Below are 144,179 nucleotides of genomic sequence, written 5' to 3'. Positions count from 1 at the left end.
AAGGAAGAGGGTAGCTAAAGTAAACATTGGTCCCTTCGTGGATGAGACTGGGGAAATAATAATGGAAAACAAAGAAATGGCAGAGGAATTGAACAGGTATTTTGTATCTGTCTTCACAGTAGAAGACACTAATAACGTAACAATAATAGTAGATAATCAAGGTGCAAAGGGGAGGGAGGAACTAAAAACAATCACTATCACTATAGAAAAAGCACTAGGCAAACTAATGGGTCTAAAGGCTGACAAGTCCCCTGGACCTGATGGCTTGCATCCGAGAGGCTTAAAAGAAGTGGCTACAGAGATAGTGGATGCATTGGTTTTAATCTTCCAGAATTACCTAGATTCTGGAAAGGTCCCAGCGGATTGAAAAACTGGAAACGTAACAACCCTATTCAAGAAGGGAGTGAGACAGAAAGCAGGTAACTATAGACCAATTAGCCTAACATCTGTCATTGGGAAAATGCTAGAATCCATTATTAAGGAAGTAGTAGCAAGACTTTGGAGACTCATAATACAATCAAGGAGAGTCAACATGGTTTTATGAAGAGGAAATCGTGTCAGACAAATTTATTAGAGTTCTTTGAGGAAGTAACGGGCAGGGTGGATAAAGGGGAACCAATGGATGCAGTATATTTGGATTTCTAAAAGGTATTTGATAAGGTGCCACATAAAAGGTGACTGCACAAGATAAGAGCTCATGGTGTTGGGGGTAATATACTGGCATGGATAGAGGATTGGCTAACTAACAGAAAACAAAGAGTTTTCAAAATGGCAATCTGTAACTAGTGGGGTGCCGCAGGGACCAGTGCTGGGGCCTCAATTATTTACAATATATATCAATGACTCGGATAAAGGAACAGAGTGTATTGTGGCCAAATTTGCTGATGATACAAAGATAGGTGGAAAAGCAAGTTGCGAGGAGGACACAAAGGGGTCAATGTGCAGACACATTTACCTACCTTGCGGACCCCCTCAAATGTACATCTTCTGGATGGGGGCCGCCATAGCTGCAGTCATGACCTCATTGGAGGATGAACAGCATCACCAGCCTCGCCGATCATGCCGTCCACCTCTGACACGTGGAGCTCCACAACACAGTGCTTTGACACATCCACCTGCACAGCAGGAGGGAGGGCAACCGCAGAGAGAGATGCGTCGAAGGCATTACCCTCGCCACAGGGTCTACAGACCGAGGCTCAGCTTCCTGGACCTCTCTGAGGAGCAGAGTCACTCAATATGTAGTCGTGGACATCTGCAGCCTCCTTGATGCCGAGCTGCTCCCGGCTGGCCCGAGCACCATCTTCTTACCTTTTGCTGTCAAAGTCACCACTGCCTTCAACAACTTCTCCTCCGGATCCTTCCAGGGTGCCACCGGGGACATCGCCGGCGTCTCTCAGTCGTCTGCACAAAAGAGCCCTGCAAATACACCTACACCCACTCTGCAGTAACACAATGGGTGGTATCAGGTGTGCGTCTTCATGGTGATCCTCAGGAAAGGGAATTATTGCACAAACCAGACAAGATTTGCAAAGGCGTGGTAGTAGTGGTGATATCAACATTTAATGTGGTTGGCAAAACAAACAAATCTAAATGAAAAACATGACATTCCGTCATGCACCCTTGTGCATCCCCTTAGTGCTCGCAAAACCTTAGCCTTATGTTTACGGGAACCCCTACGTGGTGCTACCCGTGGCTTCAGCAGAGGTAGTGGCAGGTTGCTCTTGTCCATGCACTGACCGATGAGATGCTTTGCACGGACGCCCTCTGCGTTTCGTGCTCGTGAGGGCCCCTCCAAAGACTGCTCCTCCTGCACCTATACAGGGGCAGACTCGGCCACCTGGAGAGGAGGCAGCATTGCAGGTCCTGGTTGAGAGGGGAGCAATGGGTGTGACATGGGAGCACTTTGAGTGGCGTCCCCACTTCCATGTCCCCTTTCACCATCATCCCTTTCCTGGGCCAGGCCCACATCACTCCTTCCACCCTGCTGGATGACAGTTTGGAGGACTTGTGTGAAGCCTTGGAAGGCCGGTTATAACGTATCTGTCAGCCTGTTTAAGGCGGCAGAATGTTGCTCACCCTGAATCCGAACGGCCGTTGTCAGGGCCTGAATGGACTCATTGTTGAGCCATGCTTGAAGCCTGATGGAGGCTAGCCTTCCCTCCATCGCAGACATTCCCGCGACACTATCTCAGAGATGCCTTCACATCCCTGTGACAGTATTCCACTCATGCAGGAGTTGGACTTCTCCATCCTCTGCGCGATTGTGGAGAGTGCGCGTGGCAACTATTCCAGTTCCTCGGCAATGTGCTGCTGGCCCTCGATGACTCTCCTTTTCATGGCTGGCCCCCGGGGTTCAGCATCTGGGTCCAGCTGAGCAGAGCCTGGAGAAGAGTGCTCCCACCGACGCAAACTCTCCACGGCTGCCCCTGCCACCAGGGTCTGCTCGTGCTCATACCTGCGAGGCGACTCACCATGTGCAACCCCAACTAACTGAGGACAGGGAGCCACCGAGGTGTGTGTATCTGCTCTGGTGGATGGCTGGCTCAGATGTGACAATGCCCCCTCAGAGGCCGGCAGGTCCTCTGAGGAATCGCCCTCCGCAGATGGCCCTGCAAGAGAACAGAAAGCAATATTAAGCATGTGGACAGATGTTGAGGTGCTGCAGATGCCAAGTGATGTTAAGATCATTCGCTATCATGAGTGCTGAGTGTTAGACTTCTGTCACCAGCTGTTTGTGCGCTCCCAGTCGCAGCGTCCGCCAAGGACAGGCACTCCAGCGTACGGCTTAATTCCAATGCCTGCTGCTCTGCGTCCATTAAGACCACCTGGTGTGGCGGGCCCCCTCCAGTCCTTGCCCTCTCCCGGGCATTCTGGCATCTCTTCTCCTATCAAAATAAAACACAGAGAGGCGTGATTGAGTGATGGTTGCATAGTGACCCGCTGCATGCATTGGTGTGGGTGGGGGTGAGCTTGAGGGAGATGCATGGAGGGTGCGTGTGACACATAGCCATGAGATTGTATGAGGATTGGGTTGCGTGGTAGTGTTCGAATGGGAACTGGGGCGGTGGGTACATGCAGGCAAGGTGAGGATGATGGTTGAGTGGATGTGTGGAGTGATGCGAAAGTGTTGTGGTGGCAGTGCAGAAGGAGTTGTGTGGTGGTGGAGGTGATGTGGAAGACGGAGTGTGGGAGAATGCGTAAGTATACTCACTTTGGCTGACCTGGTTAGATCATTAAAGCGCTTCCTGCACTGGACCCAGGTTTGAGCGACATTGCTGCTGCTGCTGACCTCCTCTTCCACCTCGAGCCAGGCCTTCTTGGTGGCAGAGGGAAGCCACCTCCTCCCATCAGATGGGAAAAACGTTTCCCTCCTACTCCTCCTCACCCCATCGAGCAGCACCTGGAGTGAGGAGTCAGAAAACCTTGGAGCAGCCTTGCCTGTGGCCAGCTCCATGCTGCCAAAATGATTCTTTGCTGCAGGAAGAGCATTGGAGGACTGCCCCTTTAAATAAGGTTCCTCCTGCTGACAGCCTGTGATGCGGGTGCGCAGCGTGCCCGCTGCGCAGGTCTGCAACGGGAAACCCGGAAGCACGCGTAAGTACCTTCAATTAGGCTGCGATCGCATGCGGAGCACACCGAATTCAATGGGCGCATTACCCACGTGCCCAGTCGACCCTCCACTGGCAACCCGCCTCCCTCCTAATATCGGGCCCAAAGTGTCCGCAAAGGGATAGTGAGAGGTTAAGCGAATGGGCAAAAATTTGGCAGATGGAATATAATGTGGGAAAATATGAAGTCATCCACTTTGGGAGGAAAAATAAAGAAGTAAAATATTATTTGAATGGGGAAATACTAAAAAATGCTGCGGTACAGAGGGATCTGGGTGTCCTCGTACATGAAACACAACAAGTCAACTTACAGGTGCAGCAGGTAATCCGGAAGGCAAACGGAATATTGGCCTTTATTTCTAGGAGGATGGAATATAAAAGCAGGGAAGTCATGCTACAACTGTAGAGGGTGCTGGTGAGACCACACCTGGAGTACTGCATACAGTTCTGGTGCCCTTAATTAAGGAAGGATATACTTGCATTGGAGGCAGTTCAGAGAAGGTTCACTAGGTTGATTCTGGGTATGGAAGGATTGTCGTATGAGGAAAGATTGAACAGGTTGGGTCTATCCTCATTGGAGTTTAGAAGAATGAGAGGAGATCTTATTGAAACAGAAGATTCTGAGGGGACTCGATAGGGTAGATGCTGAGAGGATGTTACCCCTCATGGGGGAATCTAAAACTAGGGGGCATAGTCTCAGAATAATGGGTCGCCCGTTTAAGACGGAAATTAGGAGGAATTTCTCCTCCCAGAGGGTCGTGAATCTTTGGAATTCTTTACCCCAAAAAGTTGTGGAGGCTGAGTCATTGAATACATTCAAGGCTGAGTTAGACAAATTTCTGATCAGCAAGGGAGTCAAAGGATATGGGGTAAAGGGGGAAAGTGGAGTTGAGGTAAAAATCAGATCAGCCATGATCTCATTAAATGGCGGAGCAGGCTTGAAGGGCCAAATAGCCTACTCCTGCTCCTATCTCTTATGGTCTTATGGTCTAACTTTAGCACATAATCCAGGCTAACACTCCAGTGCAGTACTGAGGGAGTGCTGCATGGTCGAAGGTGCCGTTTTTCAGATGAGACGTTAAACTGAGGCCCCTTCTGCCCTCTCAGGTGAATGTAAAAGATCCCATGGCACTATTCAAAGAAGAGCGTAAGTGTCCTGGCCAATATCTATCCCTGAACCAACGCCTAAAAACAGATTACCTGGTTATTATCCCATTGCTGTTTGTGGGAGCTTGCTGTGTGCAAATTGACTGCCGTGTTTCCTATATTATAACATTGACTACACTTCAAAAGGACTTTATTGGCTGTAAAGTACTTTAGGATGTCCTGAGGTCATGAAAGGCGCTATATAAATACAAGTCTCTTGTTTTTCTGTCCCTTGTATCAGCACAAAACTTTTATTTGATTGCTTTTTTTAAAAAAAACAATTGCTCTATTTTTTGAGAGAATTCATTTCTAATAAGCAAAAATACACTTGGAAAAATAACAAATTGATGCTGGATTTGGTAATCTAGGCTACAGGTATTTCAAGGTATTTTAGACTTTGATCTTAATTTACATCACCATGTCAAAGGTACTTGGAATTTAAAAATGCCAGATTATTGAGACTTAATTAATACCTCCATAACAAGGAGCCTTGCAGGTTCACTAGCTATTTACAGAAGAGTCCTCAGTACTGATCAAAGCTATTTACAGAAGAGTCCTCAGTACTGATCAAAGCTATTTACAGAAGAGTCCTCAGTACTGATCACAGCTATTTACAGACGAGTTCTCGGTACTGATCACAACTAAAAACTATTGCCTTCTACACAAGCATGCGAACAAATCACTAGCTATTTTCATAAAACTGCTGAATTTCACATAAATCCTCTGAGGTTCCAGATGGCAATGCAAACAAGGATTAATGCAGCAATAGTCTTACTTTACAAATCCAGCAATCTTTTCTTGTGGGTTACTTAGACTATATTTGGAAAAAAAAGATAAAAGATGAAAAGAATCATTGTTTAGTTGCTAATATATGGTAATTTTGCTGTAAAATTCTTCTGATTTGCATTGAAAATATGACACTTATCCATACTAAACAATTTTATAGACGTAGAGCACGGGAGGTAGCTGTACAGTAGGATTTCCTTTAATTCATACTGTTGAAAATATCAAAAATCAGATATTACTGATAGAGGCCAAAAATTAAACCAAGTCTGTAATGAAATTCTGTCATTGACTTTTTACTAAAAATCATTATGGCATATGGTTAATTTTTGGGAATAAACATTCTGTTAGATACCCAACAACTCACACCCTGGACGCTCTGAAATGCTCAGGTTTAGAGTTCTTTTGTACACACGCACTTGAACTTTGTTACCTCTAAACTTGACAATTTCAAAGCTGTCCTGGCTGGCCTCGCATCTCCCACCCTCCATAAACTTGAGCTCATCCAAAACTCTGCTGCCCGTATCCTAACTCGCACCAAGTCTCATTCTCCCATCACCCTTGTGCTCGTTGATGTACATTGGCCCCTGGTCCGGGAGCGCCTCAATTTTAAAATTCTCATCCTTGTTTTCAAATCCCTCCATGGTCTCGCCCCTCCCTATCTCTGTAACCTCCTCCAGCCCTACAACCCTCTGAGATCTCTGTGCTCCTCCAATTTTGGCCTCTTGCGCATCCCCGATTTTAATCGCTCCACCATTGGTGGCTGTGCCTTCAGCTGCCTAGGCCTTAAGCTCTGGAATTCTAAATCCTAAACCTGTCCACTTCTCCCTCCTCCTTTAAGACGCTGCTTAAAACCTACATCTTTGACCAAGCTTTTGGTTACCTGTCCTAACATCTTATGTGGCTTGGTGTCAAATTTTGTTTGATAATCGCTCCTGTGAAACGCCTTGGGACTGTTTTACTACATTAAAGGCGCTATATAAATGCAAGTTGTTGTTGTTGTTGAATCTGCCAGCCATATGTAAACTTATGAGTACCTTCAGCTCACAATGGATACCGTATTACAGTAACATTTCCCTGGGTGGGAAATGCGAGTAATCAAACAATGTTAGAACTGTCCACGTTTTCAGTGAGAATGGATGAATTGCTTTTGCATCTAGAAAATTTTGCTCCAGGAGACAAATAAAATTTGGTGTTTTGCTTATAAACCATCCATGTTCCAAATACGTATTTAAACGTAACCAAACGTAAGCTTTTTCAGTCAGTTGACTCCAACATGTGTCAGATAGGATTACAAAGCCTAGGAGTCCTGAACCTTTGTAATCAGAGAGATCAAAATTTTACAGAGTAAAGGTGGAAATACAAAATTATAGATAATCTTTTTCAGTAAATTTATTAACTTGGTGAACACAAATTCACCACTTCTCCAATTTGGTCTAAGCCTATTTGTAGCAATTCAGTAATTGCTCATCTTTGAGTCTGGAAGTTAACTCTTTTTTCCAGAATGTCCAGGGAAACAAATAGGCCAAACAGTGTGAAAAATATATTTCAGTAATAAAGTTACTCAAATGTCAGTCATTTTGTTACCGTATTAACCCCAAACTATTAAGTAGACAATTAACAATTTTAAATTTAAAAACACGTAAACTCTTTTCTGCCATTTGTCTTGGCTTTTCTTTCCTGATTTTCCTCACTTTTATTATTTTACTTTCTCCAGCTATTCTAACCTAATTTACTCTAAACCATTTTTCACTTTAGAAAAATGTTTCACTACTCATTTACAACTTACCTCCAATTCCTACCACTCATTTCAGAGGTGGAAGCAACCAGAGAACATAACTATGTTCTGTGTTGATTGGCTGGAAGGCAGACATTCTCATAAACCAAGGCCAGAATGTATTTAATCTAGACAACATTTGTTCATGTCTGTTTCTTGCTGGTTGGACCATTTATTTCAAGCACTTAACTTCTCTTACAGCTCCTAGGAGTTGCTTATAATCCAGAAGCGTCTCATCATCTTTGTGGTCTCAGATCCCTTGAGTGCAGTGTTGACTCTTCCTCATCTTGTCTGAAGTACACCCATTTAAAAAAATGGAGAACATAGACAAAGAGGTCTAAAGTTACTATCGCCTCATGTAGTGGCACTCCTAATGAATGATTTCCGTAAGACTAAACAGAGCACATATTAGATCAGGATACGTATTATACTGTCCTACCAATCGGCCACTCTTGCTGAGAACTTTTTTTTTCCTCAGGTAAATGGAGGCTACATCATATAATCCATGTTAAAGTTTTCAGGATGTCTTATTTCGATCTAACTTTGATGACAATGTATACCTTATTAAGTGTGATTCATATTTTACTGTACCACTAAAATTTAAGCATAAATAAATCTATGTTTGTAAATGCAAATATATATATAGTTGTACATTTATTCAAGGTCTTTTGTGATGGTGTGAAAGTTGGTAAGCAACCTATTACATCATAAATAAAATTATTCCATGGATGCTATTTCCTACCAGTAGAAAACTAACCTTGCATCAGACTTGGAGTCATAGTCACTCTATTCATCTTGACTATCCTTGTTCTTCATGCCACTAATTTCCTAGGAAGGTGTCACAAAAGGCTGAATAGTATCTTTATTGGTCTTCAATATTACCTCCCTTTTTACATCCCACTTGCCTTCTGTTCTCCTTCAGGAATCCAGATAGGATATTTTGAGCTGTGGAACTGTTGAAGCTGTAGAATTCTTGAGGTGCTGTCAATCGTGTTTAGGTTAGGTTAAGGAGAGGGGGATAAGTTTCCCCTATTTATCTTCATTCTCCTAGATATATGGCATTTTGCTATTCTGAAGTAATTTATCCAAGAGGCCAGGAAAAAAATTGTACTCACTCATTGGGGTTATTCAAGGCTGAATGTCGTTTGAGGGATTTGAATTTAGTTCCACAGTATGGAACTGTGGAGTATGGAAGTTCACCTTTGTTTCGGTCATCACCAAATCACCCCAGCACTACTTCTTAATGGTCTTTCTTGGAATCCCCAAAGGTATTGCAAGATAAATTTTCTTCATCCATGGGCCAACTATCCAGTCTTCTCCCTCCCATTCCAGCATCCTATGCTCATACACGTCGAGCTCCACTCGATAGCAAAGCTCGACTCTGTCTGTGGGTCGTAACTTCCGAGAGCTACTCTCACTGTTATTAGTATTTATGTATAAAAGGTGATTAAAATACAATCCTGCTGTCTAACTCTCCCCAAAATAAAACAAATAATCTACAAGCTCCAAGTTTCACACCTTCATAGCAGATCCTTTTCATACTTTGCTTTGTGCATTAATTTTAATAAATCTGTTTTGGATGAGAAATAAATGTGGCCTTGTCCACCTCCAAAAAGCAAGTCAAAAAATGTTTTTAAATATGTTAACAAATTTGTTAAATTAATGCACAGTGGAAAATATCTGAAGTGAACTTTTGCAATACATATTGAATAATAAGTAATAAATAATAATTGAGAAGACCTTTGAGAATGGACTTGAAACTCTCACTGTGCACCTCTACTCCTTACAGGAAGATAACTGCCTTTTTTTCGTGCTCAAAGGGAAGAACTGGGAATGGAACACTTTCTGCTCAAGTACCTTGAGTTAGCGCCATGCATTACCAGGACAGGTATAGCATGGGCCAGATGCAGAATAAAGCTTCATCTACTCTGCACCAACAATTTACCTTATTCACAACCATGGAGAAACAAGCCTTACTGCACCAGTGTCACCTTTCTCCCCATTAAACATACCAGTCATCTTCATCACCTGATAAACTGCTATTTAGTGCTAATTGGAGTAAGATTTTGCCCAGTTTTGCATTATGAATCTGCAACTACTAGGAAATGGTTAGAATACTTATTTCATGTCAGAATTCCTATCTAGCTGAAAGAACATCTTTCCATTTCATCAATCTTTGCTTGATTCAAACTCAAGTTCCAACTATAAAAGGACAATGAGGATCTTTCACTCTGCCACCCAGTTGCATTCTGCCCCCTTTGCCAAATGGAAATACTTTAAATATAAATCATGGATGCATGAAGATATGCAAGTAACCCATAGATTCTATGAAACATCGATCTACAACTCCTGATCCAAGTATGGTTTTGCCACTCTTCATATCAAAATCCAATATAAATGATTCCCAATCTGTATCCTCTGCTTGTGTGAAAGTCCTATTAATAGGACTTCACTCCAAAGGGATTGTACAATTTCCACTGTTAGCTCACAAATTCCATTCAATTATTGTGAGAAATTATGTTTATTGTATTACCAGTTTCTTCACGAGGTGGAAAGACTCTTCTCATCTTCCTAGTGGGTCTGCCAATATAGCTTCATTCAACAGCTGCACAGGAGGCTACAAGCTGTTAGAAGAAAACATCAAATGCTTTATAAATTTAGGAGCAAGCAAGAACCGATAAATACTTAATGTAGATCAGATAAATTTTGCAACTTAATCCCATGGGTTAGTGCAAGATTTAAAAGGAACCACTGCACCGAAAATCACAATGTGTTCCTAAGAGAAGTCTATTTTGGTCTGTGATGCTAAAAGAAAAGAATAATTAGACTGAACGGGCAGAAAGCCAGCATGTACCATTATACTGGAAAGCAGTACTGTGCTCTGCACGCCATGTTAAAACTTCAAATAATGTTTCATTTAAGTTGGCTGCAGTCAGCAATGTTAGATCAGTTCGAACCCCTTGAGCACTCTGCACATGTCACTCCCTGATATTTCAATCAATACATCCATTAAGAATAACAACACTAGTTATTCCCTGATGTTAAAGGGTTTTCCGATTTTCCAATTAATTTTACAACAAAAGTAGCTTTCAGTTTTTGATTATTGAAGCTATGGTACTTGAAATGCCAGTAGAGAGTTCAAATACTCTGATGGCACACAGCAAATTATGCTGTTTAATAATAGGTAATCAGTAAAAATTAGCAGATGTCTATATTAGGTTTGTACATAAGCTTAAAAGTTGCATTAACGCAGAGCTAAGATGGATTCCACTCATTTTCGTAAATTTAAAATGGCTGCTGGGAGTTGTTACGCCTGCCTTACAACCACCTAATCATTAATTTGGGTGCAAGTTTCATTGTATGTTTTACTTTCCGAACTGGATTGCTGGGATGTCTATATTAGAGAAACAAGGAAAACACTCAAGTGCTGGAGACAGTGCAGAGAAGAGCCTGATCCCCAATGTAAATGATTTGAGTTGGGAGGAAAGTCTAGAACAACTTTTAGCCCAGAAAGGAAGCAACTGAGAAGTGATCTTAGAGATAAATAAGGTAATTAAGGGTATGGAAAAGGTAAATCCAAAAAATTACTTTAAACTGAGAGTAGAAGAAGGAGACACAGGTTCAAACTAGCAAAAGGTAGATTTTAGACTGATATCAGGAAGTTCTTCTTTCTGGATGCATGAACTAAAATAAACCTTTAGCCTTCCTTATCCATAATTATCTTGTGAATGTTTTAACACTACTAGATGGATTTTATTCTTTTGATTACAGTAGGATTTCAGCTTTAAAAACTCAGTTTTATTCAACAAACATTACAAATTTAGTAATATTCAATTGTTCCATGCTTTTTTGTCTAGTTTACAATATTCACTGTTCAAAATTACAAAATATTTGTTTGATAGAACCATAATATTTTTAACCTCATCAAAACAACATGGTGATTCTGTGTACAACCCTCCATTATGGACTGTTATTTTCCAAACACCATTTTCTTATTCAAATAGCCTAATGGCAGACTCTGTAAGTGAGCTGTGTCCTTTATAGTCTGAAATCTACATTGTTATCTCTGCAAGCCAAATAATGAGCATGGCTTGTATTTAAACCTGATTGCAGCAATTTACATACTGGAATTTACATAATATTCCTGTTAAGGTTTCACGCTACTGGATGTTGAAAAATAAACATTAAAACTGTTTGTACAGGCTAAGATAACTAATTATACTTGTTTACATTTAAGTAATTTTCAAGAGCAAAGATATTAGGCAATTATACAGTACCACAAGAATTTAACAACACATATCTAGAATATCCACTAAACAACCAGTGGTGCCCTCAGTTCTTTCTTAGATTTTGGGATAACAGTCTCTTGCCTCAGGTGGAACATTACATTTGAAATATGTGCACCAACCACTTAGTTCTCAATACTGATCCAGTGATTAGACATCCAGGGAGAACTCCAGAACACAGAAAGATCTCTGCTTTATATCCTTAATTCCTTTGATGCTAGGACATTTTTAATCAAGACCAAAGCAGCATGACTATTGAGCTACATGATAATAGTACAGATCCCTTCATATTCTCCAGATTAAGTCACATTGAGACAGTTCTATGGAATGCTAATGATAAAGTATATACACATACACACTAATCTGACATTTTAATTGGTTGATCACTACAGTATATGCAGCCAAAAGATTGTGACTTCTGATGACAATCCCAGCAATCCAGTTCTGAAACGAAAATATGCAATCCAACTCGCACCTAAATCAATGATTAGGCAGTTGTAATGCAGGCCAAACATCTCCCAGCAGCCATTTTAGATTTAAGGAAGTGTGTGGAATCCATCTTAGATCTGTGTTAATACAACTTTTAAACATATTGGCAAACCTAACAGGAGAAAATGATTATATTTGCCACAGTCATTAGTATCTTGACTTTGTTAATATGACTATGAAAAACAAGGGTATAATTAGACAATAATTGCAAGGAACTTCCTAATCATGCAAGAAAAAAAATCACAAGATCACTCGCCTCTAAGAATTTTATGACAGAATCTACTATACACAGAATGAATGTGCAAATAGAGAATTACAAGCTCAAGTGAAAGTAAAGATTAGAATTATTTCCCCACAAATTACATATTTTGCTCCAGAAAAAGCTAAATATTTGGTTAAGATGATGTGATTGAAGGTTCTAGATAGAGATGAGTAAACACTCCCTGGAGCTCTTTGGTACTGGGTCCATCAGAATATTTCTGGAAAGCAGGAAACGGTTAGGATTATATCCTGGAGGTGCAAAGTTTTGCTACTTTACCTTGGAGTTCAGAGAGAAATTTTTAGAGCTTTCTCAGAAAAGATTAAATGTGTGGTAGAGATCATGAAAAGGCAGTTTGTACATGGTCTGTGGAATGGCCAGCACGATGAGCTAAATAGTGTTTTCTTAGTCTATATTTTATGTTCTTATAACTATCAGCTCTGCCTTAATGTTAAAAGTATGAGCATAAAGTCAGCAAAGGACCAAATGCATGCTGAAGGGATTAACTAGCCTCTATTTCTTTCCTATTAGTTTCTATTTACAAGTAGAACCTCTTTAGGAGAGGGAGGACCCATTCCAAAAGCGCTAAAATCTAAACCAAACTGACCTGGAAATTTTCCCCCACATTTCATTTCAAGAAATGGGAACACTGGCAAGCATTTAATAATTAATGCTCCAGGTATTTTTTTTCAACAAAAGAGAAAACTTATAGAATTACAGAATGTTATATTGATGGCCTAACTGCATATTTGTACAGCAATTTAATGAATTCTGGGTCCAAAGTGAACATGGGTGGGGGCAACGCAGTCGCGCAAGGTTACCAAAGAGGCTGTTCCCCACTCCCTCCAGGGGCATTTTGGATTCGGTCACTTTTTCCTGTACAGCCAAGGAGCACTGCACTTGTGTGCGCTTATCGGCATTAAGCCATCCCTCTCTGCAGGAGTGTGTTGCGAGGTTCGTAAGAGGTGACCTGTTGTTTAGGTTTCCAGAAAGGGGATCCACACTGCTTGATATGTTCCCAGGTCCAGGTGACATCTGTACGTAACATGGTCTGACTATCAAGAGCCTAATCCACACTAGTGTGGGGTTTCAGCCTCCATACTCAGCCACGGGTTCTGTGGTGCAGCTTTATTGCAAGGCATAATACCAGAGTTGGTCCACCCAGTAATGATGTCTCAAGGTTTGGGGGGGGGGGGCAGTCCTCTCAAGCTTGGGGAATTGTAAGCATTTTAGGCACTTCATTATCATTTGCCTGCCCAGAGGGGAACCCTGCTAGGGGTCAGTCAAGATCACAGGTGCAATAGGAGCACTTGAGTGCCGTTCAAAAAAAGAAATCCATTTGCGGCCAAGGACTTTGGGACACCATTGACAGGATAGAGTGTTGTATAAAAGGCTCTTGTGATGTACTAATTCTTTGCTTAGTGATGGATAACTGAAGAAGAATCCATATATAAAATTATTTCTATTGAAGTGTTAATGGAATTAATATCATTTTGCTCTGATGGTCAAAATTCCTGGATTCAAATGTTAAATCTATATAGTCAAGATTTTCTATATTCAATTATCTGGATTAATAATAAGTTCTTTTAATGAACATGCTCAAATTGTAATTTCTCAAACCAGATTGCATTACAGGCTTTATTTTTTTTTATCGTGCTTGAACTGATCAATTTCCAGCAGACTCCCATTATGTTTATAGGTGAAAAATTTCACAGGTTGTTATCTGCTTCTGCCTTATTACACAGCTGGAAGCTTCAAAGAAGCATACAATGGCTTCAAAGCATTGCCATATAAAAAAATCACCTACTCACCTGCAGTGTATAGTGATGTATCATGGCAAGTGAGTTACATTCAGTTTCACCACTTTAGAAAAATGCATAAATTTTGCAGGAGATAGGAACAATCCTAAAATGAGAAAAAGGGATTTAGCTCTGGATTTTAAACTCCCTCAATCTACACTGACCAGCCTTCTGAAGGAGGAGAATTTTTTGGTGGGCTGGCTCAACAAAAATTCAGAGGGAAACAGGTTGGGAAATTTCTTTTTTGGATAAAGCATACAGACTTGTGAAATACTGCTCAGTGATCAGCCAAATAAAAGAACTGAACTGGTATTTGCAATCGGAAATAACTACAATTTACTGCAAAAGAATTGTGATTTAGGTCAGCAGAAAAGCTGGAACATGTGTAAAACCTTGCATTTGCCATGCATTCTGTCTGCTATGTCACACTTTGTGCATCACACCACGAATATATACAAATTTCATTTTCATAACAGCAACAAGTCACTGTGCTAGGTAGAGAACATACAAATCAAACACAAAGAAAGCAGATAAAGGAAAGCAGATAGAAAAACTAGTCACAAGGAACTAAGGCTGCAAGCAAATCAAACATGAGCAATCTATAAAAGAGAGGGAACCAAATATTTTTGAAAATCCTTTTGTCTATTACTTTGCATTCTCCAAAGGGTACCTACTACTGGAGATAATGTTTGTAACAATGTAAAAACTTACAAGAAAATTGAAGTTACCTATACAATAGCCATGTGTGTTTGGAATCTCTCTTACGGGTTTTTGTTAGAGGCTTGTGCCTCTATGAGGAACCCACGGCTCAAGATCATGGGGATTCCCAGACTTATTACTGTCAGTTGATGAGGCTCAATAATGTGGCAGACTAGAACTCCTAGCATGCATTTGTGACTTGCATGCATTTGTGACTACCATGTACAGATTATTCTGTTTGACAGTAAGAGTGGCTATTCATATTCCTTATCTAAGGAAGAATATACTTGCCTTAGAGGCGGTGCAACGAAGGCTCACGAGATTGATTCCTGGGACGAGAGGGTTGTCCTATGAGGAAAGATTGAGTAGAATGGGCGTATAATTCTCTGGAGTTTAGAAGAATGAAAGGTGATCTCTTTGAAACATATAAGATTCTGAGAGGACTTGAGAAGGTAAATGCTAAGAGGATGTTTCCCCTAGCTGGAGAGTCTAGAATGAGGGGATATAATCTCAAGATAAGTGGATGGACATTTAGGACTGAGATGAGGAGAAATTTCTTCGCTCAGAGGGTTGTGCACATTTGGACTTCTCTACCCCAGAGGGCTGTGGATGCTCAGTCATCGAGTATATTCAAGACTGAGATCGATAGATTTTTGGACACTAGGGTAATCAAGGGATATGGGGATCAGGCGGGAAAGTGGGGTTGAAGTCGAAGATCAGCCAATGATGGCCAATTCCTGCTCCTATTTCTTATGAACGTGCCAGCAATGGCTGCTAGCAAGCCCCATTCCTCCTCTACTCCTGTGTAGCGATGTAAAATTTCTTAGGATGAAAATACACAGGTAAACCATTGGTGGAATAATGAAAGTACCAATTCTTTTGTATAAAATATCAAAACTAGATAAAGCATGAATTCAACTCGGGTAACATTTGTGGAAAACAACAATGTAGGTTTTATTTGCAGGATTATGAAACTTTGAAATTTAGGCATGGAATTTCCTGTGTATTTGCATCCAGAGATTTAGGAAATTCGGACGCAAGTGTGATACGGACGTAATTACGCCCGTCTATTGATCCCTGACCCCAAACCCACCTTGACTCATAATGGCTCCCTTCCCCAGACTAGAGAGCCATACATGCAAATTTCCTGCAATCATACGGATTCAAAAAGAGTATAAAATGAAGCCCAGAATTTTAGGCACAGCAAGAAGAGTCATTTTTCTGGTGTTTTATTGCTATCTTTGGAGTAATTTTTAAAAATTTATCCTAACTGAGATCGGCACTGTATTTCCTGTTTCTTTGAATGCATTTTTTATGGCATCAGTATAAGTCACACTAAAAATCTTCCACAGTTGCATGTTCTTAACCATGTGACTGAAGTTAGGTTTAAAAGCAGGCTTGAAACTTTAATTTTCATACTTAAAAGAAATGTATGGTGTGAATTCAGCACTTTCCTTGTGTCCCACTTGTTTATGCTGATTTCCTCTTGCGTCCACCTATTTTTATGTTCCTGTGTGTTAATGAGATTGGCAGGAACTTTGGGTGTCAATAGACATCGGCAAAATGGGCACGTGAATGGGTATCATTTTGGGTGCAACTTCTTGCCTACAGTCCCATGAGAAATTCCACACTAATCTTTATATTACAGAATGCATTCTAAGTGGTTACACCAGCTACAATTCTTTTATTTATCTCTGAACAACCGTACAATTACATTTGGAGGGAAGATACACGTTAATTTCATTTTTTCTTAAGTTGTATTTACTTCTTGGCCCTTGGTTTAAGAGCCAATACCCCAAACAGACTGTAAATGTAAAAATGTGCTCCCCTTAGTTATATGTCAACTTATTTATGTATCTTTGGTATGCGATGGGAACAAATTTATTTATCTACATGCAACGGATGAGAAAACACTAATTTACTTTCTTTCTAGGAACTAATAAAAAAATACTTACTGATTTACCTTAGATCTCTTATCAACTTGAAGGGTTTTGATAGGATAGATATGAAAAAATACACTTCTACTAGTCAGTAAAGTGGCAACTAAAATTTATCACCAAAAGACAATTTTTTTTTTGGATAGAGAGGATTAGAATATGTAATGTCCTACCACAAACTGGTGGAAGCAGAATCCATAATAGGTTTTAAAAGAATAAATATAAAAAATATTTTTTTTAAAAAAGTGTGGGGAAAGGGCAGGTTAGAGAGAGGAAGAAAAATAAAGATGGAAGATAAAGAAATAGGAAATGAGATAAATTGTTTTTATATTGCACCTCTCATGTTGCTGGGGTGTCCAAAAGCACCATACAGCCAATTAATTGCTTTTGAAGTGTGGTCACTTTTCGACAAATGCAGCAGACAATTTACATACGGTAATATCCCACAATAAGAATGACCTGTTAAAGGTGCCATCTTTCATTGGATGTTAAATTGAGGCCCTGTTTACCACCCCTCTGTTGGATGTAAAAGGTTCAATGGCTCTATTTGAAGACAAGCAGGAGAGTTTTCAGGATGTCTTGGCCAACATTTATCTCTCAACCAACACCAAAAACAAATTAACTGGTCATCCATCTCATTGCCATTTGTTTGACGTTGTTGTGCTTACATTGGCCTACAAAACAGCACTACAAAAATAATTAATTGGCTGCAAAGCATTTTGGAACATCCTGAAGACTTGAAAGATGCTATATAAATGCAAGCTTGTTCTTTATTAAAATTTGTTTTGGTTGAGGGTTAAATGTTGGTCAGGACATTGGAACAACTCCCCTGCTCTTCTTTGAATAGTGCAATGGGATTTTTTTTTAAAACAACGACTTGAGTAGGCATACAGGACCTCAGTTTAATATCTCATTCAGAAGATGGTATTTAAAAAAAATCATTCATGGCTAGGCCACTTCAACTGTTAATTAAAGGTCAACCACATTGGTATAGGACTGGAGTCAGGTTGGGCAAGAAGGGCAGGTTTCCTTCCCTAAAGGACATTAGTGAACCAGTTGTTTTTTTCCTGACAACCCACCAGCTTCATGATCACTTTTATTGATACCTGCTTTTTAAAAAATTTCCAGATTGTTTTAAACTAAATTCAAATTCTCAAACCTCCATGGTGTGATTTGAACTCTCATTCTCAGAATTATTAGTCCAGGACTCTGGCTTGCTTGTCCAGTAACATAACCACACCACCACTGTACCCACTAATGTCCAACAAGTATTGCACTGAAATGCCAACCTAGATTATGTGCTCAGATCTTGGAGTGAGGCTTGAACTCATGCCCTCCCACTTCAGAAGTGAAAGTGGTTGCACTAAGCCAAGGCTGACCCTGACCAGAGACCAAGCGATTAGCTCTGCGAGCTGGTGCAGGTATAAGAAGCCAAAATAGGCTCCTCCTGTGCTTTAAAATTTGACGCTAAAGTAACTTCCTTCCAGGGGCTATCCACAGGTCCAGGTTGCTCGCGGCCCGTGGGGGCGGTCGCTCGGCCTGTCTGCCTCTCTTCCGCGGAATGCTCCGCGCCCGGGTGGCCCTGGAGATGGAGCACGCGGTGTCTGCCGGTACGCTTGAGGCTTTCCGCGACCGGTGGGCACCGCAGGGGCTGGAGTGTATCCTGAACGAGGAAAATAAAATTTTAATTTGATACCTGGTTTTGGATTCTTTGGTTTATAGTATTTAAGCACACCCTACACCAACCCCCACCCTTTCTTATAAAAGGGGGGCCTAAAATCACAAAAAAAAAACTTCCTTCCAGGTGCACTCAATGGAGACGAGCACTCCCCCACCTTTGTAACAGCATAGCCTCAGACGTACTGTGAGCAATGACACAGGAGATCTGCTAGTAGCTATCAAAAAGCTGATGTAAAAGCTTACGAAGCTTGCAAAAGGCATGTACAGACACATCTGCTCCGAGGATTTGTCTCACAGGACACTTGCAACTGTGATGATGCCATTCTATTTGACAGCATTTGGAAATGATAACACTAACTCTTAAGGGCATTCCTGTAGCGAGGAGGAAGTGAAGAAAGGGGTTACAGTGCTGGATAATTTTTGTGCAGGCAGCCATCTGAGTCTCCGTAAGATGAAAATTGTTTTCCCACCAAGAAACAACAGGGGCATTATGCAGTCTTAAACATTGGGCCGGATTTTGATTGAAAAATTAGGGCTTGTTATCGACACATGCTGTTATCAATGTGCAAATCGGCCAGCAAACTCAGGGGATTAAGAGATAAGCAGTGAATTGAGAATCCCCAGAACTTTCTTGCCGATTTACATTGCTCTGTCATTTACTTCGCACAAGCATCTTGCCATGAGCCTCCCCGTTATTTTTAAGAACTTGCTGGATTTGTACATTAAACTCACCACAGAAAGTTACGCCTGCTAATTAAGAGCATAAGTACCATACTGCTGTGGTAATTGTTAATGAGATGCCAATCAACCTCTCTGGTCCAGAAAGGGAACAATTTAAATGGTTCAATCTCATTGCTGCATGTAGTCATTTGTTGTAGAGATTTAAAAAATGTCAAACTTAAAATTTAAGTTTTTTTCACTTACTTTTCCTTTTGTCTTTTTTTTCCCTCTCAATGCAATCTTTCTTTCCTTCTTTCTCACTGTACCTGATTTGACGAGTTCACCCTAATCTAATTCACCCTCCTTTTCAGTCATTCCTGTTTCTTTCATAATCCTTAAATCTCATGGTTAAGGAGATATACTGCTGGTCCCACCATTCACTGAGGTCCCAGATGCCCCTTTGCACTTACCATGTCATTATCAGCTCACACTTCCAGCAAGTAACGGTCCAAAATATTTTCGAGCTGAAGAGCGCAGAAAAAAGTCTAACGGCAGATGCAGTAGCAGTAAATTGATGACTATCAAAGGATTCTCAATTTCCCCTTCAACCCCAATTATCAGCAGTACAGCTACTGATCAACTAGTGTTGATTAAAGAAAATAGTTCCATTCAATCACTAATTCATTGTTTCTTGAAATATGTATGCACACACAAAATAGAACAGGGTACTTTCTAAATGGTAAAAAGTTAAAAACAGTGGATGTCCAAATGAACTTCGAGTTTAAGGTACATAGATCATTGAGGTGTCATGAACAGGTGCAGAAAATAATCAATAAGGCTAATAGAATGCTGGCCTTTATATCTAGAGGACTAGAGCACAAGGGGGCAGAAGTTATGCTGCAGCTATACAAAACCTTGGTTAGACTGCACCTGGAGTACTGTGAGCAGTTCTAGGCACCGCACCTTCGGAAGGACATATTGGCCTTGGAGGGAGTGCAGCGTAGGTTTATTAGAATGATACCCGGACTTCAAGGGTTAAGTTATGAGGAGAGATTACACAAATTGGGGTTGTATTCTCTAGAGTTTAAAAAGGTTAAGGGGTGATCAGATCAAAGTTTGTAAGATATTAAGGGGAACAGATAGGGTGGAGAGAGAGAAACTATTTCCGCTGGTTGGGGATTCTAGGAGTAGGGGGCAGAGTCTAAAAATTAGAGCCAGACCTTTCAGGAGTGAGATTCGAAAACATTTCTACAAAGGGTGGTATAAGTTTGGAACTCTCTTCCGCAAACGGCAATTGATGCTAGCTCAATTGCTAAATTTAAATCTGAGATAAATAGCTTTTTGGCATCCAAAGGTATTAAGGGATATGGGCCAAAGGCAGGTATATGGAGTTAGATCACAGATCAGCCATGATCTTATCAAATGGCGGAGCAGGCTCAAGGGGCTGAATGGCCTACTCCTGTTCCTATATTCCTAGACTGAATGGCGAATTTAGTTCCTATCTACCACGCAAATACAACAACTTCACGCTGTTCAATCCATTTCAATGGTGAGGCAGACAGCAAGATGCCATTTTCGCTAATGGCGGAGCGGCACATTTAACTGCGCATCTGCCCCTTGCCTGAAGTCGCTCTAGCATTTGTGCATAAATAACGGTGAGCACCATTAACTTCGCTGTTATTTTGACAGCAAATTCTGGCCCGAAATCTCTGCTCTTTGATGAGAGTACTATTATGCAGTTTATTTAGCCAAGCTCCTCCTTTGGAGGTATTGAATTAAAACTATTCTTATTTTCAAGCTGAAAACAGTGCTGGAATATATTCAATGGCTCCTCGTTGTCTCATAACTAATGTTATGTATGAGAATATACACCTTTGACAGCTGATCTATCCAGTGTTCTAATTAATTTATACTAAATAGCATTTCAAATAGCTTACATCCATCTGGGAGTTGACCCTCTGAACTGAATCTAACTTCATAGCAGCATAATATAAATTAAACCAAAAACTTTCCAGGGAAAATAGGTGAGAGTCTCAAATTGTTACAATGGTGTAGAAAAGGCTAAAGATGAAGTTAGAAAGGATTTTGGGGATGAACGCAGATTCAACACTCAATATACAAATCAACGTTAAAACAAATAGATTGCTGAATTATATTACTAGACCAAAGGATGCAATGCACCTTGAATATTAGGTTCAGTTTTGGTCATCTCAACACAAGAAAAACATTCAAGCCATTCAAGATGGTACAGAGAGGAATCATGAGGTTGATCCCTACTTTTGAAGGATTGGGTGACAAGCAGTGACTGTAATTCTTTTGCTTTGAAATGAGGCAACCAAGAGGGTACTTTATAAAAAAATATATTAAATGTTATAGATCAAATATGTCTACAGCACTACTTCAGGCATTACAATAAGAGGGCTTAAGCTAAAATTAGTGAACGGACAATTTAGGATGTCAGCAACAGGTTCTTCACACAAACAGCAAATACGTGGAATGGTCCTCTGGCTGAGGGAGTTGGAGTTGAAAATATTTTCATTCAAGACAATTAGATGGTGCAAGAGCTGGTGAAGAGTAATCAGTTTTTCCTGCATTGATAAGTTAAGGTGGGCTCAATGACCACTTCATCTCGAGAGATCTACATTAATTTGTAGCTTACAACCATTATTTTGGTACATTAATGAATCAACACAATGTTAGCAGGTACACAAATTCATTAGGGATATTATACCCACATATTGGAATAAAAGAAATACCAATTGGACTTTGTTATACCTTATGTTTGTTAGGCCTTGTAACCAAATCTTGATCACCATACATTTGTCTCTGTACACTCATTAGGAGAAACAAAACATTTAAAACTATTTCAAGGCAAAACCTTGTGTTAATTTTCTATGAAGTAATAGTGAAAAATGTAAAGGGAAAAATAAATGGTTTTGGACCAAGGAAAATTTTGGAAGTTCAAATTCTTTAGGTCAGATATCAGCTGACAGGATAGCAGTTAAATGCAAGAGAAATGAATAAGTTAGTGGAAATTGGGGAACAGGTATTTTTCCTCGGTGAGCATTACCATTTTCACTGGTTAAATCTTTCACCACACAAAAACTGTGTGTGCATACATATTTCAAGAAACAATGAATTAGTGATTGAATGGAACTATTTTCTTTAATCAACACTAGTTGATCAGTAGCTGTACTGCTGATAATTGGGGTTGAAGGGGAAATTGAGAATCCTTTGATAGTCATCAATTTACTGCTACTGCTCAGCAGTAAATTAAGTAACCACTCACACAAACACTACAGTCCCCCTTTTTGTATTCCTGGTCCTACAGCACAGTGAAGACTACTTCATTTTTTCTGAGAAATACACATTAAAATGACATCCTGCAATTGATCTGAAAACAAAGTGAACTCAGGGACAAGATGCTTGGAAGCAATCATATTCCAATAACCTGATACAACTGGGGGGGGGGGGGGGGGGAAGAGTTATCCATTTATACTTTTCATGAGCCATCTGGATTACCTACAAAGTTTTACACAATAGCTGTTCCAAAAATACGTGGATTTTTGCAAAAAATATTTAGGTAAATAGGGAGCAGGTAATAGAAGTACACACCCACAGAATTAGTGCCCCCTTTAAATCTACTATGGCAAAGTTCCTAAATTAAGCACACTTTTTCCAATTTTTATTGTATCTGAACACATTACTGTAACTATTCCTCTACACTGACTGATTTTTTTTTTGTTAAGGTAACAGTATACTGGCTTCACTCTTGAGGCAGCTTTAGTGCCTGAAAGCAGCAATATTTATCCTTAAACAAATCCACTGGTTGAAAAACTATGATCCAGACAATCTGGATTTCATTTAAAATGTTAACACACTAACTGGACAAGATGTTGGAATTGCATTGAAAAAAGGTATTTAAAAATAAAAAATAAATGAACTAAAATAGAGAAGGTGGATGTAACAAATGAAGATTTGAATACATTTGGACATTTAATTAGTCTCAATAAACTAGGAAATATTTGATACATCAGCTGAACACAGCTCTAAACCAAATTTTGGGTGCCCTCCACACTCTGAAAGAAAGCTATATAAACAACTGGACCAGTGAAAGAGATTTTGTTCAGCAAGCAATGAGGCCTAAATAAAATTATATGAATTGGTAGCCCTAAAGAGACAGCTTCCCCAAGATTTTAATCTTGTATATTGGAAAGAAAACCAAAGCATTTTTGTTGAACAGTGGTGAAGAGAGCAGACTGATTTTTCATCCTATACTAAATTTCCCAATTTTAATTCCACCATGACAACTCTGAATCTACAAAACAAATTACTCCCACAAATCTTGTGCCACACAGTTTTAAAAAGGATCCATTTACTTAGAACTTTATCATTTACCATGTACACCTTAAAATCTAAACAGATTTTATACAAACAATTAAAATGTATTAAATAATTATATATATATATATATAAAATAAAGAAAAACAATAAAAAGGCACATGCAATATTACTGTTTTAGCACACTTGAACTTGTTTTGGCACCAGGTCAAACCTAATGCTCAAAAGTGCTAAAACAAAGCGCATTTTAAATTGAGCATGGCATTACAACTCATTTACATCTGTAATACAATGTTCCTACTTATATTTTCAAAGCATTTTAACATTCAGTAAGTTAGAACACATTAGAAGCTGCAAGGAAGTATTAAGAATGCCAATCCATGGACAGTAAATTCATTGCAACATTGATTTATACAGTTGTCTGTGCACTTCATGCAAAACACCACAGGATCCTTTGAAATGATTATTGCTTTCAATTTTCTTGGTTTCAATAACTTGTCAGAGAAATTTACCATGAACACCCATATTCATGCATTATAACTTCTTATGCCAAAAAGCACTGCAAACTTATTTCAATTAATTACTTGGGACTTAATGAAAATGTTCCAAATGATATTGAAAAATATTCTGACAAAGAAATAGTAAAGGTTAGTTTTAAAAACTACTTGATCACTTGAAATAAAATAAAAGAAACCAAATGTCACAGTACTCTCATTATTGAAGCCATCACAGCTTAAGCAGTTCCTGCACAGAAAGTCTTGGTGATGGTAAGGAGATAAGGGGAGAAAATCATTACTGTCTAGCAAACTTGCAGGGTGAGGTGGGGAAGAAAAATATACTGTCTGAACCTGAACTGAAAACTATATGGGGGAAAGAAAGTGAATGAAAACTGTTTTTAAGGGAAATGAGAAGAGTGTGCTTGCTGGAAATATTCAGCAGGTCAGGCAGCATCTGTGAAGAAAGAAACAGAATTAACGTTTCAGGTTGAAGACCCTTCGTCAGAACTGGAAGAAGTTCTGACAAAGAGTAATCAGCCTGAAACGTTAACTCTTTCTTTCTCCACAGATGCTGCCTGACATGCTGAGTATTTCCAGCATTTTCTGTTTTTATTTCAGATTTCCAGCACCCACAGTATTTTGCTTTTGCTCAAATTAAGGAAATTGGATGAAAATTCACAAATTTTATATCAAAGCAAGCTATACAAACTTTATTTACCAGCTAATTTTACAGAAATGGGGGGTTGGAGTGGAAAGAGAACCGAAGATAAAGTGCTGCATGAACATAAAAGTTGTTTATTTTTCATGATTTTTACCAAGGCCTACTCTTAAATTTTGCACAAGACAGAGTCAGAGATGGAGAGGGAGAGAGGGGAGAGATTTAGAAAGAGAATAAATGCAGCTTTAGGGTGAACATTATAACTTTCCTTTGCTCTAACACTATGGATAAGAGTAGTTGAATTGTCACATCCTTTGAATTGAAGATGTTAGATATATAGGACACTATTACTACCATGCAATGAATAATCCGATATATATATATATAATGTATTATAAGGTATCGGATTGTTGTTGATTCTCAGCAACATCATAGCTCAAGGAAGCACTTTTTAGATACAATCATTTGCAGGAAGTGTAAGACAACTTATTTAACTTCTCCACTTCCACTTGAATTGGTTATCCAGATAAACAAACCAAATAAAACTGAACAATTTCTGAAGACTATAAAAATATAATTTTTTTCATAATAATGGAGTTTCATTAATTTTTTCAGCTATCGCTTCTGTGAAATACGGTGCAAATGAACTCAAATTTCTAGTATCATACAGTAATGTCACTTATTCTGCTGTCCAGAGAAAGTGTAACATGCACTAATCCATGTTAAACTCAGTCACTTCAAACCAGCTTTCCCAGTACACATTGCAAAAAAAACAAAACCAGATACATATCTTCAGATTTAAAAACACATTTCTTTATGATTTCCGTTATTTTATTAAGTGGTTTTTACACCAGGTGGTGTGGTTATAGATACAGTCAGTGAGTAAATGTTATTATACAAGAGAAAAAAACACATGTCCGCTGACCCTGCTCAAAGCCCATTAAAGTGTTCAAGCTCAGGACACTTGAGCCAAAAAGACTGAGGCCAGAGGAGGAATGTTTACAGGCATAATCAAGCACAACGCATGTTCAGAAAGGCCAAAAATTACACAGTAAGGATAGATTACACAGACATTAAATTGTATGCCTTGTGTTTCACTTTTGGTCTTTTATCATAAAGGAAAGTTCAGACTTGATTAAATAAATCAATATTTGATAGCCTTATGTGACCAGCACTGTTCTTCCAGTCTGCTTCTGGTGGGTTTCTCACGTCTCGAGAATCTATGCCATGGAAAGTAACGTCCTGACTGAAAGCAGAAATGCATCACAAGTACGAATGAATAGGCCAATGCTTCTCCTGTAGCTGTACAAGGAGGTTATGTGCATCAAATTTATTATTTCTTTGAGAACAAGATCTTTTCCTTTAAAGAAAAATGGCTAGGGTTAACTATGCAAGAACAAGTATCGTCCTAAAACAAGCCAATTTTAATTCACTTTGTCCTGGAATATATACAAATTGTTAGTTGCGGCAACAGCTATGATGTTCTCTTTAGGATGCCAAGCTGTATGCAGAATCTTCTTGTTGAAGTCCAGACTGTCAACACTAATTTCATCTTTCTTCCTTTTCCCACCTGTGCAAACCTTACGTGGTTTCAAGATGGCACGTGGTTTACTACTTTCTCGAGATGCTTCAAGTGTGATGTCCCGCTTCGTATTTCTATCAAACATCCGGAAGAAGTTGTTGTATGACCCAGTCATGATAGCACTGTGTATTAAAAAAAATGCAAACCAAATGTCAGTTGAACTCAAATATCCAAATGAAATACGTTGCATTCAGAAAGTGAGTGAGTGCGCAGAACTGCTTATTGGTGTCAGGTTTTAGGACAATCATTGATGGCATTATGGAAGGATACACCATTACTAACTTCCTCTACATCATCCTATTTGCCAATCAAGCAACGCACATGGTTAGCAGAACACAGCCAGGGTTGTCACTAGAATTTCAATAAGATCCAATTATGGATACCACAGCTTGGCATATGAAGTATTTGCCCACTTTCCCTATTACTTTATTCTTTCTCATTTTCAATTTTTCTTACTTGTTTTCCTTTCCTGTCTATAGATTGGGAGTCAGTTTCATACTAATGGAGATGTAGCTTTCCTACTTTGCTCAGAAAATATAAAACTTTTCTATACATTAATTATACAGCAGTTTGACTTTCACTGAGCAGTATGGCTAAGCTCCATTTGCATTAATATGAAATGTACTCTCTCTCAGCTAATAGAGGTAGTATTGCAAAACTAGAAGCATATCAGGTCTTGTGCGATGTTGACTTTTGCATGTTGCACCAGATAATTAACAAACTTAGGACTAATTACGAACATTTATACAATAAGGAAGAACATAGCAAAAGAAGGTAATCTAACACTTTGTTCATCCTCTAGATACAAATGAACTGCATCAGAACTATACAACCCAGCTTCAGAAACAAGCACTAAAATAATGATTATGCATATTCAGATTAAGACAGCAATGCTTAGCACAGCATTTTCATACAGGTAACTGTTATCAGAAGCCAGGGATAGACAACCAAAACTAATCTGCTTGTGTCAGGCTGAGTTGTGAAGATTAAAGTCTGCATGGGCTGAAAAGGGCATGGCTGACAAAATTTTGACGCTAAGCTTTGGCAAATTCAATTATATAGGTGTCAAATTTCTGAAAAATTGGACTACAAGAACTATATATCTACACTACTTTATGGTTGAAATACAGCATATAACAGTGAAACTGCAAGTTTTCTTGCATCGAGACAAAATACGCCAACAGAAAAAAAGTTAAGGGCATAGTCTAAAAGGAGACTTCGTATACACATCAGAATGGCATCTGATCAAAATAACAGTACAAGGAAGCAGGTTTCTTTACAGGACAGTGTACCCAGGTAATATTGTCCCCATGAATGACTGCAAACTTAACTGTACATTAAGGGTGAACAAATGAGAAAGATTGGTATTTATTAAAGAACAGTAGTATGTTGGGAACGCAATTTACAAGCTGCAACAGCTTAGATCTGAAGAACCACAACACTGCATTACAACCTTGTAACAGCTGTTATTTTATGTACAGGTGCATGAACTACAAAAAATGTTCAAACTGAGTTACAGTTTGGTACAAGAACAGTTTTGAGTTTGTCACTGAAAGACATATACATTTATAGAGCACCTTTGTACGTCTTAAACGTTTCAAAAGACTTCACATGCAAATTAATATTTGAAGTGATAAGTTATGTATGCAAATGGCAGCCATTATGTGCAAAGCAAAATCCCACAGCCATGAGGTTCATCTGTTTTTGGCAGTCTTGGCTAAAGGAGGAACGTTGACAAAGACATTGGGAAAACTCCCTATTCTTCTTTGAATAGACAGGACATCCACATGAACCACCAGATAGAGTCTCAGTTTAACATTTCATCCACAGAACAGGATCTTTAGGCAACACAGTACTCCCTTCATATTGTACTGAAGTGTCAGTCTCGCTTACGTGCTCAAGTTCTGGAATGGGGCTTGTACCCACAACTTGGATGCAAGATTGCTATCAAATTGGCAATGAACAGCAACACATCGATACACAACAGATTACCTGTCTGAACCATTCCAGCAGCACTCAAACTTGTCAAAGATGCAGTCATTCTCATACAAAGAACACAGTTTGCTCCGCAGGTATTCGTGCACCTGGAAAGTACAGACATCAAAAACAGAGTAAAGCACAATTCAAGGAACAGAACTGGAAAAATGAATGATTTAAAAGTTAAGAGCATAAGGCAATATCGATCGTCCAAAATACCAATGCAATAACTTGCCTGGTATGTTTCTACTGGTCTGGTTTCCATATTAACATCCCACACCTTAACAGACAAATAGTCTCTTGTCATCATGTACCGACCATTGTGGCTGAACTTCACATCTGAAATTGAGGAGATGATTTCAGAGAAAAATGATCTGCTGCTTGGATCTTCTGGTTCTTCAAAAACTAGAAGTGGAAGGAAAAACAAAAAAGTTAGAAATCTGTATTTTGTCATTTAATGAATTACTTATGCAGCAAGAAAAACAGGAGACATAGCAGGGAGAGAGATCACTAGCCAAAAGGAGTGCCACTTGAGAGGATCATTGCTGGGCAAACTTACCAAGTTACTTTCATTAAAAAAAAGTTTAAGTAGTACTAATGCATGTCAATAACCTTTTTATAGATTTTACAAAAACTTTCGATAGCTAAATGGAACTTATGCCCCTTCCATAGAAACACAGATCCCATAGCATTACACATACAGATGAAATGGAATCTTCAGGTAAAACGGTGTTGGAAATCAGGTGATAATTTGACCAGGCCTGCAAAGCAGGCAGCAGAAGAAGCCTGTGGTGGCAGGGAGAAGAGTTTGTGTGAAGTGCAACTCCTAAGGCCGGCCAGGACAGTGTTAAAGAAGCCAGGTCCAGAATGAAGTGTGAATGAGGGTTTCAGCAATGTTGGGGTCAAGGCAGGCAATATTGCGGAGGTGGAAGCAAGTGGTCTTGGTAATGGATGGCTTGCAAGGTTTAAAGGTCATCTCAAAGTCAAGTATGATAGTAAGGTGGCTCATTATCTGATCGAGCCTGAGTGAGCAACCAGGAATATGGATTGAATCAGTGATTAAGGTGCAAAGTTTCCGGCACATACAGAAAAGGATTGCTTCCATCTTGCCAAAGTTGATCTGAAGTTCTGCTAGTCAAGGTTGGTAGCAGAGAGGCAAAGCTGGATATCAACATTGTGTATATGGAATATGTCTCAAATATATGCATGATAATGGAACAGGCTGAAGGAGCAGACTCGAAAGCCCTAAGGTTCTCAGGTGCCATCTTTGAGATCCTATTGGTGCAAGTGCATCTCCAGAGGGCAGCTATCTTTGGCACCCAACATCACAGAACTCCAAGGAAGAGTGATCCTAAGTGCACAGGAGGAGATTGCAACCAGTGTCAACGCACACAATAACTCCCAAAAGACATGGCTTCAAGTGCAAGCAACACAACATTCTCTTAAGTAGGCCCAAGGTATACATGTCACATTGTATCTGTATGTTGTACTTTTTTTTAGTCCTGTCACTATCTTTCACTTATTTCAATGATCAGTATGCATGCACATTTTTCCACAGATCACTCGACATCCTCAGTGCCCAACTACAAAGCTGCCTTTACTCACATCCTTCCTAGGAGCCTACACTCTAGTTTCCACTCTTAACGTGTAGCTGTACGATCCATGTCCATGTAATCACATCTACTGTTGCCTGCACAATGGCTCATAGTTATTACGATATTTCCTCCGAACATAAAACTGCTCATTTCTGCTTTTCTTCTTGCAGGAGAAGATGGTGCATAATTGCAGAGAACAGACCCATACAGGAGGGATGGAACAATTATTGGCCAATCAGTTGCTTTGAAGAGGCGGCACTGGGCTACTTGGCAGAGACTATAGAGGTGGGGCGAGTGCTCCAACTTCCACATCCCCCAAGGCGTGGGCAGGTACCACTTTATCATCCTCTATATTCTCACTATCTGCTCAAACACCTAATCACTCCAACAATTGCATGCATTCGAGCATAAGGTGTGACAAATTCTCATGAAATTCACTTTGCATGTGACTCAACTGTTGTAATGTAATTTTCCTTCCTCTGAATATAGAACAGGAATAATGTCACCAGGCCTTTGGTATGGACCTCCCAAGCATTTACAGAAGGCAGCGTCACTCATTGCAACTGCTCAAACCCCAACTCAAATACATCTATCCTGCAGGATTTCTATGTGACAGTGATAAGGGTGTACTGGGACACACACGAAACAAAAATGTGCAAGTGGGGGTGCTGGAGGCAGATGAGGAGTTGCCGCCAGCTAATATGCTCCCTCAGCTGAGGCGCCGAGAAAAGCAGACCTCACAAGGTTTTCTTTTCAAAGGATGCTTTCTGAGTACAGCAGCATGATAATAATCAGTGGACACTCTACCCATTAACCTGCAACAGCTGAAAGGCATTGGAGAGGGGTCTCTGGACCACATCTATACAAGCATGAAGGAAGATTTAATAGACTGTATGGTGAAATATAGTACATGACCATTCTAATGACATCTGCAGCAGAAGCCTTAGGCTGTATTATAGAACATGCTCACTCCTCTGGTTCCCAGATATGCAGTTCACCAACATCTCTCAGATCTCATTGGTGTCATCAGGTTAGATGTGACAGCCAATGCCCAGCAAGGGCATGACTGCAGCAAGCACTAATGAGGGTGGTGCCTCTGACCAGCTGCACAACAGGACCTTATTCACCATCCCACTCTATTAACTGTACACATGCTAGAAAGCATGCAGAACCAGGTAGGTTCCACAACTGATGTGTTGGGATCAGCTTACGGAAGTAGAGCCTCACTTCTGTCTGAGGCTTCAACTGACAGCACACAGCCATTTGGGGAGCACATTAAAGGAATAGTAGATTATGTTCACGAGTTCAAAAATTAAAAAAGGGAAGGACAGTTATACACACATACAAAATTTGTTTCCAGTGGCAGAAGGGTTGGTAACCAGAGGATACAGATTTAAGGTGATCGGCAAAAGAGCCAGGAGACACGAGGAAACTTTTTTTTTAATGCAGCGAGTTGTAATGATCTGGAATGCACTGCCTGAAAGGGTGGTGGAAGCAGATTCAATAGTAACTTTCAAAAGGGAATTGGATAAATAATTGAAGGGAAATAATTTACAGGGGTATGGGGAAAGGGAAAGAGTAGGGGAATTGGACTATTTGGATAGCTCTTTCAAAGAGCCGGCATAGGCACGATGGGCCAAATGGCCTCCTACTGTGTTGTATCTACTATGATATAATGATACTATGAAAATACTTGTAAGAAACAAATATTTGGCAGCATTTTAACTGTTGTGTATTCGGAGTGTGCTCTTGCTATTGTCTTGGGTGATATTTGATCTGAGAGAAGAAAGAGGATCAAATGGGACTTGAGGTGCTGCCTTGCCCAATATTGTGTGCGGCATAATTAATCAATGCGTGAGGCAGATGACCACTGAGGCACTGGGGACCATTGGGTACTTAGTTGAAAGTTTGATCAGTGAAAATCTGCTTAAGGTCTTATGCAGCTTGAGCAGATTCTTGTGTAGCTATTTCTTCTGTGTCTTCATGCTCATGGGGGTTTTCCCTTGGTTGTGCTGGGTTCTCCTGTCTGCAGGGCAAAACTGTGCAGCATATCATACACTATAATGATGAGACTTTTACAGCACTGTATTGTAGCATAGCCCTGAAACACATGAAGGGTTGATTTAAGATCTCTATGGCATATTCAATTATGAAACTGCATGTGCCTGGCTGTAACGATACCTTCCCAGAATCTGACAGGCATCAATAAGCTTGACTATAAAGGTATACTTGGTTTCCTAGCAGCCAACGTTGCAAACGTTAACTCTTTTTCTCTCTCCACAGTTGCTGCCTGACCTGCCGAGTGTTTCCAGCATTTCCTGACTTAAATAATTCAGGTACCTTTGCTGCCAGGGTAGCGAGAACTGATGTGCATGATTCTATGTTCATAGTCACACACAAGTTGCATGTTAAGGGAGTTCTATACCATACAGTTCATGAGCGAGATGTGAGCAAACCATGTGGGGTATGATGCCCCCATCCCCCCCCACCCCCCAAAAATACCCCAGGAATCTCGACATGCGTAAGAAATTCATAATACTGTCATGTTGCTGCTGATTGTCCATAGGGCCAGAGATCATTTGGCTGGTTTTTGCAAACCACGCATCAGTCATCTGGTGTATGCACTTGTGGGCAGCAGACAGATGTGGCTGATATCCCCTGCAGCTGCTTGGAAGATCCTGACAAAGAAATAGAGAGCCACTGTCAATGTCACTGGCAGTGCCATGCCTGTGCTGGAACATAGCTGGAGGCATACTTCAAGCACACAGCAGTAATCTGTCACAGCCACTCTGATATTGCACAACCTTCTGAGGCACTGTTGCTTTGAAATTTTGAAATACAATTACCTCAGTCACTAAATGCGGCTTGGAGGGTAGTTGATGGTGGAACAAACGTGCCTGTAGTACAACGTGAGCTGCCAACAACCCTATTTCACTTGTCATCCTCTTCCTCCAGGAGACACAAATACAACAAGTTTACCATAGGGAACCCCATACTTGCATTTGTAAGAGCAAAAAAGAGATTTGAGTACAAACTGCACACTGGAAAAGGCAGTGAGGGGGCAGAGTGATTGGGGGGGAGGGGGGGGGGGGGACTGGAAAAAAAAGTAAGAGGGGAGCACAGGGTGGGATCGGGGGAAGGAAAGGAGGAAAGAAAAAGTGGAGAGAAGGAAGGGGGTGACAGGTATCAGGAAAAGGGAAGGGGAAGGGGTGGGTGCCAGGACCAATTCTCATTTGGGGGGAGGCATAGGTATACATGTGCAGATCATAGGTTTTCAGCTTGGGGGAGAGGAGGAGGAAGAGAAGAACACATGTCTCAGCTTTCTTTCTATTACGAAAGAAGGGAACTGGCCCAGAGGGTATTTTCAACATGTTTCAGGGAAGATTGTTTTTGGGTGAAAGGCTGGAAGGTGTTCCTGAGGAGGTGGTGGGGGGGGGGGGGGGGGGGAGAAGAGAAGAGAGAAAGAGATCAAGGGAATTCCTTGGGGGCTGGTTGTTAACATGGAGGGTGGGAATTGGAAGTGTTGGCTGCCACTGGCGTGGTTGATTCAGTTATCGTTCACCGTCCCTACATCTATTCCTGCTGCTTGCTTCTAGCGCTTTTAAACACACATTCGCACCTATCTGGCTTTCAGTTTTTGCATCACAGTCACACTTCTCGCAGAGTGGAGGTTCCTCGGGGGGGGGGGGAAATTCCCACCATGGGAACAAGAGTAGTAAATGAGGCTGGGAGGTGAGAGATGATTTTAAGAGGTGGAATTTGAGATATAATCATGCATGAAGAGAATCACAGAAGTCAATCATAGTTTAATGCAGCTTACACCATCGTATTTAAACATGGGCATCCTGTTGACAGCTCTTCGTGCTTCAGCTTTCCACTTTGGCACCCATGCGGACCTTTAGGGTTTTATTATTTTCACTGGTTGATCGCAAATTAAAGTAAGGGAATGGTTGGTGATCTTGCAAATGGGTGGGGGTTATTGCCAATTCTAAGAATATATGCCACTTTTTAGTACCTAGAAGGAGGTTGGGGGGGGGGGGGGGGGGGGGGAGGCCACAAATGGCCAGAGGAAAGGGGGAAGTCAACAGTCAGGGTAGGTCAGGTTTGGGCGGATGAGGATCTTGACGGTAGAATTTTCCCTCTAGGTAATCCTGTCCTCATACAAACATATTGTGGGTTCCTGCTGTCAGAGGGACGTGGCTTTAAAATTTCTTTGTGATTTTACAAATATTCAAATTATTAATGTTTTCAAAAGCACTGAGGAAACTTAAAAGCCGGTTCCCATTGACAGCAAGACCGAGAGGAAATAAACGGTCAAAACGGGGTCAGCCTTAAATGGGGTGGCATTGTGAGCGTATCACCACATAGTTTGGAGACACACATCTCAGGATCTGGGAGGACCAAGAAGGCAAGTACTTAGTAACTATCATGGTAAAAATGGAGCAGATAATCAGCTGGGTGGACCAGAATAATTGGCAGAATTTGGTTTTGTTTTAAGGGGAGGCATTTATTTTAAATATTTTTTTTTAAAAACCTGGCCATTAATGTAAATACACAAGACTTGCATCTTCCAATCACTAATTGCATCTTATAAACAAGTTTAGACATTACTATAGATAAAATACATAATTTGTGCAGCTTACCAGATAGTGAATACTTACATTTTGAATGTTTGTCACACAGAGCACCAGCACGCATATCACAGAGTCGTATAGTCCCCTTACTGCTACTATAGGCGAACACGTTACACTGATGTGGATGACATTCTGCTGCTGTAATAACTTCCGTCAGCTCTTCCATGTTGGCAGGTTTAATATCTACAATGTCTTAAGCAACGTTTGTTAAGGAAAAGTTTATAATTAAACAAGAAAACATTTAAATGTACAATTTTTAAAAAGATATACATCTATCTCTTCAGTTTATATTAGATATATGAAATGCATCTTCAAACTTCTAAACTAAAGGCAGGCAAGATGGGAAGGCAGCAAAATTACAAAAGCTCAGAACAACATTATTAGTTGCATAATGATTGCTCAGTATGTTCAGAGAAAAGGAAATAAAGAGTTTACTAACCTTTAGGGTTAGTAATTTAATCTATACAAATTGTATGGCATGCAAGCAAGCTCACTTCTTAAAATTTCCCAAAGATCACTTATATCCTGTGCTGTTTATAATTCAGATAACACACACCAGTTTAAATTAAAAGGTTACTTTTCCAATGTGTGCACTATTTTGATTGTGTTGTCTTCATGGGCAAGTTTGAACAGTTATAGGAGAAAACCAATTTCAGGGAAAATTAAGTGCTACCAGAAAACAAATTAAGTTTTTGTGCTTTGGCTTTTCTAAGTATTTATGCTGGTATGTATTTTGTCCCAAATTGTCTCAACAAAGAGGGTAACTTACTGAGTGGTATAATTCTGTAAGTGCCAACATGCAATATGGAAGTCTTAATACATGAGCCTAGATTGGCAGACACCAATTATGAGGGCATCGAGTCAAGCCCAATCTTATCCTCACATTTGAATTGTAGAACTCCCACCACTTCCTGGTACAGACTGGCTACCTCAGTGCAAACCAGGGATCAAACCTTGAATCATGGTCTTCATTTAAAGTGAGATTATGTACATTAAAAGTAATGTATCACTTCATAAATTAGCTACAAAATTAAAAAGGCAAACAATTGTTGGCTTTGAGCCCAATTTAGTGTTTTTACTGTGCTGAATAGGGAAAGAGGAAGAAAATGTTGCCAAGTAGAAACAGGAGTTTAAAAAGTTATGTTTCTATTGTTATTGATTCAGGATGAGTAATGAAGTTTACTGTATCAAAACTGAAAGTCATTCATTTTTTTTAGTTCTTGGATGTGAGCAACCTGCATTTATTGACCATCCCTTAAGTTGCCCATAAAAGGTGGCTGGGGGACTTCTCCTTGAACCACTACATTCGTTGTAGTGATGGAGCTCCCACAATGGTCTTGGGTATGGAATTCCAGGATTCTGACTCAGTGATAAGGAATGGTGATGCAAGTCCAAGTCATAAGAACATAAAGAAATGCCAGGATGGTGTGTGACATGAAAGGGAATTTGGAGGTGATTGTGTTCCCATAACATTGCTGCTCTTGGTGGTGGAGGTCACAGGGGAGGAAGGTGCTGTCGAAATAACCTTGGTGATTTGCTGCAGTGCATCCTGTAGATCCAGTGTGTCAGTGGTGGAGGGTGGATACTGAGCCCAGTTGCAGGGGCCCCAATTAAGCAAACTGCTGTGGCCTGAATGGCATCAAGCTTCTTGAGTGATGTTGCAGCTGCATCCATCCAGGTGACTGGTGAGTATTCCATCCTACTCCTGACTTATGCCTTGTAGATGGTGGAGAGCCACGCATTGCAGAGCAGCTAGCCTCTGTCCTGCTCTTGTCGTCAGTGTTGATATGGCTGGTCCAGTTCAGTTTCTGGACAATTATGATCCCCAGGATGTTGATGGTAGCGCCATTAAAGGTCAAAGGAAGTTGGCTGGGCTTTTTCTTGTTCAAGATAGTCATGGCCTGGAACTTATGTGGCGCAAACGTTATTAGCCCAAGTCTGGATTTTATCCTGTTGTAAGCTAGCATGGACTACTTCATTATTGGAGAAATTGGGAATGGAGGTGAACACTGTGGAAGAGTCAGTGAACTGCCCTACGCCTGACCTCACGACAGGGGGAGGGTCATTGATGAAGCAGCTGCAGATGGTTGGGCCGAGGAAGCTTCCTTGAGGAAATACTGCAGCGACGTCTTGCTGCTGTGATGACTAACCTCTGACAAACACGACCATCTTCCTTTGGGTCAAGTCATGACTCCAGCCATTGAGGGGTTTTCTCTTTGAGCAGCATTTACTTCAGTTTTGGTGCCATACTTGGTCGAATGCTGCCTGGATATCGATGCCAGAGGGGAGGTGAGAGTAGATGGCCTTCAGCTCTTGCATTCATGTCTGGATCAATGCTGTGATGAGGTCTGGAGACAACTGGTTCTGGTGGAACCCAAATGAGCATCAGTGAGCAGGTTATTTGGTGATTAGGTATTGCATAATGGGACCATTGATGGCTCCTTTCATCACTTTATTGATGATTGGGAGGAGGACGATAGGGCAGTAACTGGCCAGGTTTGATTTGTCCTGTTTTGTGGAAAGGATACTGCGTGGGAAGCAACATTAAAATAGTTTTAAAAAAGTAACGAATTAGTATAGGGTAAATATGCCATCAAAGGGAGACATCAAACAAACTTTATGCTTCCCTAATTAGGGTGCTAGAGTGAAAAAAAATCTTTTACCCCTTCTCTTCATCCTGCACTCCATCTGGCCTAATTTTGGTTCTCTGGGTTGCTCTTGAGGCAATTAGCATGTTGTGCACAAAAACGATTAACATTAGCTTGACACTTTCTTTTGCTTTCATACAACTGAGTGACTTGCTAGGCCACTTCAGAGGGAAGTTAAGAGTTGGTGTGGGACTGGAGTCACGTAGTCCAGACCAGGTAAGGATGGCAGGTTTCCTTCCCTAAAAGGACATTAGTGAAACAATTGGTTTTTATGACAATCTGACAGCTTCCTGGCCAATTTTACTGATGCCAGCTTTTTAAACTGAACTCAAATGCTCAAACTGCCATAGTGGGGTTTGGACTCTCATTCTCTAGATTATTACTCTAGACCACTAGTCCAGTAACATAACCACTACACTACCATACCCAATTTACTGCTGGTCAGACTCAAAATAAATAGAAATTAGGAATGAAAGAAAATGGTTCTCATGCAACCACATAGCACCTGAAAATAAAAAGCATGCTGAGAATACTTGTACATACCTCACTCAAAACAGGATGTCAATACAGGAAACAGCAGACACAATTTTGACTAAATCTCAACTTCACAGGAAACAATATTAACAAAACAAAAAGTAAAATTAGGGAGGAGAGGGAAAATTATTTAAAGGAAATTTAGATTTTAGTGAAAAAATATTAAGCCGTCAGATATATCACTATTCACTAATCCCCACAAATAGCATTGAATCTTGGATCCAACATGCGGGATGGCAAATGCACAGGATAAAGCACAGAACACAGATTACAAAAACAATGCTAGATTTTCTTCACCTCAAAAACATGGTATGCTGGTCTGGATAACACAATATTAGACACATACAGATAACAGTGAACCAGATATTTTGGCACAAAATGATTGTGATAATTAATATATACTGCAAAAGGAACATTTTAAAAAAGGATACTAAAACTTCTATCTGTGATTTCTAAATGCCATAGGTTAATTCTAAGGTCATCTGCTGAAAGGTAGGTTTCATAGTCACTATTTACTGAAATGGAGTTAATGTGATACGTGTGCGCATTTGCAAATATTCTTCGGGGGCTTGCTTCTACCATTAAGTCCATAGGTTTCAATACTGGCACCTATTAAGTAAAAGAAAAAAAATCATCTTCAAATAGATAATTAAATATTTCTATTCAGCCACTTCAAATTTTAGAAGTCAGAATTTGCCAACCACCCAAAATCTACCAGTTTCTTGCCTAGTATTACACTGTGTTCCTCAGGTTGTCTTTTCTACTAAACTACTAAATTCAGGAATGCTTTTCTAGGATACTATAAGAAGCCTACAGCACTTAAAACCAGAAATTTGAGAAGGATATAATGCTTTTTGCCTCATCTAAGTTTTATTCCAAGACAAATATCTTCAGCTTACTTTCTATAGGTTTTGTAATTCAGGTCTAATCCATATTAACTAAAGTCCAAAAGTATGGATCAGCAGATTTTTTGTTGAAACCAAATATAACAATCCTCCTTTGAGATAACCAGGCTTACAAGTGGAGTCAATAAGGTACAAAATAAAGGTCATGACTCAATGGTCCATTGTAGCATTCCAGGCAATATCACAATGCATTGGATACATGTAAACTTATTTTCTTGAACTGATATCACACAAGTTGGCTGCACACTTTGAAAATCAATCAAAGTCAAGTTGTTCACACTAATTGCCACTTACTGGTGCATTAAGCAAGAAAATCCTCTATTGGACAGCACATAACAGTTTGAACATAGTATTCAACCAATTAGAATACTATTTTCAAATACTGATCACAGGCAGAAATATAGGTAATTTGTCTGAGCAAGTTTATGGAATATGGGAATGATAATACTTTATACGCATTTGATCTGATCATTTAGGTCCTGTTGTAAATATGGGTTCAGCCTTGATATGACTTTTAATAAATAAAACAATGTATCAGTAAATCAATTTTTTAAAAATATAAATTAACAATTCAAAATGAATCAATTCAATTTTGATGAACACAATTATAATCCAGTACACGTGTGTGTAAAAAGGGTCTGAGAAGCAATTATACTTTATTTTTAAGAAACCTCTTCCAAACTGGAGCTTTTCTTTGTGGACCACTGTGAATAGTCAATATACATGCAGACCAAGAATATTATCACAAATGACAATACCCAAACAAATAAGAGATGACCACATCTCAAACCAACCATATCAGTGTCTCATACCCGTAGTGTGGTTATTCTGACAGGATCCCTAAATCTTCCATCCTCTTCCTTCAAATTATAGCCTTCTGCTCTTTTGTCCCTTTCACTGATCTTCCACAATTTAATAGTTTTATCTGTAAATTACAAAACACACAATTTATATTCTTTGAAGTGATTTGTCCCAAGAGTACAATTGAGTGGTTTGAGGATTTCTTGGTGATATGGTTCAATGTGCGATTCCCAAGATTAATGAGAATATCAAAAAAGACAGTTAAGACCTCAAGCAATAACACTTTAGTACATTAATTCAATATTTTTCTTTGGAAAGGGATGTTCATTCTAGAATGAAAGTCTCCTTTGTCAGCTGGCTGTAAGGGTCCCATGTGAAATTAATTTGGGCAGTATCAATCCAGTTAATAATGAGCATGGGCCTATAGCACAAAACTAACCCTAAATCAGCACCAATTGTCAATCTTGCTCAGAGGCCACAGGATGGCTGGCGTAGAAAATGGCAAAAAAAAGTGCCATACTGGTGCAGAAGGGGTTCGGACTAAGGCACTGTGTTTTGGTAGAGCAGAGGGAGCTTCATTCTGCACCTGAGCTTACATTATGTGGACATTGGGTGCCTGAAATAGGAAGAGTTCCATTCTCTAGCATTAACATCCTTTAGCTTGATAAGTTCAAAAAGTTTATAAAACACAATGAAGGCCACAAACCTTGAAATATTAGGAGAGCCCCCCATTAATACTCCTTTGAAAGGCCAATAAGTTGAAAAGAGTTATGATCAACATCTTAAATGCTATAATGAACGTTTTCATTTAAAATAAATACATAGAATATTATGAAATAGTCTGCACAGAGTACTTAAGTCCAGCAGTAGGAGAGTTGAAATTACATTAGACAAACAAAATAATTCTGAGCAAGGCAAGATATCAGCAATTACCAGTGAGGTCATTTAAATGTAGAAATCACACCCTCATTAAAGTCTGTCCTCTCAGGTGGATGTAAAAAATTCTGCAGCACTATTTGAAGACCGGGGAGTTATCCCGGTGTCCTGGCCAATATTTAATCCTCAAACAACATCAAAAACAGATTACCTGGTAATTATCTTATTGCTGTTTGTGGAGCCTTGTTGTGTGCAAATGGCTGCCGCATTTCCATATTACAACAGTGACTACACTGCAAAAGTACTTCATTGGCTGTAAAGCACTTTGGGGTGTCCTGAGGTCGTGAAAGGTGCTATATAAATGCAAGTTATTTTTTTCATTTCAAACATGCATGTTAATTCAGCTCTCATTCTGTCAGTATCTTCTTCAAATCACTTGATTTTGTTATCAGTTTAAAGAATATTTTAAAGAAATATTAAAATAGAATGAAAAAAAACCCAGATGATGAGCCCCATTAGACTGGAGAAGCTGGAGTTGTTCTCCTTGGAACAGAGAAATTTGAGAGGAGATTTGATCAAGGTATTCAAAATCATGAAGGGTCCAGACAGAGTAGATAGACAGAGAAACTGTTCCCGTTGGCAGATGGGTCAAGAACCAGAGAACATAGATTTAAGGTGATTGGCAAAAGAACCAAAGGTGATATGAGGAAAAACCTTTTTACACAGCGAGTGATTAGGATCTGGAATGCACTGCCAAAGGGGGTGGTGGAGGCAGATTCAATCATGGCCTTCAAAAGGGAACTGGATAAGTATTTGAAAGGAAAAAATTTGCAGGGCTACGGGGATAGGGCGGGGGAGTGGGACTAGCTGGACTGCTTTTGCATAGAGCCAGCGTGGACTTGATGGGCCGAATGGCCTCCTTCCCTGCTGTAACCTATCTATGATTCGCCACACCAAAGAAAAATAATTGAATTGCAATTTATTCAGGGCAAACTAAAGAAACTTTCAACTCATAATACATGAAGAGTTATATTTTGGCAGTCGTGACAAAATTATTCAGGAATGACATTACTTCTTGCAACCAGTAGTGTTCCACAGGGGTCGGTGCTGGGTCCCCAACTCTTTACAATCTATATTAACGATTTGGAGGAGGGGACCGAGTGCAACATATCAAAATTTGCAGATGATACAAAGATGGGAGGGAAAGTAGAGAGTGAGGAGGACATAAAAAACCTGCAAGGGGATATAGACAGGCTGGGTGGGCGGAGATTTGGCAGATGCAATATAATATTGGAAAATGTGAGGTTATGCACTTTGGCAGGAAAAATCAGAGAGCAAGTTATTTTCTTAATGGCGAGAGACTGGAAAGTACTGCAGTACAAAGGGATCTGGGGGTCCTAGTGCAAGAAAATCAAAAAGTTGGTATGCAGGTGCAGCAGGTGATCAAGAAAGCCAACGGAATGTTGGCTTTTATTGCTAGGGGGATAGAATATAAAAACAAGGAGGTATTGCTGCAGTTATATAAGGTATTGGTGAGACCGCACCTGGAATACTGCATACAGTTTTGGTCTCCATACTTAAGAAAAGACATACTTGCTCTCGAGGCAGTACAAAGAAGGTTCACTCGGTTAATCCCGGGGATGAGGGGGCGGACATATGAGGAGAGGTTGAGTAGATTGGGACTCTACTCATTGGAGTTCAGAAGAATGAGAGGCGATCTTATTGAAACATATAAGATTGTGAAGGGTCTTGATCGGGTGGATGCAGTAAGGATGTTCCCAAAGATGGGTGAAACTAGAACTAGGGGGCATTATCTTAGAATAAGGGGCTGCTCTTTCAAAACTGAGATGAGGAGAAACTTCTTCACTCAGAGGGTGGTAGGTCTGTGGAATTTGCTGCCCCAGGAAGCTGTGGAAGCTACATCATTAGATAAATTTAAAACAGAAATAGACAGTTTCCTAGAAGTAAAGGGAATTAGGGGTTATGGGGAGCGGGCAGGAAATTGGACATGAAGCTGAGTTCGGATCGGTCAATGCCCTGTGGGTGGCGGAGAGGGCCCAGGGGCTATGTGGCCGGGTCCTGCTCCGACTTCTTGTGTTCTTTAGATTTGTGGTTGGGATCAGATCAGCCATGATCTTATTGAATGGCGGAGCAGGCTCGAGGGGCCGATTGGCCTACTCCTGCTCCAATTTCTTATGTTCTTATGTTCTAATCAATGTACACATTAAGACAAGTTCTTCTTGCTCCCGCCATCCTGAATCTTCTCCCCTCGTCGCCTAAAGACACTGAATCTAGCTGGGGTGTGGTCCTAGGCATGTCAGCAGCCTTCCATCACTTTGTCCATATGGCCATTCTTCACATGTGAGCACAGACAGTGACTTCTGGTGGGCAATTCAACCATACAAGGCATCATAGCCAAGCTTGATCATACTGTCACTCAACATCCACACAGATATTTTCCCTGGAAAGGCCACTGGATAGTAATCAACAGCAGGAACCTTTGCTGAGTTTTATCCTCCCTAATCCTGGGCTCCTGAGGACAATTATAACATCCCTACTGCTGCCTTGGCCAAGTTAACTTGTCACAGGTGTGAAACTGAATCCTGGTCTGTATGGCTTAATATAGAACCAGACGCTACCTAAACACACCAGATCATGAATTTTGCCTAACTACCGAGTTGATATATTAAATATACCATCTCTGCTGGCACCATGAGATCTATTGAGCAAATTCACCAAGCAGTCCTCAAGGCTACAATACATGAGGTCCAGAATATCAAATCTAGACATTGAAAAATATGGGATAAAAGACAATCTTACAATTTGATCTCAACAGAGTTACATACATTTTAGAAAAATCTGAAACTCACCATTTGTAGACAACAAGAAATGAGCAGCATTCTGTTGGGGTAACCACCTGATTTTATTAATTTTTTCCTCAATTTCTAGACTTTTCAAATAATCAAACTCCGGTTCATGACTCTGAAACGTACTGTAAACATTGTATTCACCTCGGTGATGAGGCCTGTTCTTACTCTGCAAAAACAAACAGGAAGTGATATTGTAATACAACACATTAAATTAGCTCTATCAACATTACATCATCTTCATTTTGTCATATAAAATTTGTTTTTATTAAAATAAAAAGTGTAAGTTTTTTTTAACCTTTATAATGTAGCCAGCTAAATACAAAGTCCTGTATAACTACAAAGGCCTACACAGAACACAACTCACACCACGCAACACTATTTTCAATAGTTCAGAATTTTCATTTTTAATGCTGTAGAATACAATAAAAATGAAAGCTTTTTTTGATTAAATATGTAATTAGCTCCAACAAAACATACAATGGATTGTTAAAGCACCATCAGAAATTCAAGGAAAACTTCTCATTAAATTGCTAATAAAGCTTAAAATCTTCCACTAAAATTACGCTTCCTCTCAAATCACCATCTGTGTTGCAGTTGACGATTCATCTGGACTTGTTTCCCACCCTCCCCATTCTTCGTCCACATCAATGGCCTCTACACATTATAAAACTGTATCCATTCTTCTGTTTATTTCACATTAATCAAGTTATTTAGATATTACACAATCATTTCACTTGCATTGCAAGAGAGCACTCAAAATCTTGCTCCCTTCATTTCATCATCTCTATTTCTAGCCCAACCAATTGCTATTTTTTTTTTTACTTTTAGTTCATTAATTTACATTATTGGCCTCATATCTCTGTTGTTCTCATGGAACTTCCAATTCCTACTGAGGCTTTGAGCAGTGTACTGCCAGATCTGTCCTGAGCCCCCCATGCTGTTTTTTTTATGCGAAACTGAAATAAGCAAAATCTCCAAGTTTGCAGATGATACAGAAATGGGAGGCAGAGAAAATGAAAAGCAATGCAACCTGATTCAGAAGAATTTAGATAGTTGGGTCAAATAGATTCAAAGTAGATATGTGTAAGTTCATACGAGAACAAGGATTCAAAAAGAGGGAGCATATGGTAAATTATCTGGTCATACAGCATTCTGATCAGGGATTACTGCGAATAAACATTGCTTGGTTGCAGTAAAAAGGTAAATAAGGTAGTGGGCTTCATTAGCAGAGGGACAGAATGTACAAATCAAGAGGTTGCATTACTTTTGTGTAAGGTGCTGATCAGACCCATTTGGAGTTCTGCTTACAGTTCAGGTCACCTAATCATAGGAAGGATAGTATTGCCCTAGGGAAGATATAGAGATAAACAGCTAAAGATGATTTCAGTATTAGGAATTTGCATTGTGAGAAAAGATGAAGGAAGTTTTTTTTTAAGAAAAACTGTTTTCATTTGACAGGTTTTCAAGATAATGAAAGGAGCTGACAAAACCAATCCAGGCAAATTATTTACCATGGCCAAAGGCTCGAATACCAGGGAAACAGATTGAAAATCAGGAAGTTAGAAATAAGAATGAAAATCACTCAATATTTTCTCCTGCCCAAAAAGACACTAGACTTATGGAAGGAGAAAATTAGGTGGGTTTCAAGAGAGACACGCGGTTTGAAGGATATGATGGAAAGACGGGCTTGATCTGATCTAAAAAGAGTCAGATTTGTTAGGCCTAATTGAATTTTCTGTTCCTAAAAATTCTTGTGTTCTATTTGCTACCAAGAAGTTAATTTTTCTCTTTTATGCCAAATACTTATCTCAACAATTCTATAAAAAACAGGTCAAAGCATGGCCAAAAGGATGGTTAGTGCTGCCAGTTGAGAATTCCCATTGGTGCAATAGAGATTGGGATAAGACTCTTTGCTGGACAAAGTACAAGAAACTTCACGCTACATCCAAATCATGTTACATCTGATTTAAGTGCTTGATGCTGACATTGGATACCAAATCATTCACTCTCATGGTCACCTCTGATGTTGCTGAGCGCAACATTCACCTCATCAGAAAAAAAAGTGTGGGTAGGTCCAAAAAAAGAGGGTTAACCTAGAAATACAACAATCCACAAGAGATACAACACATGTGTACATTTTATAAGCTGTAATAAGATTTGAGGGGTTCTACTGAGGTCAAGTACAAGTGCAGAAGAAATCATCAGAAGCCTAACATTGTGAAATGCACTTTAGTTAAGGAACTACTCATAGTTTAACAAATTCTGCTTTGAGTACAGATAAAGTGAGGTATCACATTACAAATGTTGAACCAAACTAGCATTTTTCCCTGTTACACCATCCCACCCAAAACAGTAGCTGATATCAGCAGCCTCACTGGCCTCCATAGCTTACTTTTAGAAGGTGAAACTCTTACTTAATATGCACAGTATGCCCGCATGTTCATAGAAGTCCAGTAAACTGGGATGTTGACAGCAGAAAACACAATTCAAAATGGAAGTTTATATAAACACAATAAGTCATATCTAATAAGTATGTTTCAAACAATAAAGCATGACCTTTATTGCATTGCAGCTTTGTAACACACAATGCCACTATTCTTTATATTTATAAAAGATACAATATGCAATTAATGAAAAATAAATTTAGTAGAATGTGTCAGTTTAACCTCAAAAATGAACTCCTAATTACTTGATCAATCCATGTGAATTTATGACTTTAATTACTAAGATCTGATTTCTGTGCCAGTGAATAAGATATACATCACTAACCTCCTGTTCCCGTTGAAATATAACGACTCTGCCACCTTTGTCCCCAGTTGCTAGTAGGTCTCCAGAGTAGTTGAATTCAACAGTTGAAATTATATCCGCTGTAATGGGAGAATATAAGAAAAAAAAACTTAGCACTCATAGGCCTACAAATGCACCTTACCCGTTTTTCAGGTAGAAAGTGACAAGGTGTCAGAGGCGCTCATTACACCTGGAAATGCATCGTCTGCCATATTGGTAAAGACAGAAAAAGATGAGTCCAGGACAGGCACTTGAAGGCCCTTTGCATATGGAAATGGGAAGCCAACGCCCGTTTGAGGCCAGCTTTGCAAAATTGGGCTGCCCTAAATGCGGCTAAGCACTGGGCCGTCTGCATTCACGAAAATTTGGTCTACATGCGGCTTAACCAGGGACCACTGGAGGCCGCCATCAAAAAGGTACCTTTTTAAAAAAATATAAAAGAACTTATCTGAATGTGGAGCCAGGAGCTTGAGTGCTTCTCCTGGTGCCCAGTGCCTAAGACCATAGGTGGCCCCTGCTCGAACCCCTCCCGATCGCTTCCTCCCTTCTTATCGCTTCACCCTCTCCCCAGGACCTACCCGAGCGTCGCTGCTGGCCACGCATCAGCACCAAATTAAATCCTCTTCGCTGATGAGCGGCCTGGGGACGCACAGCGGGTGTCTGCAGCTCATCAGTCTCATGTAAATGAGGCCAGAGGCCCAAGACCCACCAGTTCCGGCATAGGGATGGACCCCAGCACCCAGTTCGCACCGACAGGCTGGCACAGACCAATTTGTAGGCCATAATGTCCTATCATTTACATTCAGAATTCAAAAACAAATTTCTGTTTACATAAGATTTATTTATCCAGCTCAAGTGGGGAGAGAAAAACACATTTGTTTAGTGAAAAATCCTAATACTGCTGACTGAATTTTGCTGGTTCAAATTAAAAATACATTTTAGTTGTAGCTTGTCAGTTATTTTTTTTAAAGTATTGATGATCCCAGTCAGAATATATGAAATGTGCATGTGCACAAGACAATCAGCCTGTCTGGATGGTTGATGGATCTTTTTAAATAAGGGGAGCGCACTTGCAAAGCAAGTGTGAAAGGTCAAGCTCTGGCTGAAATTTGTAAAGTTGGAGCATGGAAGAAGAAATTAATGGAAGAGGGCCGGGGTGGGGGGGTAAGTGCAAGGGCTTGTCAAAGATCATGCATGTGGAGAAAAGGGGTCCCAGGCTGCACATTTACACTGGAGTCAACTGGCAAAGAAACAGGTAACAAAGATCAAATGAAGAAATGAACCTGACTGCCCGCCCCAGTCCGAGATTTTACTGAAGATAATTCACAATTATTTAACTTTCATTTTTTGATTGAGTGCTGCAGCACATATGGCTTTTAAGGATCACTTATAAGAGTGTTCCCTCTCTCCCTCCACTACTATTAACATACTATAATCCAGTGCAGAGAATATTCATGGACCGAACATTATTATTTTTCATAAAAAATAGCACAATCACTTGGCTACTAGTTCTGGATTCTGTTCAGGTTAACTGTCCTTCACTATCAAGATCCGACTGCAGAACACAACCAGTAAACTCTTCAATTTAATGCAGAATAAAATTCCAGAAAGCACAAGTGCGTATTGCAGTTTAAAAAACAGTAAAAAATTAAAATCTCATTCTTTTGAAATCACAAAAAAAACCCAGTAAACTGGTTACACCCTGAAACTGACCTGTTTTTCCAATTCAGAATATTAACTTCTCTGGAGACTGAATCAGGTGGTGAAACAACTGTGACACCTTAATTTTCAATCTGCTATGACTAGGCTTTGAATTTAACCTCATTAGCCATACACTAGCTTCAGTTGAGTAATATTTTCACAAGAGAAATGGTGCTCATAATCCTCTGGTCATTTCCCCTCCCCCAAATATTTACATATATTGCAAGTAGAAAGGTACAGTCAACCATCTGTGCTTCAGAAGCCATATTCTCATCACTCAGGCTGAACATAAAATGGATATCAAGCAGAATATACTGTAGTCACATACACTATGCCTTAAAAAAAGCTGGATTCACAAAAAAACTAAATGAGATAATACCACATTTCAAAGATACCGCTTTTGAAAGACATGATTCAGCTGAAAGCAATACTGTTTTAAAAAAGGTTTCCAACTGTCTTTAATGGAAATACTGGTGGAATTGATGCTAATTCTTTCATGATTAAAATATGTAGTCTTACTATAGCATTCAAAACATGGCAGGGATTAATTCCGTAACACGCAATGCTACTCCAATTAGCTAGGTAACGAATCATATAAGCTGCTGACTATAAATACCAAGTCAGCTCCTGCCTGTAATCAGGGCTTCAAGCTCAGCTATTTGTAGATCCAAGTATTACAAACAAAAGAAAAATAAACAGAAAAGTATGGAAAGTCCCATCATAGCAGGAACCTGCTTTAAATTAAAAATATTAACTTGGACATTTATTTTTTCTGTACTTTATGAGGAACACCAAAACCTTCAAATGGGATTTATGGATACTTAATCATAAATTAGCAAGTAAAATCCAAAACGTGTTTTAACATAATTAGGATAATCATCTGTCCTATAATTTTGATATTACCTGAATTTGGCATCCTTGTCCTGGTCTCTACCTTAGTTATTGGTGACCCAAGTTAAAGGGACCAGAATGAATCTTGGATAACAAACTGTTAGAAAGTGTGTACTCTATTTACCCATTTATCACTAGTCTCAAAGTATATTGGGCCTGATCCGCACAGTCAACATCGCATATGGCCTAGTATGTGACAGGTTGAGGGGTCCAGTTTCATGCTAATGGAGGTGGAGCTTATCCATACTCGTTAAGAAAATAAAATTGACCCTTTTTTCCCTCTGAAGGTGTTATTACAGAGCAGGGCTATTGCTTTCTCTCCTCCTACCCCCCAATTTTTTAAAGCTTGCTGAGAGGTACATTCCACAAGTTTCAATTTTTTCTCCTGTTTTACAATCTTTTTCTAAAAGGGAATGGAATTTCTATTAGAAAATAATCAGCAGAACTATTGATCCATCACCCAATTTTCTGTCATTAAAATGCAGAGTGAAGACTAGAGTTTGGATTCATTTCTTTACACAAAAAATCTGCTTGCTCATGCCCAATAATGACAGGACTCCCCCTACATGTTCAGACAACATTCATTTGGTGGAGGGGGCCCCAACCACTTACCACTCAGACAGAACTTCTGCTATATTAACAGTGCAGATGGTGGCATCATAATAAATCTGCCAATGCATTTATTTAGTCATATAAAAAGGTGAATGTTTATCTGCTCATACAAGGCAGTTGGAAGCATATCCATGCAAATGTAAACGGAAGAAAATCAACATGAACTGGCAGTCATCTTGATTATGCCAGATATTGGTTAACCCTTAAAAAGAGATGTTGCTAGTCATTGCTTAATTTTCATTTTCAATTTACCATATTTTCTGTGACAACAGTTAATATCCCTGAATGCATCAAATGAAATACCAACAGTTATCAGTCAACATGAATTCACAGTACAGTCAAATTTACAACTACATTAAACAGGATGAGTCCAAGATCTGGAGCAGAGTGGGATTTAGAAATCTGTATTGTGACCACATAAAAACCAAACACATACAGTAACTCCTAGTTTATACTCAAAGCCACAACTAGAATATGGTTCTTTGGGCATTCAGTGGATTCACTCTTACTGGTAAAACTCTCAATGCAAACAAAGCAATTTCACCAAAAGAAAAACATAACTGTAAAATAAACCTCAGTCAATATGCAGCACGTGCACTCATAGCATGTAGATGCACATACTTTTTGAATCACTTTTCGGAGATCCATTTTAACTACATACTGTCAAACTGAAGGCAAACTCCACTTAAAATCATTAAAAGTTGGAAGGCAGGTGGGATGGAAGTGGTCACATTAATTTACCATTGTAAAGCTGACTAGTTCCTCAGCTCTTTCTCTCCCCTCCCTGCATCCTCCACAACCCAGCATGAGCCATGTCTTATATTGGTAGGAAGTTAATTAAGTTGGAATTTATGTGGAATTCTCTCAATCTCCTGCTAAAATGTCAGTAGAAGATTGGCAGAAACTATGCAGAAACGGCCATTTCCGACGTTTTTCTAGGTTTCCACCGATCTCCTGCCCAAGTTATGGTGGAAGATGGGGAGAACCCCACAGAAATTCAAGATGTCCATATTTTAAAAACGTGACAAAAGACAGGTTTAATGTTTTATACTGTGCCATGATTCTGAACATTACAAGGGATGTGCATGTACTTACTGGTGTATCTCAATTATCATTATCCTGCATTAGGTTTCAGAGCTGCTAGTCAAAGGCAATCAGAAATTTCAGTGTAGTAATTTCCTTCCTGCAATATCATGCATCAGGACAATGGAATCTGAACACACTTCATAATATCACAGAAGGATGAGCTCTGCAGAAAACTTCTGCTTCCAGGCTACCTTTAATTGGTGGTTCTAAAGTAGAATACAAGGGAATAACTGAAAGGTAAGTGTGTCGGCTTATAATACTGGGAATAAGAGGTAGCTAAGTAAAATGAATTTTTTGTTAATTTATTCCAAACTTTTCAAATTTGACGCTTATAGACAGAATCTAATTTTTTTTCAGCACTTTAGCTCTCATTTGAAATTATGAGCAACGGATAAGGAATTAGAAGGAAACCACTTATTTTTATTGCACTTTTAGCAAGCTTGAACAAAAAACAAAAACTCTTTTTGGAATTGCTGGAAAAAACCTATGCCATTCCCTTTTGTCCAAGGTACATGCAATTTACAGGTGTTCCACTCTCAAAAGACCCAATGAATGCAATGCATCTGTACTCATGTTTTCAATATCTTACAAGAATACATTTTAACATACTATACAGTATAATGGGCGCGACAAAGCATGATCACCAAATTTTATTCACTGGTTGCTAGTAGTTTTATTTCCCATTGACAATGCTACCTACTTGTACTATATGCTCCTGGCCCACAGACTTTTTAAATTTATAGCGGTGGTTGACATAAAAAAGGTGAAAAATCATGGCTATTAGCACTCAGGAAAACTTACTAAACATACAAAGTTATCAATTAAGTAAGGCCACAGATACAGAAATATTATCTAGAGCACTTCATATGGAAGAACGTAAAAGGATTACTACAGTTATTTTACATGCTGAAAAATGGTGCTTAAAAAAAAAATCAAACTGTCAAATCAGCAAAGTTAATAAATGAGCCTCAAATTAAGGTATAAATTTCTTGTGCTTGGAAAGCATATTCTAATATTGCAAAAAAAACTGGCAGGTTCACAAATTATTAAGAGAAACAGGTGACAGATACAAAATGTTTCTCAAATGGCAGCACAAAATTTCTGGCATTATACTACTGTATACCAAGAGTAGCCAAACCCATGCAACTTAAAAGGAAACTGAAAAATTATCTTAAAAACATTTTAAGCATTAAGTACAGAAAGCTATATCCATTTGAAGTTTGGTTTCAATAATGCAGCTGAATGAGATTCTCTTCTGCAGACTTTCCCTTTGAGATGCAATTATTTTAAAACACGAATACAGGAGAAGAAAGAAGCATGCTGCAGAACCCATGGGAACGAAAGGTTACCAGCAAAAATCTCAACAGTAAATTATGAATTTTTAAGATGCTAGAATACAGTTTCGAATCCTTGGTTTATGTTCCATACCTTGATCAAAGGATGACGTTGACATCAGTGAATTAGTACCAGAGGTAGAAGTCTTAAACACCTGAGAGAAATTGCAAGGAAAGCATTTCATCTTCTGCAGTATGCAAATGCAGCTTTAAATTCCTCATTTGACACCTCCACAGAGCAACTGGCTGAACACCCTCGTCTTTTATAAGATTTTCTTTTGCTATAGATTTCTTAGATGCCTGCATTGCATAGAATAGTTAAATGTTTTAGATCAGAAAGAACAGGCACGAGAAGGGTGGACTCTGCATTTACAGCATTACAGTGCAGGCCCCATACGCTATTCCCAAGATGCTGCTAAGGCAGGGGCCATTGCACTAAAAAGAGCTGTCCAGTTCATTGCCAACAATTTAAAATCCAGAATCAATGCAACTGTCACCTTTGTATATTGTTTTTGATGCTCCTTTGACATTATACAAAATGATATATCTTATAAATTATAACAGTTCATCTCAATTTGATAATCTGAAATAAATTCAAAATCTTTGCTTCTTCTTGTAAGATACAAGTATTTAAAATGCAATACTGCTTTTTCAGTTCAAATCAGCATCATGACTGAGTCCAACATACTGTTACGATCAGTAAGGCAGCCAATCAAATGAAACTAAGCATTATCCATTTTCATCTCTTCTTTCTGGAATACTGCAGCACGTTTGCTCAGAGAAAAGCTCAAGCAGCTGAAGTCACATGTTCACTAAATTATCCCTCAGCCAACCACAAATGCACAGACCACTAAGTCAAATAATCTGAATCTTCCATGTTTAAGATTATATTGTACATTGCTTATAGCTGCATTTTTATAACTTCTTTTTAAATCTGCAGAATTTAATCAATATATAAAAAAGCTAATTTTATTCATCTTTTATTACCTTTCTGAAGAGAATGCAGATATTACAGTCATTGTTTGGCCAGCTTTTGATTGTACAACCTTCTCACAATTTCTGACCCTTGAATGAAGTGTGTGTGGGAGGACAGAACAGGATCCAGTTGTGATACATCCTCTTTTCCCCCCACCAAGCCCCCAGAGGTATATCCCCACCATTTAAAACATCCACATATAAAACAGACACAGTCGCTTATATCGTCAAAAAGCAATAACCATTATCTATTTACAATAATGTCAATTTCAAAGTTGCCGGTTATAGCATCTAAAGTGCTCCAGTTATTTCGGGCGGAAACAGCTGCATTTACTCACTAGTTTGCAAATTTAGCATCACAGAAAAATGTTCCAAAGCCACATCCACAACACAGAAGATAGTAGGTTGGAGGAAGTGAATTACGAGACAACTCTTTTTGAGTGGTGGTGGAACTTCAGCAGTTTGTTAGTACCTGAACCCTCAGATTAGGTCACTGCCGCTCTCTGCTGCCCAAACAGTAGTGTGTATTAAATGAAATTTGTTCTGACTCTCTGCTGGTGCTGCTTCTTTATTGTTTTCCACTGACACTCAGCAATGATACAAACTGACTCAGGATTTGACAGAAATTTGGTTAATGAGGTAAAATACTGCCAAACTTAGTGGAATATAATTTTTTCATGTGCAAGTCAAAACAAATCTCCTTTTTGTACATACAAATTCTGCTCAGCAGCCACTCAAGGGCAACTAATTGAAATGATTTTTAATTTTATTAACGCTATTGCGCTATACTGGTCATTGCGTATTGCAGGGAAATCGTGTTCGCACAAACATGCCTGCTATAAGCGGTGGGGGCTATAGTTACTAATTAGGAGTGTAGTGAGTAGTTTAGAAGTGAAGGAAGTAATCGGGTAGTGGGCATTTAAGGAGATTGTAATTGTGAAGATTGCAGGATGCATGTGGAGTGAGATTGTTAAATTTTGTCTTAAAGAAAACAATTGGAAACAGAAGTTGAAAAAGATATGAATGAGAAATTCAGGAAAAAAAAGTGGGAAAGATGCCTCCAAAAAAGAGGGGAGAGGAGAGGGGGCAGACCCAGGAATAAAAAGAGGTGTCAACTGAGATTGTAAAAAAAAGAACATGATATTGAATGAGTTAAAATAAAAATAATGAGGCAGAACTGAGGTGGAAATTAAAAAGGAGCAGGTCCAGGAATACGAGGAAAAATGCAAACAATGAGGGATAAAAACAAAGCCACAACAGGGCTTTAAAAAAGAAACAGCAGACCCTGGAATGAGGGTACACTCTAGCCCAACATCACTCCCCTAACAAGTACCTGCTGATTTCCTTCTTTTGACCAATTCCTTATCCACCTGCAAGTTTCATCTAGGATACCTATGCCCTCGACCTTCTGTAGTAGCCTTTCAAGTGCAGTTTCATCAAAAGCCCCCTAAAAGTATAGGTTCAGTACATCATAGTTCTTCCGCTCAGGATGTCACTTTCTCAAAAATGGAGGTTGATCAGGCAGGATCTTATTCTCCTAAAACCATGTTTGCTGCAACTCACTAGGTTATTTTCATATAGGCAATCCACATTCTTCTACATAACATTGACTGCAATTCAAAAATTCATGTGAAGCGCTTTGAGATGTTTCTTAGAAAATGTGCAGTTACCCAGGCTATTTTGTTGCCATTTCTGCCCTGGTAATGAATTGGATAACATGTTGGTTGTTGGTTTAGTTTCAGTCCTGCATGAGCTCTCCTTTCCTCATCGACTACCTCATGATGAACACAGATTTAGTTCTTAATCTGAGTTAGCACCCTCTGGTATATACCAATGATCCCTAGGATTAATTGCTTTTGAAACCAGGTAGTTCCTCTTTGCAAGTGAATGTCAAAATCATTAAATTTAACTGCAGAATTTCTTGATAGGTGGCATGCTACTAGTGTCTTTTACAGTGAAAACTTACAGGAATTTATAATTTAACAAGTGAACTATTTTTAGCTCACAGCCAGTCTCAACCCCTTAAGGGATTTCAATTCTCCTCTTGATACTGGAATACTAGAAGAATTTCTTACTGTTACATTTGGCTTCTACAGTTATGCTCATTTCTAGTTACCTCTTTACCTCCGACTGCCATTTTTACATTTTTTGTAGGTCCCTTTATTCTTCCCTGTGGTTTCCATCTAGGATTTGTAGAATTTATTTTTCTTATTTCATTTTGTACTGTTTTGTTCATCCAATTACCATCACATTAGTTAAGTCTCCACTTACCAGTTCTTGATTTGCATTTATTCTGTATGCTGAGTAATACACCTTTCAAGGTTTCTCCTCAAGTAAGGCTTTTTTTTTTTTGAGTACTACCTCCCAGTTGATTTTTTTTAAAAAGCTCTTCACTCACTTCCTTGAAGTTGTCCCTTTTCAAGTTGCATGTACCTGGATATTGGTTTATCCCAGATTATGTAAAATTTAAATCATATTATGGTGTCTATTGCCGGGGCTGTTACTACTTCTGTTCCCAGTATGCGACCTGGGTCATTTGTCATTATCAGGGCAAAATGCGTGGCATTCTCCAGTGTACTGGGTCAACATACTGGCACCCCATCCACCACATTAAACATTCACTCCCTCCACCAACAGCGCACCGTGGCTGCAGTGTGTACCATCTACAAGATACGCTGCAGCAACTCGCCAAGGCTTCTTCGACAGCACCTCCCAAACCCGCAACCTCTACCACCAAGAAGAACAAGGGCAGCAAGCATGGGAACACCACTACCTGCATGTTTCCCTTCAAGTCACACACCGGAGGGGAACAGTCACACCTGACTTGGAAATATATCGCCGTTCTTTCATCGTCGCTGGGTCAAAATCCTGGAACTCCCTACCTAACGGCACTGTGGAAGGACCTTCTCCACACGGACTGCGGCAGTTCAAGGCTCACCCACCACCTTCTCAAGGGCAATTAGGGATGGGCGATAAACGTTGGCCTTGCCGGCGACGCCCACATCCCATGAATAAATAAAAAAAGTCAAATATTACATTCACTAGCTCAGGCTGCTTGGCATTCCCAGTCTATACTATTGATTGAAGTATCCTATAAGTGTGACCTCCTGTTGCACATACCTTCTTTCTCCTCACAAAGTGATTCATCCGCCTTTTTGTTCAGGCCTAGGAGTCTATAGCAATCACCAGAGCGATTTTTGCACTACTTACTTCCACCCAAAGTAACTCATTGGGAAGCTTATCTTGTACCAATAGGCCTACTTCTTTTATTTCCCAGTTGTCCCACATACAGAGCTACTCTACCCTTTTCTTGTCTAGTTTGCCCTCTTTGAACACTAACACCCTATATATTCTACTCATCTCCATTACTGGGGGTTAACCAGGGTTTTGGAACCACTACCACAATGGAGTTCCCAAATCCACAACAGCCTCAATGGCAGTCATCCTGTAATGATTGTTTCCAGCATACATTTATGTGGACTGTAATAGGTTGAGGGGATTACTGTGATTTAAAAGAGGTGTTTAAACTTTTTGAAGGGAGGGGACAGACTAGGTCAAAACAGATAGTTTCCAGTGACTGAGGGATCTAGAATAAGGGAGGCATAAATACAAGGCAAGAGATTTAGCATGCAGCGCAGGGGAAACTTACTTTTTTTTCCCCCAAGAGGGTTGTTAGGCTGTGGAACGCACAACCTGAATTAGTGATTGAAGCAGAGATCATGTCAACATTTAAGAATAGGCTAGACCGATGGTTAAAGGAAAGAGGGATAGAGGGATATGGAAACAGGGTAGACACGAGATTAAGACTACTGCTCGTGTGGAGGGTAAACGCCAACATGGACTGGTTAGACTGATGAACCTCTTTTGTATTGAGATTTCAATGTAATTCTATTACTACTGTGCTTTACTTTATACTTTGGCAAACAATGGTTTGATACTTCAACTAATGATGGCTATTCACAAGGATTTGACAGAGTCACCAATGCAGTTTCAAAGTTACAAATACAAGTATGAATCTGGGGGCGACATAGGAACAGGAGTACATCATTCAGGCCTTCGAGCCTGTTCTGCCATTCAACTAAATCATGGCTGAACCTTAACTCCATTACATGACCATAAGGTTTGTGCTGCAACATGAGAAGCCACTACACAACACCTCCTATAGAATACCAATAGACCCAGGCATAGGTTTTAATGCACAATTTATTTTGTTGGTGCAAATAAAGTAGTAAAAAATAGTACACTGGTATCATATAATTCCATAATTGAATTAGCCAATTTCCACCAATTATTAAAATAAAGCAGCATACCATTTTTAATATATTAAAAGTCAATCTCCTGTGGTATTGCACATTGTTGGTGGGGGGGGGGGGGGGGGGGGGGGGGGGGGAAGTAAGGGTGTTAAGACCAAGTGCAGCATTCAGGTTAAGCAGGATTAGAAGGCAGGAGGATAAAATGAATGAGAAGTGGGTGGGAAGGAATGCTGAAAAACAATTTTGGTTGGGGGAAAAAAGAAAAAAAAACCAACAAATTCTCGAGTGGGACTGAGGTGTAGACAACTACTTTAAGCTGGGGGAGGCGGAGAAGATTGAGGGTCTTCAAAAGATCTGCGGTTTGAGGAGTCATTGCCATTCTATCCTGTGGTAAAGGTCTGCATCTTTCGATAGTGATAAGCCCGCATTAGTGTTATAATGTCAGTCATTTGGCGGAATATGGTGGGGCTGGGGTTCGTGGTATGATAAACCTCTGCACGTTCAGGAAGGGAACTCCAAGGAAGGATCCATCAAAATATTACTGCAGGGTAGGACTGGACTAGAACACAAGGTTGATACCAAAAGCCATCCAAAAAATTAGGCAAGATGGTGAAAGATTAGGGAATGTTTATTAAAACCAAAATCAAAACATTACACAAAATAATTAGAATTCCGAAAGTTCCAGACATCCAAAAAAATCCAGACACTGCTGCTGATCCACCTGGTGCCATGGTGTGGAAATACATGCAGCCTTCAACAACCTGAATTAAATAGCAGCTCTTCTGCCGATCGCCGTTACGTGGATATTTAACGTTGAAAGCACGCATCACCTCCAGGTCAAATGTGATGAAACATCTACCAATTCTACTATATAATAGATAGTTGATCTTCCATAGTATTGATTGCAACGAGTTAGAGGAGATGGCATTTTATCCATCCAAAAGTTTGCACAAAAATAAGCATTAAACCCTCTTCCCATTACGCCACCCCGTCACTGGTAGTCCCCTACCTTGTACGTGGTCTTGTGCTGCATAATCTTCTGCATTCCTCTTTCCCTCTCAACCCTACCATCCTATATGCTTACCCTTCCAGTCACTCCACCCATGCTTATGGCATCCACTGTGACTGCCTATGCAGTCTTCTTGGTTCATCTATGCATTCTGCATACACCCTCCCACACAAACGTATTGCTTTATGTAAAAGCCTATTTCTGAGTACTGAGATTGTTTTTTGTTTTAAAAGTGCGTATATTGTATTTGTACAGCATAAGCACTTCCAAGAATTAGTGATGCTTTCTTGATTCAGTACTGGGAAAGCAGCAAGACATGACAAATCATCCGAAAGATCAGAAGGGGGGGGTGGGTAGGACGGGTACCCATACACCCTCACTCGTAGTCCTTAACCCTGTACATCCTCTTGCACAGATTCATCCTCCCATTCTCCCTCAATCCCTACCATCCATTCCGCCTTACTCTCCCCATCACTCTTACACCAACACCCTCTCACCTGTGCCCTCTACATCCTTCCACCAATCTAGGTTTTCTCTTCCAACTCCCAAAATGCCCAGATTCTGGTGCTCCCTCAGTGCTTACAAACCCCTAGACTAAATTCCCAGTGTTTCCTGATCCCATGATCATCTCCAATATTCCAGCCCCTCCAGTCTCAGGGTTCCTGCACACACCCTGCTCAAAATACTGCCAGGATCCAGGAACCTTCCCATTGCTTCCAGATCTCAGGGCAGCCCCAGTGCTGACAAGTCAGTTCCTCAGTAATACTTAACACTTTGTCATGCATGTATATCAGTGGCCTTGAATTATGGTGCTCATTCAGTACTTCTAGCTGAACTTCCCAGTTAGGTGGCACAGTGGCACCAACTTCACACTTGTGATCCTGCCCAATCAATTACATTACTTGGTTCTTTCAACCACAACTCACATGTCTGTTAGGCCTGCCTGCTATTTTTATTGTCTGCCTTGCCTCTGGCTGTTTGCCGTCACCATCAGCTGCCCCATTCGGATTTGGGGCCTGGGGAACTTGCCTCAGGCTTCGGCCTACCATCCCTCTCTGTCAGTTTTGCAGTCCTGAGGTGAGAAACTGATGCGACTTTCAGAAACTTAAGTGATTATACTATACAATTATATAGTATTAACTCATTAAGCGCCTTGAAAAACAAAAGCTCTTTTTCCCAGTTCAGCGCTAGGAAATGGGCGTGCAGCTTAATGAACCTACAACTTTCCCTCGGGGCAATAAAATCAGGCATGGAAGGGGCATGTACAAGGGCTCAATCATGCACTAGGGCTGGGAAAGGGGTTTTGGAGCATAGCAATATGGAAGGATGCTAGGATCCATCAGCGCTGGAAAGGGAGCAAGGTCTTATGGGGAGGGGTTACCACAATAGGAACTAAAATGCCTGTGGCCACTTTTGGACCATCAAGCACCATCCTTCACCATCGCATTCCCGTGTGTCAGCAGCCTCCCCCAATCCAATCAAAGCTCCTTTTGTGCACTTGGGTAGCCCCCACCAATTTCCTTATTGTCAGCGCGGTCCTGTCTTTATTTGTAAAGAAGGCAAACAATGGAGATCAAAAAAAATAGAAAAATCTGGAGCCACATAGCAAGTGCTAATTGACATGCTGCATGTTTCCAGCTTCTTCTGTTTTTGTTCCTGTCTTAACCTTGAAGTAATTCAGCACACTCCAAAAACACACATCAGAAAATTGTGCAGGTCTATGAATTTCTATTCATTAAAATTAACTAGATAAAATGAAACACAACCCTCATTCCCAGCAACTGTAAGGAATGCAGAAACAGAACACCTATCCTTAACTATACTATTACTGAGTTTGCTCATTTACAGTCTTTAATAAACAAATTTCCATTAAAAAATACCGCCCCAAATGCTCAAAAATACTCTTTATAGTTTCCAACTATTTATGCATTAAAAATCTACTTAAGCTTCAAAATTGGTTCAGAAGTGAATTTTTAACCAAAATATGGGACTGGCTAAAATAATGTTTTCAATAAACAATCTTTTTGTTTTAACAAGAAACCATACCTGCTGTTATCATGTGTTGTCTGTCTATGAACTGCTCATGATAGAAATAAAACATTTAATAAATTTAAATAAATGTCAAATTCAAGAAGGGAGGGAGAGAAAACGAAACTACCGGCCAGTTAGCCTGACATCGGGCGTGGGGAAATTGCTGGAATCCATTAAGGAAGTGGTAACAAGGCACTTAGAAAATCATAACATGATTAGGCAAAGTCAACATGGATTATGAAAGGGAAATAATGTTTAACAAATTTATTACAGTTTTTTGAGGATGTAACTAGCAGGGTAGATAAAGGGGAACCAATGGATGTAGTATATTTGGATTTTCAAAAGGCATTCGATAAGGTGCCACATAAAAGGCTGTTACACAAGGTAAGGGCTCATGGGGTGAGGGTACTATATTAGCATGGATAAAGGATTGGTTAATGGACAGAAAACAGAGAGTGGGGATAAACGAGTCATTCTCAGATTGGCAGGCTGTAACTAGTGAGATACCGCAAGGATCGGTGCTTGGCCCTCAGCTATTTACAATCTATATTAATGACTTAGACGAAGGGACCGAGTGTAATGTACCTAAGTTTGCTGATGATACAAAGCTGGGTGGGGAAGTAAGCTGTGAAGAGGACACAAAGAGTCTGCAAAGGGATAGAGACAGGTTAAGTGAGTGGGCAAGGAGGTGGCAGATGGAGTATAATGTGAAATTATTCACTTTGGTAGAAAGAATAGAAAAACAGAATATATTTTAAATGTTGAGAAACTATTAAACGTTGGTGTTCAGAGACACTTGGATGTCCTCGTACAAGAAACACAAAAAGTTAGTATGCAAGTACAGCAGGCAATTAGGAAAGCAAATGGCATGTTGGCCTTTATTGCAAGGGGGTTGGAGTACAAGAGTAAGGAAGTCTTACTACAGTTGTACAGGGCTTTGGTGAGACCTCACCAGGAATACTGCGTACAGTTTTGGTCTCCTTATCGAAGGAAGGATGTACTTGCCTTGGAGGCAGAAAATCGAAGGTTCACTAGATTAATTCCTGAGATGGGAGGGTTGTCCTATGAGGAGAGGTTGAGTAGAATGGGCCTATTCTCTCTGGAGTTTTGAAGAATGAGAGGTGATCTCATTGAAACATAAGATTATTAGGGGGCTTGACAGGGTAGATGCTGAGAGATTGTTTCCTCTGGCTAGTGAGTCTGGAACCAGGGGGATTAGTCGCAGGATAAAGGGTCAGCCATTCAATACTGAGATGCGGAGGAATTTCTTCACAGAGGGTCGTGAATCTTTGGAATTCTTTACCCCAGAGGGCTATGGATGCTGAGTCATTGAATATATTCAAGGCTAAGATGGATAGATTTTTGGACTCAAGGGATTATGGGGATTGGGTGGGAAAGTGGAATTGAGGTCGAAGATCAGCCATGTTCTGAGTGAATGGCGGAGCAGACTCGATGGGCCGTATGGCCTACTCCTGTTCCTATTTCTTATGTTCTTTTGTTCAAACTTACTTGAATTAAAGATTTGTGAATTAAATCACCAGTTCCTTTGAAAGTCTTTTGGAAAAAGTAAAGAAACTCTCAAATCATCAAAGATGAGGGGACACCTTTTGTATCAATTCATGCTGATGCAGAAATCGCATGCTGGGAATTCTTTAAAATGCACACACTCAGAATGCACAGATGAAGTTGGAAATTTTCTCCAACTGGGAGATAAAAATATCCAATCGAAACCTAGGCTTTTGAAACAGGCTGAGGCACTGAAATATTTTTGTTAAAAATTAAGATATTAAAAGACAATGTAACAGATAAATTTAAGCATGCTGTTGCAAATGTAATTTTTTTTTTTAAAACTTTGCTTAAAACCTTACTTTGGATATTAGAAATTTCAGAGAGAAAAATGGAGAATATACATTTCTTCAAAAAGTATTTTGAATGATTCAACTGCTTCAACAAAGCGTGACAGCAAAATGGTTACAATGTTCCCATTATGAATGTTTACACATTGGTTCTCGTTATAAATGTTTTTCAAATGTTGGCATAAAAGGCATTACAAGAAGTAATGGTTCTGACAAGAAGTGGACACTATGCACAATATTTTTAAGATACAGATCTCTCGTGGCACCATTCATAGGACCTGGAATGCGGTTTCTGACATTTATAACCATCCTGAAAACAGTTCACCCATTACTCTAATACAGCAAATTTATTGAAGCAATGAATTACGTGACTGATAAAGTTACAATATTTCATACCTTACTGATACAAGCCTCAGAAATATATTTGTAATACTAATTACCTACCATTTACAAAACTTGCTTAAGGTGCAAGTAACTGTTTTTCATGAAAATCTGTCAATTTTATTCTTTGAATGTCTGTCAGTTTCTTCCTCCGAATTGGTTAAGACTTCAGGAACTCAGGGGAGCATTGAGGGCATCTGAGCAGGGGCACTCTTCAGGGGAGAGGAGTTCTGGGACTTCAGCGGGGCTGCAGTAAAAATCAAAAACCGCGGTCAAGGCCCAAGACAACCCGTGAGCAATGCCACAGGAGATTGACTAGTACATATATTACATTAAACACACTTAACTAAAGCATTCCCAGGCCTAATAAAGTTAACACATCTTTTAAGTACGGTATAATAAAAGGTGACTAACCAGAATCTAAACACATTGGTGTGCTAGAAACGACAACAAAATGCAAGGAATAGGTTATGGAAATCCTTGGAAAGCAAGGTATAGACATGGCTCTTGAAACAGAAAAAGCCTGATGTATACATTTTTGTGGTAGCATGTAGGTTCTCAAAATTCTTCTTGCAAACCTTATTTTAGTAATTATATGTTTTAAATGTATTTTGCACGTCTTAAGCTTTTGGATATTTTTAGCATGGCAAATTTAGTACCTTGACACACACACAAATGAAAAAAATTCATGCAAATATTCTTAAATCAGTTTCTAAAAATGAGAGGGAGTTGCTTACAGGCTTAGTTAAAATGAAATGGTACTCAAACGCATTGTACTTCCAAGAACATGCTGACACAATTTTTAGCTTAGTATTTAAAAATAAGCGTCAAGACTCAAATAAATAGGAGCATGTGTCACAAATGGATAAGACACTGAGTAAATTATAATCAATCTAATAGAGCCATCCCTAATCACTCATAATGACCAAGTCTTAAGTGGAAAAAATACTAGTATATACTTACAACTCCTATGCTACTTCAACACTTGAAAGGAAAAAATATTTTTCAAATTTTATGGCTACTCAAAAGATATAAAAACCTTTACTGAGAATCCAAACATTGAAATATTAAGGTGAAAAGTTGTTCATTCATAGACAAATAAAAAGGCAATGTGTAACTTAAATTTCTCCCCCTCCCCATCCAAAATCACCCACACACACATCTAGTGACAGGGTGCTTGTGTTGCCAAAACACACATAACTGCTCATTCTTGGTTTGTAATCTTAACAAAAAAGTTAAACAAGTATCAAAAATAAAAAGGCATTTACTTGATCCCAATTAGTTCTGTAACAATACATTTAATTTTTTAAAATTGCTTAATCCTGAAATGAGAATGGAAAATAGAAAATTCCCACCGATGAGGTTACTAAGTCGACATCTACATTAAAAATCTTTCTGTGCCATCTCCATTCCAACCTTTTATTATAAATTCTTAGGTCCACACTTATAATAAAAATTTCTGCAGCAGCATCACCACTGACAAGAGGGTGTAATTACAGCGTGACAAGTTTACATTGGCAGTTCTCATTATAAATGTGTATATGGTAAATTATGGTGGATATATATGGGGAAAAAAAAGGATGATGAATGACTTTAAAATGGGGGCTGATTTACATCTGTACGCACTGGTCCACTTATCTCCCAGCCTCTAAACTCACTTCAACTGAAGACTGCACTTAGTCTTGACTCCATGTGTGCAACTTACCTTAAAACGTTCACAGACCTACTAATATTAACACTTTTTCATTTTTTTACTCTACAAAAAAAGTTACTCGTCAGAACATAATCAACACATTATTAAATTAGAAACACTAATCCCAACAAAAATTACCTTGTAAAATGCAATAACAAAAAGGTCTGCAAAATACAATTAGATGAATTGTTCGATCAGGTACTTTACAAGTTGCAATGTATTTGAACTTGAGGCTTTCACCACTCAATCTGATTGGATTCAATGGTCAACATGCCTGGTTTCCACCTGTTTATTAGTGTTATGTAGGTGAGGGAGGAATGGAAATCGATTTCCCAGATGGCTCAACAATAAAAGGAAGAGGATTCAAAAGCTAGTTTCATAGAATCATGGCATTTCTGAATCGCAAGTTTCTAGAATTCTTCACAAGACGCAAGCTTTTTTCTTTAATTTTTAAGATGTTACACTGTATTCACCCTGGTTGTAAGATGTTGTACAAAATTTAGTCAAATAAAGGTCGTTATGCACCAGACCAGCCTTGATATTTGTAGCTTCCCGCTTTATAGAAATTCCCAATTTGCGAGGTTGTCCTGAACGGTCGTAATTAATCAGGATTCACTGTACAGCAGGGCCTTCGTCAGAATGATTAAAAAGATACTGAAATAATGGTTCTAATCACTTCCTTGTGCAGTACTGTCAGTGGTTACCACCTAACTTCAGCCCCATGCAAAATAATATACTTGTACATTAATGATCTGCTTTGATAAGCTCCATTTTCTAGTTTCCACTTTACCACAAAAAGGAATACATTCTAAATGACCATTTAAAAATCACAAAGTATTCTCGCTTCCTACTCTCCAAAAGTACACAAACAATGCAACAGGTATTTTAACACATTTGAAAGTGGGTTTTAAATTCTGCACATTAAAAAATTAGCAATATTTCCTAAAATGGTTAGCAATTCATTCTGTTAGCATACAATCCCATGGAGTGGTAGGCTCAGTTTACACAATCATATAGCATGTTGATTTCAGCTACAGGTGCCAACCAGACAACAGACAACAACCAGAACACATCACCCTGAGCTTCCAGTGGCTAGTTACAGAATGGCAATAGAGAGCACTGGGAAAAGAGATCAATCCTTCACTATGGTAATACAGAAAGAACCAAGAACAGTATCTCAGGAATCAGAAGCACAATTTCAAAATTTGCAGACACCAATTGGGGGGTATAGTTAATACAGAGGAGGACTGCGACAAAGTTCTGAAAGATATCAATAAACTTGCAGAATAGGTGTGTAATTGGCAAATGAATTTCAATATGGATAACTGTGAGGCGGTACATTTTGGTAAGAATAAGGAAGCCACATACTCCTTGGAAAATAAGGATCTAGATGGGGGTAGAGGAGTAGAGGGATCTGGGCGTACAGATACACAAATCACTGAAAGTAGCGCCACAGGTTAATAAGGCCATAAAAAAAGAAAACAAAGCACTTGGGTTCATTTCTAGAGGGATAGAATTAAAAGCAGGGAAGTTATGATAAACTTGTATAGAATCTTGGTTAGACCACACTTGGACTACTGTGATCAGTTCTGGTCTCCATAATATAAAAAGGATATTGAGGCTCTGGAGAAGGTGCAAAACAGATTTACTAGGATGATACCATAACTGAGAAGTTACACCCATCAGGAAAGAACATAAGAAATAGGAACAGGAGTAGGCCATACGGCCCCTCGAGCCTGCTCCACCATTCAATAAGATCATGGCTGATCTTCTACCTCAACTCCACTTTCCTGCCCGATCCCCATATCCCTTGATTCCCTTAGAGTCCAAAAATCTATCAATCGCAGCCTTGAATATACTGAACGAATGAACATCTGCAGCCTTCTGGAGTAAAGAATTTCAAAGGTTCACAACCCCGAGTGAAGAAATTTCTCCTCATCTCAGTCCTAAATGGCCGACACCTTATCCTGAGACTATGCCCCTAGTTCTAGACTCTCCAGCCAGGGAAAACAGCCTCTCAGATTGGGAAATGTTGATGTACAAAGGGACCTGGGTGTCCTTGTACAGCAGTCACTGAAAGCAAACATGCAGGTCCAGCAAGCAGTTAGGAAGGCAAATGGTACGTTGGCCTTCATTGCAAGAGGATGTGAGGACAGGAGCAAGGATGTCTTACTGCAGTTATATAGGGCCTTGGTGAGACCACAGCTGGAGAATTGTGTGCAGTGTCGGTCTCCTTACCCAAGAAAGGATATACTTGCCATAGAGGGAGTGCAGCGAAGGTTCACCAGACTGATTCCTGGGATGGCAGGACTGTCGTATGAGGAGAGATTGGGTTGACCAGGCCTGTATTCACTAGAGTTTAGAAGAATGAGAGGGGATCTCATTGAAGCATACAAAATTCTGACAGGGCTAGACAGACTGGATGCAGGGAGGATGTTTCCCCTGGCTGGGGTGTCAGAACAAGGGGTCACTGTCTCAGGATATAGGGTAGGACATTTAGGACTGAGATGAGGAGAAATTTCTTCACTCAGAGGTTGGTGAACCTGTGGAATTCTCTACCACAGAAGGCTATGGTGGCCAAGTCACTGAATATATTTAAGGAGCTAGATAGATTTCTAGACACAAAAGGCATCAAGAGGTATGGGGATAGAGCAGGAATATGATATTGAGATAGAGGATCAGCCATGATCATACTGAATGGCGGAGCAGGCTCGAAGGGCCGAATAGCCTACTCCTGCTCCTATTTTCTATGTTTCTATGTTGATGGGGTTAGATAAAGAAGGATGGGAGGAGGCTCCTGTGGAGCATAAACACCGGCATGGACCTGTTGGGCCGAATGGCCTGTTTCTATGGTGTACATTCTATGTAAAAATAAACAAATTCCTGTTAAAAAAAAGTTTTCTGAATAAAATAAACATTACTTTTTCAAACTACTGTATTCTGTCCTACCAGAAGGGTTTTTTTTGCAAAGCTGTTTAGTTTACTGAATAGGAGCGAGTACGTTAATATCGCAAGGTACCTTAGCCAAGGGGGTACGAGTTGTGTGTGGTGTTCACCAATGAGTTAAGTTTATGCAAATTTATTGACTTCTGCAATTTAACTGCAAGAGTAGGAGGCTAGTCAGGATGCAAGATCATTTCAATAAATGCTCTTACTAAAACATAGCATGTTCAGACATATGATTCAGGCTTCTCCAGATTGCTTCTCTGTGAGAAAAACAAACACTCTCCTGTCAAATTCACACTGCCTATGAACTGAAACGAGACCTTGTGTACAAAGTAATCTGGGAGTTTGCCCCGGATAAACAATTTGTCTCTGTGTCCAGTATACCAACATCAAAACTATAACTACTTACTACATCAAAAAAGTATCAAATTCATGAAGGCATAAAATCCTTTGAAACAGGTCATCTATTTCTATCACTTGGGCCTGCTTACTAACAGTTTACTTACAAGATATGTATCTAATAATCAACTGTATTCACCACTTTTTTTTCCTGCTATACTTCAAGCAATGTCAAAATAGAAAGCACTCAATGTTTTGAGGATTGGATCGGTCTTAAAAACACACTAAGTTAAGCATACACAGAAACAAAACCCACATGGAACTATTAAAACAGTAGCTTGTGAGTTAAAACACAAGCTTCCACATCTGATCCAAATGCAATCTGTTTCATTAGCTTTGTTAAATTCCCAGTGTTTCTCGGTGCATAAATAACGTAGGTGCCCATTACACAAGACATAACAAAACCTTAATCAAAAAAGGATGGTATTCAGTGTCAATCAGAATTTCACACAAAGTTTAGACCCTCTACAAGACCAAGAGTACGTAACATGTACCAAAGAACCCAAGAAAAATGAGGAAGCTCCAGGCTGATAGTACTGATATTAGTTTATATATTTAAATGTATAGCAGCTATTTGAAAACCCGGGCAATTCCTTAAGTAGCAAAGAAAAAAGGTAGGCCACCAATCATAGTAGTCAATGATTTTACTGGCTGACATTTTCAACAATGACTTAACTAGCTGAGGCCATTATTTCTGCAGTATTCAATGGGGCAACAAAACAATGAGTTGGCACTGGCAAAAACATACAAATCATCCCAAAGTAAATTAACAAAACCCATCTTTTCTAAGTCATTAATGTACTGTGAGCAACATGAGAGCAAAAGAATCTAAGTTGTTTGTAAAGCACTTACTCAAAACCTATACAGAGAATCAAATAAGCAAAGCCAATTGTGACAGATTGTTGAAATTTAGATATTTTCATTACTTGAATTTAGTTGAGATTCCAGAAAGTATTATCGACTGAATTCCTTGACTAAATTATTTGATTACTGTAACATGCTGGAAACTGCTACTAACTGTAAAGCATACAAAGTCAATCAAATGTGCTGTGTCTATTTTTTATAGTAAGAATACTTCATCAATTTACAATGGCTCACACTAAGTTTAAAATGCAATTTTTCTAACCATCTTGTTTCACACTTCCAAACTTACTCAAATGTATATGTGAACCTATAAACAACCATTACAAGCAGCATTTACATGAACCCATGAATTTAAACATACAGGCATCTCACTGTTCGGACTGAAGTATACAAAACTGCTTCCTCCAATTGTGTACCCTGGTACATTCAAGACTGGAATACAGAAAGCTGAAAGTGTAATCACAGCCAAAATTCTTCTGCTCATCACTAATTTGCATGGCAACCACCACTTTGTCAAATTTGCACAGACTACAACAGAAGTAGATGTTAATGTCACAAAGCCTCTCACCAAGATATTCACTTAACTTTCTTGGATTTATACCCAATGGTTCTGGCTACTCTTTAAAATAAGAAAGGTAACTGTCACTGACTCCCTCAAAGTTCAGTGGTTTTATCCAGTGAGTAGCTGAGCCATAACAATCAGTATTCCCAGGATGTGCTGAGTTAGTTGGTTTCGGCCAAGAAAGGGGTAAACGTGTTACAATTAACCTTAGGACACCTGGATTAAAAGGAGGGAAGAATCTACCAGGATTCATTCCTGCTCACTGTCCAATGACAGGTCCTAGATGTCAGTTAAGTACAGAAGTACAGTGCTGGATAGGACTGTGATGCCCCATGAATCTATAGTCTGTTGGCACAAAATGGTATGGTTTATACATGAATAATGGCCATTTAGGTAAGGCATCAGTGTGACTGTAGAATTGCAACACATTAAGGAGTTAATGATTTCTGGAGAAAGAGAAAACTGCCAAAGTCAGCCAGAGAAAGCAAAAGTTATCATTTCATCTGATTAACATTTTTGGTGAGTTTATTAAAAATTTCAGTGAAAAGTTTAAACTCAAATAGGCACTTTTACAAATGCAGCAGTGGCTAACATTTCGGTCATTAGCCACCATTGAGTCATAAGTTATGTGTTGAGAGTTTTGTTTCTTGATTGCTGGAATTATATTTTTTGGAAACCAATAAGCACTAATTAAAGTGACAAGTAAGATGATCTGTACTGAAAATATCTACACTAGGAAATATTTTAAGATGCTTTTACTAAAGGAACACCAGATGTGCAGTTCTATGCTATCTCAGCAGTGCTCCCAAACATAACTGACTCAACAGCAAAGATCCACTTTTGATGTAACTCCCAAGACCTAAGATGCAAAGGAAAAGGCCCAGAATACTTGCAGCTGTTAGTCAGATAAAATTTTCTTTTTCCAGCTATTGAGCTTTGAACGGTTGGCCAACTCTACTAGAAGCATTAACTCTCAATATTCAATGCACAGTTTAACTGGCTAATTTTAGTTGTGCTTTAAGAGCAAAGGTCATGAATTTAAATTGAAAAATATTGAAAACATGAGAATTCAGAAAGATAAGGGCACTTTATTCAAGGATTCAGAACAGCATGAAGCTTTATCATTCACAACCCTTCTAGACTATTCATTGACAAGACGAGCTGTAGCAGAAAGGGAGGCAGTGCTTGGTTCCCAGTGGAAACCAACAAAGATCAGAAAATAGCCCAGTGAATAGGGAGGATGAACCACAACTGGCACCCAAACAGAGCCACCAGGACAGGGCAGGGCAGGAAAGGAAAGGGAATTGGGACCTGATGTGGGTGGCTACAAGCCAGAGGCTGCACTTCAATTAAAATATTTAAAAGATTAAATAGTTTAAACTTACCTGACTTGGTGTGGGGCCTGGGAAAGAAAGAAAAAAAAGTGGGTGAAAAAATAAAACAGGCAAACTTGAATGATTTGGACCATAGTGCACCTAGTGATGAGGCCTGCAACTACAGCACAACAGCCAGATGGATTTTGTCAAGAACATAAGAAATAGGAGCAGGAGTGGGCATTGGGCCCCTCGAGCCTGCTCTGTCATTCAATAAGATTATGGCTGATCTTCGACCTCAACTCAACTTTCCTGCACAATCCCCATATCCCTTGATTCCCTTAGAGTCCAAAAATCTATCGATCTCAGTCTTGAATATACTCAGTGACTAAGCATCCACAGCCCTCTGGGGTAGAGAATGCCAAAGATTCATAACCCTATGAGTGAAGAAATTTTTCCTCATCTCAGTCCTAAATGGCCCACCCCTTATCCTGAGACTATGCCCCCTAGTTCTAGACTCTCCAGCCAGGGGAAAGAACCTCTCAAGCCCTCTCAGAATCTTACATATTTCAATGAGATCACCTCTCATTCTTCTAAACTCCAGAGAGTGTAGGCCCATTCTACTCAATCTCTCCTCATTGGACAACCCTCTCATCCCAGAAATCACCGCCTCGAAGGCAAGTATATCCTTCTTTAGGTAAGGAGCCAAAACTGTACACAGTACTCCAGGTGTGGTCTCACCAAAGCCCTGTACAATTGCAGCAAGACTTCCTTACTTTTGTACTCCGACCCCCGTGCAATAAAGGCTAACATACCATTTGCCTTCTTAATTGCTTGCTGTACCTGCACGTTAACTTTCTGTGTTTCGTGTACGAGGACAACCAAATGTCATTTAATAGTTGCTCACCATTTAAAAAATATTCTGTTTTTCTATTGTTCCTACTAAAGTGAATAACCTCACATTTCCCCACGTTATACTCCATCTGCCACCTTCTTGCCCACTCACTTAATCTGTCTATATCCCTTTGCAGACTCTGGGTCCTCCTCATAGCTTACTTTCCCACCTAGCTTTGTATGGTCAGCAAACTTGGATAAATTACACTCGGTCCCTTCATCTAAGTCCTTAATATAGATTGTAAATAGCTGAGGCCCCAGCACTAATCCTCGTGGCATCCCACTAGTTACAGCCTGCCAACCTGAAAATGACCCGTTTATTCCTACTCTCCGTTAACCAATCCTCTATCCATGCTAACATATTATCCCAACCCCATGTTAAATAACATGCTGACAGCACTTTTCCCATTATAACATGTTGATAATATAGTTTTCCATTATAAATGCTGGAATCAAAAGTGCAACATTGTCAGGGCATCAGGAAGTGAGGATAAAGTGGTCAGGAAGTGTACACCATATGCAAGACTTAGTATATTAGCTCTGCCATAGCATCATTTATGGTGAGTCAGAGAATACACCATCTTTTATCAATAGGGGTAATATCATTTAGTAGCTATCAGGGCAAATCACAGTGGCTGAATAAATCAAAATTTGTTTTAATTAAAATGGTATTCTGGAATTTGTACTAGTGTTGCATGGATTAAATTCTACAACTGTCCATTTTTCTATGAAAACTGCAAACATGTGGGATATAATAAAATAATACACACTAGCTGATCTCCTACAGCATTGCACATGGGGAATCAAGACCAAGGAAAACATTCAGTTAAAGTGGTATTAGAGGGCAGGAGGAGGAGGAGAAAGGAAGGGGGTAGCAGAGAAAGGGGGACAATGACAAGAGGATCGGGGATGATCATTTGATGCTGGGAATTGGGGAAAGGGCACAATGTGTATAAGCAGGGATGTGAGTGGAATGCAAGGTCAGGAGTTTTGCTCAGTGGGGCCAGGGCAGGAAAGAGAATGGCAGGAAGAATGGTACCTCAGGGAAATCAGCTACTCCACAGCAACTCGGTGGCCAAGGCCTGTAACTCTCATTATAGTATATATCAGCTATTAGTTTTGCTAGCTATTATCATGTTAAAACGCTATCACAGCACCATCTACAAGCCTAACTGTTACTGCAGGTAAACGCTGACACTTTTTAATCCATTTTCCCATTGAAGTAGTATGATATAGGACTTTTCAATGCATTTTCAAATAGAATGTTGCAAAGCAGTGATTTTTTTAGATACATAATATACATACATATAAAATATCTCCAGTGGCATTCTATATGGTCTTTGTGCCACTGTTTCTCTCACTTTTGCCTTTCTAGCTCCTCTTTTTGCTTTTCTCTCCCTCTCTCCAACCCTCCTTCCCCTCTTCTGCTTCTCTGCATTTTCTTCTTTCCTTTCAAGTGGGAGGTGGTGGATGGCATGGTGGAATAGGGAAAGGAGCTACTAACGGCTACAGAATTCATTTTACAGTGGAGATTTAAGGGGAAAAATGTTGCCCTCAGTCGCTGACTTCCTGTTCCTTCCTCACTTCACTTCCATCACTTGTGCTTCCCCAACCTTTTGCCATCTCAACCAGTTTGCTACCTATTTTCTTCAAACATGTTGTTTACTTTCAGAATGTAACTTTCTTCTTTTAAAAAGAAATCAAAATACAAGAAAAGACATTTGTCTGTCTCACAGGTTGCCAGCAATTAGAATATTGATATTTTCTGTCAGCAAAACACAGGTGTAATAATTAGAGGCTCTTTGTTTGCTTCAAAATTCAACTAGTATTTTTTTGAAAAATTTAAAAATTAGGGCAAAAGACATTTGAAATTTGCCATCTGAAATTTATAAAACACAAACAGGAGCTATAACAGATGTCTCATCAGTACACTCACTTTTTCCTCAAACACGTACTCAACCTTTACCTGAATAAAGCTTTTGTAGTGTGTCCTCTAGCTTCAAATAATTTTGAAAAACAACCAATTAGATTTTGTTAAGAGTCTGAGAGAGAAGAATTCTGGCATTTGGCCAGCTTTAAAGTGGCTGATGCATCCTGGAAAACTGCACGCTGCACATGCTTAGACTACAGCACTTTCCTTAAGCTAACAAAGTCACTGTTCTGGACAAAAATATCAAAGTCTAATCCCAGGTTTTTGGGAGAGGCCAAGGCCTTCAAGTAAAAACTTTGATAAAAAGGTATTGAATGACAAAAAACATCAAATTGTTACTGTTAAATATGTAATTTGTTTTGTTTCTAGCTTTATTTTAGACACTAGTAACTTCAGCTACCGGAAAAAGTGATGAATTTTTTTTGGAAAAAATCCAGGGATTCAATTGATCCATCAATAATGACATCTGATGATTTAGGGAAATTCAAATATAAGTGAGTACATAGGGAATCTCAAATGTTAAATGTCGACATAAAAGTGTAACAAAAATAATTTCAACCGGAAGTGAAGTTTGTGGACAGTCAGTATAGGCATACACAAGATTTTTAATATAATATTAATCGATGCCCTGTGGAGTCAAAACCAATTGTAGCCTTCAGATGAAGCTGGGCTAGAGGCCAGGGGATATTTGGATCGGGGCGTGCAGATGTAATCTCCACCCCAACCATCCCACCCATTTTAAAGTCATACATTCTATACTTACATTTATATGCCATTATAAATTGCTATGTCCACATTTATAATGGAAACTAATAACTATGTATAATTGTCATGCTCTCTCCCAGCAATGCTGGTGCTGCAGTTTCCATAATAAATGTGGATACAGGAATTTATCATTGGAAAAGTTAACAGAAAGTACATGCAGGTGGAAGATTTTAAAAAGATTAATATAGGTAGATTTGCAACTTTTCCATAGCGCACAGTATGCACTTGACAACTAAATAGGCTGTGTCCTGCACCTCACAAGAAGTGGCCCTGTTTTTGCTGTCACTATCTGATTATGACTAACCTTGCTGGAAACAGTGGATGTAAATTTAGATGCTATAAGTTTTGTACAATCGTAGAGACAGTAGCTATAGAAATGTCTGCAGGTAGCCAGCAAGGTGGCTTAAATGCCTAGACTTTTCAATTAGTGTTATTTTAACAGGGTTACTGCCAACATTAAAGTAATGCTGAATGGAAAATATAGGCTTTTAAGTCCTCAGTGAAGTGCAACCAGAGCCTTTTACTACTTTAATAGAGACATTACAAATTAATAAGGGCATTTCACCAGCACTGAGTTTATTTTACAAATATGAAGACATATAAATCAGGAACTTCAACATGCACATGGGCATATCAAACCTTTGTTACAAGGAGAGTCCTGAACTAGGGGTCACAGTCAAAAAGATATGGGGTCGGCCATTTAGGACCGAGATGAGGAAAAATTTCTTCACTGGGGGTAGTGAATCTTTGGAATTCACTACTCCAGAGGGCTGTGGATGCACACAGTCATTGAGTATATTCAAGACTGAGATCGATAGATTTTTGGACACTAAGGGAATCAAGGGATATGGGGATAAGGCGGGAAAGTGGAGTTGAGGTAGATCAGCCATAATCTTAATGAATGGCAGAACAGGCTCGAGGGGCCATATGGCCTACTCCTGCTCCTATTTCTTATGTTCTCACAAGTGGACAAAAGCCTAGTAGTTCTCAATGATATCCTTTAACATATGCATGCGTGCAGGGGTGTCTCAATATCTGGCCTGGGAACTCCTGTTATCCAGCCCTCAAAGCACTGGTTCAATTATTTCCTATTTAAATGCTTATGCAGTATCAATTTGCATTTATTTAACATAAAGAAACCTCCCAAGATGTTGCACAAACAGGCATAACACTGAGCCAAGAATGAAGAGATTAGAAGGGGTAATCAAGACCCATTTCTTTGACCAAGCTTGAGGCGGTTTTAAGGTAGACAGTGGTGGAGACATTTAGGGATAGAGTTCTAAAAAATAGGGGTGAGGCAGCTGAAAGCTCTGACACCAACAGTCGAGCAAAAGGAACATTGGATGCACAGAAGTCAGAGTAGAGCTCCTGAGGGAATGTAGAATTGCAGGAGATTACAGGTGCGAAGTGTAGCAATGCTATGGCAGGATTTATAGATGAGAACAAGAATTTTAAAATAATGTTCGAGCACAGAGAGCCAGTGTAGGTCACCAAGAACTGGGGTGATAAGCTGGTGCGACTATGCGGATCAGGTTAAATGGGGCAGAGTTAAGAAAAAATTGGAGTTCATGGAAAATGAAAAATGGGAAGACAATAAAGAGCACTACAGTAGTTGAGTTTGGGGTGATGAAGGCATGCTTTAGTGGCGAGTGCTGAGGTAGAGTGTAGGCAGGCAATGCTGTGAAGGTGTAAATGGTCGTTAAGACAGAGAGGGATATGTGGTTCAAAGCTTAATTCCGGTTCGAAGAGGATGCAAAAATTACAATCTGAGAGGAGAGAGGCTGCAGTCAGCAGATGTGAGGCTGTAGGCTTCCTTAAAGGGCGGGGGGAGCATTCGTGCACCTCCATTTCACTGCTGGGTTTCCCGACCCATGGGAAACCCGCGCAGCAGCAGCAGTAAAATTTAAATCGGGCTCCCAATTGCACTGTGGGAGCCCGATTTAAATATGTTAATGAAGTGTCCCGATGCACTTGGTCACCATGAAACCCGCCGCCGTAGTAACACCAATGGGTGCGTACAGAATGGGTCAGGGGTCATGTTCCCCATTTTTCCATTTACAACCCCACCGTCCCGACCCTCTCCCGCCCGCTATGCGGGCATTAATATTGAGGCCAATGTGTTTAAATACTTGTAAATCACACAAGAAAGTAGGTAGGGCAGCGTAGTGGTTATGCTATTGGACTAGTAATCCTCCAAGTCACATACCATCCTGATTTGGATGCATACCACAATTCCTTCATCGTCACTGGGTAAAATCCTGATATTCTTACTCAAAACCATCATGGAAACACTCCAACTGTATCAGTTCAAGAAGGCGGCTCACCAGCACCTTCTCAGGGTAACTAAGGATGGGCAATAAATGCAATCTTCACATCGTGTGAACAAATTTTTTAAAAAACTACAAGCAGGAACCCCAGGAAACAGATAGATTCAGAGCATCACATCTTTTAACATGGATAGAGAGATCTGTACCTTTGTTGTGGAACACACAACAGCGCCTTGCTTTTAACTTGATATTTTCCACATGTTCAGCATCACAGACAACACTCAGTGGCAATCCCTCAAAGCAGGATTGTGCCCTAAAGTGCTGAATTTCTAGGTAATTTATAGCGTACCCAGGGGTCGAAGTAAAAACTGTTACGGTATTTTGACACTGGTTATATAATGTGCTTTCACTTGATCTTCCTTGACTTCAGAAGGTGGCAGAACAAATACTTTACTAGACCGTAGCTACCAGATTTATTCAACAGTACTTAAATCAGTGAACAAAGGGAATGACACTGTGGATTTACAGGCTTAACTATTCCTCCTCTGAATTATAACTGTCGCATCTCCTGCACTAGACTTCAATGTGAACTGATCTTGGCACAAGGTCTCTGACTGTCCTTGTGACGATTCACTGCTGACTTTCTACTGAGTCTCTCCGGCTTATCTCTCAAAGTTTCATTCAGACTACTTAATTTGAACAAGACAGTGAGATATACTTTCAAAATCTGGCTGTGGCGAAGGAAAGTCAAATATGTATCTCAAATTCAAATAGCACCACTAATCAAACATATATTCAGGCAAAACTCACAAGGTGCTTGTATTTAAATTGAAGGTTTGGCTCCTCTTTTGATACCTTGTCACATACATAATATTACGGTTGACACAGAGTTATATCCAAGGACAGATGTAGTCTCTGCATCATCCAAACACAAGCATTATTTCTCAACTGTTCAAAAAGCCATTCCCTGTGAAGGTGGCTTGCGACTTAGGTAGATGACAGGTTTTCCTCCCAGCAGTCATTCATCTGGGTCTGCGTGGTACTGTTACAAATTTCATGGGTCTGCAGTGGACATTGGACTTGGCACTACTGGTCAGTCCTGTATGCAAACCTAGCATCCTCTATGAACAGATCTCTAGTTAAATGGCAGCACTTACTCCCTGGTAAGTAACCATCAACAATCACATCACAATCATTAACTTCTTTAATGCACATTGTCATATATCAACCACATGGAACCGACAAACTGCTGACGTCCATCATGACAGCGCCTGCTACCCAGGTTAAAAAAAAAACATGTCCAAGAATGTCACAACAGGTATCCTGGAGTAATTTTAGGAATAATCTAATTTTAGGGCTCACTTGATAAGAGTACAGTCTTGTGATCACTCCAGGGTATCTACTACTTATTATAAAAATGCAAGTTGTAGAACAGGGTAAGGGATGTCCATTTTAAAATAGAGGTCCTCACTATGACACCAACCAGTAAAACACAGCAAGTGGACAGAATGATCTGTGCACTATTTATATGCAACTAGACTAGTAAGCAGGATTAGAGATTTTTTGAACTGCAAAAAGGCACGTTCTTACTACTGGATAGGTTCCTTACTACTGAAAAGGTTCCTTTGAGGGCAAGCATCAGTGAATAATAATTCACAAAAGCAATCTATATAATGTAATGAAAATGGGATTGAAGTGCTCAAACCCAACATACTACATAGCATATAGTCTTTTACATGAGAAAAGCACTTGTGAAATAAGCTGCAGCCATGCAAAGCATTCAAAAATACTATACATACAGTTGAGAAAATTATGTGGATAACAAAAGTGGAGTAGCTCAAACAATCTTGTGATAATCCTGCGATCCCTTACAATACCAGTGGATCTCCTGCAACGCTGCTCACAGTAAACTGGATAGTACACTGTTTTATACTGACAGGAGCACTATACCACGTAGCACACACTGCATCATTCTGCTGCTTCTAGGTGCAGAAATTCCTAGCTCCAGGTCAGGACAATCAAGGATGAAATTACTGCTTTACCTTTTTTTTAAAAAAAAGAATAAATCTTTTATTTATTAAGATAGTGATGTGCCTGCGTGCACTTCATATCCATCACTTGGCATTGGTAAATTATAAGAACTTTCTGTAGTTGATTAGCTCAAACTTCATATTGTAAAAGAGTGGCAATTCAGAACTCTTCAAAAGTGATGGGTAAAAAATTAAAAGCAGAAACTCAACCAAATCGCTCAAAGTGTTTTCAGAAACCTTTTGTGCACCATTTTTTTCTAGTATCCAGGCTCAAAATAAAATTCAACATAAAAAAAATTAAAATTACATTTTGCACAATAACATGGCAAAACTTACCTATAAAGCTTTTTTTTTGTCTATCTTTGGTAATGTTTTTGCTCAGAGGCCTGAGACCCCGTCAAAAACCTGGACTTGGAGTTCATATTCATTCCAGAGCTATTATTTTGTTAGATGAAGGGGGTTACCAAATTCACCTGTGCTACAATTTCCAGGATGCCACGTGACAGGCCGCGCATGTAATGTGGAGAATGTTCCAGAGTATATCAATATAATTTTCAGCATATTGTTCGTTTTTCCAAATTATTTCAAAACAAACTGGAACTTGAATTTTAAAATTATTTCTCAGCTAATTATTTTCAATGTCAATGTTAGCAATTTAGAAAGTTATAAGGCTATTATAGTTAGTATTATTTAAAATTATTTGTCGAAATACATACAACAACGGTTATTCTCCATGGTCTGGCCTGACTGACCCAGTCACTCTGACTGCAATATCCAAGCTCAGACACTTAAGCCAACTCAGAATGTCATCATGCAACTCAGTGCAAACATCAGTACCCTTCAGCAATTAAAAGAATCATGATTTTTTTCTTTTTATTTAAGAACTTACATTTATATTGCACCTTTCATATCCTCAAGATGTCCCAAGCACTTTACAGTCGATGAATTATTTTGAAACTGCAGTCACGGTTATGTAGACAAACACAGCAGCCAATTTGTTTACAGCAAGGTCCCACAAATAGCAACGAGATAAACACCAATTAAACCATTAAGCGTCAACTTTCCAGGAAAGAAATACATTGAACACAGTTTCCCCATCACATTCACAATACAAAATTTGGACGTATATATTCTGCTAATGCATAGAAATCAAACTTTGTCCTTTTGCATTGTTAAATTGGAAAATTTCATCAGCAGCCTGATCATAGGTGCAGCAGCACTGTCATCCACACACAAGATAGACAAGTATGGCAGTCCTTTTGTCATCATTTAAAAAAAATTAGGGAGCATCCCCAGAATGCACTTGGGGACATTTACTTAATTCATCTTGTCAACTAACATCCTCAAAATAGATTAGCTGGTCAATCCTCTCATTGCTATTTGGGAGTCTTGCTGTGGGCTAATTGGCTTCCATATTTGCTTACAAAACAGTGATGCTATTTTTAAAAATTCGTTCATGGGATGTGGGCGTCGCTGGCAAGGCCAGCATTTATTGCCCATCCCTAATTGCCCTCGAGAAGGTGGCGGTGAGCTGCCTTCTTGAGCCGCTGCAGTCCTTGTGGTGAAGGTTCTCGTACAGTGCTATTAGGTAGAGAGTTCCAGGATTTTGACCCAGCGATGAAGGAACGGTGATATATTTCCAAGTCAGGATGGTGTATGACTTGGAGGGGAACGTGCAAGTGGTGTTGTTCCCATGTGCCTGCTGCCCATGTCCTTCTAGGTGGTAGAGGTTGCGGGTTGGGGAGGTGCTGTCAAAGAAGCCTTGGCGAATTGCTGCAGTGCATCCTGTGGATGGTACACGCTGCAGCCACGGTGTGCCGGTGGTGAAGGGAAGGGAATGAATGTTTAGGGTGGTGGACGGGGTGCCAATCAAGTAGGCTGCTTTGTCCTGGATGATGTCGAGCTTCGAGTGTTGTTGGAGCTGCACTCATCCAGGCAAGTGGAGAGTATTCCATCACACTCCTGACTTGTGCCTTGTAGATGGTGGAAAGGTTTTGGCCGCAGAATACCCAGCCTCTGACCTGCTCTTGTAGCCACAGTATTTATGTGGCTGGTCTAGTTAAGTTTCTGGTCAATGGTGATCCCCAAGATGTTGATGGTGGGGGATTCGGCGATGGTAATGCCGTTGAATGTCAAGGGTAGGTGGTTAGACTCTCTCTTGTTGGAAACGGTCATTGCCTGGCACGAATGTTACTTGCCACTTATCAGCCCAAGCCTGGACGTTGTCCAGGTCTTGAAGCAGTCCGTGCCCGCACGGAGCATTATCTGAGGGGTTGCTATTTAAAAAATCTGTTAACTGTGCAGCAGTTTGTAACACCCTAAGGATATGAAAGGCACTATATAAATGCAAGTTCTTTCTTACACTAAATATTCAGCACCAGTTACTAAAGAGTATAACCTTCCTGAAAGCATTACATTTTAGTAAAATATTTTCTTCCTGCCCGTTGACAGCACTGCAATCCAAATCTAACATTAAGCTTTTACTCTTGGCACAAAATGCAGTAAAATAGCAAAACTCATTCAAATAGCAACAGTTGGAGAGCAACTATCAGTGATAACCAAAGATACAAATTGCAACAGAGTTGGTATATTTAACAAAACATACAAAATTGCTGGGAGCATGTTTAAGGCTGTAACACTGTACACCACACAAGCTTTGCTCTCAGTCTAGGATTGTCAACCATACAATATACTATAGTTCTAACAAACTTCATACCATTTGTTATTGTCTATGTTAACATACCTGAAACCAAGACATTATTTCTTTTTTTTGCATTAAACTAACCTGAATTTCCAGTGAGCTGAATTAGGAGGTTAGTAGAGACATTTATCTAAAATTAAAGCACAGTAAGTTTTATCTTTCTCAGTATCAATGAATTCTATGTCAGTTTTCTTCATAATATTTTTATGCTGCACTATGTCGTATGCAGTAAATAATAGTTACAATAACAGATAAAAAGGAAGTTACAAGGCTAATATTCTTTGCATTGTTTCAAGTTATCTGCCAAAATGCATACTACAAAAGCCAACAATCCACAAAAAGGACAAAATGCTCACATAGCTTTCATCTTTCCAATACTATCTGCAAAGCTTCACATACAACAATGGATTCCAAAACATGTTATGGAAGTAAATTCATTGTATATAATGTATATATTTAGCTCAATGCCCAAGATCAAATTCTAGGAATGCAGTTAATGATAGCAATTCACTCATTCATAAATTAGCAAAGCTAGTTTCTGTGGTTTACCATAATCTGAACCCCCTCAATTGATTGGTGACTTGTAATACCTGTACAGGATTGTTACTCCATATGATCAATTGTGAGATTATGTAAAACAGGACCCTTTGTGGGCTAACAATTCACTTAGTTATTTTATATCACAATTAAAAGTAAATCATACATCTATTTTCAGTGACTGAAATGGAAAAAGCATAAACACTCAGTATTAGTAACATGCATTCCCAGGTCAAGTATGGTGAACTACAGAGTAAAGGCCTTTTCACTCTACTTCAAACATAGTCGCTGTGTGAATTTTAACATTTTCCACTGTACCCGTCCTTAGGGTCACTCCTTAAGGAATAGATACAAACCTAGGTTTCAAGGTGAAAAGCACAGTAAATTTATTACTGATTGTGTGTTTATATCTCTAAGAGACTGTTGAAAAATCTGCAACTTCCAATTAGTACACCAGAACAGCCACAAAAAAAAAGGAACTTGTTACAATATATTTGGTTTGCTCCATGAACCTAAACCACTCCCTACCTCTCTCATCTTTATCAATTGATTGAGAATTATCATTCCTGCTTCTTTAGAGTGTGACAGTGAGTCAATGCTCTGATATTTAACAAAAATGTATTAATGTAGATCAGTGCTGTGTTTAGATAGGTGGTAGATGGCTGACTACAAAAAGTGCAAGGAAGCAAATGTTTTGGATGGCATCATTAACAGAAAGCTATCCTTGATTGATTCATGATCAGTATCCTTGGAACATTTGAGGAATTGACGTTTTTACTGCTAGACAGCACAAACATTAGAGTTCACATAGTAACAAGATCAATAATGGATATTACAATCATTTTAAAATTTTAGATATTACTTATGAAAAGATAATACAAAAGCTAAGGATACATCACTACTATACTTATGAGATAAGTATGCACTTCTTTCTAACACACCCCACATTTTAAATTTAAATAGGGGTATTAACGAGGTCATTTTTTTGAAAAGTTCCCACATGGGTTCTCTGTTCAAATTCATTTCAAAACGTGTGATATAGGATCTGCTTTCAATCACTCGGATAAAAGTGCCAAAAAAATCATATTATTATAACCTACAAAATGATCTTCAAGCACTTGTAGATCAATGTCTTTAATATGTGCGTTTAAGCAGATCCCCAGAAATCTATTTTAGTGTTTTCCCTTTAAACTATAAAAGCACCAACAGAACATAATCTGGAGCACGTCACATTTCTTCACCCAGTCCTTAACACCAGGGGCGGACGCAGAGCATTTACGTCACTTACACCAACGGGAACTTTTATTCAGTCTGTTGATAAAAAAAATAAAAGATTCCCGAACCCATCCAGCCTCGCCACAGCGTGTTAAACGCCGCGGACAGAGCCGCTCGGGCAAGCTCATGGAAGACAACCGGCCTTGCAGCAGCTGATGGGGAAACGCGTGACCTTTGACAGCAACATGACAACTCGCCCCAGCGCCCGGACTCGGCAAACGCCTCACCTTCCGCCACATCCTCATCGATGGCACCTTTCACCTGCGAGAAACACCACTGCAAGTCGTTGCCGCTGCCACCACCTCCGACCCCTGCAAAGTAAACACATTACCGTATTAAAGCCGGGTCGAGAGGTGTCCGAATCCCACCCATCCCGAGGAAAGCCGACATGAGGAGAGGTGAGCAGGCCCGGGCCCGGACTGGACTCGCACTCGCGGGCAGAGCCGGCGCGGGCCCACACGATGTCAACTCTTACCCGCCATGGCTTTCAGATAAAACGGAGCGTGCTTCCCCGGGCCGGCCGGGCGGGCGGGCGCTGAGCGAGGCGAGCGGCGGCGGCGGCTCTGCAACACCGAACGACTAATGGCTTCGTTCGAAAGATGACGGCGGAAAATCAGCGCGCTCGAACCGTCAGTGATTTCCCAAAATGGCGGACATTGCCCGACGACATGATTCGGTGACGTCACTTAATAGGACTCGAGCTCAGTGGAGAGCGGCGCGCGCGCGCGCGCTGCCGGGCTCTTAAAGCGGCAGCTGCAGGGCAATGTGCACAAAAGCAACACTTCAACCATTTGAACTGAAGTCTTTCAAAGTTACGATGCAACTGTTCTTAGGAATTACCATTTTAAAATGATCACCAAAACCCACCATATTTTGAGTACTTAGAGCTGATTGCCTTTTCTTAATAAAAGCATAAGACACTGGGTTGCCCTACTGTCATTATTGCAAAAAGCAAACAACAGTGCCCCCTTTTTAGAGGTGCACGACTAATAAAGAACCAAACCATAAAACAAAAGAAATCTTATAAAATTAATTAATAATATTTACACACTCCAGTCCCTGCGGTGCTCAACGGTCGCAGAAGGCCTCGAACGTACCAGCGGACACGGCGTGCTCCTTCTCCAGGGCCACTAGGGCGCAGTCTGGACGGTATACCAATGCAAGTCAGAAAGGAGGCCCTTGATGTGCTGTCATAATGTAGACCATGTCTTGGATTGAACATCAAAAGGGAGGGAGAATAACCAGCACATTGTTGCTTAATAAAAAGAAAAAGCTGTGCAACATTTTTGTAAAAGTTTAAAGGATTATCAGTAATGTACTTTGAGTTTAAACCACAGACTGGGGACAATAAAAAGACATTCCATCAAGCCTCTTTTTTGACAGAACATGATAAACAACTATCATGGGGTGTGCCCAACACAATCTCCTGAGGAAAGGTTCTGCAAGGTTTCTCTCAGCATCTCTTTGCCCCCCCCACCCCACAGAACATCAACTATACATTAATGCCAACCTCGAAAACTAGCAAATTGACAAACAGCTTCAAAAAGCTGACAGAGCCCCAAAAATGTTCACAATTCAAGGGGCAGTCCTGGCATGTGGCTTTGTAACTTAAGCGATACAGAACATTTCTTGACTTATATTGGAAGAAAAAACATGAAAGCCTGAAGCAGAAATCCAAATGTTGAATTGACCACATTGATGTTAATTTCTAGAAGGTCTGTGGTCATTGTCCTCTGTAAATTGTTGCTTTATACAAAATGCATTCTGGCTTATTTTAAGCATTTTTATACATCACAATTAATACATTTATAAATAAAAATAGAAAATCAATGGACTAACCAGACCACACATACCCAAAAGTTACCTCAACAGTCACTCTCCCACATCCAATCCCTACTGCCTCAGATCACCGATATTTTGCCTGCTCCAGATCTAATTCACAGACACACTAGGGACAATTTTAACTTAACTCGAACGTCGGAAAATTAACGAGGTTGGGTGCAACGCTGGTTTTACAGCCTGCCCGATTTTACACTCTACTGAAGTCAGTGGAGAGTAATATTGGGCGGGGTGTAAAACCGGCATTCCACCTGATCCTGTGGGTTTCCTGCCTGCGTATTAGGTTAAAATCACCCCAACTGTATCCCATCCAAGACCCACTCTTTTGCAAAGATGCTCATATTGGCACTCTTCTCCTTCTCCAGCCCAGTTAAGCCTGTACTCTTCTTCCACATCCCCAGTTCAAGTCAACATTCCTCCCTCCTCCCAAAGTTCATGCTGACACTGTCCCTACTCTCAGTTAATGCTAACATTTTCCTTCCTCCCCCACCCCAAAATGCTGCTCCCAGCTTCTCCAGCTGCCCCCACCCCCCAAAAGTATTGCTCTTAGCTTCTGCCTTCTTCCCTCTCCACTACATTATCATTCATTTCCCCCTTCTACTGTCATCCATTTCTCTCCCCTTTATTGCCACCCATTTCCACTTTCCTCTCCTCATCATTCCCATCTATTCCCCCTTTCACTGCCACCCATTCCCCATCTTTAACTGCCATCCAACCCTTTCAGTGCCATGTACTCCCCTTCTCCATCATTGCCATCCATTCTCCGCTTCCCCTTTCAGTGGCATCCATTTGCTCCCCCTTCCTGTTCACTGCCAATAATTCCACCCTCCCCTTTCACTGCCGTCCACCCCACCCAGTCTTACTCAAGTCCAGAGACTAATGCACCAGAAAGGAAGCTTCCATTCTCACAACAGTTCCCACCTATAGTATTCAGAGGCCATTATCAAGTTGGAAGGACCACACAGAGGAGATAGAGATCCGTTTTGGTTCAACAGCCTCCAGTCTCGGGATGGGGGATAGGGGGGGTGGAAGAAATACATATATAGAAATATATAGAAGTTACAACATAAAACAGGTCAATCTGCCCAACCAGGTCCTTGTCAGTGTTTACCTTCCACACAAGCAAATAGTTCTAATCACATTTATCCACCCTGTTCCCATATCCACCGATCCAATCTAATCTTGAATGTTGACATAGTTTCTGTCTCAACCACCAATGCTGGAAGTGAATTCCACAGTTGCAAAATTCTGTACAAAGAAGTTTCTCCTTCCCTCTGTTCTAAATCTCTTACTTTTAATCTTAAGACCAATGGCCTAAACTACTGGAAACAGAATGCTTCTCTCTACCCTATCCTAATTTTAAACACTTCCATCATATCACCCTGTAATCTGCATTGTTCTAACAAAAAAAAGTCTTTCTTCATATTTGTATTTCTTCATACCAGTCAGCATCTTAGCGAATCTGCATTGTACTTTCTCAATATCCTTCCTATAATATGGAGCCCAATACTGCTTCTTATAAGATAAAAGAGGGGCAGAGGTGCACTGATTTTTGTCAGCACTCAATTTTCACATTCTTTCCTCAACCAATGACATATGAATGCAATTCTTTTTTAATGCAGCAACTGTTATGTCATAATGAAAGAGTTACAATTTGGTTTTCAGCCTCATGATTAAATCACATTGTCTATCCTCATACAGATACCCTTCATCATCTTCTGATGTAGCAAGAAGGAACCTAGAGAATAACTTCACCAAAAATCAAGCAATAAAAAAAAACAAATGTCATCTATTCCCATTGTTTGTGTAAATATGCCAAATCATTAATTAATTCCATAGGAATAGTTCAAGATTTTAACAACAATCATAGGGTACCAAGCACCCTTTTGTACAAATAAATTAATCAAATGATTCTAAATGCAGATTATCAGTAGTATTGGTAGGCTGAGATATTTGTTCATTCCAATATTGCAGAGCACTCTCGATACAGGAATTGTCCCTTTAGATTGGAAAATTGCAAATGTAACTCCTTTATGTAAGAAATGTGAGAAAGAGAAACTATAGATCTGTTAGTCTTTATGTATGCTAATTTTCAAAAAATTGAATTTTTTGAGGAAGTAACTAAAGTAGTAGACAGGGGAATGTCTATGGATGTAGTTTATATGGATTTCCAGAAGGCACTTGATAAGGTTCCACATAAGAGACAGCTAAAATTAAAGCTCACGGAATTGAAGGCAAATTATTAACCTGGTTAGGAGATTGGTTAGGCGGTAGAAGACAGAGAGTAGCGATAATGACTGTACTCAAATTGGAAGTGACTAGTGGTGTCCCACAAGGAACTGTGCTGGGGCCTCAACTATTTACTATGTTTATTAATGACTTAGATAACTCAATAGAGAGCCATATATCTAAGTTTTCAGATGACACAACGATAGGTGACATAGTAAGTAATGTAGATGGGAGCATAAAATTACAAAGTGACATCGATAGATCAAGTGAGTGGGCTAAACTGCGGCAGATGGATCACAATAGAGGCAAGTGTGAGATCATACATTTTGGACCAAAAAAAGATAGATCTGAATATTTTTTAAAAGGTGAAAAGCTAGGAACAGTGGAGGTCCAAAGGTATTTAAGCGTCCATGTACACAGATCAATAAAATGTAGTGGTCAGGTACAAAAATAATCAAAAAGGCTAATGGAGTGTTAGTCTTTATATCTATAGGGCTAGAATATAAAGGGGAGGAAGTTTTGCTACAGCTATACAAAGTCCTGGTTAGACCACACCTGGAATATTGTGCACAGTTCTGGGCACTGCACCTTAAAAAGGATATATTGACCTTGGAAGGAGTGCAGTGCAGATTTACTAGAATGTTACCAGGACTCCAAGGGTTAAATTATGAGGAGAGGTTACATGCCTTCAAGAGGGAGCTGGCCCGGTTCCTGACTGGGCAGAGATTGCATCATGTGGAAGGTAAGTGTTTTTGTGGATAACACTTGGTCCATGTGATTTCCTGGAATGGTTTTGATTGCCTGAGGGTGTCAGAGAGGAATTTTACAGAGTATTTTTCCTTACTGGCCCTGGGTTTTTTCTGTTTTTTGCCTCTCCCAGGAGAGTGAGGGTGGGAGGTCGAGGAAGGGAAGAAGTGTTTAGCCATGATGGTCCGGTCATCATGGTGTGGGGCAGGCTTGTTGGACCAGCTAATCTTTTCCTGCCTGTCAACTTTGTATGTTCATATGTTCGTAAACTAGGCTTGATTCCCTACAATATAGAAGGTTAGGGGATGATTTGATTGAGGTTTTTCGGATTTTGAAAGGAATAGATAGGGGAGAGAGAAACTTTTTCCGCTGGTGGGGGAGTCTAGGACAAGGGGACATAACCTTAAAATCAGAGCCAGGCGATTCAGGAGAGAAGTTAGGAAATGCTTCTTCTCACATAGGGAGGTAGAAGTGTGGAATTCTCGTCCACAAGAGGCAGTAGATGGTAACTCAATTAATAATTTTAAATCTGAGATCGATAGATTTTTGCTAGTCAAGGGTATTAAGGGATATGGAGCAAAGGCGGGTAAATGGGGTTAGGATACAGATTAGCCATGATCTCATTGAATGGCAGAACAGGCTCGAGGGGCTGAATGGCCTACTCTTGCTCCTATGTTTCTACAAGAATTTCTATTTTCTACAGCAAAATTGATCTGCATATAAATAAAGGCAGAAAATATTTTTTGAGTTTTTAATACCCCCCCGTCTTTTAAGGCATTGGAAAGAAGAAAGACTTGCATTTGTTTAGAGCTTTTCATTACCTCAAGGCGTCCCCAAGTGCTTTACAGCCAATTAAGTACTTTTTTTTAGGTGTAGTCACTGTTGTAATGCAGGAAACTGCCAATTGGCACACAGCATGGTCCCACAAACAGCAATGTGTTAATGACCAGATAATCTGTTTTAGTGATGTTGGTTAAGGGATAATTATTGGCCAGGACACTGGGGAGAACTCCCCAGCTCTTCTTCAAATAGAGTCATGGTATCTTTTATGTCCACCTAAGAGGGCAGACGGGGCCTCGGTTTAACATCTGAAAGACAGCACCTCCGAAAGTGCCAGACTCCCTCAGTACTGCACTGGAGTGTCAGGGTAGTTTATGTGCTCAAGACTCTGGAGTGCGACTTGAACCACTCTGACTCAGAGGCGAGAGTGCTACCAACTGAGCCGTGGCTGACACGGTTTTATTAGGGCTGATTTTCCTCTAACTTTGCACCCCTGCTGTAAGATTGGATTCTTTTGGTTAACAAAATCGTACGGCTTGATGGAAAATTAATTAAAAGTAAGGCCTCTGTTAAATGCTAAAGGATATTAGGACGGTGGGATGGGGGCAGTAAGGAAAATCTGTCCTTAAATATTTCTTGGCCTTTGCTGTAAAAGATGCACAATTCTTTATGTAAGCTAGCTATGTGCAGATGGGAACTTGCCTTAAAAAAATTAAATCCAGATTTTCTGATGTACTAAAACTCAATGAGATTTCCCACAGTACACCAATCCCTCCAGAATTTAAATGTGTCCCCTTTTAAGGTTATAAAGTTTAAATTGATGTTAAACATTGGGCAAATTTAATTCAAGCAAGGTTAGTTACTATTCAGGCTGCAGATCAGATCCCTGGCTTTTAAGGGCCTGCAGCTATTGTGGCTCCAGTATATTCTATTCTGGGAGAGTTTCTCTGTAAATTGCAAATGACTGCTTTTGTCCCTTTATAGTCTGTTTAATATCTCTCAAATTCAAATTGGACAATAATCTTACAATTATCAGGACCCGTAACTACATTGCCACACTGATTACAACTCTAATTTTAACACTCAACCCAAACAGTTCCTGACTGGTTCTGTGGCAACAGCCTTGTTTACCAGAAGGATTATTGTCAGTTTATCATAGCAGAAGGAAATGTATTAGTTTAAAAAAAAACTGAGGCAGAGAACATTGACTGAGAACAATTCTACTGAGGGATACAGTGAGTCAGACACATGTTTCCTTTTTGCAATGATTTTATTCGTAAACAAATATCAGATATAGATATTTTACCTCAGTACTCAGCCTAAATGCTCTTGTTTTCTCAGTATTTTCAACAATGGTAAGCTAAAGTAATTCAAGCTCCCGGCTTGAATTAGGCCTCTCCAAAAGATGGTCAAACGGCAGAAAGTCTAGCCCATGAGTAAGATAAATATTTTATCAAGATTTTTGTGGTTTTCTTATGTTGCTTGTTAGTAAATTTCAGCCAGCTGAAAAATCAAGATGACAGTTCAAAACAAACTTCAAAAAGTTTACAGAGTAATTTGATGAATCTTTTCCTACAACTTGTAAGTTGAGAATCGGTACATTTTTCCAATTTTATTCCAGAAAAAAGCATAAAAACAGTTGCTCCACCTGAGGTCTCCCCAATGGGGCTAAAGAAAAAGAGTGAACATTTTTTTGGTCATTGACTCCAAAAGCAGCTATTTAACATTCAGACATGGTAATAATCCCCTATGAGATTGGTTACCTTAGTCTAGGTAAGATAAGAACATAAGAAATAGGAACAAGAGTAGGCTATACAGCCCCTCGAGCCTGCTCTGCCATTCAATAAGATCATGGCTGATCTTCGACCTCAACTCCACTTTCCCGCCCGATCTCCATATCCCTTGATTCCCTTAGAGTCCAAAAATCTATCAATCTCAACCTTGAATATACTCAACGACTCAGCATCCACAGCCCTCTGGGATAGAGAATTCCAAAGATTCACAACGCTCTGAGTGAAGAAATTCCTCCTCATCTCAATCTTAAATGGCTGACCCTTTATTCTGAGACTATGCCTCATAGTTCCAGATTCTCCAGCCAGGGGAAACAACCTCTCATCATCTACCTTGTCAAGCCCCTCAGAATCTTATATGTTTCAATTAGATTACCTCTCATTCTTCTAAACTCCAGAGAATATAGGCCCATTCTACTTAATCTCTCCTCACAGGACAACCCTCTCATCCCAGGAATCTCTAAGGCAAGTATATCCTTCCTTAGATAAGGAGACCAAAACTGTACACAGTACTCCAGGTGAGGGCTCACTAAAGCCCTGGACAATTGTAGCATGATCTCCTTACTCTTGTACTCCAACTTCCTTGCAATAAAGGCCAACATACCATTTGCCTTCCTAATTGTTTGCTGAACCTGCATGCTAACTTTTTGTGTTTCTTGTACGAGGACACCCAAATCTATCTGAAAACCAACATTTAATAGTTTCTCACCATTTAAAAAATATTCTGCTTTTCTTTTCCTCCTACCAAAGTGAATAACCTCACATTTCCCCACATTATACTCCATCTATCTGCCACCTTCTAGCCCACTCCCTTAGCTTATCTATATCCCTTTGCAGACTCTTTGTGTCCTCCTCACAACTTACTTTCCCACCTACCTTTGTATCGTCAGCAAACTTGGATACATTACACTCGGTCCCTTCATCTAAGTCATTAATATAGATTATAAATAGCTGAGGCCCAAGCACTGATCCTTGCGGCACCCCACTAGTTACAGCCTGCCAACCTGAAAATGACCCGTTTATCCCAATTGTCTGTTTTCTGTCCGTTCCACTATCCATGCTAATTTATTACCCCCAATCCTAAGAGCTCTTATCTTGCGTAGCAACCTTTTATGTGGCACCTTAGGGAGTGCCTTTTGAAAATCCAAATATACTGCATCCACTGGTTCCCCTTTATCTACCCTGCTAGTTACATCCCCAAAAAACTCTAATAAATTTCTCAAACACTATTTCTTTTTTCATAAAACCACATTGACTCTGCCTAATCATGTTACGATTTTCTAAGGGCCCTGTTACCACTTCCTTAACAATGGAGTCCAGCATTTGAGGTCCTACAGCCTCAAAGGGATTCAGGCCAGCTCTTAACTGATGTAAGTTCCACTGAGGCTTTGCAATGGCATAAGAGGCAGAATTCTTGGGATAGCTCAAGGAAGACCCCTCAATACGCTCTTTTGGCATAGGTCAGATGATCTGCCCCTGGCCCCCCACTGTAATTTAAAAGGCCAGGGCAAACAACGCTGAATCCTGGCGACATTGGGTTCCACCCCAAAATCAGGCTTTCTGCACTTTTTGGGACCTAGATTTTCTGTAACTATCTATCTTAAGTAGAAAATAAAAGCACACTAATGTTTTAATTTCAGAATTGACCAGCTCCAAAAGTTGTTTCATATTTCATGTTGCAAGCAGCAATTTTCCAAATACTCAAAACATGAAGGTGTTGCATATAGAGGCAGGATAACTTCCATGTATGTTTATGAATGCAGCTTTCCACTACACATCACTTAGATACACATGGAATAAAATTGTTACCTAATTAGATATGTCAAAGCATTGCAAAAGATCTCAATATGTTTGCAGTTGATAGAAGCTCGGTAACCATTGGTAACGGAATATTTACATAAATTAGTGCTCTCTTAAGAAAGACATCAGTGACCTACTGTCTGCAGGTAGACATGGTTGATTCATGGATTCCTGCATTATCCCTGAAAACAGCCTGTAGCATAGAAGTTATTATCTGCTATGACTTTTTCTTATTCATTCTCGGGATGTGGGCATCACTGGCAAGGCCAGCATTTATTGCCCATCCTTTGTTGCCCTTGAGAAGGTGGCAGCGAGCCTTCTTCTTGAACGGCTGCATGTGGTGAAGGTACTCCACAATGCTGTTAGGTAGGAGGTCGCAGAATTTTGATTCAGCGACAATGAAGGAATGGAGATAAATGTCCAAGTCAGGACGGTGTGTGACTTGGAGGGGAACGTGCAGGTGGTGTTGTTCCCATGCACCTGCTGCCCTTGTCCTTCTAGGTGGTGGAGGTCCTGAGTTTGGGAGGTGCCGTCGAGGAAGCCTTGGTGAGTTGTTGCAGTACATCCTGTAGACAGTACACACTACAGCTACAGTGTGCCGGTGGTGAAGAGAATGGATGTTTAAGATGGTGGATGGGCTGCCGATCAAGTGGACTGCCTTGTCCTGGATGAGCTTCTTGAGTGTTGTTGCAGCTGCTCCCATTTAGGCAAGTGGACAGTATTCTATCACACTCCTGACTTGTGCCTTGTAGGTGATGGAGAGACTTTGGGGAGTCAGGAGGTGAGTCACTCGCCACAGAATATCCAGCCTCTAACCCGCTATAGTAGCCATGGCATTTACATGGCTGGTCCAGCTGAGGTTCAGGTCAATGGCGACCCCCAGGATGTTGATGGTGGGGGATTCGGTGATGGTAATTCCATTGAATGGCAAGCGGAGATGGTTAGACTCTCTCTTGTTAGTGATGGTCATTGCCTGGCACTTGTGTGCTGCAAATGTTACTTGCCACTTATCAGCCTAAGCCTGGATATTGTCCAGGTCTTGTTGTATGCGGGTACGGACTGCATCATTAGCTGAGGAATTATGAATGGAGTTGAGCACTGCAATCATCAGTGAACAGCCCCACTTCTGACCTTATGATGGAGGGAAGGTCATTGATGACGCATTTGAAGATATTGGGCCTAGGATGTTGCCCTAAGGAACTCCTGCAGCAATGTCCTGGGGCTGAGATGATTGGCCTCCAACAATCATAACCATCTTCCTTTGTGCTAGGTATGACTCCAGCCACTGGAGAGTTTGCCCCCTGATCGCCAATGGCTTCAGTTTTACTAGGGCGCCTTGGAGCCACACTTGGTCGCATGCTGCATTGATGTCAGCATGACCTACACAGTTACTGGTAATGCAGATAAAATTACAGGTTAAAATTGTAAATTATTCTGCAATTCCACACATGGAACTTGTCTGCTGGGCCTAAATCCCATTTTCTTACTAAAAAATTTGTGCTTAACCATTGAGTTTTGTTTTGATGGTACAGTATCCTTTTGGATTCCAGTTCAAAAAGGATCATTGCTGATTCAAGGCCTATATCTGCAAGACAGAATAAAGACTGTCTTCATGTGAACACTTTTATACTACTGTTGTAATATAGAACCACAGACTCACAGAATATTACAGCACAGAGCGGGCCATTCAGCCCATCAAGTCTGCTCCAGTATTTTTCTCCACTTCCCTCTCTCTGCTTCAAGTTAGATGAATTCAGTGCTTAACACTTGAATATATAATCACAGATTGCACTTGGGTGTTTTACTGTTTCACCCTTAACAATGAGTTCATTGTTTCTTAGTCATTTGGAGAGGGGTGGAGTGGGGAATGTTACTATTAGTTATGAATAATTCAAACAAATGGTACATTTGTCATCTGTGATTTTATTGGCAGTAAAAAGGGTTACCACTGTCCTTAAATCTACCAGACATTGTCACTGATACAAAATCTACAGATAAATTTCCCTCATCTCTGCCTTTCCTTCTCCCTTCATACACAAATATATAAAAATACCAGGCCAGTCCACACTCATCATTATGCTAAAGTTGCCAAAACAAATGTCTGGCCCTATTTTATACCTTTCATTGTTTTTTTTCACTTTAGGTCACAAGAATAAATGATGCAGTGTTGGTTAGTGGGTGATGGTTAAGATATTTAATAAAATGGTGATTGGTGTTTCCCCTTTAATCCAATCCCTTGTGTACGTGTGTACATGAGGCCACTTTACAAAACGGCTCTCAAATTAGTCAAGTTCACTCATATAAACCATGAGAATAGACAGGTAGGAAGTCTGGAAAATTAAAAAGAATTACGCTGATGCACTGGGTGAGGCAGATGTTGTTCCAAAGAAAATGCCATCTCACAGTATTTAAACTTATCTGTGTCCAAATATAGTTCATTCTGCAGGCAGTATTAAATTACAACCCTGACAAGTGCACTGTTTTCAGTTGCCACAACAACAAAAATAGCAGGAGAGTTCATAAAGGGATCATGCCAGTCTGATGCAAATCTCCTGATACACAGTTGTGTTGAAACTAAGGAACCAGAGAGGGAGGGTTTATTGCCTAAGACTGGAGTAAGTAAGTGCAATGTCTTACTTGGGACTTTTATTGTGAATCAACTGTAGATTTATAAATGGATGCAAATTTGCAATTGTTGTGTAGATAGGACATAAAACTGGAGGTCAGGAGCACTTTCAGGGTAATGTACTCCAGGAGAAGCCCTGACTGATCTGAATTATTCCAAACCTGATCTAGGACTGCCTGATGCTGGTCAAAAATGGGAAAATAGTTCATGATCCTTCATCTTGTTAAATGACACAAGAAGAGAAAAACTTCACCTTTAAAACATATTTTTCTTCACAAAAATAGTTTTAAAAGTATTTCAATAGAAACCATTTACGTATTTTCAGGTATAGATACTGTAAGTATTTGTTTTTAATGTTCTTTTTATCAGGGAGTTTGGTGAGAAGTGTCTATCTGGATTGTTTCTCCTTTGGTTCACAACCTCAGAGTGAACACATGAGCCTGATTTTCCAATTGCAGCCAAACAGGGGCTGTGCACTCTCTCACTGGCAGAGTTGGGAGGGGGCTGGCCTGGCCTAATTTTCTGATTTAGGCCCCTCCCCTTAATTTGAATGGTCTTCCTGCGCATGAAAAATGTTTCCAAGGAGTTGGGTTTGGAGGCTGGTTGGCTGAAAGTCAGAAAATTGGGACAGCTAGCTACAATTAAAGGGTGCTGCTTAGCTTTAAAGGGGAGAAAAAAAGTGCTGTGGCTGGGTGAAAATGGAGGTGCAGGAGACACTTTGACAGGTGAGATGAAGGAGGGTGGCCCTCTTTGGAGCAAAAGGCCACCCTCAACTGAAAATTGAGCCCAAGCTGCCTGGGAGGAGTTAACCAGGTGAATCAATGCATTTTCCTGTATTTTCCATCTACCTAGATCATCTAACTATATATTGGCATTGAAGAATTCAGTTGGCATTCTACAATTATACTGCTCAATTGTCTGCCAGAATTTGGGCTTATTAGAAATTCTAAATATTACTTGATATTTGGATGATGTTTGATACACTAAATATAGGTCTTCATGGAAATGAAAGTAAATGTATTAGACATTATTCCTGATAATTAATTATTCATCTGTTTATTTTCTAAATCTGACATTAGGCTATATACATACAATTCGGCTTAATGCAACTCTGTTGTGCCACCTGCAGGTCAGTATTATCAGTAGCGTCAGTGCCTAGGTTTGCATTGTGTATTATATAAACAGAAGTTGTGTTGAAAAAGGGCCCAGTGCCAATATCCACAAAACACTTAACAACAATGCCTCTGTTTAACTAGCAGTAACAAATAAACAAAGGCATATAAAGAAATCTATGTAAATGTTACTTCAATACAGGCCAAGACCGACAGACAATGGCTTTGCTGTTCGAGTAGTGTACATGATTCTGCACCCACAAACTTCCTGGCCCCGGTATTAGAGTGGAGGCGGGTTGGGGGGGGGGTTGAATGGGTGCGCGGGTAACCTGACCAATAAAAAAGGTCTGTTTCTCACACGATCGCGATTCAATTGGTGCCACTTAACGTGGCTTCCGGGTTTGCTGTCCGAAAGCTGCGCAGTGGGTGGAGCTCTATTTAAAGGGGTATTGCTCCAATGGCTTTTCCTGGAGCAAACACCCACACACCACAATAGAGCAGCACAGGGGCAAGGCTGCTCCAAGATTCAACGGTGCCTCACTCCAGGTGCTACTGAAAGGGGTGAGGAGGAGGAGGGATCTGTTTTACCCGGCGGACAGGAGGAAGTGGCCTGCCTCTGCCACCAAGAAGACCTGGCTCGAGGTGGCAGAGGAGGTCACCAGCAGCAGCAACATCTCCCGCACCTGGATCCAGTGCTTCAATGACCTAACTAGATCAGCCAAAGTGAGTACACTTACTGAGTCTCCTACATTCCATCTTCCACATCACTGCCTCCACCCCCCAACTCATTCTGCACTGCCAACATTATTTTATCACATCACTCCTCACATCCACTTAAGGCTCATCCTCAACTTACCTGCACTTCCTCACCTCCCCATTAGTCACCCCACCACTACCACTCACCCCAATCCTCATCCAATGTGATGTCTCTGTCTCATACTCACCCTCTGGTGCATCTCTTTCATGGTCACCCTTACCCAAACCAATGCATTCATCAGTTGGCCACTTCACCATCACTCATTCACACGTCTGTTCTTTCTCCCCTTCCAGGAGAAGAGAGCGTAAAATGCACGGGAGAGGGCGCGGACCGGAGGGCGGCCAGAACAAATCGTTGTCCTTACAGACATGGAGCAGGAGGCGCTGGAGCTCAGCCGAACACTCGAGTGTCTGTCCGTCAGGGACGCCGAGACTGGAAACCCACAAACGTCTGGTGACACAACTTTAACATTCATCACACACAAAATGAATTGATGTTAACATGCCTTGCCATCTTCAGCACCTCAGCATGCTCATCGCAACATGACACATCTGTGATGATGCTTAATATTGCCTTCTGTTCTCTTTCAGGGCCTTCAGCGACCGCTGTGATGGCAGAGGGCGATTCCTCAGAGGACCTGCCGACCTCGGTGCACCGTCACACCTGAGCAAGCCATCCACTAGCGCAGATACTCACACCTCGGTGGGTCCTAGTCCTCAGGTAGTTGGGTTGGCATCTGGTGAGTTACTGCACACATGTGAGCACGAGCAGACACTGGTGGCAGGGGCAGCTGTGGAGAGTCCGCATCAGTGGATGCACTCCTCTCCAGGCTCTGCTCAGCTGGACACAGATGCAGAACCCTGGGGGCCATCTTTAATAGGAGAATGATCGAGGGACAGCAGCACATTTGCGAGGTACTGAGGTACTGGAACAGGTGCCACGCGCACTCTCCACAATAGGATGGAGGAGTCCAACTCCTGCATGAGTGGAATGGTGGCACGGGTATGGGAGGGAATCTCTGAGATACTGTCACAGGGATGTGAGGGAACCTCTGAGATAGTGTCACAGGGACGTGAGCAACTCTCTGAGATACTGTCACAGGGACGTGTTGGACTGTCTGCGATGGAGAGAAGGCTAGCCTCCGTTGAGCTTCAAGCACGGCTCACAAATGAGTCCATTAGGGCCCTTACAATGGCTGTTCGAACTCCAGCTGAACAACTTTCTGCCGCCTTAAACAGGCAGACAGTTACACTAGCACTGGCCTTACAAGGCATCACACATGTCCTCCAAACTGTTGTCCAGCAAAGTGGTAAGAGTGATGTGGCCCTGGCCCAGGGGAGGGACGATGGCGAAAGTGGACATGGAAGTGGGGACGCCACTCAAAGCGCCCCCATGTCTCACCCGTTGCCCCCCTCTCAACCAGTACCCGCAATACTGCCTCCTGTCCAGGTGGCCGAGTCTGCCCCTGCACAGATGCAGGTGGAGCAGTCTTTGGAGGGGCCCTCACGTGCTCCAAAACCCAAAAGGCGTAGGCCCAAAGCATCTAAGCAGTCAGGGCATGAACAACAGCAACCTGCCACTACCTCTGCTGCAGCCACAGGGGATGCACCACGTAGACGTAGTCGGAAGAGAAAGGCAAAGGTTTTGTAAGCATGAAGGGGATACACAAGGGTATTTGACAGACTGTCATGTTTTTCATTTATATTTGCTTTTTGTTAAAATCACATTAAATGTTATGATTGTCACCACCACTGCCACGTCTTGGCCATTCTTGACTGGCTTTTGTGATAGGGCCCTTTCATGAGCTTCACCATGAACGGCGACACTTGATGCCAACCATTGGGTCACTTTACAGTGGGTGTATGTGTAGTCACAGGATTGTTTTGTGTAGGGGAGGGGCTGGTGTGGGCGCTGCTCTTTCCAGGTGGTTTGAGGTCTGGACTCTTCACACTTTCTGATGCCAGATGAGCTGCTGCTCTGCCCATGGGTTCCTCCTGCTCCTCCTCCTCCTCCTCTTCAATGTGGATGGCAGATGTGGATGGGGCCTCCTCAAGTGGCACCCCTCTCTGTTGTGGCATGTTGTGCAGGATACAGCACACTACTATAATGCGTCTCACTCTGTCTGGTGCATATTGAAGTGCTCCCCCAGAATGATCAAGGCACCTAAATTGCATCTTGAGCTGCCCTATAGCATGCTCAGATGTAGGCCTGGTAGCGATGTGGCTGTCCTTATATCAACACTGTTGCCCGGTGATGGGGATCCTCAGAGATGTCATGAGACACATATGTAGGGGGTATCCCTTGCCCCCGAGGAGCCAGCCCTTAAGGGTGTTCGGTGCGTGGAAGAGAGGCGGGATGTTGGATTCCCTGAGAATGAAGGCACTGTGCCAGCTGCCAGGGAATCTGGAGCACATGTGAAGGAATCTCTTGCGGTGTCACAAACGAGCTGAGTGTTAATGGTGTGACACCCCTTCCTGTTGATGAACAGTCCTGGCTCATGTGGAGGTGCTCGTATTGCTATATGGATGCAATCGATTGCACCCTGCACCTGTGGGAAGCTAGCCATAGAGTGGAATCCAACTGCCCTCTCCGTCTGGCTTTGGGGAAGTTGATGTACTTCAGGGCGCTGCGAAACAAGCCGTCGTGACCTGCCTTATGCGCTTGTGTGCAGATGACTGAGACACCCCGGCGATGTCCCCAATGGCACCCTGGAATGATCCGGAGGCGAAGAAGTTGAGGGCAGTGGTGACTTTGACAGCGGCAGGTAAGGAGATGCTGCTCGGCCCAGCCGGGAGCAGTTCGGCATGAAGGAGGCTGCAGATGTCTGCGACTACCTGGTGAATGACTCTGAGCCTCCGTACGCACTGCTCCTTAAAGAGGTCTAGGAAGCTGAGCCTTGGTCTATAGACCCTGTGGCGAGAGTAGTACCTCCTGCGATGTTGCTCTCTCTGTTGTTGCCCTCTGTGCTCTTGTGCAGGTGCCTGTGGCGCAGCACTGTGTTGTGGAGCTCCAAGTGGCAGAGGAGGACGCCGTGCCTGGCGAGGCTGGTGATGTTGCTCGTCCTCGGATGTAATGGTGAATGCATCCATGGCGTCCCCCCATCCTGATGGTGTGAGTTTGAGGGGATCCACAAAGTAGTTAAATATGTGTAAACAGAAGAATTTTGAGTGGAAAGTAAGAATTTTCAGTGAATACACAAAGATCTCGCAGCCAAAACTTTGCCTGAAAGAACTGAGTGCCCTGCTGCATATCAGCTTAATCTTTTTCCCTTTTCCTACACTTTCACATCAAAAAATTTGTTTGGAGATTTACCATTAATTTCTATGGTTTGTAAGATGCATAAACTAGTTGACCTTTGAACTAACTTATATATCCCATTCTAATTTATACTAATATCGGCCAAACTAATTATTGCAGGATGCAGTAAGGCACCAATTGAAGTGATTAGCTCCTGCCAGTCATCAAAGGTGAAGTCAGACACAGTGATACATTAATACTAGTTTATTTAACTACATTAATGATAACACAATGAACATCATCATTAAAATTAAGCATTGAGGAGTATATAAAGTACTTTGGCATTTTTATCAACTGAGATGTCTAAATCCAGTATCTCGGCAGTAGCTTGGTTTGCTTTATAAACGTATTATACAGCTATCTTCAGTGTTCAAAATTGTAGTACGACATCAAGACCAAGTTTACTGCTCACATTCAACATGATGTGGAGATGCCGGTGATACACATTCAACATGTCACTGACAAGTTTTCAGCATTTGGCTATTCCTCTAAAATCTGAGCATAAAACTTACAGGCTTAGAATTTCCTCTGGGCAAGCGGTGGGCGGGGGGGGGGGGGGGGGGGGTGGGTGGAGGTGAGAGGGGACAGATTGGCCTGAATGGTGAGGCCTCGGGTGCACCCAAAATTGGGCCTTGGGTAACTGATTTAAGGGGATGGGGAAGGGGGGTGATCAGATTGGGAGGTAGTGATGTCAGGGGAGGAGGTAACGATATCTGGGGGATGTAGGGGTGGCGGGGAGGAGGAAGCGGTGGTGATCGGGGGAGGGGAGAGCAGTGGGCACTAACGGCTTATGTTCTTTGAATGTGGGGTCTGGAGGAATACTCCTGTTCCTCCAGGCTCCACATTCAAGTAAGTATATTTTAAAATCTTACCTTGTTGGCAGCAGTTTTTAATCAATATTATAATTCTTGGTCCTGGACTAGGAAATAGGTGCTTGGAATTTCTGTGGTGTTCTCTAGTGGAAAATCATCATAACTTTTGGGGAAATGGTGTAAACAGCTAAAATTGGCCATTCAAGCCATTTCCCCTGGGGTTCTGCTGCTCTCTCACTGAAGTTGCAGTGGGAGATTGGGAGGAATCTGCAGACATTCAAGGCCAGTTTTTTTATTGAAGGAGAATTAGCCAGTGGATAGCCGATGGGTAAGATATTAACTAATGGCTATCACTATTTGTGCCTGGGGCCTTCCTAATTAATGACATCCTAACTTCGTCTGATGTTAGAGGCTCTTGTCTCAGCCTAGGGCTTTTGATTACAGTTCACAGTCTTCAGATCCAATTATGGAAATGATATAATGGGTCACACTACTGCAATGATAATAATCAGAGATAGTAATCACAGAAACATGGAAATTTCACCACAGAAGGCAGCCATTGTGCCTGTATCAGTGCTAGCTCCACATCAAAGCTTGCTAGTCTAATCTCATTTTCTTGGTCCTTCCCTGTAGTATTACTAGATTATAGTAAATGGAGCTCAAATTTAGTATGTATAAACAGGGTCAATAGTTGGCTCCAAAAATCCTTGGGCAGCAGTTATGACAGGATTGTACCCACAAGGGACATCCAGTGGTGACCCTGTAGGAATATGCAGGGTCAAAGAGAGATCTTTTCATTTAACTATCCATGGTGAGTGCCCGCATCACTAGGGAAACATCTTGGGTACCACCAGCCAGCATGGGCTAGAAAGTCTGCTATCTCCTGCCATCCAGGAGGGAATAGCTAGGTTCCCCCTCAGAAAGAAGATTTAAAGTGTTCCTCGGGCCCTTGGTGATTGATAATCTATATTAAAAAATCCAGTGGGAGTGCGCTGGAAGGGCCATAGAATTTTGGCCTGAATAAGGAGTTTATATTGATAAATCTGTTTCTGTGCATGGCTCTACAGACAAATAAGAAATAAATATTGTCTTCTATAGACTTCACGTGAAAAGTCAGCATATGCTTGCTGGGATACAACTGGTTGATGTTGCTGTAGTTTTCACTGTTGGTACTTTGCTTCTACCTCCTGAGTGCAGCTTTGCATCCCTAGTTAAACAGCTGTGCATCACTTTACATGGACAGTTGCCAGCTTCTCCCATCCATTAAGTTTGATGGAACACTCGGACAGGATCTGCTCCAAAGTGCCCTTATAATGTTTCTTCAGCTTATGGTTGAGGACTCATTTATTTTGATAACGTGCCCATCTCAGTTGTATATGGATCAGCATTGACTCAATACCATGAGCCTGTGCCATAGTGGGCATCTCAAGTGTTCAGGATTTTGTTGAGTTTTTTTTTTATCTTCATGATGGTACAAAGATGCCGTAGGTGGAGCATTGGCTAGTTCATGGAAGTGGCATTGGTAACAGGTCCACATGTCATAACCATTACACAGGCTGGAAATAACTACAGTACTATGCACCTGAGCTTAGTCTTGAATCAAATTCCATAGGGTCTCCAGACTCGATTTTTGAGTCATTAAAATGCTGAGCATGCCTATTTGATTTGTGTCTGTCCCTTTTGGTCGATGAACACGTTATTAGACAACACATGACCAAGGTATAGGAATTGTTTCACAGGTTTCAGAATGACTATTTTTATGGAGATGGATAGTTCTTTATAAGGGGTTGGAAGGTGCATACTGAACCATTACTTCCATTTTGGTAAGGCTATAGCTTCTGGCTGCTCTTCCAAACCTTTCAGCCATCAGCTGGAGTGCAGTTTCAAGGGACATAAACTATAAAACACATAAACTGAACTAATAACGCTTACTAAAACCTGTGGGCAAAAAAACAGTGCTTAGACACTAAATTTTACAGCAACCTTATACTGTGTGATGTGTACACTGTATGGGTTAGAAGCATTAACAAATAAACTTCCAAAAACCGTTAATAGGTCATTGTTTAATATAAGTATTAATTTAAGTGTAATATTTGCTCAGGCATCAACCAATTCCCCCCTTATTCTAATGGGAAAAATCATTGGCTGGAATTTGCTCCAAAAATAAAACAGAGAGCTGCTATTTAAGGGCAATGGAAGAGTAACTTCCGGCGCAGTCAAACATGCAAATCCAGAAGTTGCTCTACGAGATTCCCTGCTTGTCCGAAAGTTGCACAGGAAGGACAGCTCGCGGTGAAATGAATGGTCCAGTGCAAAGTTGCTGCACTGCCCAGCTAGAAACAAACTAATCTACACAGAAAAAGGTATGCTGGGTTTTTTTTAGATCTAAACTAACTTTTAATAGTGTGGTAAGTATTAATGACTGCCAAACAACTTCTCTGGCACTGAAAATTAACTTTTAAAAATATGGAGTCTCATTCCTTCCAGTTTTAATTGTTGTTGCACATTTAAACATTTTTTTTTTACTTTTTATTTCTGTCTCTTTTATCTCTGTCTTTTAATTCAATATTTCTTACCCTCTCTTTATTTTGTTTCCTCTAACTGGTTTTACATTGAATTAACTGTTGTAGCTTGCACTTCTTGGTCTGACTCTGCGCGCGCGGCTTGTCAAGGATGCTTCAACTTGATTGGTTGAGGGGACAGAGAGCACCTTTCCCTGTTCACACAGCTCACAGATTCCCGGGAGAGGACGCTGCACTTTTTGCAGCTCCCCATTAGAGGACGTTCCCACATTAAAGCCCGTGGATTTATTGTGGGCAAGTTTAAATCGAATGAGCGGCGGGCACCGTTTGTTCGCTGCTCAGGGCACATTCCGGGCCGTTGCTTCATATGAACATTTTACATGGGTAACTGATTCACTTGCTCAATGATTAGTCAGCATTGCACCAATCCCATTATTAATTTCTGATGCCACGTGTATGGGCAAATTAGGAAGATTAGAGTATAGAAGGGTAGGAATGTAAAACAAAAACTGATGTAATTACTGTTAATCAGTAGTCTCTGCCATAGAGCACTACCTTTTGCTTGCCACCATTTTGTATTTGGTATATGTTTAACGTCATTAACTATTCCTAAGAGTAACCAATAATATAGGATACTAGGACCTTTCCATCTGATTCTACATTGGGTACATCTTTATCTAAACCTCTTTTCCTTCTGGCTGTATTAAATATTTCTTACTACCTGCTTCATTGCCATTCCTACATTTCCCCTCATCACCACTGTTGTAGCTATCGAATTTGTACTGTCAAGAACAGGGAGCATTAATAGATGGAATACTGAAGAATCATTAGTGCTAGTGAAAGAAATAAGACGATTTGACTGCAATTTGAGGATATTGAGATTAAACTCTATTTGAGTGAAGTACGGAAAAATTAGAGTTGTGATGGACAGAAAGATACATGGGAGACTTAGTTGGCAGGAAGAGGCTTGAGATTAAAAGGGAGCTCATAAGAGAGAGAGGACTTAGTGTCAGTGGTGGAGAGGAGGGTGTGAAGTAACTGAGAAGCATGAAGATGATTACTCAGAAATAGTAACCACGGTCAGTCATTTAGAAAGTGGAGATAGTGATTTTAAAGGCACAGAATTGGGAATAATTCAGGCTGGTGTTGGGCAAGAAGGAGGAGTTACAGATTAGTTGCAGCTGCTGTTTTTACAGAGGCAGGTATCAGTTTAAAATAAATGGTTTCATATCTCTTAAAATAGTAGAAGAAATTTCATTCAAATTCACTAAATACATTAATATTCAAATAGCCTATTATCAAAGCAAAGAAGTAAAATTTGGAGACATGGAAAAGATGGAAGGATCTCAGATATGGAGCAGCCAAGAGTCTCTCAACACAGAATGGCTGGACAGCTAAGAGATAGAATGGGTGAAGGGGATCTCAGACATGTGCAGTAAGAATCTCATGGATATAGCACAGGTGTAGGAGTCTTAGGGCCATAGTAAATGGTCTTAATTGTTGCGCTGATTCTGTCATTTTCAAAATTGTGAAAACTGACACTTTTATTGAACCAGTTATGTACTTTTGCAAAGTAAAATGTTGGCTGAGAAAATGTGCTATGAAAAAGATTATGCAGCATCTTCTCATGGATTTCTTTACTTTTCATCTTCTGGGGGTGCATGGGAGGAAGGGGGGAGGGTTCAGGAAAGAGAATGGAATTAAGAGGGGAAGAGAGAGTCACTGGGACAGAAATGGGCAAGAAAGAGACTTGAGAGAAGGAGGGGAGAAAGAGTTCATTATTCTTTTCTGATTGGATTACTAGATGTATGTACATTTTACCCTTATAAGGCTAATATAGATTCTCAGCTAAGGCAATGTCCCTAGTAATTGTTACTGGGACTTTTCACGTTGTATTTGATTTTCTTCTATTAGGTCCTCATTGAAGCAGGGACTTTATTACAGCATGTAATAAGAACATAAGAAATCGGAGTAGGAGTAGGTCACATGGCCCCTCAAGCCTACTGCGCCATTTAATCAGATCATGGCTGATCTTTGACCTCAATTCCACTTACCTGCCTGATTCCCCTAGAGTCCAGAAATCTGTCTATCTCAGCCTTGAATATATTCAACGACTCAGCATCCACAGCCATCTGGGGTAGAGTTCCAAAGATTCACAACCCTCTGAGTGAAGAAATTCCTCCTCATCTCAGTCTTAAATGGCTGACCCCTTATCCTGTGATGATGCCCCCTAGTTGTCGACTCTCCAGCCATGGGAAATAACCTCTCAGCATCTACCCTGTCAAGCCCCCTCATAATCTTATATGTTTCAATTAGATCACCTCTCATTCTTCTAAACTCTAGAGAGTATAGGCCCATTCTACTCAACCTTGCCTCATAGGACAACCCTCTTATCCCAGGTAATAAATGCTGTACTGTGGCGAAGTTGAATTGTGTGTGTTTTCAAAAAAATACAACAGTCAGAGTTTTATTTGCATATAGTTGATCAAATGTATCCTTCTGTGATGTAAGCTATTTAGAACTTTTACAAAGTATTGTTACTTTGATCTCTTGCTAATTTAATGGAATGGACCCAGTCCTGCAGAGCTTAATGGCAGCCATTTTATGTCTTTGAATGGCTTAATGCAAACCATCAGCTGGAGATGGGTTAATTATTTTAGTTCTGGGGCACCTACAGTACAAAAATGATTAGATAAAGGAAAAACTGTGCTCTCCATGGAGGTTTTACTATTAAGTGACCTCTACTGTTCCACTTCTTCCATTTGTGTTTCTTGAAGTGGAACTAAAACATTGCACAGACCCTTACAGCATATTCATCTCTCATCATCTGTACATGTAGAACAGTTTTGTCATGCCTAAAACAGCTTGAAAAATAAAAATGAAATAATAGGCAGGATGTTTAATTATGAGCTTCACCAACCTGAAGAAGACACATAAGGAATAGATAGTCAGTGTATGATAACAGTCAAATCTCAAGACTTAAATTGTAATATAAAAGTATAATCACCGAGTGCTCTCTATAATGAAGCATTTCACCATTTAAGCCATAAAAGTCATTTTGCCAAACAATTTTCTGCATGGATCAGAATTATGCATGAACTGTTTCTATCAGCTAGGTAGAAAATATGATTAATTCATATCTTTATCACATTCATTTATTTTGAAACCAAGCCAGTCTATGTCAAAGAGGACACAAAGCAAGTTACAAATTTAAAACCTCTTATAAAAAAACTAATTACCTTTTACAAAAGAAGTATTTACTGAAAAAGATTAGATTTTTCATACATTGCTGCTTCATGCAGCAGACCAAGCACTGACAACACAGATAATTGGGAGAACTGCCATGCTTGAATGCAAAATTGTATAATTGCATGTTATAAATGAATCAGGCATCATAAAGAATGGAGCAAAGGGGTACTGATTTGATAAATTGGAATTCTGTATTTTAAGAAAATTTGGATTTGACTGTACATATAATTAGAATTTGTGCAGGTGTCTTATTCATCATTTAAAAAGATGTGTATTTTTTTTGTAAAACTTTCTCTTCCTGTAATCTATTATATTGCTCTGTTGTCATATTGTTCTGAAAACCTCCCTGCTCATTGATATGTGATGCTGAGCAATACAGAAAACACTTGATAACTCTCAGTGTTTTAGGTAACAGAAGATATGACTGTTAATGGTGAATCTCAGACAAGATTGTTCCAAATAGAATGTGTTTAATGTTGTACTGTATAATGTTGTATATAATGACCTGTGTGTTGTTTACTGTTGGGTTAGGCTTAGGGTCAGCCTAAAATTGTGATAGGAATGTGCTAAAAGTTTCTACACTATGAAGTTCCTTTGTTTGCTATTTTTATGGAAGTTTTAATTATTTTAAATGGGGTAGTACCTCTACTATAATATTGGACAAAGAACTGTCATGTGAACAGGGCTTGTACACTAATGCTGCAAATAAATTCTTGGCAATTGATAGTTGCTTTGGCTAAACAATGTTTAGTTGATTATTTCTGGTACAGAATGTTCTGGCTAATTATAACTTTTGAGTTCTGTTAGTTCAGTTAAACGTGTCTGATGATTCCCAAATGTAATTACTCACATGTCACTGGTTTTCTGCTGGTGATATCCGAGAGTATATTTAAGTCTACTTTAGTCATCTTCTGGACAGACCACTGTGGCTCGAAACAGACATTTATAGAATGAAGTCATATATAGTAATTTGTTTTTGCCCTGCAGCTTCAGTGTTATTTTATGGATTTACTGACTGAAACCCACAATGTATTATCATTTTTATTACCAAAACCTAGAAGGAACTAAGCTGCCCTTGCCCTTCTGTATCACTGTGCCTTTAACAGGGTCAAATAACTTTAACAACAAGTGAAGTATTTACTTGAAAACTTGCCTCAATGTAGGTAATATAAAATAACATTTTCGTGTTTCAAGTCTAAATAACTCAGTCCGCAATCTAAACTGAATCAAGCAAGAAAGTTCCTGAGCAGAGGCTACAGCATCTCCGAGCAAGAGGGAGGAAAATTGGAGTACAGTACCTGCACAGTCCCTGCTGACTCCGAGCCACAGACAGCATTGCACCCAGGCCTCGAGTATGCGGCTGTTAAGCAAGTCAAAGAATGCAAAGGGGTTCAAAAAATACAAAAATAACGGAGAGAACTTGTGTAAATACCATCATAAAGTAATAAAAGCCTATTTCCCAATATCCCCACCATCACAGAAGCCAGTCTTCAGCCAATTCGATTCACTCCATGTGATATCAAGAAACGGCTGAGTGCACTGGATACAGCAAAGGCTATGGGCCCCGACAACATCCTGGCTGTAGTGCTGAAGACTTGTGCTTCAGAACTAGCTGCGCCTCTAGCCAAGCTGTTCCAGTGCAGCTACAACACTGGCATCTACCCGACAATGTGGAAAATTGCCCAGATATGTCCTGTCCACAAAAAGCAGGACAAATCCAATCCGGCCCCATCAATCTACTCTCAATCATCAGCAAAGTGATGGAAGGTGTCGTCAACAGTGCTATCAAGCAGCACTTACTCACCAATAACCTGCTCATCGATGCTAAGTTTAGGTTCCACCAGGACCACTCGGCTCCAGACCTCATTCCAGCCTTGGTCTAAACATGGACAAAAGAGCTGAATTCCAGAGGTGAGGTGAAAGTGACTGCCCTTGACATCAAGGTAGCATTTAACTGAGTGTGACATTAAGGAGCCCTAGTAAAATTGAAGTCAATGGGAATCAGGGGGAAAACTCTCCAGTGGCTGGAGTCATACCTAGCACAAAGGAAGATGGTAGTGGTTGTTGGAGGCCAGTCATCTCAGCTCCAGGACATTGCTGCAGGAGTTCCTCAGGGCAATGTCCTAGGCCCAACCATCTTCAGCTGCTTCATCAATGACCTTCCCTCCATCATAAGGTCAGAAATGAGAATGTTCGCTGATGACTGCACAGTGTTCAGTTCCATTCGCAACCCCTCAAATAATGAAGCAGTCCGTGCCCCCATGCAGCAAGACCTGGACAACATCCAGGCTTGGGCTGATAAGTGGCAAGTAACATTCGCGCCAGACAAGTGCCAGGCAATGGCTATCTCCAACAAGAGAGTGTCTAACCACCTCCCCTTGACATTCAACGGCATTACCATCGCCAAATCCCCCACCATCAACATCCTGGGGGTCACCGTTGACCAGAAACTTAACTGGACTAGCCATATAAATACTGTGGCTACAAGAGCAGGTCAGAGGCTGGGTATTCTGCGGCGAGTGACTCACCTCCTGACTCCCCAAAGCCTTTCCACCATCTACAAGGCACAAGTCAGGAGTGTGATGGAATACTCTCCACTTGCTTGGATGAGTGCAGCTCCAACAACACTCAAGAAACTCGACACCATCCAGGACAAAGCAGCCCGCTTGTTTGGCACCGCATCCACCACCCTAAACATTCACTCCCTTCACCACCGGCGCACTGTGGCTGCAGTGTGTACCATCCACAGGATGCACTGCAGCAACTTGCCAAGGCTTCTTCAACAGCACCTCCCAAACCCACGACCTCTACCACCTAGAAGGACAAGAGCAGCAGGCACATGGGAACAACGCCACCTGCACATTCCCCTCCAAGTCACACACCATCCCGACTTGGAAATATATCGCCGTTCCTTCATCGTTGCTGGGTCAAAATCCTGGAACTCCCTTCCTAACAGCACTGTGGGAGAACCTTCACCACACGGACTGCAGCGGTTCAAGAAGGCGGCTCACCACCACCTTCTCAAGGGCAATTAGGGATGGGCAATAAATGCCGGCCTCGCCAGCGATGCCCACATCCCATGAACGAATAAAAAAAAAATCTCAGTTATATAAGTTGGTTTTCTGTCTATTTGTCCAACTGTAGAAACACTGGGGTTGATTTTCATGGCCTCCACCAGGTAGGAACAGGGCGGTCGCGCTCTGAAAAATTGCAACGCCAAACTTATTGTTCCATTCCTGCTCCCATCATGGAAATGAGTGACCAGACTGCTGTCCATTTCGAGCTGGAGGTTACTTGTAATATGCAAATCAGGGTCCTACATCATTTTTAGGACGCTGATGCCATTTTCAGGTAACGTTGGACAGAGCATGCACAGTGCCTAACCAGCGATCACCTGCTTTGTACCCAGTGAACTGCTGATTGACTATTGCATATCAGTCCCCAGTGGTGGAATGGAAAGATCCAGAAAAATAAATATTCATGGCCAATAGCAGAGCTATCCCTGTGGTCAATTTCATCTGGATATCAGGCTGGAATGTATGGCATAACTCCATTATTGCCTTCCCAATGTAACGGAGCTTACAAAGGCAGATTTACCAGGTAACTATGCCTGCATCTGTGGACCTGGTTGCTTGGGTAAGGGCAGGATTGAGCAGTCCATTTGTGGTGTAAACACACCTGCCTCTTTCTCTCCTTAGATCTTTGTCTTCCTCTTCCAAAATACGAGAGATTGTGAGGAACAAGCGGAGGAATTGCCACGTTATGAATTCTGATTGGAGCATCCAAACTTGCAACTCTCGGAAAACCTGAAATGGAAAAGGCAGGCAAAAAATGCATCATCAAGTGTGGAAAAAAATCCAGAAACAAAGGCAGCAAAAAATTGCAGCAAAACTAATACAGAAAGCAAAATTAGTGACAACATCACCAACATATCTTTAAGAATTCAATACGTTGGATTTTCTGACTGGCTTTATTTTAATGCTAGCAGTAACCCTTACTGCCGGTGTGCTAATCAGGAAATCGAGGCTCACCACTCAAAGGCCAGAACACAACTTCCCATCGTCACCTATTTTACAAAGGCTGGCGTAGTGTATAGGCAAGAGACCTGGAAATCTAGCCTTCAGATATTGTCTTTACATCATTTTTATTAAACTTTTGCAAATGTCAGGCACATGAACCTGGACTAAAGTCCAGCTGGAAGATCACACTCAGTGGGAATTGGGTGGGAATTGTGCTTGGGTTCCTTACTTGATTTCCTGGGCTGCATTCGAACTTTCTGTACCAGAGGGACTCAATTCGCCGACTCAGCCCTGTGATTGTACGTCACCTCAAATAGTTTTGTTTTATCTGCAATTCTCGCAATCTACATTGTGGCATTCATTCTGGTAAGGTATTTTTAACGGGTTGATTTTTCATTCAATCAATGTAATAACAATGCCTGCTATAGATTTAATCACCTGTTTTTCTCTCAGTTTAATAGTCATAAGAATATTTTAACAGCTAATATAGAGTAGGCATATTAGATCTGTGATGTGGGATTAATCTTGTTAGCATTTTGATCTTATTAGTTGATTTAATATCAACTGTTTATGAATATTCTATAACAGCTTTTAATATATGCACTTTTTAATCATATTAACTTTCTACAAAACCTCATATGACACTATATAAACTTCAACCTTTCTACATTAGAATTCTGGGGGACATCTTTATGACTGCCAGCACTCTTTGAACAAGCTAAAACGTTATTTTGAATCACTAAAGCAGTAATAGTTGGCAAAGGTCTTAATTCAAAGTTTGTTCTTAACTCTTTTATACGATTACAATTTTTGATCCTAAATGAAATTATTCTATCCTAAGCAGAAATCAAAATACAGTAACCACAAAAAATCTTTCGTCAGCATGTAGTTAAGAATAAAAGGAGTTTCAGTCTTAAAAGCTGTCCTCTTTCTGGGATCTAATAATGTTTTTATTATTGACATTCTATTACAATAATGATAATCCAGACAAGGTCTAATCTGTTTGGGGCCAGAAACATAATTTATTGAACAATGATGGTTCACATATTGATATACTGTAGGGTGTAATGAGGTGAAAAAAGTATCTGTAAATGATTGGTAAAAGGGTGAATTGTTTCTCAAATTTTTTTTGAAAGGGTGTCAGATCCTAAAATGCAAAAGTAATTTTGCAATTTGGTTACTGCTACAGATTAATATAATTAAAATATTTATGTTCAATATATAATCCAGCTACATCAGTATTGTTTCTATTCATAATTGACTGAGCTTCTTGACAGTATCCACTCATTCATGTTTTTTACATCTGAAAATTATTGGCTGGAAAGTTAGCTGAATTGCCTTGATCTTTGACCTCTTTTGTTTATTCATACATTTTGGGATGTTTCTGGCCCCAAACAGATTAGACCTTGTCTGGATTAGCAGAGGAACTAAATGTTTCTCGTGAAACAATCGAATGCAAGCAAGGTAAACAGAGGACAACTTGGCAGTAGCAGGATTGGATTTAAAACCATACAATAAAAGGTTTGATTCTACAGTTCATGTACTACAGTTGTGATAATGTTTTTCAGCCCTCTGCCTGGTGCTGTATCTCACAGCGACACAGCATTCCACCCAGGGATGAAGAGGAGGGAAAGTGATTGAGGTAACATGCATTGACTGACATTGGCGGTGGTTTGAAGAAATTCTTGGCTTGGACCTGTCTATGCTCTCGGAGAAAATCAAGTATTAACCAAGGAAAACGGTCATGAACAATCCTAACTTTAAATGTCAATGAGCCATGACAGCATTCCAAATTCGGTCAATTTCTGTTCACAAAGCGTTCCCATAAGCCCAGATTATGCATCAATGATTAAATGAATGCCTTTGGCTTGATTTCAAATTGCTAAGCCTTTCTATGAATTTAGGATCAAAATGTATCTATAAAAATACAAGATTAGCAAATGCTTACTGTAAATTCTCATACATAAAAGAGTCCATAAAATTGGAATTTTCCAGAAATTATGGTCTATACATTGAAATAATACAAGTTGAGATACATTTCCCAAGTATTCTAACTAGTAATTAGGAATGTTTTCCACTTATGGCTCTCAGAGGATTACCTGGGAATAGCACATAGAAAAAAATGGGGCAGGGAGGATTGCACACACATAATGCAGCCCACTTAACTAAAGTTATTGGATGGAACATTGGGTGGGCTCGGTTATGGTGTGTGATCTGCCCCACCTAATTTTCGTCCATGCACATTACCCAAGTAATTCTTTATGCTGAAGTGCAAGTAAAGGAAAGTTTACAGGAACATAGGAACAGGAGTAGGCCATTTAACATCACCGAATCCCCCACCATCAACATCCTGGGGGTCACCATTGACCAGAAACTTAACTGGACCAGCCATATAAATACTGTGGCTACAAGAGCAGGTCAGAGGCTGGGTATTCAGCAGCAAGTGACTCACCTCCTGACTCCCCAAAGCCTTTCCACCACGTACAAGGCACAAGTCAGGAGTGTGATGGAATACTCTTCACTTGCCTGGATGAGTGCAGCTCCAACAACACTCAAGAAACTCGACACCATCCAGGACAAAGCAGCCCGCTTGATTGGCACCCCATCCACCACCCTAAACATTCACTCCCTCCACCACCAGCGCACAGTGGCTGCAGTGTGTACCATCCACAGGATGCACTGCAGCAACTCGCCAAGGCTTCTTCAACGGCTCCTCCCAAACCCACAACCTCTACCACCTAGAAGGACAAGGGCAGCAGGCACATGGGAACAACACCACCTGCACGTTCCCCTCCAAGTCACACACCATCCCGACTTGGAAATACATCGTCGTTCCTTCATCATCGCTGGGTCAAAATCCTGGAACACCCTTCCTAACAACACTGTGGGAGAACCTTCAACACACGGACTGCAGCGGTTCAAGAAGGCGGCTCACCACCACCTCCTCAAGGGCAATTAGGGATGGGCAATATATGCTGGCCTCGCCAACGTCGCCCACATCCTATGAACAAATAAAAAAAAAAGCCCCTTGAGCCTGTTCCACCATTCAATGAGATCATGGCTGATCTGTGACCTAACTCCATTATCCTTAGCCCCATATCCCTTAATATCTTTGGTTAACAAAAATCTATCAATCTCAGATTTAAAATTAACAATTGAACTAGCATCAACTGTCATTTGCGGAAGAGAGTTCCAAACTTCTACCATCCTTTGCACGTAGAAGTGTTTCCTAACTTCACTCCTGAAAGTACTGGCTCTAATATTTAGGCTACGTCCCCTAGTCCTAGACTCCCCAACCAGCGGAAATAGTTTCTCTCTATCTACACTATCAGTTCCCCATAATATCTTGAAAACTTCGCTCAAATCACCCCTTAATCTTCTAAATTCCAGGGAATACAACCCTAGTTTGTGTAATCTTGCCTCGTAATTTAACCCTTGGAGTCCAGATATCATTCTAGTAAATCTACACTGAACTCCCTCCAAGGCCAATATCTCCTTACAAAGGTGCAGTGCCCAGAACTGAACACAGTACTCCAGGTGTGGTCTAACCAGAGCTTTGTATAGCTGTAGCATAACTTGTACCCCCTTATATTCTAGTTCTTTAGATATAAAGGCCAGCATCCCATTAGCCAGTTAATTTGCCCTTAACTGTCCCGTTGCTATCATGACATGAGTCAAATACAGCTTGACAGTTGAAATGGATGTGCAAATATTGCAGGCCTCCAGAAATGGAGAAAACGAAACCTGGCTGCAACTGTAAATTTGTAGGAAACGCGTATTGTAAGGAAAGCATTGACTATACCAATAAAACCGAACCTCTCTGGAATTGGAAAGGGAGACATTTCCAGCAAGAAATATGCACGCCTACTGTCAATCTTGTCCTGTGTTTGAAATGGTGTGAATAAATTGTGAATTGATGTATCCAATGCATGAATTGACATAGCAGGGCTTGAATAGCACACATTTTCCTTGGATTCAAAAGTGTTTTCTGTAGATAAACCTGTTATATCTGTGTGGTTTCCTTTCTCGGCAACACTTGCAAAAAAAAAAGCATTTTGTTTCTTATCAGCCAAGCTGTCTTACTAGATCAGAATCAGAAATGGTATTGAAGGATGGTACTTTTGGCAGAAGACCCTGCTGCTCTGGAGGCCTACCTAGTTGAGACAATTCTTGGAGTAGTCCTGCAAACCCTTGAAGGTATATGCATGGGTATATATGTGCCATGTGGTAAGCATAGTAAAGTACATCTGATCTATATCTCATAGCATCCAGGCATTAAAGAAAGGAACTCATGCAAGATGTACTACCTGACTGCACAGTAATATTAATGTGCACTCTGTTGCCCCATGTAGTTTCTAAAAAGGTGGAGATGCATTATTCCGGTTGCTGTAATCTCCCAGGAGCAAGAAGAACTGCAGGAAGAGTGTTTACCCTCCACATATTTTAGTGGCATTGACTCACCTAATTCACAGATTAGGAACATACAGCATGGATCGCTTGGTTAAGATGACAATATTAGTGGCGAGGCCCATTTACCAGAGCCGTTTTCAGAGAGGCTCAGAGGAGTTGAGCAGAGGCACAGTCATTGTGAATCTCCTTGTGACGTAATTTAGCAAATGGATCTCTCAGCAAGTCTGACAGACCCATACATCTTGCTTCAGATCATAATAATCTCTACATTATGGACCAGAAATTGCTCACTCACAGACGCCGTGCCTGAATTGCGTCCTGTCTCTCCACCGGTGAATCGATTATGCAAATTCGCAAATGCGCAAAACCCCAAAATCGCAAACATGCTCCCATTGGTTCGCTGGTGTTTGATAGTTCAGAATTAAAGGGACATGGTACGCAAAAATCAGAGAAATCATATAACATTCGTAAACTTACCCATCTGCCCAGCTGGAACGAAGATACTTACACCACCAAAAGGTACGCTGGAAAATACCAGCCCTACACTACTTTTTAAAAACGTGGTGACTGTTAGTGTCTGCGAAACAACAAAAATTTAAATTCTAAAAATGTGGAATGTCAAATTACTCTTATTTTAATATTTTTTCATCATTAAAAAAAAATTTAAAATTAAGAATTTAAAAACTTTTTTATGCTTTTAAGTTCTGTAAGTTTCACTAAATTAAATTATTTGCTTGGCTTTTTATAAGATATGTTAAATTTTTATTTAAACTAACATACAGAAGTTTACTTTAAATGAATGAGTTTTACTTGCCTGCTTGTGGGCGTGATTTCTCTACTTGACAGATTCTGTGGGCGTGGCTTCCATTGAGAGGTTGAGAGCTACGTTGATAGCACGTTTCAGGAAGTGGTCACCCTGCAGCTTAAGAAAGTGCAGGCACAGAGGGACTGGGTGACTGCCAGACAGACAAAAAGGACCAGGCAGGTAGTGCAGGAGTCCCCTGAGGGCAACTCACTCTCCAACAAGTATTCAGTTCTGAGTACTGGTGAGGGAGAGGGCTCCTCTGGGGAGTGTAGCCAGAGCCAAGTCCACAGCACCATGGGTCGCTCAGCTGTACGGGGGTGGGGGTGGGGAGGAGAAAGGTCAGGAGAGCAATAGTGATAGTTATGGGAGCAGACAGGCGTTTCTGCAGCCGCAAACGTGATTCCAGGATGATATGTTGGTATGTTGCCTCCCTGGTGCCAGGGTCATGGATGTCATTGAGCGGCTGCAGAACATTCTGTGGGGGGGGGGGGGGGGGGGGGCGGGGGAGAGTGGTGGGGGAGGGTGAACAGCCAGAGGTCGTGGTCCATATCGGTACCAACAGCATGGGTAGAAAGAGGGATGAGGTCCTGTAGGCAGAGTTTAAGGAGTTAGGAAAGAGATTAACAAGTAGGACCTCAAAGGTAGTAATCTCTGGATTACTCCCAGTGCCACGCGTTAGTGAGTATAGAAATAGAAGGATAGATCAGATGAATGTGCGGCTGAAGAGATGATGCAGGAGGGAGGGCTTTAGATTCCTGGAGCATTGGGACTGGATCTGGGGGAGGTGGGACCTGTACAAGTCAGATGGGTTGCACCTCAACTGGGCCAGGACCAATATCCTTGCGGGGAGGTTTGCTTGTCCAGTTGGGGAGGGTTTAAACTAACTTGACAGGGGGATGGGAACCTGAGAGGAGATTCAGAAGGGAGAGTAACAAAGCTGGAAGTGGAAGGCAGAAAAGTAGTACATGAAATTGGAAAGCAGCGGAAACAAAGGCCAGCAGCAAATAAGGTCAAAATAGGAAAAAATGTAAACAAGGCAAAATTAAAGGCACTTTATCTGAATGCATGCAGCATTCGCAACTAGGTAGATGAATTGACGGCACAAATAGAAGTAAATGGGTATGATCTAATTGCCATTACAGAGATGTGGCTGCAGGGTGACCAAGGCTGGGAACTGAATATTCAAGGATATTTGATATTTAGGAAGGACAGGCAAAAAGGAAAAGGAGATGGGGTAACACTGTTAAAAAAGGATGAGATCAGTACAATAGTGAGAAAGGATCTTGGCTCAGAAGATCAAGATGTAGAATCAGTTTGGGTGGAACTAAGAAACAGCAAGGGGCAGAAAACATTGGTGGGAGTTGTTTATAGGCCACCAAACAGTAGTGGTAATGAAGGGCATGGTATAAAGCAGGAAATTAGAAATGCATGTAACGAGGGTAATGCAGTAATCATGGGGGACTTTAATCTACATAGAGATTGGGCAAACCAAATTAGCATGAATAATGTGGAGGATGAATTCCTGGAATGTATAGGAGATGGTTTTCTAGATCAGTATTTTGAGGAACCAACTAGGGAACAGGTTATTTTAGACCTAGTATTGTGCAATGAGAAAGAGTTAATTAATAATCTTGTTGTAAAAGAGCTCTAAGGGAAGAGTGATCATAGTATGATAGAATTCTTCAATAAGTTTGAAAGTGATGTGGTTCAATCCAAAACTAGGGTCTTAAATCTAAACAAAGGAAACTACGAAGGTATGAGGTGCAAGTTGGCTATAGTTGATTGGGGAACTACATTAAAAGGTATGATGGTAGACAGGCAATGGCTAGCATTTAAAGAATTAATACATAATTTGCAACAAATATATATTCCTTTAAGGCACAAAAACCCAACAGGAAAAGTGGTCCAACTGTGGCCAACAAGAGAAATTAAAGATAGTATTAAATCAAAGAAAGAGGCAGATAAAGTTGCCAGAAAAAGGAGTAAGCCTGAGGATTGGGAGCATTTTAGAATTCAGCAAAGGAGGACCAAGAAATTGATAAAGAAAGGGAAAATAGAATATGAGAGTAAACTAGCAAGAAACATAAAAATGGATTGTAAAAGCTTCTGTAGGAATGTAAAAAGGAAAAGACTGGCGAAAGCAAATGTGGGTCCCTTACAGACAAAGACAGGAGAATTTATACTGGGGAATAAGGAAATGACAGAGAAATTAAATAAATACTTTGTGTTTGTCTTCATGGAAGAAGACACAAAAAACCTTCCAGAAATACTAGAGAACCAAGGGTCTGGCAAGAATGAGGAACCGAAGGAAATTAGCATTAGTAATAAAATAATACTAGAGAAATTAATGGGACTGAAAGTCGATAAATCCCAAGGACCTGATGATCTACATCCCAGGGTTTTGAAAGAGGTGGCTATAGAGATAGTGGATGCATTGGTTGTCATCTTCCAAAATTCGATAGATTCTGGGACGGTTCCTGCAGATTGGAGGGTAACAAATGTAACCCCACTATTTAAGAAAGGAGGGAGAGAGAAAATAGGGAACTACAGACCTGTTAGCCTGACATCAGTAGTAGGGAAAATGCTAGAATCTATTATAAAGGATGTGATAACAGGACACTTAGAAATAATAATAGGATTTGGCACAGTCAACATGGATTTATAAAAGCGAAATCATGTTTGACAAACCTATTGGAGTTCTTTGAGAATGTAACGAGTAGAATAGAAAAGGGGGAACCAGTGGATGTGGCATATATGTTTTTTCAGAAGGCTTTCGATAAGGTCCCACCCAGGAGGTTGGTGAACAATTTATAGTAGGGTACGGTAGCATAGTGGTTATGTTACTAGTAATCCAGAGGCCTGGACTAAAATCCAGAGTCATGAGTTCAAATCCCACCACGGCAGCTGGCGAATTTAAATTCAATTAATTAATTTAATTTAATTAATTAAATAAAAATCTGGAATTAAAATACTAGTATCAGTAATGATGGCCATGAAACTACCGGATTGTCGTAAAAACCCATCTGGTTCACTAATGCCCTTTAGGGAAGGAAGCCTGCCGCCCTTACCCGGTCTGGCCCACATTTGACTCCAGACCCACAGCAATGTGGTTGATTCTTAATTGCCCTCTGAAATGGCCGAGCAAGCCACTCAGTTGTAAAATCTCGCTACGAAAAGTCATAATAAGAATAAAAACGGACGGACCACCCGGCATCGGACCACAAGGCACCGGACACGACAACGGCAAAACACCAAGCCCAGTCGACCCTGCAAGGTCCTCCTCACTAACATCTGGGGACTTGTGCCAAAATTGGGAGAGCTGTCCCACAGACATAGCCATACTCACAGAATCATATCTTTCAGCCAACGTCCCAGATTCTTCCATCGCCATCCCTGGGTATGTCCTGTCCCACCGGCAGGACAGACCCACCAGAGGTGGTGGTACAGTGATATACAGTCAGGAGGGAGTGGCCCTGGGAGTCCTCAACATTGACTCTGGACCCCATGAAATCTCATGGCATCAGGTCAAACATGGGCAAGGAAACCTCCTGCTGTTTAACACCTACCGTCCTCCCTCAGCTGATGAATCAGTCCTCCTCCATGTTGAGCACCACTTGGAGGAAGCACTGAGGGTAGCAAGGGCACAAAATGTACTCTGGATGGGGGACTTCAATGTCCATCACCAAGAGTGGCTCGGTAGCACCACTACTGACCGAGCTGGCCGAGTCCTGAAGGACATAGCTGCCAGACTGGGCCTGCGGCAGGTGGTGAGCGAACCAACACGAGGGAAAAACTTACTTGACCTCGTCCTCACCAATCTACCTGTCGCAAATGCATCTGCCCATGACAGTATTGGTAGGAGTGACCACCGCACAGTCCTCGTGGAGATGAAATCCCGTCTTCGCACTGAGGACACCATCCAACGTGTTGTGTGGCACTACCACCATGCTAAATGGGATAGATTCAGAACAGATCTAGCAGCTCAAAACTGGGCATCCATGAGGCGCTGTGGGCCAGCAGCAGCAGAATTGTATTCCAGCACAATCTGTAACCTCATGGCCCGGCATATTCCTCACTCTACCATTACCAACAAGCCAGGGGATCAACCCTGGTTCAATGAGGAGTGTAGAAGAGCATGCCAGGAGCAGCACCAGGCGTACCTAAAAATGAGGTGCCAACCTGGTGAAGCTGCAACTCAGGACTACATGCATGCTAAACAGCGGAAGCAACATGCTATAGACAGAGCTAAGCGATTCCACAACCAACGGATCAGATCAAAGCTCTGCAGTCCTGCCACATCCAGTCGTGAATGGTGGTGGACAATTAAACAACTAACGGGAGGAGGAGGCTCTGCAAACATCCCCATTCTTAATGATGGCGGAGTCCAGCACGTGAGTGCAAAAGACAAGGCTGAAGCGTTTGCAACCATCTTCAGCCAGAAGTGCCGAGTGGATAATCCATCTCAGCCTCCTCCCGATATCCCCACCATCACGGAAGCCAGTCTTCGGCCAATTCGATTCACTCCACGTGATATCAAGAAACGGCTGAGTGCACTGGATACAGCAAAGGCTATGGGCCCCGACAACATCCCAGTTGTAGTGCTGAAGACTTGTGCTCCAGAACTAGCTGCGACTCTAGCCAAGCTGTTCCAGTACAGCTACAACACTGGCATCCACCCGACAATGTGGAAAATTGCCCAGGTATGTCCTGTCCACAAAAAGCAGGACAAATCCAATCCGGCCAATTACCACCCCATCAGTCTACTCTCAATCATCAGCAAAGTGATGGAAGGTGTCGTCGACAGTGCTATCAAGCGGCACTTACTCACCAATAACCTGCTCACCGATGCTCAGTTTGGGTTCCGCCAGGACCACTCGGCTCCAGACCTCATTACAGCCTTGGTCCAAACATGGACAAAAGAGCTGAATTCCAGAGGTGAGGTGAGAGTGACTGCCCTTGACATCAAGGCAGCATTTGACCGAGTGTGGCACCAAGGAGCCCTAGTAAAATTGAAGTCAATGGGAATCAGGGGGAAAACTCTCCAGTGGCTGGAGTCATACCTAGCACAAAGGAAGATGGTAGTGGTTGTTGGAGGCCAATCATCTCAGCCCCAGGGCATTGCTGCAGGAGTTCCTCAGGGCAGTGTCCTCGGCCCAACCATCTTCAGCTGCTTCATCAATGACCTTCCCTCCATCATAAGGTCAGAAATGGGGATGTTCGCTGATGACTGCACAGTGTTCAGTTTCATTCGCAACCCCTCAGATAATGAAGCAGTCCGAGCCCGCATGCAGCAAGACCTGGACAACATCCAGGCTTGGGCTGATAAGTGGCAAGTAACATTCGCGCCGGATAAGTGCCAGGCAATGACCATCTCCAACAAGAGAGAGTCTAACCACCTCCCCTTGACATTCAACGGCATTACCATCGCCGAATCCCCCACCATCAACATCCTGGGGGGTCACCATTGACCAGAAACTTAACTGGACCAGCCATATAAATACTGTGGCTACGCGAGCAGGTCAGAGGCTGGGTATTCTGCGGCGAGTGACTCACCTCCTGACTCCCCAAAGCCTTTCCACCATCTACAAGGCACAAGTCAGGAGTGTGATGGAATACTCTCCACTTGCCTGGATGAGTGCAGCTCCAACAACACTCAAGAAGCTCGACACCATCCAAGATAAAGCAGCCCGCTTGATTGGCACCTCATCCACCACCCTAAACATTCACTCCCTTCACCATCGGCGCACTGTGGCTGCAGTGTGCACCATCCACAGGATGCACTGCAGCAACTCGCCAAGGCTTCTTCGACAGCACCTCCCAAACCCGCGACCTCTACCACCTAGAAGGACAAGGGCAGCAGGCGCATGGGAACAACACCACCTGCACATTCCCCTCCAAGTCACACACCATCCCGACTTGGAAATATATCGCCGTTCCTTCATTGTCGCTGGGTCAAAATCCTGGAACTCCCTTCCTAACAGCACTGTGGGAGAACCGTCACCACACGGACTGCAGCGGTTCAAGAAGGCGGCTCACCACCACCTTCTCAAGGGCAATTAGGGATGGGCAATAAATGCCGGCCTTGCCAGCGACGCCCACATCCCGTGAACGAATAAAAAAAATTAAAAAAAAATGTTAGAGCACATGGAATTGGGGGTAATATACTGGCATGGATTGAGAATTGGTTAACAGACAGAAAACAGAGAGTAGGAATAAACAGGTCTTTTTCAGGTTGGCAGACTGTGACTAGTGGGGTACTGCAGGGATTGCTGCTTAGGCCCCAGCTATTCACAATCTGTATCAATGATTTGGATGAGGGGACCAAATGTGATCGTTCCAAGTTTGCTGATGACACAAAACTGGGTGGGAATGTGAGTTGTGAGGAGGGTGCAAAGAGGCTTCAAGGGGATATCGACAGGGTAAGTGAGTGGGCAAGAACATGGCAGATGGAATATAATGTGGAAAAATGTGAAGTTATCCACTTTGGTAGGAAAAACAGGAATGCGGAGTATTTTTTAAATGGTGAGAGATTGGGAAATGTTGATGTTCAAAGGGACCTGGGTGTCCTTGTACATGAGTCACTGAAAGCTAACATGTCGGTGCAGCAAGCAATTAGGAAGGCAAATGGTATGTTTCCCTTTATTACAAGAGGATTTGAGTACAGGAGTAAAGATGTCTTACTGCAATTATATAGGGCCTTGGTGAGACCGCACCTGGAGTATTGTGTACAATTTTGTTCTCCTTACCCAATAAAAGATATACCCAAGAGGGGGTGCAACGAAGGTACACCAGACTGATTCCTGGGATGGCGGGATTGTCGTATGAGGAGAGATTGAGTCGACTCGGCCTATATTCTCTCGAATTTAGAAGAATGAGAGGCGATCTCATTGAAACATACAAGATTCGTACAGGGCTCAACAGAAGAGATGCAAGGAGGATGTTTCCCCTGGCTGGGGAATCTAGAACCAAGGGTCACAGTCTCAGAATAAAGGGTAGGCCATTTAGGACCAAGATGAGGGGAAATTTCTTCACTCAGAGGGTGGTGAATCTTTGGAATTCTCTACCCCAGAGGGCTGTGGAGGCTCAGTCATTGAGTACATTCAAAACAGAGATCGATAGATTTCTAGATATTAAAGGCATCAAGGGATATGGGGATGGTGCAGGGAAATGGCATTGAGGTAGAAGATCAGCCATGATCTTATTGAATGGCGGAGTAGCCTCGAGGGGCCGGATGGCCTACTCTTGCTCCTATTTCTTATGTTCTTATTCCGACAGAGTCAATCAATACGAAGGAACCTGCGCTGAAATCACAGCGCTGAACTGAAAAAAATTGAAAAGGGAGCAAGTGGACGTCGGAGTCTACGGGGTAAGTTATTTTCATAGTCTTTGTCCACAGGGTGTGTGGACAGCCTTGCCACGCCGGTCGGAGGAAGTTCCAGCCCAACATATTTTTTTATTCCAAATGTATATCTTGCTATTATTGCAACGAGTTTCAAAGTGTTCTCCCCGCCCTTCATGTCATCAATTTGAGGCCTGGCTATTTTAATTCCCAGGCATCATTTACATCCCGCAATCCAGCTGCTGGCTTGAAACGGGTATAAATAGACAGTTGGCTGGCTGTCAACAGGTGAAGATCTGGCAACCCAAAGGTTGCCCCCTGGTACTCAGGTAAGCTGTGAGGTGGTTTCAGCAGGGTCTCATGGGGGGGAAGGGGAAACCCAGGTAGCAGAGGCCCAGACTTCCCACGTGGGGCCCAGAGGTGCATTCCATCTCCTCCAGGCCCACAAAGTTTAAAGCTTATCTTCACTTCTTCACTGACAGGTTTAACTGAGCGGGGTAGCCACGGCAGTCATGTATTAATGAGGCTCCTACCTGAGTCAGGCAGGAGCCTTGGTCATCTTAAAAAAAGGCCCTGTTGAAAGGGTGGCAGGTGGGAATGGGGCTTTAAGCTTTCAGAAGTGATTTTAACTGTGTGACTGACTGCCCCATTCCCGTGGGCGGGTTGGTTAAAATCACTCCCAAGGTGTGGTTACTTATCAAGGCAGTTGGTGTCCTGGTTTTAGAATTTTTTTTGACAGTTATGATTAAATGTCAAGGCAGCATTTTTGTTTTCCTTTATACTAGCTCAGAATTCAAAGGGGGGAAGAGAGAGAGACACCTATGACCTGGGCCAGTAGTGTAGATTCTTTATGTTTTCCTAGCTCACTGTTCTGTTGTATGTGCTGGGAGCTGGTAGGATGATCTATGAGAAATTTAGTCCCATGCAATGATTTTTAATCACGGGTATGGTCCAAAGTTACAAAAGGAACTGTGAAGACATTAAGAGCTTTTATTGCTTCAAAGAGAGACAGTGAGTTAAAGGAAGTATTATAATCCATCTAAATCTGCTGCTTTTGCTGTTGTTTCCGTTTAATATTACTTCTTACTAAAGTTGCTGCAGTCGTGGGGAAGGTCCACAGCCACCTGCTTTTTGGTTCTATGGACTGAACAGTGGTTCAACTGTGATTTCTCAACTAGGACCAGGAAGCTACTAATGGCTTAGAAACTGAGAGCTGTTTTTAACCTTGATGCTCAATGAAGTCCATTGTTGAGCGGGTGGCACATCAGTGTACAGCCTCAGTATTTGCATACATTGTTGTCTGTTAGGTTCAGATGGCTGTACTCATGGTAACTGGAGTAGTTGTCACAGGTTGTCACAAGTGTCCTTTTTTTTATTCGTTCATGGGATGTGGGCATCGATGGCGAGGCCGGCATTTATTGCCCATCCCTAATTGCCCTTGAGAAGGTGGTGGTGAGCCGCCTTCTTGAACCGCTGCAGTCCGTGTGGTGACGGTTCTCCCACAGTGCTGTTAGGAAGGGAGTTCCAGGATTTTGACCCAGCGACGATGAAGGAACGGCGATATATTTCCAAGTCGGGATGGTGTGTGACTTGGAGGGGAACGTGCAGGTGGTGTTGTTCCCATGCGCCTGCTGCCCTTGTCCTTCTAGGTGGTAGAGGTCGCGGGTTTGGGAGGTGCTGTCGAAGAAGCCTTGGCGAGTTGCTGCAGTGCATCCTGTGGATGGTACACACTGCAGCCACTGTGCGCCGGTAGCGAAGGGAGTGAATGTTTAGGGTGGTGGATGGGGTGCCAATTAAGCTGGCTGCTTTATCTTGGATGGTGTCAAGTTTCTTGAGTGTTGTTGGAACTGCACTCATCCAGGCAAGTGGAGAGTATTCCATCACACTCCTGACTTGTGCCTTGTAGATGGTGGAAAGGCTTTGGGGAGTCAGGAGGTGAGTCACTCGCCACAGAATACCCAGCCTCTGACCTGCTCTCGCAGCCACAGTATTTGTATGGCTGGTCCAGTTAAGTTTCTGGTCAATGGTGACCCCCAGGATGTTGATGGTGGGGGATTCGGCGATGGTAATGCTGTTGAATGTCAAGGGGAGGTGGTTAGACACTCTCTTGTTGGAGATGGTCATTGCCTGGCACTTATCTGGCGCGAATGTTACTTGCCACTTATGAGCCCAAGCCTGGATGTTGTCCAGGTCTTGCTGCATGCGGGCTCGGACTGCTTAATTATTTGAGGGGTTGAGAATGGAACTGAACACCGTGCAATCATCAGCGAACATCCCCATTTCTGACCTTATGATGGAGGGAAGGTTATTGATGAAGCAGCTGAAGATGGTTGGGCCTAGGACACTGCCCTGAGGAACTCCTGCAGCAATGTCCTGGGGCTGAGATGATTGGCCTCCAACAACCTCTACCATCTTCCTTTGTGCTAGGTATGACTCCAGCCACTGGAGTGTTTTCCCCCTGATTCCCATTGACTTCAATTTTACTAGGGCTCCTTGATGCCACACTCGGTCAAATGCTGCCTTGATGTCGAGGGCAGTCACTCTCACCTCACCTGGAATTCAGCTCTTTTGTCCATGTTTGGACCAAGGCTGTAACGAAGTCTGGAGCTGAGTGGCCCTGGCGGAACCCAAACTGAGCAGGTTATTGGTGAGTAAGTGCCGCTTGATAGCACTGTCGACGACACCTTCCATCACTTTGCTGATGATTGAGAGTAGACTGATGGGGCGGTAATTGTCCAGATTGGATTTGTCCTGCTTTTTCTGGACAGGACATACCTGGGCAATTTTCCACAATGTCGGGAAGATGCCAGTGTTGTAGCTGTACTGGAACAGCTTGGCTAGAGGTGCAGCTAGTTCTGGAGCACAAGACTTCAGCACTGCAGCTGGGATTTTGTCGGGGCCCATAGCCTTTGCTGTATCCAGTGCACTCAGCCGTTTCTTGATATCACCTGGAATGAATCGAATTGGCTGAAGATTGGCTTCTGTGATGGTGGAGATATCGGGAGGAGGCAGAGATGGATCATCCACTCGGCACTTCTGGCTGAAGATGGTTGCAAACACTTCAGCCTTGTCTTTTGCACTCACGTGCTGGACTCCGCCATCATTGAGGATGGGGAAGTTTGCAGAGCCTCCTCCTCCCGTTAGTTGTTTAATTGTCCACCACCATTCACGACTGGATGTGGCAGGACTGCAGAGCTTTGATCTGATCCGTTGGTTGTGGAATCGCTTAGCTCTGTCTATAGCATGTTGCTTCTGCTGTTTAGCATGCATGTAGTCCTGAGTTGTAGCTTCACCAGGTTGGCACCTCATTTTTAGGTACACCTGGTGCTGCTCATGGCATACTCTTCTACACTCCTCATTGAACCAGGGTTGATCCCCTGGCTTGTTGGTAATGGTAGAGTGAGGAATACGCCAGGCCATGAGGTTACAGATTGTGCTGGAATACAATTCTGCTGCTGCTGATGGCCCACAGCGCCTCATGGATGCCCAGTTTTGAGCTGCTAGATCTGTTCTGAATCTATCCCATTTAGCACGGATGGTAGTGCTACACAACACGTTGGATGGTGTCCTCAGTGCGAAGACGGGACTTCGTCTCCACGAGGACTGTGCAGTGGTCACTCCTACCAATACTGTCATGGGCAGATGCATTTGCGACAGGTAGATTGGTGAGGACGAGGTCAAGTTAGTTTTTCCCTCGGGTTGGTTTGCTCACCACCTGCCGCAGGCCCAGACTGGCAGCTATGTCCTTCAGGACTCGGCCAGTAGTGATGCTACCAGAGGCACTCTTGGTGATGGACATTGAAGTCCCCCACCCAGAGTACATTTTGTGCCCCTTGCTACCCTCAGTGCTTCCTCCAAGTGTTGCTCAACATGGAGGAGGACTGATTCATCAGCTGAGGGAGGACAGTAGGTGGTAGATCAGCAGGAGGTTTCCTTGCCCATGTTTGACCTGATGCCATGAGATTTCATGGGGTCCAGAGTCAATGTTGAGGACTCCCACCAGGGCCACTCCCTCCTGACTGTATATCACTGTACCACCACCTCTGGTGGGTCTGTCCTGCCGATGGGACAGGACATACCCAGGGATGGTGATGGAAGAGTCTGGGGCGTTGGCTGAAAGCTATGATTCTGTGAGTACGGCTATGTCAAGCTGTTGCTTGACTAGTCTGTGGGGCAGCTCTCCCAATTTTGGCACAAGTCCCCAGATGTTAGTGAGGAGGACTTTGCAGGGTCGACTGGGCTTGGTTTGCCATGTCCGGTTTTATTCTTATTATGACTTTTCGTAGCGAGATTTTACAGCTGAGTGGCTTGCTCGGACATTTCAGAGGGTGATTAAGAATCAACCACATTGCTGTGGGTGTGGAGTCACATCTCGGCCAGACCGGGTAAGGACAGCAGGTTTCCTTCCCTGAAGGGAATTAGGAACCAGATGGGTTTTTATAACCACCATTACTGATACTAGTATTTTAATTCCAGATTTTATTTAATTAATTAAATTTATTTTTTTTAATTAATTGAATTTTAAATTCACCAGCTGCCGTGGCAGGATTTGAATTTATGACTCGGGATTTTTAGTCTAGGCCTCTGGATTACTAGTCCAGTAACATAACCACTATGCTACCATACCCCAGTGAACTCCTATGAAGTCTTTGCTCCCATTCTGGCCTCTAGCTCCTGCAATGTTCCAGGTGAAGCATATATTGCAGCTGTAATGCTAAACAGCATGCTTTCCCATTCCCGAGATAGTCACCTCCACCTGGGCGGAAATCAGGCAGAGCACACCCAAAGAGCATTCTGCCTGACCTGAACCTGGCTTTATTTCTGGGTTCAGGTCATGAACCTAGATCTGGCGGTCCCCCAGCGCAGGCCTGCCCTTTGGCAGAACCTTGTGGTTGGAAGCAGGAGGAGAAGGGGCAAATGCAGCTTCAGGCCTGTAAGGCCCACAAGGGCAATAATGGCCAGCAATAGCAGTGGAAGGCCTCCAGATCAGAACATCCTTTGCTACACTTGGAAGTGTCATTATAGTTCATTTAGTGATAATTTAGTGCACAGGATGATACCCTTCGATTCGTAATTACTGGTCTACTGTCTGCAATGTACAAAATATACATAAACGGCAGCTTGCAGCCATCGCAGTTCCTTTTGCTGACCTTGTGGGGGTCATTAAACCTCGTTCTGCACTGGAGGGGAGTCCTGGGGGTTAGGGAGTTGACACCCCTTGCTACCTGTGTCACCTCCTTCCACATGTTCCTGGCTGTTGTATTAGCAGGTCTCTTGCCACCCACTCCCACTATTCCATGCCTATTTTCACTCAATCATATTTACGCCATTCTCCAAGAAGTTTGATGCTTTCTTCTTCCTGGTTCCTTTACGAAGATTTCAGCTTTAAATGCAGCACTTCTGCCTTTAACAGAGCTTCCTCCACCGCCCCCCATCAAATTTTTCAGGCCTCCTGGCATAACCGGGCACTTTTCTTCTGCCAGCGATATTTCAATTTGGTGATCCTGGAATTCAGCGTCGGGCCAATTGGGTGGGTGGAAGTCCCAGTCTACCGCATTTACAGCAGGACTTTGAGGGACTTGGAATATATTCATCCAGTCAATGAATTTACAGAAGTTGCAAGAATAAAACTGTTGACATATACAGCTAATCATAACCCTGAGAGATTAAGTAACCTTCTTTAAATGTGATATCATCAACATTCAACACAAGTTTTATTCAGTCCTGTAGTACCTGACTTGCATATTTGATCTTTAAAATTTCTGTGCATTGTTACCATTTCAATTTCTGTCCCTTAGGTCGTCTTCATAATACAAGGGCACTCTATCTTGTTTGTGGATCCACATAGACACTGTGGACACTTATGCTTTTGTTGTCACAACACTACACAGTAATGCTATGCATACTTATTGCTTCCACGCCATGCATTTATATTGATGTTTCTGGTATCCAACTGTTTGTGCTTCTCTACTGGCAATTATACTTTATGGCCAATTCTGCTCCGTTGCACTCAGGGAGCAGCCCCTCAGCAGTGTGGCGTGTGGCCCATTACATTGGTTGGGTAGGCAGTGCATGGCATTTGTGCTGGCCTCACTAGCCCCTTCAAAATATGTAAATTGTTGCTAAGTTGCCCCAGACCTCCTTGGTCTTAGCCTTGGCGGAGTGGTAGCACTCTCACCTCTGAGTCAGAAGGACATGGGTTCAAGCCTCACTCCAGAGACTTAGAGCACGTAATCTAGTCTAACACTTCAGTGCAGTACTGAGGCACTATCAGAGGTGCTTTCTTTCAGATGAACTATTAAACTGAGGCCCCATCTGCCCTCTCAGATGGACATGGCACTTTTTGAAGAAGAGCAGGGGAGTTCTCCCGGTGTGCTGGTCAACATTTATCCCTCAACCAACATCACGAAGTGTTGTTTGTGGGGCCATGTTGTGCACAAATTGGCTGCTGTGTTTCCCCACATTACAACAGTGACTACACTTCAAAAAGTACTTCATTAGATGTAAAGTGCTTTAGGACACCCTGAGGTTGTGAAAGGCGCTATATAAATGCATGCTATTTTTTCATTTATTTCATGCCAGAATTGTGTGTATTGTTTTTCAGCCCAGCTCTTGATTCAATGAACAGCTTGCAGGCCTGCCAGTGCCTTTAGTAAATGGGTGCTGAAGGTCCTGCAAGCTTTTTGGTGAAGGAATCCGTACTTTTGAGACTTGCATTCTGACTGCTGTTTTATCTTGACAGATTGTGCGTTACAGTTTGTGCATTTTTTACTTGCTGCTTGCTGCTGTTTTCTTTCAATTCAACACTGCTTTCGGTGCTCACCTCCCATAGCACCATTCCTGTGGCCAGCAGTTCACCCCTGCAGCTGCAAGCAGTGCTGACCATGGGCATTCCACTGGCTATGTTGAAATTGGAGTTGGAAGAGGAATTACTACAGTGGGAGGAGAGGTAGGTACACATAACACAGCAAGTGTCTGGCACCCACTTGCAGATAGTGCAGGAATTATGTCATGTGACCCAGGCACAACTACTTGGGCATGAATGAATAGATCTGCCTTTGCCATCTACAATTCAGTATGGAGGCAGTCACCAAGATGTGCCATTCAGATGACATCCAGCACAGGGACAGCCCTACCTATTGCAGTTAAAATCACCATCGCAATGAACCTTCATGCTACTGGATTATTTTAAGCCACTATTGGTGATATTTGCCAGATGAGTCAGTCATCTGTACACCAATGCATCAAGTGCTGATTGGCTGCTGCTGTCTCTACCTGCCTCTTGTGCAGTCCTCGGAAGGGAGGGCCAGATGGTTCCCTAACCTGACAGGTGATGTCCTCATCCATCCCTCCTCGTGCCATGCTGTCGTAAAACTCTATGTGGGAATAGACCCTGAGCCAGTATTAAAGAGCGTGAAGGCTGCCATCAAGGTGTTCTCAAGCTGATCCCTTAGTATGTTGAGCAGAAATGAGCGCCTTATTTAAGTTACAGCCTAAGGTCCCTGTATTGGGAAACAATGTACTGCGAAGAAAGAGTACTCTCTGCAAGTGGGTATCAGGCACTTGCTGTGCTAGCGTACCTACCTCTCCTCCCTCTGTAGTCTCTCTATCCTTTGGTGGCCTTGCAGTTGCCTCTACAGGTTCCTGAAACCTCTTGCAAACCTACACAGATGTTCTCTGACATTATATGCAGAGAACTGTGAAGATTCCCAAAGGACTACATGAAGAGCTTCTGCTGATTAATGAATGCAGCTCAATATGCAGCCTTTGTAAGGTACAAATCCATGAGTTCCACAGCAGTTGCCCATCTAGCGCTAAGCTTCCCTTCTTGCTGCTCATATGTTGCCACTTTCACCTGCTCCCCTTCGCTGATTTCATTCAGTGCTCCTTCCTGAATACCAGAGGTATTTCCCCTGATGTATCTAGGCTGATGCTATGGGGTCTGCAGTATTTGATGAGTGCTCATGTAATGGGGCATGCTGCATGTTCCTCCCTTCCTGCTCTTCCAGCTTCATCATCTTGAGAGACTCCTGTGCTAGCATAGAGAACGCAGCTGCTGATTGTGCACACAGTTACACGGCCACTACCATGCTTTGCACCAAGGGGCAGATGTGACTGCCTAGTAGTCACTTTGTGTTAGGTGTTAGCAAGAAAATAAAGTTGAAGTGAGCCCTTACCTTGTGGGCTAATACAAAGCCACCAACTTCTCCCTCGCCCACTTCCTCAGTGGCCTCCTTACCAATTATTTGAAGGGCCTGTTCCTCATAGCAGCTGAAGGACTGCAAATTGGCTGGTCTGATACCACTATTTGTTCTGTGGAGGTTTATGTGCAGTCTTCTCCCTTGAAAAGAGAACGAGACCTTTTGAGCATTAGGAGGGAACATAAGGAGCTTTCCATGGAGTAGCCTACATTGCAACTGGTGTGAAAGGATGATCAGAGAGCATGCAAGTCATTTGAAGAGGTGTAGTGTGTTGGTGAGAAAACATGCCTGAGTTGTATGAATTAAAGGAATTATATTTCTTTGGCAGCCACCAAATTAGTGGTGCAGCTTCAGTTATTTGAGAAGTGAGAGGTGTGGCTCATGATTTGCAGGTTGTAATGCAGGTGTGAATGCTTGATGCATGTACAGTACAGCTATTAGGAACATAGGAACAGGAGTAGGCCATTCAACCCCTCGAGCCTGTTCCTCCATTCAATTAGATCATAGCTGATCTGTACCTTAACTCCATCTACCTGCCTTGGTTCCAAAACCCTTAATACCCTTGCCTAACAAAAATCTATCCATCTCAGTTTTGAAATCTTCAATTGGCCTCAACAGCTTTTTGGGGTGGAAGAGAGTTCCGAAATCCGCTACTCTTTGTGCTTTCTGACATCACCCCTGAACGGCCTAGCTCTAATTTTAAGGTTATGCCCCCTTTTTCTGGACTCGCCCACTAGAAGAAATAGTTTCTCTCTATCTACCCTGTCAAATCCTTTAATCATCTTAAAGACTTCAATTAGATCACCCCAGAACTGAATGCACTACTCTAGATGAGGTCTAACCAGAGCTCTGTACAGATGTAGATAAAGATCAACATTCAATTTGCCTTTTTAGTTATTCTTTGCACCTGTCCACTAGCTTTTAGTGATTTCTGTACTTGGACCCCAAAATCTCAATGCTCATCCACAGTTCCTAGCTTCTCACCATTTAGAAAATACTCTGATCCACAGTGAAACCTGAACAAATGGACACCCCCAAAAAATGGACACCTGAAAAAAACAGAGACTTATTGATGGTCCCAAATAACTTACATTGTAATAGATACAAGCTGCACCTTGAAACCATGGACACTGGCAAATTACAAACCACAGACAGGCTTCAATGCACCAAGTCTGTTTACAACTTAAAACGCGGGACATGCAGGTAACGTGAGGTGGAATCAGGTGAAGAAAATGGCTTTTGTGCAATGCGCCCCACTCTGGTCTGTGACGCCATGACCGCGTGAGTGCAGTAGAGAGGGGAATCAGGAGATCTCCTGAATGGGAGGGGGCTCTGAAATGGGACGGGGATCTCTGAAATGTGGGGTTTCCTCAGTTTCCCCGCTACCCCACCCTCGATTTCCCCACCTCGCCTGCTCGTGGGTGGCCTCCTGGTTCCTGGAACTTGTCACAACAGTTGCTGGGACAAAACCATGAGCAAAAATAGTCAATTACAGGGGATCTAACCGTTATAAGGTAAATATATTAAAATATGTAAAAGTCATGTGATCAAATATCACATGATCAGGTGTCATGTGGTTAGAATGTTACATGATTAAACCTCCAGGAATGCCTCCAACCAGAGTTGACAACCCTAAGGGGGCTCTGCAGGATATTAATCCTCCCCAATTTGGCTGGGATCTCAGGCATTCTGGCCTTACAGCAGCCACCTCGCCCTATGCAGGCCGCCAAAGTAGCAGATTCCAGCATCAAGACATCCTTCTCTCAATGGAAAAAGGCCCTAGGATGGTAATGAACTGGGAAACCGAATGAATAGAAAATGAACTGAAATCACATTCCGCTGTCATGGCTCCAGAATTAGGCATGATCCCAGGCGAGGGCGAAAAATAGAAGGAACACTGCAGGAGATACAGCCGAGTCCAGGATATTTGGCTCATCCAGTTTACTGTACATATAATAATCATTTTGAAAATAAGGACAACTGATGCAAGTCACTTAGCTGTCCCTAATTTACAGGTTTCACTGTATTTTTCTTTGGTCCAAAGTGGATGACCTCAAACTTTCCCACATTGAACTCCATCTGCCACAGTTTTGCCCACTCACTTAAGCTGTCAGTGTCCCTTTGCAACTTTCTGCTCCCATCTACACTATTTACAGTGCCACCTAACTTAGTGTTGTCAGCAAACTTATAAAAAATGGCTTTTTATTTCCTCATCCAAGTCATTTATAAATATTGTGAAAAGCTGTGGCCCCAGTACAGATCCCTGTGGGACACCACTAGTCACACCCTGCCAATTTGAGCACAAATCCATTATCCCTACTCTTTGTCTCCTACCTCCTAATCAATTATCTTCCAAACCAATAGGTTGTCTCCAATTCCATGCACTCTCATTTTTGTTAACAGTCTCTTATGTGGAATCTTGTTGAATGCCTTTTGGAAATCCATATAAATAACATCCATAGGCACTACCTTAGCTATCACGTTAGTTACCTTCTCAAAAAATTCAACTAGGTTCATTAGACATGACTTACCCTTTCATTTTAGTGGGCACCCATTAGTCTTCCCTACCTTGTCACTCTTAAGTGTGGCAAACATTTTACTCATTTGCTCCCATGAGTGATGCAGTAATGAGTCAGCTTTCACAGAATTGGGCACCTCCTGCCATTCTTGATTTACTGTGACTCTATTTGGAGGATTTTGCACTGCTCCAAAAATTGCCACTTTCCTCAGAGACACCATCTCCAGATTCTCTTTGCAAAAGGGGACAGTCCTGGAAGTTCCTTCACCTGTGCTGCCTAGTAAATAGGCCTCCAAAAATAAATGCTGCCTCTCTAAGATTGCAGCAGCCTTTTAAGTGCTTCTGCACTCCCAATATCCCAACCTTCCAGATGCCTCATTGCTCGTTGAACATGGAAAAACTGCGCAGATAGAGGCTTTAAATTTTGTAAGTTAACTAACTGTGTGGAATCCAGAAGGGTTGGGCTGCCACTCCGTTAACAGAGGTAAGCACATGAGTATATGGAACACAGACCATTTTTTGGGTTGTCTGTGGAATTGACCCTAACATTATTTCTGGCAATATTCTAGACTGGAACAGTCCACTATGCCTGAAATTTTATTCACTTTTAACTTTTCCTCTTACTTTTTCTCTCATTCCTCCTCAATCCGCTGTAAGCCGGAAGTGTAGGTGGTGAGCATTCTATAGATTTTAAGTCCATCTATGACCCTAATGTTGCTGAGCGATTCAGCCATCAGATGCAGATGTTCATGGATGGTGCTGCCATGAATCACCTTTAAGTTTTTGTTTAAGAGATTAGGTAGTAGTTAAGGTGTCTGTCTGACTCTGCTCTGATCACAGATTCAAGTCTCAGAACCACCATATACTTGAACTGACTTGTCATATGCATGCTAAGCTCTCAATTAATGTATTCCATTTGTTTTTTCAACTAGATGAAAAATAACATTGGCATTCACCATCAGGATAGAGGTCTCTCAGGCATCCACATACTCACCAGCTGATAGAAAATACTTTAAGACAAATTACATGATAAGGAGATAGAAATACGTAGCAAGTTTTTTACCGTTCTGAAAAAAAATCTGTTTTGTTGCAAAAGGTTGTTGCAACAGCTCTATTTATTTTGAAAACAGCAGGGGCTCATTTCAAAAAGGCTCCCATAGGGGTGCAGTAGCTAGTTTAATTGGTAACTCCACAGGCCAAACCCCAAACAGGGAGCGGTCTATAGGTCTACAGAATAAAAGGAGGTTAAAGCAGTGCCAACCAAGACAGACCGGTTGGAGGCCAATCTCCCTTAAGTAGAGGACCACCCAGGGCTAGATAGGCAGTCAGATTTCAGAGAAAGGACTGTCCAAGAAAAGTGAATATTTAACCTACTAATAGGGCTAGTATGGTGTGTTTATTATTTTATTTGTCATGAGGGGGGATACCAAACAACTCAAAGTGTGGTGAGTTTTACTTCAAATGTTTGTTCAGTTAAAGTTTATGAAATATTTAATTCGCACCCCAATATGCCAACATTTTCATGCACAAGTTCGAGCAGGACTTCTTCACTGCACAGGACCTCCAACCAACACTATACACCAGATACATCGATGACATTTTCTTTCCATGGACCCACGGCGAAGAATCACTGAAGAGACTACACGATAACAACAAGTTCCATCCCACCATCAAGCTCACCATGGAACACTCCTCAGAATCGGTTTCTTTCTTGGACACACGAATCTCCATCAAAGACGGGCACCTCAGCACCTCACTCTACCGCAAGCCCACGGACAACCTCACGATGCTCCACTTTTCCAGCTTCCACCCTAACCACGTCAAAGAGGCCATCCCCTATGGACAGGCCCTGCGAATGCACAAGATCTGCTCAGACGAGGAGGAACGCGATGGACACCTACAGACGCTGAAAGACGCCCTCGTAAGAATGGGAGTTCCGACGGGCGTCAGCGAAAAATCGCATAGACCTCCTCAGAAGACTAACACGGGACGCAACCAGAGTATCCTTCGTCGTCCAGTACTTCCCCGGAGTGGAGAAACTACGCCATGTTCTCCGCAGCCTTCAACATGTCATCAATGACGACGAACACCTCGCTAAGGCCATCCCCACACCTCCACTACTCGCCTTCAAACAGCCACCCAATCTCAAACAGACCATCATTCGCAGCAAATTACCCAGCTTTCAGGAGAACAGCATCCACAACACCACACAACCCTGCCTCGGCAACCTCTGCAAGACATGCCAGATCATCGACACAGATACCACCATCATACGAGAGGACACCACCCACCAGGTACATGGTACATACTCCTGTGACTCGGCCAACGTTGTCTACCTCATACATTGCAGGAAAGGATGCCCCGGAGCATGGTACATTGGCGAGACCATGCAGACACTGGGACAACGGATGAACGGACACCGCGCAACAATCGCCAGACAGGAGGGTTCCCTCCCAGTCGGGGAACACTTCAGCAGTCAAGGACATTCAGCCACCGATCTTCGGGTAAGCGTTCTCCAAGGCGGCCTTCGAGACACACGACAACGCAAAATCGTCAAGCAGAAATTGATAGCCAAGTTCCGCACCCATGAGGACGGCCTCAACCGGGATCTCGGGTTCATGTCACGCTACACGTAACCCCACCAGCGAATAAAGGTTATCTGTTTTTAATACAACGGGTCACTCTCTGTCTTGCTCTTCCTTTTGGATGTTTCTCCCTCACTCTCTGTCTTTTGTTCTGGCCGTTTGTATATTCGGTGGTCCTGTAGGTAACACCTCTCTGTCTGAACACTTTGATTGCCTTGACAACGGGCAGTTGGAAAGATTATCTGTAATCACCAGGTATTGCTCTCTGACTATAAATGCGAAACGTTCAAGGAATCCCACACTCACCTGATGAAGGAGATAATCGCCGAAAGCTTGTGATTTTCAAATAAAATTGTTGGACTATGACCTGGTGTTGTAAGATTCTTGACATATGAAATAAATGAGTCTGGTTTTTCACTCAGCTTTGACTCCTTAAAATGTGAATCAGTCCGTCTTTCAGAAGAATGAAGAAGCATGTGTGCAAGTATTACAACATCCAGCTCCTATAACAGGGCATCTCATTATTATGTCCTGGGTTACGCTATCATAGAACTAGTGAGAGCAAACTCCTGTTTGTAGGGGAAGCAAGGCATGCTTATGGGGGAGACCATTGATGCTGAACCCAAGAAAATATCTCGGGCAGACCCAACATATGTAATATTTATAAATGACCAATTGGGGGGAATTTGCAAAGAAGTATACTCTAGCTGATCACCCAAAAGCTTTGTAAATAGGGTTTATTTTATAGAAGCACTTTACTGTAAAAGAAGCAACAGATTAAAGACAATAGATGGCAGTGTACAGACATTAGAGAAATCTCATCCTTCACCAAATGTGAAATTGAGCTGCTTTATCCCTTTGTTTCCGTTATATGATGCAGAGAGGAAAGAAGACTAACTGGTTAGTTAATTGTAAACAATTTTACAACACCAAGTTATAGTCCAGCAATTTTATTTTAAATTCACAAACTTTCGGAGGCTTCCTCCTTCGTCAGGTGAACGATGAATATACAAACGGCCAGAACAAAAGACAGAGAGTGAGGGAGAAACATCCAAAAGACAGAGAGTGAGGGAGAAACATCCAAAAGGAAGAGCAAGACAGAGAGTGACCCGTTGTATTAAAAACAGATAACTTTTATTCGCTGGTGGGGTTACGTGTAGCGTGACATGAACCCAAGATCCCGGTTGAGGCCGTCCTCATGGGTGCGGAACTTGGCTATCAATTCCTGACGAAGGAGGAAGCCTCCGAAAGCTTGTGAATTTAAAATAAAATTGCTGGACTATAACTTGGTGTTGTAAAATTGTTTACAATTGTCAACCCCAGTCCATCACCGGCATCTCCACATCATGGTTAGTTAATAATTGACAATAAAAGAATGTTTTGATGCGTACTCTATCTAAACCAAAGAGCATTACTCGGAAGTCATATAATCCTTTTTCTAACAGTTGATTCTTTTATAAGAAACAAAAATGATACTGTACAAAATATAAATTCAGAAGGTACAGACGATACCCAAAGCTGAGTGGTTGGTTTATTAAAAATCAACCACTAAGTGACATTGGACCCATTAATTTTGAGCTCACGTATGAAGGCTGACTTACAGATGAATATTTATCCATAAACCATCAAGTCACTTTGCCTATCTTGTTCACATCATAAGTTCAGTGATTTAGCAATTTATTAAAGCTAACTTTTAAAAAATTGAGTCAAAATAATTGGGAATTTACCATTGCAGAAGTCCATTGTGTGGTCGGAGATTCAAGTCCCAATACTGTGATGTGGTGAGATGGGGGAATGGTTTGTGTGTACTTTATGGAGCATATTTTTGCCATCTTGCAGTAAGTTATAGTGAGGTCGATAGGATTCAGAGAGGAAGGGAAAGAGTTTACAGTTGGTGGGATGCAGGACAGTTTGAAGGGTAGCAACAATATGTCATGTGCATCAAATAATGTGTGGTACATGCACACCCAGTGGTAGCAGTCAAAAATTAGGTTTTTATACAATCTGTATATAACTTGTTAATATTCAATCCACACATGTGGTACACAACAATTAAGTAAATTCATGTTCATTGTGCAATGTTTGTGCCGTATTAACAAATACAGGAAAATATTAACATTGCAAAAGCAGAGCAGTATCAGCAAAATTAACGAGTTCTCAACCAGTGCTTTTCTAATCCATTTGTTCTTCCCTGGTTTCTAGATCATACAATGAAATCAGTGTATCTCCTACATCATTGACAGCCGCTGGTGAAAAGCAATCTATTTCCTCTGATCTCCCCATTCTACTAGAACCATTAATTCACGCTGTGGTAAAAGCCACAGGCGTTGATAGTGATTTGATACTGTACTCAATTCTTCATCTCATAGGTACTGACAGCCATCTGGCACCTCACCCAATTCTTTAGGTGTGACCCAAGGCACGGGCCTAGAAATTCAATTTTGCCTGAAAACGGGCGTGCACGGGGGCGGGGCGCGCTACACACGCCTGCTCACGTGGTCGCAGGGGCCATGTGAAATTGGTACTGCCAACTCATTATCATGAATCAGACCTGCAGCCAGCACTACCCACACTACTTATTGGCTGTGCATCTGTTTGGGCACCACTTAAAGGCAGCCAGAAACTTTTAATGGGGAGGTGCATACTGGCTGCAGACAGCAGGGAAATGTTCTCAAAGGGATAAAATGGCTGGAAGAGGTTTTTGGATGCAGCTTTGGAGACCCTGGTCCAGGCTATCGACAGGAGGAGGGAGATCCTGGTCTCCCTGGGGGGCATAAAGCCCTCCAGGCAACCTCCGCTGCCAGTGTAGGACCTTTATTTAAATCTTATAATGAGCATTTTTAACACTTCTGACATGTGCCCATGACACCTACAGAAGTGCCTGATCCAATATGGCGGGTGGCGCACTTCCAGCATGGAATGAGCGCGTGCACACCATTATAACTGTCTTGAACCATTCTTTGATTGTGACTTTGGATACGTCGCATGTGAGAATTTTAAAAGTAGACAAAGTTATCTATTAAGAATAACATTTTCATAGTGCACTCATGGCTTCTGCCTCTGCAGCAACATGATTGACTTAATAAAGTTTTCATTGTGCTTTAGTTAAATTACCTTTACACTCAAGATTGGATGCTGATTGACATGTTCCATACCTGGATGTCATGCAACTTATTTTTGAACTTCAATACTCAAAACATATTAAGTACCTTTGTCTCCAAAATCTTAGCAAACAAAATCAAAACTTTCTGTAAAAGTGAATATGCTAATAAGTAAACCATCAGTGTAATGCACAGCTGTTTATATTTCTTGCATTCATTAAGGCAATACATTAGCAAGAAAATATGTTGATGAATCTGGCACTATATAATGATCTACAGAAACTAATAGGCCTTTTCTACATTATCATTTTAGGTGCAATTAGCTACTAATTGCACAAATATGTGGTTCTGTAAATCACTGAGTGTTATTCTGGCTTGTCTGTTTTTTTATGTTTAAGTACAGAGACTAACGTAGCAAAGCAACTCTAACATGAGCAGCTGTGAATGCCATTTTTCATAATAATTAATATTGTATTTTGATTGGATCATTATCAAATGAAATTATGCTTTATCCAAATCAATCAGAAATACATGTTAAAGCATTAGCAGAATTCCCTATTCTCATATGAGAGGTTCCATTTCCACAAGTACCAAAAGATGGTATAGAAAATGTTTAGGTCATTCAGTCACTGGCATACCTGTATATATATAGAGAAATATATAGAAAAGAGAATATATAAGCAGCGAGGATGCATTTAAGTAAACTTAGAGAGGTAGAGATTCTGCTCATTTACGCCAGTAATATCAGCGCTATCTGGGTGGAATCGGCCGAACCAGCGGAAAAGTTCAGGGAATTTAAAACAGATTAGTTATACCCAAAACCACCTACTTTAGGGTTTGCCACACCAACGAAACTAGTAAATGGTTCAGTATTGTTTTTTTTAAAAGTCATTTTAAATCAGATAACTCACAGGTGGAGGACTGGACGCTCTTATTAAAAATGCTTATTGTTTGTGATAAACCCATTTTCAGCTGTATTAATAAAATTGTACCAGGTTACCACTTTTAAATACATCAATGAATATTTTTTAATGCAAAGATTTAAAAAAATTACGTTCTATTACGCTGCCCAATTGCACTAGTTCTTGGAAGATTTTACATGTGATTATGCAAATGCATTTTAACGGAAACTTAAACTGTAACCTAACCAGCGCAATTTTGGGTGCATTTTGGGTGTAATTTCCTGATTGCGCCCAAAGCTGAAACTCTACCCCATCCTGTGTAGCAAAAGAGTCCATCAGATGTTTTAACTATTTGACTTTAAGCAGCTGGGAGGGAGGATTTTGACAATATTTGACAGTAGATGTAACAAATGTAGATACTATACTTTGAGGTTAATTGAAGCATCCTACAGTGAAGGTAATTCAGAATTCCCCAATGATACAGTAGACACAAGAAGGCCTACATTAAGATCTACTAAACAGATGAGTCACTGCGTCACACTTCCTTTATGTCTGTAGACATCCTAACAAACAATAATGGCAAATCTCAAGTAGGCAATAAAACCGCCTACACAGAAACAATCCAAAAAGCATCATCATTACAGGAAGAAAGCATAGATAATGAGCGTGCATCTCATCTTGTAAGTACTCCTGACACACTAAAGGGAAATTCAAAAATGATGAGGAGAGTATGAAAGCTTCATAGAATCATAGAAAGTTACAGCGCAGAAGGAGGCCATTCAGCCCATTCTGTCCGTGCTGTCCGAAAAAGAGCTACCCAGCTTAATCTCACTTTCCAGCACTTGGTCCGTAGCCCTTAGGTTACGGCACTTCAAGTGCGCATCCAAGTGCTTTTTAAATGAGTTAAGGGGTTTCTGCCTTTACCACCCTTTCAAGCAGTGAGGTCCAGACCCCCACCACCTCTGGGTGAAAAAAATTCTCCTCAGCTCCCGTTTATCCTTCTACCAATTACTTTAAATCTATGCCCCCTGGTCACTGACCCCTCTGCTAAGGGAAATAGGTCCTCCCTATCCACTCTATCTAGTCCCATCATAATTTTATATACCTTAGTTAAATCTCCACTCAGCCTCCTTTGTTCCAAAAAACCCCAGCCTATCCAATCTTTTCTCATAGCTAAAATTCTCCAGCCCTGCCAACATCCTTGTAAATCTCCTCTGTACACTCTCTAGCATAATCACATCTTTCCTGTAATGTGGTGACCAGAACTGTATGCAGTACTCAAGCTGTGGCCTAACCAATGTTTTATGCAGTTCTAGCATAACCTCCCTGCTATTATATTCTATGCCTTTGCTCATAAAGGAAAGTATCCCGAATGCCTTCTTAACCACCTTATCTACCTGTCCTTATTACCTTCAGAGATCTGTGGCCATGCACTCCAAGGTCCCTTTTTTCCTCCACACCTCTCAATATCCTCCCATTTATTGTGTATTCCCTTGCCATGTTTGCCCTCCCCAAATGCATTACCTCACAATTCTCTGGATTGAATTCTATTTGCCACTTTTCTGCCCACCTGACCAGTCCATTAATATCTTCCTGCAGTCGACAGCTTTCCTCCTCACTATCAACCACATGGCCAATTTTTGTATCATTTGCAAACTTCTTGCTCAAGCCCCCCACATTCAAGTCCAAATCATTAATATATACCACAAAAAACAAGGAACCTAGTACTGAGCCTTGCGGAACCCCACTGGAAACATTCTTCCAATCTCAAAAACACCCGTCAACCATTACCCTTTGCTTCCTGCCACTGAGCCAATTTTGGATCCAACTAACCACTTTTCCTTGGATCCCATGGGCTCTTACTTTTTTGACCAGTCTGCCATGTAGGATCTTGCTCAAAAAATTCAATCAGGTTAGTCAGATATGACCTTCCCTTAACAAATCCATGCTGGCTGTCCCTGATTAACGCGTGCCTTTCTAAATGACGATTTATGCTGTCCCTCAGAATCAATTCCAATAATTTTCCCACCACTGAGGTTAGATTGACTGGCCTATAATTACTCGGTTGAGCTCTTTCTCCCTTTTTAAACAATGGTACAACATTAACAGTCCTCCAATCCTCCGGCACCATGCCTGTAGCCAGGGAGGATTGGAAAATGATGGTCAGAGTCTCCATTATTTCCTCCCTTGCTTCTCTTGGCAGCCTGTGATACATTTCATCCGGGCCTGGTGATTTATCTACTTTCAAAGATGCTAAACCCCTTAATACTGCCTCTCTCACTTGGTTGATCCCAACTTCTAAAATTGATTCATAGTTGAGCAGCAAAGAAATGCACTGAGTTCCAGAGAATGCAAAACATTATCAGCTAATATTCAAACTGACTTGCCTTCATTGCGCTGGTTTTACTATTTCTTGATTAAGCCGCTGGATGAAGTATTTTGTGGAAGATTAGGGCTTTATCTCAGTTGAGAGGAAAAGGTGACAGAAACAACCCACACAGGAGAACTGCACTTGCTGCCAGAAAACCTGAATGGTAGCAGTAGAGCCATGGAGATGACAATAGTATAGGCTGCCCTGCATTATAACTGAAAGAAAATATTAAATTATGGGTCTATCAGAGGAAGATACAGGACTAGGGGAAGAGAGCAGGGAAGTTGGATTAGATTGCTTTAGCAAAGAGCCAGCACAGACACAATGAGCTGAATGGCCTCCTTATGAACAAATGAAAAAAAGACAGGAAAAGACCAGCTAGTCCATTAAGCCTGTGACTTCTGCACACAATCACCCTCATACCCTCTCATAAAATGAAAGAAAGACTTGCATTTATATAGCACCTTCTGAATGTTCCATAGCACTTTACAACCAAGTGTAGTCATTGTTTTAATGTAGGGAAATACAGTAGCCAATTTGCAGAGCGAGCTCTCACAAACAGCAATGAAATAAATGACCTAATCATCTGCTTTAGGTGTTCGTTAAGGGATAAATATTGGCCAGCTCACCAGGAGAAACTCCCGTGTTCTTGGAATGGCGCTGTGCGATTTTTTGCATCCACCGGAGAGGGCAGACGGAGCCTTGGTTTAAAGCCTCATCTGAAAGACAGCACCTCAGACAGTGCAGCACTCCCTCAGTACTGCAATTAAGTGTCAACCTAAATTATGTGCCCAAGTCTCTGGAGTGGGTCTATGAACCCACAATCTTCTACCACTGAGCCACAACTGACACTTTCATGCAGCCACACAAAAACCTTCCGTGCTGCAAACTATCTGCAATAGCTCTCAATTATCAAATTTGGTTTTATTGTGCCATATAGGTAGAAGCCATAAAGGTTTACATGTTAATGTATTATCCTAAGCAGAAAATAATTATGTAGATGTTCAGTGAAGAACCCAGCTTGTGTATCCTTCTGTTTACAAATACAGATTCCAAGGTAAGCAGTAAAAGTGCAGAAACAAGTGTCTTCCTGAGTCTAACCCCTACTGAGAAAATTTGAATATCTTCATAATGGATGGTACTAAAGTAGAATAGTTCCTACTTAGATGTTGGGGAAAATAAATGTTGACAGCTCCTGCAATCTGTATATAGAAGAATTAAATAGAAAAGAATATGTACATTAAAAAAATAAGCATTAAAGGTTGTCAAAAATCTCCTCTCAGAACTAATGTGGAGTGGCATAGGCTACCACTTCAAGTAATACAAGTCAAAATATATATTTACAGAATTCCTAAATCAGGGTGGGACCTCTTTCCACGGTCTTATTCGTATGTTGTATCGAGCCGTTTGCCGTGTCCATCAGTCGGGCCTTGTCCCCTTCACCGTCAGGTCCAACTACCCAGGGCTCCTGGCCTGCACAAAGAACTGGGACGTGCGGATCATCAAGGCCAAACACAGCTTGTTATGTGGGCGGGGCAATCCCTCTCCATAACCGGCAGGAACCTGGAGATAAGGTGTGAGGTACTCGCAATGTTGCTCTACGTGGCCAGGGTCTGGCCCATTCCCCACAACTCTGCCGTCACAGTCACCCGAGCTATCTTCCATTTTGACTGGAGGCCCAAGGTAGAACGCGTCCGCGGGGCCACCATGTACAAGCCCCCAGACAAAGTGGGGAAGAGCGTCTCCAACGCCACTCTGATCCTGATGGCCACCTTTGTATGTGGCTGCCTCAGGATATGTGTAGAGCCCCAGTATGCAAACACCAGAGCCGGGAAGGGGGCGGGGGTTCAAATTGAGGACAGGAAACCCATTAGTACAGGTTCCTCGGACGTCCTTACAATTTTGACGTAAAGACGTCTTTTTTTTTTTGTCGGTTTCCCATCTGACTGACCGGCCTGATTGACAGGCTGGTCTTGGATGGACGGAAGACCAGCCAGGGAGAGGATATGTTCAGGTAAGTCTGCAGGTAAATCTTTGTATGGATGGAGGGGGGACACGGTGTGGGGGGGGGGGGGGGGGGGGAGATGGGTGGGCATAGGTTGGCATGGGTGTGTATAGGTTGGCAGGGGGTCATGAGTCACAGGGGGAGGGATCAGGGGTCAGTCATGGGGGAGGTGTCGGGATCGGGGGTCATCGCTGGGGTCCATGATCGTTGAGGGGGCAGGATCGGGGTCA

The 144,179-nt window shown here is 41.4% G+C and overlaps 1 protein-coding gene and 1 long non-coding RNA gene across 9 annotated transcripts; one reads left to right on the top strand and one right to left on the bottom strand.

Moving 5' to 3' along the window:
- Positions 1-25,410: 25,410 nt before the first annotated feature.
- Positions 25,411-82,818, bottom strand: ppp2r2d (protein phosphatase 2, regulatory subunit B, delta). 6 transcript variants are annotated; one of them, XM_068002395.1, is made up of 12 exons: positions 82,361-82,818; positions 80,406-80,451; positions 62,021-62,204; positions 51,547-51,607; positions 45,811-45,908; positions 43,042-43,207; positions 39,307-39,419; positions 38,021-38,198; positions 34,435-34,599; positions 28,414-28,583; positions 28,194-28,285; positions 25,411-26,323 (listed from the first exon to the last, which is right to left on the bottom strand). In XM_068002395.1, exons 3-12 carry the CDS (start codon positions 62,021-62,023, stop codon positions 26,044-26,046), a joined length of 1,326 nt encoding a protein of 441 aa, XP_067858496.1. In that variant the 5' UTR covers positions 62,024-62,204; positions 80,406-80,451; positions 82,361-82,818; the 3' UTR covers positions 25,411-26,043. The 6 variants fall into 6 exon arrangements, with proteins under 6 accessions (XP_067858496.1, XP_067858499.1, XP_067858495.1 ...); XM_068002398.1 differs by lacking the exon at positions 80,406-80,451 and adding an exon at positions 69,807-69,823; XM_068002394.1 differs by lacking the exon at positions 80,406-80,451.
- An 11,040-nt stretch (positions 82,819-93,858) lies between these two features.
- On the top strand, positions 93,859-113,567 carry LOC137340312 (uncharacterized). 3 transcript variants are annotated; one of them, XR_010966771.1, is made up of 4 exons: positions 93,859-93,937; positions 98,485-98,577; positions 109,392-110,078; positions 111,281-113,567. It is a non-coding gene; the product is annotated as an uncharacterized lncRNA (long non-coding RNA). The 3 variants fall into 3 exon arrangements; XR_010966773.1 differs by lacking the exon at positions 98,485-98,577 and having other exon boundaries at positions 93,878-93,933; XR_010966772.1 differs by lacking the exon at positions 98,485-98,577 and having other exon boundaries at positions 93,911-93,937.
- The last annotated feature ends 30,612 nt before the right edge of the window (positions 113,568-144,179 follow it).

This window comes from Heptranchias perlo, chromosome 21 (assembly GCF_035084215.1).
Source record: "Heptranchias perlo isolate sHepPer1 chromosome 21, sHepPer1.hap1, whole genome shotgun sequence".
In the NCBI taxonomy this organism is placed as follows: Eukaryota; Metazoa; Chordata; class Chondrichthyes; order Hexanchiformes; family Hexanchidae; genus Heptranchias; species Heptranchias perlo.
Note: the sequence above shows the minus strand (reverse complement) of the source record. Positions and strands in the feature narration are given on the sequence as shown.

What these genes read in the sequence shown, in the direction of transcription:
- ppp2r2d (XM_068002392.1), bottom strand. An exon ending in TTTCTTGTTGTCTACAAATG is followed by an intron (nt 39,420 to 43,041) that starts GTGAGTTTCAGA and finishes TGTAATTTACAG; the next exon opens with ATAAAACTATTAAATTGTGG. An exon ending in TCAGAATAACCACACTACGG is followed by an intron (nt 38,199 to 39,306) that starts GTATGAGACACT and finishes TTTACTTAATAG; the next exon opens with GTGCCAGTATTGAAACCTAT.